Source organism: Varanus komodoensis, unplaced genomic scaffold (assembly GCF_004798865.1).
Source record: "Varanus komodoensis strain SLA01 unplaced genomic scaffold, ASM479886v1 scaffold34_1, whole genome shotgun sequence".
Classification (NCBI taxonomy): Eukaryota; Metazoa; Chordata; class Lepidosauria; order Squamata; family Varanidae; genus Varanus; species Varanus komodoensis.
The window spans coordinates 7,091,311-7,223,370 of NW_025335854.1; the positions used below are offsets into that span (position 1 = coordinate 7,091,311).

At 43.9% G+C, this 132,060-nt stretch overlaps 3 protein-coding genes across 14 annotated transcripts; 1 reads left to right on the forward strand and 2 right to left on the reverse strand.

Annotated features, from left to right (window-relative positions):
- Positions 1-11,434: 11,434 nt before the first annotated feature.
- CEP350 (centrosomal protein 350) lies at positions 11,435-88,485 on the reverse strand. Of its 10 annotated transcripts, XM_044439217.1 has the most exons (41): positions 78,810-78,950; positions 72,294-72,379; positions 71,644-71,687; positions 70,265-70,379; positions 67,623-67,746; positions 66,835-66,956; positions 66,349-66,720; positions 65,550-65,663; positions 65,071-65,190; positions 64,054-64,200; positions 62,246-62,889; positions 60,913-61,034; positions 59,254-60,248; positions 58,390-58,543; positions 57,357-57,511; positions 55,808-55,994; positions 54,995-55,200; positions 54,727-54,890; positions 53,741-53,851; positions 51,972-52,112; positions 51,607-51,740; positions 50,837-50,956; positions 49,679-49,878; positions 47,854-48,047; positions 46,748-46,834; positions 40,985-41,169; positions 40,694-40,781; positions 39,323-39,469; positions 38,652-38,803; positions 36,383-36,505; positions 33,778-33,977; positions 32,509-32,720; positions 30,594-30,729; positions 29,798-29,958; positions 29,214-29,350; positions 27,123-27,205; positions 23,544-25,531; positions 19,499-19,900; positions 19,030-19,176; positions 17,286-17,408; positions 11,435-15,541 (listed from the first exon to the last, which is right to left on the reverse strand). In XM_044439217.1, exons 2-41 carry the CDS (start codon positions 72,364-72,366, stop codon positions 15,377-15,379), a joined length of 9,294 nt encoding a protein of 3,097 aa, XP_044295152.1. In that variant the 5' UTR covers positions 72,367-72,379; positions 78,810-78,950; the 3' UTR covers positions 11,435-15,376. The 10 variants fall into 10 exon arrangements, with proteins under 10 accessions (XP_044295152.1, XP_044295148.1, XP_044295150.1 ...); XM_044439213.1 differs by lacking the exon at positions 78,810-78,950 and adding an exon at positions 88,327-88,485 and having other exon boundaries at positions 66,349-66,956; XM_044439215.1 differs by having other exon boundaries at positions 57,357-57,505; positions 66,349-66,956.
- TOR1AIP1 (torsin 1A interacting protein 1) lies at positions 84,019-99,978 on the reverse strand. Its single transcript, XM_044439137.1, has 10 exons — positions 99,960-99,978; positions 98,333-99,370; positions 97,017-97,085; positions 95,354-95,425; positions 94,790-94,834; positions 93,453-93,527; positions 92,919-92,987; positions 90,954-91,031; positions 88,492-89,276; positions 84,019-85,114 (listed from the first exon to the last, which is right to left on the reverse strand). The coding sequence occupies exons 1-10, from the start codon at positions 99,976-99,978 to the stop codon at positions 85,058-85,060; spliced, it is 2,307 nt and encodes a 768-aa protein (XP_044295072.1). The 3' UTR covers positions 84,019-85,057.
- Positions 99,979-107,353: 7,375 nt separating this feature from the next.
- On the forward strand, positions 107,354-121,788 carry TOR1AIP2 (torsin 1A interacting protein 2). Of its 3 annotated transcripts, XM_044439272.1 has the most exons (6): positions 107,354-107,680; positions 110,990-111,169; positions 113,292-113,996; positions 114,568-114,600; positions 115,648-115,767; positions 118,172-121,788. In XM_044439272.1, exons 2-6 carry the CDS (start codon positions 111,136-111,138, stop codon positions 118,975-118,977), a joined length of 1,698 nt encoding a protein of 565 aa, XP_044295207.1. In that variant the 5' UTR covers positions 107,354-107,680; positions 110,990-111,135; the 3' UTR covers positions 118,978-121,788. The 3 variants fall into 3 exon arrangements, with proteins under 3 accessions (XP_044295207.1, XP_044295208.1, XP_044295209.1); XM_044439273.1 differs by lacking the exon at positions 114,568-114,600 and having other exon boundaries at positions 107,354-107,536; XM_044439274.1 differs by lacking the exons at positions 114,568-114,600; positions 115,648-115,767 and having other exon boundaries at positions 107,354-107,536.
- The last annotated feature ends 10,272 nt before the right edge of the window (positions 121,789-132,060 follow it).

Sequence of the window (132,060 nt, forward strand, 5' to 3'; positions counted from 1 at the left end):
GAGCGGCCGTTGCGCGCGCCGAATGCCGCGGCTCAGCGGCTCGCTGCATTCTTCCTCCCAGCAAGAATTGTAGTGTTGCGGGGGGGGGGGGCGGCTGCACTAGTCAGCCTTCCTAGCACTGTTTCAGGCGGTGAATCGGGGGTCACTGTGTGTGCTTGTGCACGCACGCGCACAAGGGTTCAGACTGGCATGCCCAGCTAATTAATCGGCATTTGCAGGATTGGGTTGGTGGGGGAATGCCCTGGAAAGTCCCTGCTGGTCTCACTAAATGAGACAAGGGGAATGGTCAAATTCAGCAATCCTTTACTTGCTGACTTGGGTACTTACAAGTGCACCTGTTTGAGTTGCTGGTATTAATCTATGAAGCCCAAAATGGTTTGGGACCTCAATACCTGACGAAAGCCTTCCGCACCTCCATCTGCTCGGACCCCACATCTGCATCTGGAGAGGCCCAGAAAGAGGAAAGGAGGAGGGCCTTCTCAGTGGTGGCCCCCACTTGTGGAATGATCTCTCCACTAGGGCCCATCTTTGTCCTCTTTTTGGCATTAGGTTAAAACTGCCCTCCATTCTTGGCATATGATGGGTTGTTTAGCTGTTTTATGAAATCTAGTTCTTACTGAAATTGCTTTAGATTTTTAAACTGGTTTTTACCCTTTGTATATTGGAATTTTAGACTGTTTGCAATCTGTTTATTGGAATGTATAGTGTGATTTATTGCATGTGTGTATGTTTTGCATTTTTTACATTTTGAGAAATTATTGTGAACCATCCAGAGAGATACAGCTGTGGGGCAGTATAAAAATTCCTTAGGTCGGTTTTTGCTGGGTTCGGATTTCTGGGTTTTTCAGAATCATGGGTTGTAATTGGGTGCAAACTCAGACCAGTGGATTGTTCATGCTCAGCAAGCAAAAGCAGTCAAAAAGCATCTGTTCCACTTGCTCATACTACAGTTGCATAACAGCACTGGGGATACGGGGAGGGAACAAGCAAAGGGAATGGGAACCGGGCAACCCAGGAATTGACCAGACAACTGGTGTATTGATAGAATGGGACAGTTTAGACCCAGAAAAGAAGCACTCCAAGTGACAACTTCTTCTTGCATGGCCCTGCTTGTATATACACGTCAAGCAAACTTGAATCTCTTTGGGCGGGTCCTCATGCAAGCTAAATTCTTGTACAAGAGGAAAGGGTCAAGCTTGTGGGAAGACCAAAAGTTTGTTCAAGCGCACATTTTGTTAAGACTCTAAGCCAGGGGGGAGGGGGAGGAAGCTGCCCCCCCCCCATGAGGACTATGTGGGTATGGAATGCTTGTCAGAGTGGTGGTGGGAAGGGAATTCCTGGATGGAGAGGGTGGACGCCTCCGGGGTCATTTCTGGCTGGCTGGTGCCCTGGACCTTGTGTTGCCGGCCTTTGGTGATGGGGTCTTTGTCATGGGACCTGCCCTGAATCCTGAGCTGGACCGCCGCCTGCGGGGGACACGGAGAGCCATGTCCCTTTGCCAAACCTGCCAAACCGCTTGGGCTCACTCTGCACTGATCACTGTCATCTGAGAGCAGGTTCCAGCTGGAATCCACTGAATTGGAAGAGTTTGTTCGCCGCAGTGGCTTTCGGAGCAAACGGGGGGGGGGGGGGCTGTGATCGCCACCTTCCTCTTGCATCTAACTTTCCTGTTTTGCTTTTGCTGTCCAAGTGCTGCCCAAACCTGCCGAGTCCTAGTGGATTATGGAATGATGTGCCTTCAGATTGCGCCACCAAGACGAGCTTTTTGGAACGGCAGCTTTGCCCTGTTCTCGCCCTGTGAAGTCACTAGGGAGCCCTTGAGTTCTGTGGGAGCGAAGAGGCGAAGCAGGAAAGTTGGAAACAAGATGAATGTGCGATCTGAGGGCAAAAAGAGCCTCTCAAATGTCGGCTTTGCTCGGGGGAAACATTTCAGCATGCGTCACCGCACCCTGATGCCCTAGGACTCATTGTTTCTATATAGCAAACGAGCTTAAATGGTTCGTTTTTAAATGTTTTTTTTATTCTTGTAAAATTTAAACAGACACTGTTAGTTATCCCGTTGATCTTACATTTTGTGCACTCAAAATATTCCTTTTATATCTTGCCTTGCTTGCACTGTTGCAGCCCTAGATGAAGAGTTTGCTGACTCAGCCCAATAATTCTCTCCTCCGTAGCATGCCATAAATTACTGGTGGATTAACAGTTTCTTCGTTTTTATTAGCAAATTCAGCAAAAGATTCCCACTCGAAACTGCCTTTTTTTCTAAACTAAAACACCCCAAGCTTTGCAGTCTGTTCTAGCCCCCTGATAATTTGTGTTGCCATCTCTTCGCACCTGGAAGAGCTGCATGAGGACTGGAAACCTGGAGAGGGCCTGCTTGGTGGGCTGAGAAACTGGAATGTGAATGCACAAAAAAGACAGGAGGAAATAGGTGCTGGAGAAAAAGGCTTCAAGGGAGACAGAGTTGTAGGGACAATAGTGGCTGTAGTAAAAATGTCACAAGGCCACAGAGTGGGTGAGGCTGTATATTAATATCCGGGAGAGGAAGCTGCTGTTACCAGAAGCAGAGTTGTGGCAACCTGCAGCCAAGAATAGGCTAAGGCAAAGACTCTTTCAGATCTGGGGAGAAGAGACTGAGCTCTTGGCCACAACAGAAACGGCCATGATCGCAACATTATTTATTTATTTATTTATTTATTTATTTATTTATTTATTTATTTATTTTATTAAAACATTTTTATGCCGCCCCATTCGCCGAAGCCTCGGGGCAGCTTACAACAATAAGTTAAAATAATTATAAATATATAAACATTAAAAATACAAAAATACAGTGTAAAATAAGCTGCCCTGGCCAGATAAAATCCAGTAATATTAACAGTTAAAATGCCGCTTGAATAAAAAGGTTATGGGATGTGGTCTGCTTGGTGTGGTACATCAACCAGCCATATCCTGCATTCGCCAACATGTGCTTTCCTTCTGGCATACTGGTTTTCAAAAGGATTTTCCCCAGAGCACCTAAAATGATTGGTGTTGTAACATGGTCCTGAGTAGAGGAATTGTTGGCAAAGACATCCTTGATGACCAGGAAGAAAAATAAGCCTAAATTATGATTAATGCTTCACCATTGCAGAGCACATTTTAATCGTATGCTTCAGCACATTTTACCAGAAGAAGGTATTATGAGTCTTGCTAGTCTAAATGTGGAAATGCAGATTCAGGGACCCACCCAAGGTTTTAACTGAGTCAAAGTCAGGGATATGGGACGTGTCCACTTGCTTACCTTGGCCTGAGCCAGATTACCTGCTTGTGTGAGTTGTTGTCAGCTGAATGCAAGATCAGCGTTCACTCTGGCTTATGAGTCCCTTGATTTCATTATTTACATCTTTATTTCTCTCAGTCGCTGAAACTCTGTGGTTCACAACAATTTCAAAATAAAGTGTGGTTTAAGATACGCTATAAAAACGTGCATGGTTTAAAACTGCAGTATAAGACACATCTGGAGTAACAGCAGTTTTATCTCCCTGCTGAATGATGCACCTTTCTTTTTTTTAAAAAACGTACAAGGAAAATGTGCTGTTATTTCTGAATTTAGGTGTCACAAGATCAAGAAATGCAATTTATCTAAATAGGCAACACTCCACCTCTCTTAAAGCAAGAAGGCACAATTTCTGGCTGTATCCATTATTCAAGGTGGTTGGGTAAAGCCAGAATCAAAGACGGTTTATGTCATGATTCATTCAGTGTTGCATTTCATCGCTTTGATGTGTTAAAAGAAAATGCAGAGCAAGAGAGAATTAAACCTCTAACCCCATTGCAACTGCTAGGTTTAGGTATACCTAACTCTGCCCTGTGTATGGCCAATTATTACTCCTGCTCTAATGCTGAGTTAGCCAACTGAATTGTCTTTGTCATTCCCAGAAGTACTTATTTCCCGTTTTCCTTCTGCTTCATATCTAGTAATCACTGTCCAGGTAAATGCAGTACTTCCTGTTGGGAATGGTTGTCTCCTCCCGTTTCTTCACCTGGGAGAAAATTGGATTTGGGAAATCCAACTGGAGATCCCCACCTCAGAGTCATGGGACCTATGCCTCTCTAGTAAAACATTTGCCCTGGTATGGGACAGTCTCATTCCCCCGGGGCACGTGGAATTTGGGTGGGCAAGCAGAGAAGGAATGAAGTGTGTTGGACTCACAGTTTGGGGTCACACATCACACTAGGCAACCTCATGACAAAGCATGATGCTACCAGGCAGCTTTTACACAAATGGAATGAATGAGTCAAAAACCTTCAGTGGTACCAACAGAAGTTGGTAAGGTGCCAACAGAGAGGCAACCTCTCTGATGTGTTCCAAGCTCAGTTCCCTGGCCTGCTCTCTGTCTTTTAGCCCAGGGGTCTTTGCAAGGAAGACCTCTTGCTTCCTCCGTGCAACAATAACTTTTTGTCTACTGGGACTGGTCTGCTGTGCATTCAGGGCTTGCTCTGCCTTTGCGAGGTGCTGACAAAACCTTTTCCACCCCAAGCAGCAGCCTGTGCTTGCTCCTTCTGATAAAACCCTTCACCCTTAATGTGCATTTTAAAGTTGCATCTTATTATGCATCTTATGCCTTTTATTGTCTGCTTTCCTGGCCTGCCCGAGCAGCAGCTGGCCTTGTTCATCCCATGCCTAGAAGGGAGGGGAAACGGAAGACACAGCCAAAGTTAGCAGCATGAAAAACTTATACAAGGTCAAAGCGGAGATTGCACGTGGACAGCTCACTAGAAAATGCTACTTGGCTGACAAAAGCAGAGTAGCAAATTGACCGCAGGACTTGGTACGGGGAGATGCCACCACACCCAATTATTTGCTCTGCTGGGTTTGCAAGCAAGACTGCATGCGAGAACGGCAGCAATGTTTTCTGCAGCTCTGGCTGAGCGCCACTGCAGGAGATTACAGCAACCCACCATAAGATCAATCTCGGGTTCAGAGAAGGCAACTACTTGGCATGGGCCAGAACAGCCCCCCATCCAGGCATGACTCCTCTGTGTACCTTGTCTGTGCAAAACATTCTGGGCTCAGACGACATGACCGAGCAGGCATCAGGGCAGGTTATCATCTTGTGCCAGCCCAGCCACAGGGTACGAGGCCTGGATCCCAGCCCAGTTTAAACCTTGGCGTTCCTACAACTGTTTCCATTTCCAGTCTCTGGTAGAATGAACCCATTGCACAAACACTGAAAGATGAAATGCCGTAATTCTTATCTGTCCTGGAGATGGAGAGACCTTCGGGAGGGTACAGTAAGTACACCAAGCCTGCCCAGCTCAAGTATTTTCCATGTGAAAGACGTCATGGAGGATTCCCACATTGTGTTTTGAGATTGGAGCAGAACCCTGCAGCTCTGTCTCCAAGAGATGTGGAGATCATATTCAGAAGATGATGAAGATGCAGGTTTATAAGCTGCTGGCTTGGACCAGGGGCATCCTACCTATTGGGCATCTATCCAGAGCACTAGAACAAGGGGAGGCAAGATGTGCTTTGCCTACTAGGCCCTGCCACCAGCTGCCACCTTTCTTCTGCCCTTGCCAAGCTGGTGCTGATACTGTGGGACAAGGAGTGGGCTGATAAAAGATTGCTGGTCGTCATCTCATTCTCTCCATGAGGAGAAGTGAATCTGGTGTTCTTGGATGACGAGTCTTCCCAAAGGAATATGTACCTTTTTAAGAAGTCTCTATGGCGAGGTGCTTCGAGAAACATGCTGAGGACCCGCTGCAGCACTCGGCACCATCCTCTCTCACCTGACGAGACCGGCAAGGCCGGAAGTGTGTTCCGAATAAAACATGCGACCCAAGCCATCCAGAGACATTCATTATTCTATGTTACCAGAGTCTGAGATTTGTTGTTAACTTTGTTTTTCTGTTGTTATTATCTTCATGATTTAAAAAAAACAGCAAGTCATTAAATTAATTCAGAAGCTTGGTTGTGCCATCGGAAAGAGCAGGATAGACACACACTCATTGGCGCATCATCCCCGATAAATGCAGTTTCTGTGGTTGGGAAAAACACTGCTGGGAAGTTGCAGCGATGTTGCAGTACAGCCTCCGAGGCCGACTGAGCTGGCCACTGGAGCCGGCAGCACAGAAGGACGCAGCTACCAAATCAGGTTTTACTTTTCAGGGTTGTGAGTGTGTGTGTGTTTTGGCGCTTTGTGCCAGAAACGGAAGGGCACTCTAACCTCGTCCTCTGCCCCAGGCAGGAAAATGCCCTGCACTGGCCTCGATCCACAGGCAGAATGGATGGTTCTCCGGTCAAAGGCAATCATGTCTGGGGGGCTGTTGGAATGTATCACGCGGAGGCTACGAATGTCTCAGCCAACCTTCAGTTTACATCACTGTTGGGACAGAGAGGAAATATCTACATGCAGTGAGTCATTTTGACAAATGGGTGGTGTATGAATTAAATAAATGCACACTTTGACACTGTCTTATTGGCTGCAGCTGCCTCCAAAGAGTCCAAGGAATGTGGGAATTGTGAGAATTCTTTGAGAAGAACACCTATGAGCCTTTTTTCATTCCATGGTTACTTGCCTGGGAGCTTTTACAGGACTGGAGTTGATTAAAATCTGTAGGGTGGAAGCCTTCCAAGTGTGGTGCCTGACATCAGGTCAAAAGCTGCCTAGTTGTGAGCAAGAAAATTTCTCCCTGAACTTTAACAATTTCAGGATGATTCACAAAAATGTGTATGGCATGTTTTCTGAGGAAAACTTTATTTCGTGATATTTATTTATTTATTTATTTATTTATTTATTTAGAAAATTTCTATGCCGCCCCATTCGCCGAAGCCTCGGGGCGGCTTACAAATAAATCAATTAAAATACTATAAATTAACAATATAAAACAAGTTAACAATATAAAATAAGTCGCCCTGGCCAAAGAATAAAATAAATACATACTATTAACAGTTAAAATGACTTTTGAATAAAAAGGTCTTCGCCTGGCGCCGAAAAACAAATAACAACGGCGCCAGGCAGACCTCTCTGGGGAGCGCATTCCATAGATTGGGCGCCACCGCAGAGAAAGCCCTCCTCTGGGTACTCACCCTCCTAATTTCTTTTGTTCTTTTGTTCAGTTTCTGGCAGACGGTTCAAGTGTATTGCTTCAGTCTACCCATATGCATTAATTGGCCTCGAAGTTGGGGTTTCCTTTCAAATTAATTATTTTGTTTTTAAGAACTGATCTATTCATGTAAGGCTATTAGCAAGAAAAGCTCCTCTGGATGGGTTTGAGGCTGAAAGAGGCAAAGAACTCCATGGCAATGTTGCTTGGACTCAGCCCATTTGAACAGTATTTGGGTTAACAGCAAAGTTCTAGAGATGTATATTTGGAGAGATTTTTGAAGGCTTGAGGACTGATTTGTAAGGCACACAGGTGAGTTCACTGCGGATTTATGCCCATGTATGAAACTTCTAGGGCCGAACTGTCCATAGCTGAATCTCCCAGCCTACTAGTCTTCTGCTCCAAAAGTTGCCACAAGGGGGAAGGATTGCTAAGCCTCCAGCTGAAATTCCCACCCAAGAGATGGGAATTAGGTGCAAAAAATCAAAGTACGCTCCCCACACTGCCTCTCCTTTCTGGAGCCGATAGCAGCTGAGTTGGCGAAAGCAGTTCAGAGTGGGACCACAGTACCTGGAGGCATTTCGGTTCCATCTCCACATGACTGGAATCCAGATTGGTGGTGGCCACACCTACTGATGCCCCAGGAGATAATATCACGTCAGTCTTTTAGTGATGTTCTTTCATCCTCATGTGTGTGCATTTAAAATATATGTTCTACATACATTTTAAAATCCAGGGGGTGATAGTATTGACATTTAAAATGTAGCACCTCTGTAAAGCCCCTAAAATCCCAGTTCTGGTCATAATTTCGATCCACCGCTGAACTATTTCTAGCAAACTAACTATTTCGTTTCCCTCTCTCGCTCTTACACACACAGTCACAGTACATTTCTGTTGTGTCCCAAGATCAACTCGGCATGGGTAACCAGCGCACAAAATACATCAATTATTCTGCATTTTTATGGCATGTATATTTTGCAAAAGAGCAGTTGAGGCTAATGCTGTGACGCCCAGTCGGCTAAACTTAGACACTGCATTCTTGTAGAGCTGTCAACAGTTGTCTCCTCAGTCTGGATCCCTCCCTTGTCGTAACCATCACCCACCGGGACATGTGTGAGTCACACACTTTTGGTTGCCTGGGCTGTGAATCAGAACACCTCTGTCAATCTTGGACACACATCTTGGACTCTGCGGTGGCTCTGCGGTGACTTGCTGGGCTACCAGCCAAGTTAGCACCCCAGTCAGGCCTTCAATAGGCTTCCTCCTCCCGACCAATAAGGCCCTAAGAGACATTAACTGTGGATCAACACAACCTGTCTTTGTTACAGCTTTGTTGATTGGACAGGCCAGTCTTTTCCCAATTCCAGGATTCCACCCAGACATTCTGCATAGCCGGTTCCACAAACTGTAGGCAGGACGTCTTACGGACAGTTAAAATTCAAAAGTTTGCTTGCTGTACTTCAGTCCCATTGGATGCCTTGAGGCAATTCACACAGATCAGCGATATGGAAGACAGAAACTGATGAACCTTACAAAGAGATGATGCCGTGGGGGTCTTGGACTGCTGCACACCCTATATGTCCAGGGGAGTGAGGACAGAAGCGATAGAAATGTTTGATTCCGTCTTTGTAACATTGCTGAGGCCTTGACCCAAAGGGCACTCCACAAGTTGTACAGAAATTCAAAGTTTTGGTGTACTAATGTAACTCTAGTGTAACAGAAATGGTTCAGCTGAAACAGCACCCTTAGTTGTGATAATGCTGAGAAGACAATAGTTGGCACTGTCCTGCTTTACTGCTCACTCTTAAGGTAAGTGTGGAAGTGATATATGGATGGGGATATGCTGGAATGACCAAGCCTGTGTTTGCACTTAAATTGGATTTGTGGAGGGCTGCTGCCGGTCCTTATGAAGGAGGCGCAGGATCCCCTGTATTTTTGGGTGAACACTTTGATAAAGAGCTTTTGTTTTCTTGTCTTGCTGGTGTCTCTTGTTGTCTCTTGTGGTTAGACACACAAATCTTTAGGCCAGTCGGGGTTAAAGCTCCTGGTCAAAGGAAGAGGTGTTCAGCTGAGTTCAGCAGAACTATGCACACATATGCAACAGTGGGTGCTATCAACAACACACTGCCCTTATACAAATCTATGGTATGAGCACAGTTAGAATCGTGTGCAAAGTCCTGGTCACCACACCTAAACGAAGGATGAGGATACCGCAGAGCTGGAAAAAGTGCAGGAAAGGTTTGACTGAGAGCCAGTGTGGTGCAGAACTGGGACTCAGGTGATCAGGGTTCACGGAGCTCACTGGGTGAATTTGGGCCAGTCCCAAATGCTCTCCCCAACCTACCTCACAGGGTTGTTGTGAGGGTAAGAGTGAATGGAGAATTACGTAAAGCTGTCTTGGGTTCCTTGAAAAGAATAAAAGGTGGGATATAAATATAATAAACTAAAAAGACTTTGGAGCAATTCCACAATGAGGAAATTTACAACATTGGAGATTGTTCAGCTCAGAAAAAAGGTAGGAGGAGACATGGCAGAGGTGTACAAAAATATGCCTGGTGTGGAGAAAGTGAATGGGAAGACCTGTTGCTTCTTTTCCCATACTGCTAGATCCTGGGATGATCCTACGAAGCTGATTGGCAGGAAATTCAGGGGAGATCAAAGGAAGGAGTTCTTCATAGAGAGCTTAGTTAAACACTGGAACTCACTTCCACAAGATGTAGTGATCGTCACTAATTTGGATAGCTTTAAAAGAGGATTGGGCAAATTCATGGAGGTAAAGGCTACTAGTCCTGATGGCTCTATGCTCTCAGTAGCAGAGGTAGTATGCCCATATACACCAGTTGCTGGGGAACATGGGCTGGCGGGTGCTGCTACATTCAACCCTGCTTGTTGGGTTCCTGGGAACAGCTATGACACCAAATTATGTTCAGTAGCACTTAATTTCAGGATCCAAAGAGGGAAATGCTGTTCCACAAAACACAAATTAATGAGAGCTGATGGTGGCCACTGGCTTAGAGATGGCTATTTAAAAATGATGAAGGCAAATCTATAGAGGAGAGCTTGGAGGTGAATCCAAGTATGTTGAACACAGCTACTGCCCTTTCTGAAAAGTCCAAGCTCCTAAAGGGAGAGTCAGTACCACCAATCTTGCAAGATAGGTACTGGTTGCATAGATGGCTTCTCTGTGGTTTAATCTGGTGTCAGTTACAAGTACCAGTGTGTGGTCTGTCTGCCTTAATGAATTTCCCAGTTGAACATTAATGTTGGAAGTAGGATGTCTGGATGCCCCATTCTACACTGCTTCAGGTGCTGTGGAGACAAGCTTGTATTACCAAGACACTGGGCTTTGGAAAAGACTGCCCGGCTGCAGGGCAGCCTAGAAACCAAGTAGTGGGTGCTATTCAGCCTTGCTGAAATAACTGAAACTGAGATTTTGCACTCTGCAATTTTATGGTGTTGTGTACAGCAGTGTGTAATTTAATGGATTCCATTTTAGCCAAGCAGTAAAGACAGATATCTACTTAAGAAATCTTGCTGTTTTGTTAAAGAAACTGTTTTGCTTCTTAATAATAAACTACATGTTGTTTCAATAGTTCTGTCCATGCTATCATTTATACCCAGATTAGCAAAGAAAATCTAATCACTGGGAAAAACAGACTTGGTTTTAAAGCAGTTCACCCAACTCTACAAGTTAGTTCTGGAGTATCCAACACAATTTAAAGTCTCTGGTGGCAAAATGTATGTGGAAAAAGTCCTTGTTGGCAGATTAAACTAGCAAAGAACTATTTAGCTTTGGTCAAAGCTGATTAACCATGGTAGAAACTTATAACCTGATGGAAACCTTCAGAAGTGTATGTATAAGTACTAGATCAGGAAAAGCCAATCTGGTTCCCTCCAGAAGTTTTATACTACAACTCCCATAATCCCTGATCATTCATCAGGCTAGCTAGCGATGATGTGAACTGTATCTGGAGGGGACCAGGTTGCCTATCCCCACACTGCATCAAACAGAATGACCCAAATTTTCATGCTCTGCTTGCAAGTACCAAGAAGCATCTGGGTGGCTCCTGTTACAAACGGAACACGGGTGGCTTAGACCAGGGGCAGGGAACTTGTGGTCCGCCATACATTTTGGCCTATAAGGCCCACCATTGGCTACACTGGTTAGGGCCGAAGTGAGTCACAGGGAAAAATATCTGGAAGCCCACAAGTTGTCCAGAACCTTAATCTGGCCCAAGAAGACAATTGTTAAAATATGAAACAGTGTTCGGTACTAGCAAGTGTAGGGGGTAACCACACCTACAGAAAGAAAACTTGATTTCAAGGAATAATAAAATGAATGAGATCATGTATAAATCAGTTTATTTACAGATTTTATTCTCTTAAAGTACATCTCAAATTAACAAAAATATTTACACTGGTGTACACAGGGACTACCCTGTTTATTTTACAGTTCATAATTACAAGAACCTTAACACCCTGTAATCTACTGAGCCGTGCTGCACGGGGTGTGTGATTATTGGCTGAAACTGACCTGGAGACCAGTAAGATGAGGGTATTTACACACACACACACACACACACACACACACACACAGACACAGACACAAGGGATCACTTTAGTATCTGCACGGTACAGTACACAGGGAAGATGTGTCTCCCCAAAACGGCTCTGCCAATGTATATAAAAAGGCTCTGCAAAAAAAATCAAGGAAAACTCCTATTTACTCCAATGTATTACAGTACAACTTTTCAGTATGTTTTTCCTTTTCCACATAAGATTTCAAATTAGTTGAGAGTTTTGCTTATCCACATTGAACAGTGTTTGTAAATAATACCAAAACAAAACAAAACAATTCCAAACCTTATAATTTACAAATGAAACACTCCGCAAGTATCAACTGTTTTTGCTGCTGGAACATAAGTAGTCAGATTCTGTTAAGGTAGCAAAAGCGATTGAAAAAGTATTTGTGGTGCAGTTACTTCAATGGTCTCTGAATGCTGTGCTACTGAATTTCTTTAGTGAACACACTTTTATTCAAGTATTGCAAAAATGCTAAGGCCACAATTTCAAAGATCATCAATGGGTCCTCCCCCCGCCCCCACCACACAGGCCACAATACCTTTCTGTTGTCTTATGAAAGGTTAAGACAGTCAAAACTCCACGGGGCAAACCTGTTGTGAATCTTTCCTATTCAAGCCTCCTTTGGAAAGAACGGCATTGTGCAAAAACACAACTCCCATTCATCAAAATGAGGTTTTAAAGAGGAATGATTTGGGGGACTCTGTCCCAACCTCTACATTAGGAACAATTCTTTCTACAGAGAGAATTGTTAGGCTTTGTATTTGCATAATTCTGGTCTTTTGTGCATCTTGCCTTTTCTTGGTTTTTTTCTTGAACTCTGAAGGGAATGATGACAACACATTGAACTCAATCTATATTTTCTAGCTGTGCTATAGTTTTTCTTGTTTTCAGGCTTAAAATCATCAAGTCCCATATTCTTGTCCAACATGAATTTAAAGACATAACATAATTCAAGTGTTTTTCAGGGTACCCTCTTCCAAAACATGGAAACGCTTCTGTCATCTCTTAAACTGCTTCAATACGCCATCCTGAACTGTGATCTGAAAAGAACAATTTCCCAGAGTCCCCAGTGGACTCCAGATTAAAAGGCCACATCTCATTTAGTATATACAGGATGGCCACTGCCATGCCTGCACACACATCAAAAAAAGTTTTCCAAAAATGACATGTGTTTCATGTTCTCACATCACTGAGTGACAAAGGCATGTATTAAAAATATACCACACAGTTTCTCGTAGTTGCAAACATGGGACATCTCAGGGCAAACTAGAGGTATTGTAATGCATTCCTACCATAGGTTTTCACTCCTGCGTCTTTGAAATTAAAAGAAGTAGAGTCTAATCTGGCTCTAATTCTTGGAAAATCTGCAAGGATAACCCAACACCTGTAGTTGTAGGAAAGGCTATTTTATGTATGTTGCTGCTGCATAAACGTGGAGAAGTTGCAACTGGTAGTCTGTGCTTGGTTCACCCAAACCAAGAGATGTAAGCAGTTTTACAAGGCAGATTTCCAGCCCTTTCTATGCTTTGACAGATGGGGGTTCTCCGTTAAAGAGCCCAGAGTTCAAGGTAACAGCTTTAGGGTGCCTAATGCATGACTATTGCTATTTTTCTGGTAACCTCAAGAATGGAAATACTCTATTTCATCTATGCAGCTATCAGCTTTATGATTTTCCACCTCTGTTTGGATGCCCCCTTGCTTTGCACATAGTATCTAGACAAGTAAAAATAACGGGTGACCCAAATATAAGACACTCTCATAAAATGGCATCACATCTGTTAAAAAAAAGAAAGAAACACCCATTCCTGTTTAGGAGTTAAAAGCCATTAAGACAGTTCCAAGGTTCAGTACGATGAGTCCATCAAATCTTAGTAGCTTGCTGCACCAGACTATTTTTAAGTTGGCACCTAGCTCATACAGTACAAAAGACGTGTGTACAAGCATACACGCTGGGAATTCTCCCCCTTGCCGATCAGACCAGTCACAAATTCACAAATGAGAGGCTGAGGGCATGTCTGAACACCAGCCGTTTTCTCTGCGCGGCCCCCGGATGACAGCAGCTTACCTTGGCTGCGTGCGTTGTGCAAAAGGCAAAGAAAACACAGCAAGGTTTCCAAAGAAGACACCACAACAAGGAGCACTGGCTGAGGTATGCTTAGCTGGAAGCCCAAGGAACTAAATGAGATGCGAGGGAAAAGGGCGTAACTCTCCCCGTGTACACCTCTTGGTTCACACAGTCTTTGGAGTGCCTCCTCCCACTCCTTCTGAGTGCCGTCTCCACACTAAGACATGTCAGAAGAATTTGAATCTGCTCTGATTCAAAGTATCATGTCAAGTAAAACAGATTTCAGATTAAGGCATCATCATTCAAGATTCTTTGTGTCCCCTTGGAGAAACCCTGGATGGGGGTGGGGTGCAGTATGTGCCACACTGTTTCACACTGGCTGTGTCCCAAGTGACACGCAAGCACTCGAGGAGGCAGGGGAAGAGTTTGCAACATCCCGTTTCAGGTGCTCCCTCTTCAAATCCAACCGTTTCAGATCGTATGTACTTCTTTAAACCCCTAACCTATCCCAGGATGAGGAACAAGCACTTGGCTCTTTGCAGACTCCCTCTGCCTCTGAGATGGATCTTTTTTCCTTTTACACGAAAAATGTGCATCGCTATGTTTAAAGGACAGAAACAGCCCCAGTACAAGATGCCTTTGACAGATTCTGGTGTTTTAAACCCTATATAGCAGTGCAGACAGTATAGCTCTAGACATATTTCTAACATACAGGTACAATAAGGTAAAAGGAATTTACAAAATGGGCCCAGAGTCGAGCACTGGGCATCACCCTCTTTGGTACAGACACTCCTAACCCTACCTAGTTCAAGTAACGGCTCTGCCAGTACGTCGCCACGGGGGAGCGAGCAAGGGAGGAAGGAAAGGACCGGAAGGCCTACGTTTCGCAAGCATTCTTTCCAACTCTCACATGTCAAAAGCCTGAGAGAAGCCAGAATGCCCAGAGGAGCAGCGGTGGCTCACGTAGGGGAGAACAGAGCGCGGTGGAAAAGCAGGAAGTTAGCCCAGATGATGGGTATTTGGTGCCAACTTGTCATTCCGGCCTAAAGTAGCAGAAACAAATCTTTAGCTGAATACAGAGCACAGACTCTTCACGCTCTTTGTGCATGAATTGATCGACAATGTCCGTGTCCACATTTTGAGACAGATGGCAACGTACAGAACAGAATAAAAGCAAGGAATGGGGAACAGATGTATGGTTAGGCTGTAGTATACATCGTTAAGATGGTTAACAAAATATCAATTACACTTATAAACAGACTAGAACAGCAGTTATTAAAATGAAGAACAATGTTTACTAAGGACTTAAGTTTCTAGAGCTGGGTGTCTGGGGCTCCATCCCAGCGATTTATAAAACGTATCTGATTGGTGCTGTCCCTGAAACAAGACTGTACACCCAAAACAAATGAACAAAACCAACCAACAAACGAACAAGCACCACAACCAGGTACCAACTGCTCTTACTTCATGCTGAATTGGTAAGAAAAGCATCAACTGAAAAAAAGCTTTTGGGAACAACTCCAGTGTCAAGTCTGCAAAGGCAGCACAGGGGAGGGGCATATTCTGTCATCTCAGCCAATCTTACAATCATCCTGTACTCCAGTAACAGCATTGCGAGGACTAAAAAGAGCTTCCACGTCACAGAGGCACCAGCTTCTCCTGCTTTTTGTTGATCTGGTTGAGGAGATCGATCGTCTCTCTAATTAAGGCTTCAAAGATTCCATCGGCCAACTGCATCTTCACCTGCAGCTCATCCTCATCATAGTTCACCCACTGAGCTTCTTCCTCATGTAATTCCTGAACCTGAATTTAGAACCGGAGGCAGGGGGAGTTGCCGTTATTAAATATAGATATATTCATGTATATTCCCATGGATTACTATCACTCTGCATTGATATCCTGACTCTTTTCAACTAGTGAGGAGCCCAAAATGGCTTCCATAGCTCCATTTTAACCTCACAGCAACAACCCTGTGAGGTTGGTGAGGCCAAGAGGGAGCGACTGGCTTAAAGCCACCCAGGGTCTCCATGGCTGAGAGGACCCTAGAACCTGGATCGTCTGCGTCCCCAGTCCAACACTCTCAGCACAATGCGACACAGGCTCTCTCTAAACCTATATATTGAAATAACTTTCCTGTAAGAACCTGCAGCTGTCTTTACCTTCTCTACAGCAATGTTCAGGAAAGCAAGTGCGCATCATAACAAAATTGCCTGTTGTACTGTAGTTTTAAATCAAAGCTTTAAAAAACTGCTGTAACCAACACTTAGCAATGGCTACCGTTACTGTACACCCCAGAACTTTAGTCTGGCTTTTGTTTCATTTTTGTTCCACCCAACACCACAAACATCTCCAAAGATCAAATGTTTAAAAGAAATTCAAAGCAATGTAGGATACGGGATCGACCAAGGATGGTTCCTCCCCTCAAACCCTTAAAAATCCTGCTACATTCAAAAATACCTCAGCATGGAGGACCTGCCTGGTGCCAGAGTGACAGGCTTGGCCTGAAGCAAGCCCTCATGGGAAGACTGTTCCCCAGTTAGAGGACTGCTGCTGAGAAGCCCTCCCCTTTGCTGCTGCCCCCAAGCCTCCCATGAGATTTGGAGGAAGGCCCTGGATGTTGGCCACGGTGTCCAGGTGGACGCTTCTTCTGATATTGCATCCCCAAATGGTTTGGCTGCATCGGATGAGGCTTTAGTCAGGTCACAATTTTTTAAGAAAATCATTAAAATTAAATACAAAATGGCTAAAATTGCTTTTATATATCTGTCTGTATCTCTCTCTCTCTCTGTTGTACATACATATGTATGCTTTTATAACACATTTGTAAGGTTTTAATGCTTGTGAATCACCCAGATAGCTCTGGCTATGGGGCAGTACAGAAATATCCTAAGTAAAATGAGATGTTGGCTTTTCTGGGCCCTGTGCGGAAGGGCGAGTAATCCCACGGAGATACCTGCCTTGGCAGCCAGTCATTTTAAGCCTCCCACAAGCGAGAGAGAAGAAAGTCAGGGGCCAGCTCTTCTTTGGCCACTGATGGCAAAGGCGCATGCTTTGATCAATTCAGCAGGGGAGGAGGGGGAAACGGGCAAGCCCCATGGCAGGCTTGGCTTGCAAGGCTAGCCAAAAAATGGTTCTTGCTATATGTACAATGTATACAATTCTGTAGTCAAGGGTTAGCAGTCTCCACCAAGTCCTTTCACTATTTTCTGCTATTGAAAAGAATGGTAATTCAGTGTGCTTAATTTTGACTGCATAATACCAATTACTTCATTTCTATGCCACCCCACAGCCAAAGCACACTTTTAAACAGGCCATAAAACAGATGATAATACAAGAAACTATCATAAAATAAGAAAAAATTAAAATGTTTAGAACAGATAAAAACAGATAAAAAACAGACAATAACAAGGAATAACAAAAAATAGATAAGTGCACAAGAACAAATATTTTTGCTGATAAGCAAATGAACTCTTTTTCCCCTTAAAGTATAACCAGAAAAGCTACTAATTTCTGAATACAAAGTATTGTTTTTCAAAAGTCCACTGACCAGTATATGATCCACTCTGTCTCTTTTTTTGCGTCCAAATTTCATCATTTTCTGCCAATCAGTTTTGTTGTTTGGCTCTTTTTTCAAATTCAAGAGCTTCAGCACCTCCACCGTTATGAAACTCTAGGATAAACACATTAGATAAGAGTAGATGTCAAGAGTAGATAAGTTATGTCAAAAAGGGTTTTCTTTTCATAATGCCCTTTCTACAAACATGATCCACAGGTGGAAGAACTCTAAAAAGGAGCTTTAAAGACATGAATGCAGAATGTACAATTAGATGATCAAATGGGTCTCCTGAGCTTTTTTTTTTTTTTTTTTTTTTTTTTGTTATATTAGATTAAAGAGTAAGCAAATTTATCACAGCATCCAAGAAGAATGGAGCTATGATTTGGGAATGGGGGGGGGGAGTAATTAAATTATAATAAAGCAATTTTGACTATGAACTTGTCCGTGAACCATGACACTTAACTTCCCAAGTTTACATCCTAGAATACAGACATGGGTTGTCATCCCTGCCTGGTGGTATTTAGATGAGAGCTTAGGTTTTCTGGCAAGATCTTGGGGTAACAAGCATTTTACAAGCTATGAGCTTTCCTCAGCCTGACTCCCAACACTGCCTGGGACATACTCCAAGCCAACTTATAAGTTTTATGGATAGGTAAATAAGGAAGACAGCAAGATGTTCCCAGCCATTCACAAAAACATCATGGGAATAGGCACCTTTATTTCGTTTTCAAGTCGTATGCTGGAATATTTTAGCAATCATCTGCTGAAGAGGGCTTGGCCTTAGCTCCAGCTTTCCTGGATTAACAAGGACCATATGTTGTTGTTATTGTTACATGCTGTCAAGTCACCTCCAACGGATGACGATCCTACAAAGGAATGCCTTCCAAACTGTCCTGCCCCTTGACAACACTGCCCCTCTTGTGAACTCCAGCCTCTTTTATGGAACAGATCCATCTCATAGTTGGTCTTCCTCTTCTTCTGCCTCAAACTCTCCCTAACATTATGCTCTTCTGTGGTGAGTCTTGCCTTCTCATCATGTGCCCAAAGTAGAACAGCTTCAGTTTTGTCATGTCTGCTTCCGGGCAAATTCTGGCTTAAATATACCATCAACCATCTCTTGGACAAACTGTAAGGACTGGCTCTGCTCTACGCTCATAAGAACAATGAAAACTATGAAAAGAAAGCACACAAAAGTGCTACAGAGCACTAAACAAGGAACATCTTTGCTTCTGTCATGGTTATACGTAACATGAAGAATCTTTGGATTTGGTAGTATTCTAACTCAGGAAGATAGGCCCTCTCATATGACATGCCACAAGTACATAACAAGAAGCAGAAATATGAATAAAGCCAGTAACTAAAGCACATGTCATCTACAGACTACACATCAAGTTATAAAACATTATCAAGGAATTAAAAATTTGCAAAATGGATAAACTTTAATTTTGATGTATAGAAGAGAGACTGGAGGAGGAGCAGAATCTCATCCCAACAGGAGTATAACAAAAGGGGAAGCTAAAAAGGCTTTTAACCCTACGCACCCTGACACTGGAAAAAGCCCCACATCAGTTAACAGATGGTAGAAATGACTTCCATGCAAAATGTATATGGTTGTGATGGGAGACTGTGAGTTTTCAGACAAACATCCAATTTTTCCTGTAATTCCAGATGTTTCTATACAACTTGTCATGGAACTTACATATAACACGTGCCAGGTCATTAGTTTCATTCTTACCTTGATCTCCTCAAGGTCATTTGGATCCTTTACCCGACGGAAATAACCAGAAGTGATCCTGCAGGGTTTCATCCATATGGGCTGATTCAAATTTGGATCTTCTGCAAAAATTTCTCCAAATATTTCTCTTGTCAAGTCAAATACAGCCTTGGCAAACATAAACAAAGGAAATGTGTGAGTTCTTTTAAAGCAGACTCCAAAGCTAAGACATTTGCCGTAACGCACGTGGACTGAAATTTTGTTTGCGCTGGGCCTGTTCTCCACTCTAGAGGGTCTCCCTGAAGGGGTAGCTACAGTTTCTACAACGTCTTTCACATGCCCCATCCCTCTCATACCCCCCTCTGCACACTCAACGCGCCGTTTCATGACATCTCCCATCACTAACCATGCTAGAGGCCAGCAGAGAATTTCGCAGTCAAAGGAGTGCATTTTCACACGGCACAGAGCACACCGGTCCCCTTAACTGTACCTGCTTGTAGATGTGTTTGCTAACAGCTTCAATGCCGTCATCCACGGGGGGCTCATGTATGTCGCTGGGAAGGCTGCTGATCTGAAGACCCTGCCCCAGCTCTTTGCACTTCCACAGCTCTTCAGCCGCCGCACGCACGAGGTCTTCCACCGCCCCAGCAGTGTGCGGCACGGCCAAAGGCTCTTCACATGGCTTGGGCAGCACTTTGGGGAGCTCTGTTTTAGGCAACACCGCCGATTCTTCCGCCTGCTCCTGAGGAACCTTGCGAGAGCTCAAGCCAAAGTCCTCATCAAACCAGTCCTGGTCATCTCCTAATGCACTCAGGAATTCTCGGCTAAGCTCCAGTTCCGCCAGCCTCTTGGCAAGCTCCTCCTGCCCACTGGCACCGAACACAGGGCTTTCCTGCACAGTAAGAGGGCAGTATTAGAGCGGCATTAGCTTTTCCATGTGGTGTGTTTCATGTTTTGGTTCACAGTAGCAGGACAGTCCCCTTTCCTCTTAGTAGTCATGGAGCACACCTGTATGCCACTCTAAGCCATCCTGAAAAGAAGCCACACTGGGGAGGCGGGTTGCTCCTTACCCCAACCGAAGGCTGCCCACTCAGTGGCTTTCTGTGCCCCATTTTTCCTTCCACCCTTCAGGCTGCTCCCAGGCTGCACCCCAGGGCCTCTGCAGGAGAAATCCTCTTTTCCTCATTCCTTACACCAACATCCTCATAAGCACAGAAAGGTGTTTGGAAAGTTTTAAAGCATGTTCTTGCCAAGAAATGGAAGCACATTTCCCCTCTGTTTTACTGCCCTGTAGTGAACGTGGCATACCATCCATCTCTGCACCCCTCTTGCCCGTATGACATCTACCAACAGAGCCCAGTGGAGGGATGCACAAAGGCTGGAAGCAGCTGCCAGCTGCAGGAGGGAAGATGGGGGGGGCTTTGGAGGGGGGGTAGATGTGCTTACTTCAGTGAAATGCAAAATATCCCAAGAGAAACACCCTGTTTTTCAGAGACTAGGTAAACATGGGACCACATTCACCATTTTTGTTTGTTTGTACAGGGTCCTTGACAAGTTCACAAGCTATCCTGCCCACTACAGTGTTCTGTGCAGCCGGATTCTTCTATTTCATCTTCCACGCAGGTGTGGCTCAATCAAGGTTTGTTATTCCAGGGTCTTGGCTCTAGCGCAAGACTGCAACAGCGCCTGTATAGTACTTACTCAAGCATACCCCAACTCTCTCTTGTCAGTGTTCTGTGTTTTGGTGCTTCCATTACTTCCTCTCCCAAAATGATGGAACCTGGTGGAAGGTTTAGGACAAATACAAGGACTTCTTCATGCAAAGTATAGTTAAACTATGGAACTTGCTCCCACGGGAAGTAGTGATGTTCACCCATTTGGGTGGCTTTAAAAGGGGATTGGACAAATTCACAAGGGAGGAGGCTATCAGTGGATATGAGCTGGCTATGGACTACCTCCACGCATGCCCGCATACACCAACCGCTGAGGAGTTTGGGCAGCTGCTTGAGGGATCCTGTGGGCAGCTGGTTTGCCACCATGTGAACGGTGTGCTGGACGAGATGGACCACTGGTCTGATCCAGCATGGCTTTTCCTATCTTCTTAATAATACCTTGTCTAAAAAGGCTTCCTGATATTGCATTGAACTGACAATGTTTGAAAAGCCTTCCTGACTTTTTAAACTACTACATTAGCTCTGGTGGGAGGATCTGCTTCCCTTTTCAATTAGCAAAGCAAACAAAATGTCAAATCGGCTTGTAACACACTCGACCTGAAGACAACAACCAGCCAGATCTGCAAGCCCAAGGAAGTCTTTGGCTCTCTCTGCCTGGGTCTATCCATCACACAGAGGGAAACATTAAAGCCTGTCACTGTGGGTGGCCACAGAATGACTTAGCATGACATCTGAAACCAGAGTGGGTTTCTCATTGTGGAGAACCGTGCACAAACAAGCCATCCTGAGAACCTGTGGCCTGCAGCAGGGCCTGCAGCAAAGGGTTAACAAAATGACCCGTTGCACCAGGAATTATTGCTGGTGCCAGAAGGAGGGGAATGTTTTATGCACTAGAGCTTATCGAAGGGATGAGCCCCTGCCAAGGACATCTGGCTAGTATTACTGCCCTGCTCTTTAAAGGTGTAAGTTGCTGGCAGCTGGAGAAGTAGGAGGGCCCCAGGCCTCTTGGAACTGGCCGCCAGACTTCACCCCTCTTTTATCAGGGCAAAAGAGCTAAAGCTCTGAATCTATGAGGGCTCTTTTGCCTCCCTCTGGGCTCCAACTCAGTCCGAAGTATTTCTCTTTGACCAACCTCTGAGACGGTCACTCAAAGGAGACTCAGTGCCTAAGTAACATTAGAATAGGGCCTGTCTTTCTTAGTAAGGTCACACAATAAGGAGTCCATTTGCCTGAGAACTGGGGATGCTAGATGGGTCTGGTACCTATGTATTTTGCTGCTATCCTTTTGGCCTTTCCATTTTCTGTTCTGCATTTTAGTCTCCTCTCCCTTCCCCGCTTTTCAATACACTTTTGTTTCCACTCCAGTTTGGTGTTTGGGCACACTGCGATGCCCAATCTGGTGTCCAGACTGTGGGGCTGAGTTCTGGAGTTGGGCAGAGATTAGCCCAAAGGCCTCCTCTAGTCTTATTTCTGCTGGCTTATTGTCAGAGTGGCTTTTTGCTATACCTAAACTTGGCAGCATGATTCTTTTGTGGAAAGTTGCGAACAGCTACCGAGTTAGCCAGAAGAACAGTAAAAACCCCTGCTTCTCCTTACAGTCTTGCTTTTACTGCCACGACCATGCTCCCTCATCCCTTCTCAGCCCAGGATGAATATTTATTTATTTATTTTGTTGGAGAAAGAACACCAGAGGATGTCCCAAATGCATCCACACTTAAAAAGGTTAAATATGAAGTGTTCCCTAGGAAGGGAAGCACTGAAGAGCAAGATGACATTGACGAGACAAGTGGCAGGCAGCTGCAGGAGAAGTAGGGCTGGGGGGCTGTTCTTACATCAGTGTAGGTGGCCTTTTAAAAAGGAGGGTGTTTGCTAGCAAGAGAAGCACCAAATGAAGGATGACATTGACACGGTCAAGAAATTGACAAGAGGGAAACAGAAATATGTTTAGCTAAACAGCTAAAGCAGATGATCTTTGTTCTAGTGCAAGAACCCTTCTAAACAGTTTGCAAATGTGTTCTTGCATTCATAAGAGCTCAAAACCATTATTTCCCTTTAGCATTGGATGTACATCTGACAGCTAGTAACAGAGACCAGTGGAGGAGAATGACGAGCACAAAGGGGTGGGGCTGGCAGCTGCATGAGAGATGCACTTTAGGGGTGGGCGCTCTTTCTTCAACCTGAGGGACATGCCAAAGAGGACACACATAAGAGGGGGATATAGGTATGCTTGGCTACATTCAGACAGGTGGCCTTTCATTTTTCTGCAAAAACCTGGAAAATAAGACTCTGCAAATGCATTCATGGGATCTCAGAAATTATTTCCTTTTTACAATCTCATGTAGGGGCGGGGCATGACGTTTCCCCTGTCAGCCAGCAACCCCAACAGTCCAACTGGAAAAAATATGCTGATAAAGGGAATGAGGAAGTGAGGATTTCTGACAAAACAGCTCCTGAGATACTTGCTTACAGCAGTGTGAAGGACTGAATAGAAAAAACGGCAGCAAGCTGCCAAGTGGGCGATCTTCTCTCAGAAGCAAGGCACAAGCCACGGACCACGGCTTCTTCTCAGGGTGGCCTCGTGTGACATGAGAATGTGGTGTTTCTCTCTCACACACACTTGTGCATACACTCCTTGATGCAGGACACATGTCTTCTGAAACAGTGGCGCTCCAAAAGCACTTTGTGGTCTCACATTAAAGTAGTTAAGAATTCTAGTTGCTCACATGAGCCCACAAAATGTACCATAATGTGCTCAAAGGCTGGTTACAAGAAGCAAGCCATCAACGTACCACTAATTACAAGCTATAGAGGAAGCATTACCACAGCATTAATTTCCAAAATGCTTTTTAAAGCTGTACTTACTGGTCTGGGACACATATCTGGGGAGGAAACTTCTTCTCCATCATCCAGTTCAGAACTAATTAAAATGTTCTGCAGGTCACTGGTTGCTGACCTCTCTTGGATAGCATAGAGTTCTTGATTACTAAATTGGATTTTCTCATTCCTAACTTTCTTGATTTGCTGCAACTGATTGACTGTGTCCTTCACAAAAGTCTGCAGGAGACTCTCAGCCAGCAAGCCAACCTTTTCCTGTTGATTTACCAATTCTTCCTTCTCTTGGCTTGGGACTCTAAGTTGTGCTTCTAACTGGCTTCTTTCTTTTGTCAACAAGTCCAAGAGCGGTGTTGCAGACTTTTCCAGAACTCCAGGAGAAAGACTATCCGACTTTTCAGTATATTCCTGCCAAGATGGCGGCTGCTGCTTCCATTTTTCAGGAAAGCTGCTCTCCAAGGTCCCTCCTACTGCGATAGCAGAAGCCTCTCTACAAGCATTAGAAACAGAAGCAGATATAATACAACTGTCATCAACAGAGGACTTTAGAGAATCAGCAATACTCGTTTCTTGATCAAACTCTTCACTAGCAACAGTAACTAATGGCTCATGGTTTCTTTGGGACATGATCTTTATAAAACCTTCAGCAGAATGTGAACCCTCTAAGGCAGATGTGCCTCCTGGAAATTTATCCTGGGAGCATTTCTCACTTGCGTTTCTTTTCTTACTTTCATCCTCTTCAGCACTCTCTCGGTCTTTCTGATGGTGAGCTGGTTCATCTTTGCATAACAAGTCCTTATTTAAATCTACATAATTATCAAAACTTTCTGAAATATGAGATATTTTGTGTGGAGGAGCAAAAATACCATGTTTTTCTTTACAACTGAAATACTGAATGCCATTGTAAGCACCATTATTGTTTCCTTCAGGCTTGTCCAACTCCACACCAGCCCAAAACCCTTTAGCAAAACTTGTCAGGCCCTTGAATCTCAGTATCCCAGGTTGCACATTGCTCACAAGAACTCTTTCACCAATCTTGAAATCTAGCAAAGCATTTTCTTCTTCTTCTTCTGCCTTTGAACTGGATGCCCAGAGTGATAAATCAACATTAGCTCGTTCTTTCTCCACATCACTGCGCTCCTCACTTTTCATGAGTTCGGTTGGTGACTTCAGTTCTAATAACCTCTCTGAATGAATGCTGCCAGCCACGGATAGAGACTTCTCACTGAGACATTCGCTTATTTCATCATCACTTCCAATACTAGCAGATCTACTCCTAGGAGTTTTTGTACACCAAGATTTCTCTCCATGTGGTCTATTATCCTTTCCAACAGACAATGCAGGTGCCTCAAAATCATCTTTGCAATAGTCAGTAAAAGGTGTCCCATTTTTTGACCTCTCTTCCCTTGATGAGGACTCTTCAAAACTGTTAGAATAGAATGGCTCTTTGCAAATGGAGATCTGTTCCGAAGCCAGGAAATCACCTTTCTGCAATTCTTTGCTCAACTTTTGTGAGAACTTGAGTGATACAGTATCTTCATCAAAGCATTCTCCAGCCATTTTTCTTTCCTGTGGAAAAGGCAAACCGACCTGCTTCTTCTCCAATAGCTTATCTGACTTTAGAGTAGCTGAAGGTGAATGCTTTTGTTCAATATTAAAGGCAGAGTCATCCGATTTTTCAGAAGCTCCATGAGCTACTTTTGCTTCATATTCTTCAGATTTTGCAGATTCCACTTCCTCTTGTACCACAGATTTGTTAGTGGATACGAGAGAATCACAGCTTGTTGTATCTTCAGATTTGTTCAGTGACACGTGGGATGTTTTGCTTGTGTCTCCTAAGTCTTTGAAAAGAGCTGATGAAGCCAAATTATCCAACGAATCACCAGATTCTGCTCTAAATTTTTTGGGGACCTTGAAGAGTAGGGATGGAATGTGGGATTGCTCCTCTGTCTGTATCTCTGCTTCAATTAACTTTCTAGTGTACGCTGACAGAGATTTCTCAGAATGTGAGACAGCATCTTAAAAGAATAAAATAAACAGAGTTACTTAAATCAATTTGCCTAATATTTACTAGTTAATCTCATTAAAGCTGTTAAGTCAAAAATGCTTATGTTGTAATGGGAAACTGCAGTACTGAATAGCAGGAGTGAACTATGCCATCAACAGGTCTGTCTGTCTGTCTGTCTGTCTGTCCGTCATTCATTCATTCATTCATTCATTCATTCATTCATTCATTCATTCATTCAAAAAGGCTCTTTTATATAAAATACCCCAAGATGGTTAACATAAAACACACAAACACAACTTCTAAGCAACTTCCACACATTTAGTGTCAAAATGGATCCTTCAGTTCTCATAACCAACTTCAGTCCCAATATCCAATCAGGTATCAATACCTCAGCAGAGATGGTGGGTGGGTTGTGTGAACACACACACACACGACCACTTAAAGAACCACGGTAACAGGGAAGCAACTTATTTTTCTTCTCTGTGGTCCTGGGTTTGGATGAATATGTTCCACCTGGCTTGTTTAGGAAGGCAACAACAGTAGTGTCCTCCAAAAGCTGCATCTCAGATGCCTTGAATGCATTCCACACCATTAGGTGCTTCAGGTAACTGATATGATACAATTACTCCCACAGTGGCCAGCCATCCTGTACCATCCATGTTCTGCAGCGAGCTCCCAGCCTAGAAGCTCTCGGTTCCTCAGTTGCCTCTGTGGTTCTCTTCCACAGGACAGCCTGAATCCTGTCCAATCTCTTCCTCCTTGCCTGCTTAGCAAAGGTGTAAGAGGGCCGGCATTTTGTTACAATGCCCCCAGGAGAAAACAAGCACAAGGAATGCCCATCTGCTAGGGGAAGCTTGATGCCACATTTAAACACATTTGTAAAACATGGCCTTTGGAGCTATGCACCCTGTTGATGCCTGTGAGATCAACTAATTGCAAAGAAAGAAAATGAAGATTAAAAATAAAGATGAATGGGAATGAAAAATATTTCATCAGGTAAAAACCAAAGTCTGATAAAGCAAAATAATGTCAACCAATAATCTTCCTCAGAGACACTCTTCTGGGGCAACCAGAAAGACATTCAAAGAGGAACTGAGCAAATAGATGGGAACCTGCTACAGACATTCACAACAAGAATGTGGGAAAAGGGTTCCCACCTGAATCCCTCAGCTCAAAAAGCTGCCTAAAGAGACTTTATGAAGGCCACATGTTTCTTGTAGAACCCTTGCCTTTGACTTCCTGGGATTGCTGGCCCCAGGGACCATTAATGCTCCTTCCCTGTATTTAGAAACCCCCGACTTTGCTCACTTGGGACTTCGGGAATCATATATCCCCCTGCATAGGTTATTTAACTCACAATGAGCTGTAGTGTGTGCAGCCACCCTTTTGATTATTAGTTCAACCAGGGGGTGCAAAGTCTCATCCAAATCTGGTCGTCACTTAACTCTCAAATAATCCACAGTGACTGGGATTGGACTACAGGAGCACAGTCAAAACAGCTGTGCCAAGTATAGCAGCTTATCACAGGTTAAATGATAATTTTTGTCCATGTTGTGCAAACCAGGCCTTTAGCTTTAACTTTTGTTTTCCAGGCTACATACCAACATGCTCTGCAATGGATTGCAAGGATCCTCTAGAGCGCTCAGAATCAGGTAGTGATTTCCAACTTTTGCTTGTCTCAGACCTGAAGAAACACACACATTCATATAGACATAAATAATACTGAATTACACTTACCACATACTCTCAGAGTATGATGCACCATAAAACAAGGCAGGGAATATAGAAGATAATTCACAAAGAACTGGAGATAATTAATTTCTTGATTTTCATCCGATTTACTTAACGAAGAAGAACAATGCCCCTTGTCTACTCAATCTACACCCAGACTAGGATTTATAATCAGGTTCCAAGCATCCCAAAACAAGCATTCTGTCCAATGGGCTACAGAGTCTTATTTTCAAGTATCAATATTGGGAATGCAGTTCTTCTTGGTGTGCCTGCCAGGGCCAGGGTGGCACCTGCTCTTCGGACGAGGACAGTCAGGCCTGGGCAAAAGGGTCTCCAGACGCCAAGCTGGTGGAGGAGAGAGAGCTTATTTCAAAGACACCGTCTCCAGGTGTTCAGGCAGACCCTGGGGAGTGACAGTGTTTGGAAGTGCTGGGAGGGGATGTGGGAGAGGAGCAAGAGGCGCTTGGCCTGATAATGTGATGTCAGGAGAGAAGGGCTAGCCAGCCAGTTGGCCTGCGTAGCTCTAGGAGGCCAGCCCTTCTCCGGCAAGACACGCTCAGGAGGGTAGATCCCAAGGTTACTGAAAAGGAGGATTCTCAAAATGTTTGGGTTGATAGAACTGCTCTGTGAATGCTCAGAAGCTCTTCCTCTGTTGGTTTTTATTCTGCTGACGATGTGTTGGAAATAAAGTACTTTCGCCACAGAAATGCCTGTTGACTGAAAAGAAGAGGGGACCCAGCTTCTCTCCATTTAGGAAAACAAGCTTCATGTTCTGAATGCTTGCTTGCATGCACACCTTGCCTATCGTGCTAGAATGTGTGTTTGAGGGGCAAGTTCTACATTTTTTAGCCATCAGCTGTTGTGCATCTGAGGGGACACATCATGGCAGATGAGGAAGTTAAAGAGTGTGCAGCTATCACTAGACAGGATTTGACCCTGGAAGAGAGGAGGAAAGGAGAAGAAGTCTCTCTTCAAGTGCTTTCCTAATCTGGGATGCATGGATTGCCGTACTAGAAGGCAGGCGCTGCAGCAAGCGGAACATCTGCATCCAGGGCATGATCCTGAATAACCATGCTGACTTGGCACATATATCACTAGAGATCTGACTGGATAGGGAAACGGGGGCAAAACCCAACCCAAATTAGCCCCCCCGCCGGGTTAGCTGGTGCAACACTCTAGATTTGATGGGAAAGTCATAATCTATTGTGCTTCCACATTTCTTTCCAGGTAGCTTATTCAAGCAATCCATGTTGCTGCTTACTCTTCAATGAAAAACTAAGGCTTTTTTTTTAAGCAGGCTTTTAAGACTTTTTTTTTTGCTTTTCCCTTTTAATTATAGTTTTGATTAAGTTTTAGTTTTTCAAAAAAGAAAAGAAAGAAGGTGGGGTAGAAATTCTGAAAATAAGCAAATATTCTTTTTAGTCTGGAACGTACCTTGACTACATAGTATTTGACATTGCATACTAGACAAAGGGTCAGTATGCACAACATGACAGCCCATCATTTTGTATATTCAAACAACCCCTACATAACCATAAAATAGACCAGGGCTGAGTTTTTAACCTAGGCATAGATGATATGTGCCTTTGGTTGCTTCTTTGGCCCTCACATAACCTGTGTGCCAGCTCTGCATGACACGGCAACACCATGTGGGGGTTCAACATAGAAACAATGCCTGTAGATGCCATAGGCTATTGTGGGTTAAATATTCCATGACACGCTGTACTGTGTCATCCAAGCCAGGTCAAAGCCATGCTATATGGCCTGACTGTTTTACAATAAAAACTCTTCTCAGTACATTTTTATTTTCGTCTCGGTAAATGGCAGCATCCAGTGTTAAGCTTGCATACATGTAAGGTCATCCTTTTCGTATCTGGAAGATGGAGAAACCTCTTCTAACTATATAATGGGATACACCCAAAATGGCACCAGTGTAATGCTAACTTTAAGCAACTAACTACCTGTGGAGTGGAGGTGGCTTGATCTTTGGTTTCTCTGTAGCTGAAGATGGAGTTTTGATTTGAGGTTTGGCTGTAGGTGTTGCCTCCAGATCCCGACTCAGTTCTGCTTCAGTCTTCTTGATGAATTCATCATAAGTCTGATGATACATGAAAGCAGTTAGAGAGAATCTTGTGAGTCTTAAGTCTCTCACTTTGAAAATCAGCCAACCACAAATATAAAAGGAGAATGGCATTATTGTGTACATGTTTCTTTTGCTTACATTTACTTATAGTTATATTGAGTATTTGGAATATAAACAGTTGAAGAGTTGAAATGTACTTAAGTTTATTCACATCCATTAATATTATTATTTGCATTTCCTTTTCCTCTTTTCAATGCCACTATATTACTATCTAGAGTCAAAAAAGCAATCTTACAGGAACTACAAAATTTAGAAAATATCTGTTTCTTGCAACGTTGATTTAAAAGGACACATGGGAATACTGACTTGTAAAAGACCATAAAGTCTGCAAAAAAAACCCCAAACCCAACAACAACTATGTACACCATTTGAGTCTAAACATGTCTTTGAGATAATTTTCACCTCTAATTGTTTAATCAAACTGGCCTCCTGGGCTTTCAACCTCTCCTTGTGCCTCTTTTTCTGTTCCTTTTTCAGTTGATAAACTACAGACTTTCTTTTTCGTAATTCATCCTTCAACGCTCGGATTCGGCTTTCAATATCACTTTGATCAGATGTTGTTTCTGATAAGATAAATGTTAATATTTTCAGAGATAATGCATACTTGCATGATACAAGAGCTTGCAATATATTCTAGATCATTTACACTGTACTACCTCTTCAAAACCTATCTTTTCCATGCTTAAAGCCTTATCTTCACCTCAACTATAACGATGTCTATGGCACTGCATTTGCTTATGCTCATTCCTGTCATCCATTTTACCTCCCTTCTCTTTGCAACCTCTCCGAAGCAGGAAACTCTCTCTTTTGCTCATTCTGTAAAGTGACAACTAATTTCATGGCAATGCACATAAAATAGATAATGCTGCAATCTTCATAAACACAGGTGCAGTCAAATCTTGCTAAAATATCAACTCATGCAAGGACTTCAAAAACTTCTCACTTCATTTCAGTAAAAATGCGTAGATGTTTTAAACACAGAGCTGTACCAAAAGGAGAGTGGAGAACTAGACATCAGTATTTAACATAATGCGCATGATCATTAACTGAAGTTTGGTACAGCAATACTCTTTTCATAACAATACTCATCTTTGCAACAAGCAACATTTTAATAAGAATTTAATTTGACTGCCTAAAAGTTGAGTTTGGCTGACCATACTTGAAATATGGGTTACTAAATTGGAACTTTAACGCTTACCTGACTGAGTCATAGATAAAGACTCATCGGACCAACTGTAAGATAGCGCGTCCTGGGATTTTGTACATGCATGCTGCTTTCCTCCAGCTCGATGCGACCCTTGCTTTGTCAGGGATACACTACTTTTTGAAGGAGACTATCCAAAGGAAAGAGAGTAATCTGCTTGTAAACCTATTAATTTTAAAATGCATGCCTTATGATATCATTTCCAATGCATTAAGTAGAAACATGGGAAGCATTCTGTGGTCCTGAATCTCAAAACAGGACAAGCTACTATAATCTGTGCGCTTTTACAGCCATTTCATCTGCAACTTTTAATTGGAATTGAATAATGGAAAAGATGGCGTGAGGAGAAGGGTGAAAGGGAGACAGAACAGATGAAGCTGAAAGTGAGGATAACAATGGGAGAAAAAGGGAGATAAAGATGGACAGGGGACTGGAAGACAGGCGTGGTGCAGAGATCACGAACAGCAATGGTGTGTCTGCCCACGTATCCATCCATCTTCTCAGTCAACCACCCTTCTCCTAAGAGGATTCAGTCACTGATGTGCAAATACACACTCCTGCCCACCACTTCACCTTCCAAAGGTTCTATCCCAAACTCATCCTTTATGTGGAACTGTAGTCTGTTACATACCATATATAGATAGGGCTAATGACCACAGGCAAAAAGGATAACAAAACCCCCATAGTTGTACTAACTATATTATGCCAATTGCCTTAGCAGGGCTTTCCCCTCATAGATAGAATGCAAGCACTTTAAATAAAACAAGAAATATAATTTGTGGGCACATTATATGTTTAATCTTGCACAACAGAGAAGTGTATGGTACCTCTCAACAGAAACATTTTCGTCAATCATAATTACTTCCAAATGGTACTTTGCAGGTTGGTGTAATTATTTTTATAATAAACCAGGTTGACGTTCCAGTCTAATCTTAAAATGACAAGACTTTCCAATTTTCAGGCAAGCAAGATATCTGAAGGGAGATCTTGTTCCTCAGCTTCTTTTAGGGCATTAAGTTTATGGCTCCTGAACCCTGGGAATATTGGCTTTCTCCTTTTAAAGAAAATTTCTGGTTCCTATGACTACAGAGATGGAATTGCTCCAAGGATCAAACACTAACTAAAAGTTGGATGCTGTTTTCGATTCTCATGTGTAAAGTATAAATCTTGCATGTCAAAGGGTCATGTGAATTCCTGCGGATTGCTCAAGAAGTTGTCCCTACTGGCATGGATGTTTAATCTGCAGATTTATACTTGTAAATAATAAAATAAAGCAAGCATTAGCAAATTCTCCAGAGAGAACGGTGATGGAGTTCCAGTTGTTTTCAAGGTAACAGGGTGATGCCCCTTGTTCTCTACCCATAATGCATGAACAAAACTGGGCCCCGCAGCAAAGGCCTAGGGAGTGCGAGGGGCTGCCACCTGGCTCAGAAACCGGCACACTAAAGGGAAGGTGCTGCATGTGCCCTTGTGAGGGTGGTATTTGTTCTGACGATCCCGACAACTGTGGTGACTCAGAATGTATATGCAGTAATAGAGGAATTGCTGGACACATGAAGACAGCCCAAAGTGAGGTTGGCTGGTCCACATATGTAGTGCCTCCTTCTGAGTGTGGATCTGTGTGTACGTGAAGAGAAGATACGGTCTGCCAGGCTGCTGCGTACGAAGAAGAAACATAACTACTTGGCTTCATGTCATATCTTTCAACAAGATTAGGAAGATCACCTAATGTACAAAAAGCTGCAGGAACCAGGAGATTGTCTCTTTTCATGAAGAAAGATGCCTTGAGAGAGCTTGTTGCTATATGGACCATATAGTAAAGGCACAACACCCAAACCAGGCCTGTGTTTAAAGGCTGGCTAATGCAGTACAGATACCATGTGAATGTTGGCACTGGGAGTTCACTCACATGCTTTCCAGGGGAGGCAGCAGACCCTCGTTCCTGCGCATAAACCATTTCTTCTGTAAGTGTGTGATCAAGGCTCCCAAACTGCTCCTGAGCCTCAGAGACCTTTGGCAGCCCAGACTCCACAGCCAAGCTGCCCAGGTCTTCTGGGATGGAGCTTTCGCTGTTTAAGCGAGAACAAGCTGGCACAGAAGATTCTTCTTCACTAGCTGTTTCTGAGATGGGAGTGGAGAGAAGGGTCAGTCAGACAAGAAGCCCTGCTGCCTTTATTCACACAGATGGACAATTCTGATGATGTATTTAGGAGAACAAGCCTAAAGCTTTACAAACCCTCAGATAAGGATCACAGAGGCAATTCAAGTGATAAGTTAAAAAAAACAAACCATAATAGGCATCTGATAACTCCAATTAAAATACATTTAAAAAAATGCATTATTGTTGCTTATAATACCCTGGTGAACTCTATAATGTGACGCGAAATACCTGATGATCCCACTGTTAAAAAGCACAGGCCTTACAGCAGCCTTCCCAAGCCTCCTGCCATCCAGATGTGACCGACTACTATTTCCCAGTCAGCCACAGCTATTGACCATAACTGCGAGGGAGGACTGGCAGCATTTTAATCCAATACTTCTGGGGGAGACCCAGTTAAGGCTGCTCAATCCTTGACCTCCAAATGTTTTTTCTCCTAATGCTTGGAGATGTAAGTGAAAGGGAAAGTAATGAATAGTTAAACACTACAATTCCTGCATAAACTGGGTTGCTGCCGCAACAAGTATGCATTTTACTAATGTTTGTTTAATTGATTCCTTTATATTCCACTTTTTTTCCTTCAAGGAATTCAAGGCAGCACAACTGACTTCCTCCTCTAAATTTTATCCTTGCAACAACCCTGAGAGGTAGGTATAGGCTGAGTGCCACTGAATGGCCCAAAGTCACCCAGAGAGCTTTTTAGCTGATTTGGGACTAGAAACTGGATTGTTCAGATGCTGGTTTTAATTTTAATCACTATACTACATTGGCTCTTAGTTTGGAGCCACTGGATCAACAACTTGGAAATTCAATGTTAAATTCAGCATAATTTCTTGTTGTCTTTTATAAGCTAGGAAGACGTACGGTTGGAACATGCTGGATGTAGGAAGATACCCAGAAACAACATGGCACAAGTACTTGCACCAGAATCCCAAAGGCATTTTTTACTCAAAGCACCCCACTGGGGGGAAGCGTGCTAAATTAGGCTCTTACTTAAAGGTAAATTGCTAATTTTGCTACCTTTCTGATCAGATTTCTGGTCTCCTGACCCCTTTTTGTTTCCTTTGACTTTCAACAGTTCCTTGTCCCAGGCAGCCAATGCTTGCTTCTCTATCTGACGTATCTCTGCTTCTTCCGCATCTAAACGACGCTTCCACTGTAGTAATTCCTCAGCATGCTGGCGACGCTGCATTAGTTTTTGCTCTCGCTTAGTCAGGAATCTGGTCGAGAAATAGTGAGAAAGTGGTCATCAATGAACCAGTATGTTAGAGACAAGGAGACTTTCATTTTAAAGAGTATTATTCAATTATTGCCATGAGTCATTCAGAACAGATGGAAAAGTCTACCTGTTTGGGTATGACTGAGGTTAATGCCTTCCACTTCACATAATTTTATACAATTTTCCTTTCTTTGAAAAAGAGTAGCCCGAAAGTGATTTCATGCATATGTAAAGTGTGTACTTTAAAAAGGGCAATCTGTAGTTATTAATGGAACTCCCTACTGCTGCCAAAACGATTCTGGCCTATCGTGTACAATCTTTAACCAGAGCCATGAGCAAGCAGTGCAGAATGACATGATGCATATGACACAGAAACCCACTAAGGATAACTAGCCACGGTGGGTTGTCCTGATGTCTGAACCAACACCACATCCAGTAATGTGGCTTTTTTTCCAGCAGCAAGCCGCACTGTCAACCTGTGACTTATTCAAGGGTTGGTTCTCACCACGGTGGGTACTGATGCTCTGGCACTATTTTCTCTGGTTTGCCATCCTTTTTCTTTTTTGGTTCTTCCAAAAAAATTGTGCAAAAGTTACCTAAATCTGTAACTTGAAATGCATTTCTAGCCACATGAGGCCATTCACCACCACCCCCTAAATGGATAATTGTGAACCCATTATAAAATTCAGGAGGTCTCTTTCATCAGCAACTGTAAGCCAGGAACTATACGTCAACCCTTCTTCCTGGGGACATTCCTTGCCCAGGACATGCTGAAGTAGCCTCCTAGAAGGCAGGTGCTGAGTCAATATTCACCTGTCATCAATTCATTCCATTTCCCCAAGTTACAGGAGACTGAAGCAATGAAGTAGTTCTTCCTAAATGTTACCAACTCTGAGAAAGGGGCTTAGGAAATGCAAGCATTACACAGTCAAACCATGAGAAGAGACTGTGTTAAGTTAAGATGGTACAAACTGCAGACAGAGCTGGGCATTTTGGTGCTCAAGGCAGAAAAGCCAAAATAGTACCTCCCTAAGGCGGCATATGCATATATATATATATTATATTTGCCAAGCGGCAAATTTTAGGGTGCCAGTTAAAAGGCAGCAACTTACCTAGTCACTAGTGCACATGCATATATATATACGTGCTAGTGACTAGGTAAGTTGCTGCTTTTTAACTGGCACCCTAAAATTTGCCTCTTGGAGACAGATTGCATCATCCGGCATAATAGCAGAGCCACCACTGAGGAATGGAACATGGAAGGAAGACTGTAAAAAAGATTACCAAGCTAACGTCAAAGTAGACACTGAAGGTAATTAGTACTGTGGCTTTCCACTAAAGCATGACACACACTGAAACAAATTCAATGCCCAGTACTTCTTGGCTAGTCGTTCCTGAAAGTTCTACACAACATGGCCACTGTGTCCTGTTTGACATCTGACAAAAGCAAGTGCGGGTGGAAGGATGAGAGCGTCTCCTCCTGAAGAGACGGTTCACTACTTCTCCTTAGCATCATGAAGACGTTTGGCAGAAGAGACCCAAATATATAGTCACTTTTACCTAAGTTCTGGTAATTTCGAGTATCCACAAAGGAATAAACAAGCATCAGCTACAGCTCCACCCCAGGGTACACAGGTATTCATTGCATATAAGACTGGATTCATTAAAAATAGCTAGTCTGAAGCTCAGAACTAGAGAGGAAATATTGGAAAAGAGTGAAAGCTATCTTTTGAAGGCTCAAGCCTCCTTATGGACAGGACTTGGGTCAAGTAGCCATCAAAAGGCCAGAAAAAGAGGCCTGGAACCCCTGATGGCTTCTTCCGGCATGGCTCTCCCATTCGCCGACTTCTTCTTATCCCAATATCCATGTCTTTTCACCACTTTATGCCATAAAACACCCTGAATTCTTTGGAGGAAAACAGAACTGTCAGAACTGGAAACAAGTTTGATTTATTTGCATTATTATTCTGAACTCTGATTTGGGCTCACATTTGTGGAGAAAGTGGGACTGTTGCTTTTGGCAAGAGGAATCTTTACCAAGTTGCGACTAAAGCACCAGCACTATTTTCAAATCAGCTCGAATGAGAACACAACATATTACTTGTACATGATTAGCTAATTCAACACTGGTGCTCAGGCTAAGTGTGTGCTAAAAGATTGCATTAAATTCCAAAGTCCATGCCTAACATTCATTTTTCCAATACATGAACTATTTGAGAGTGGGGAGACTGCCAGCCACAATATGCATCAATACAAGTTTTAAATCTTTATACAGGAGAGGGAAAGAATTTTGCAAAAAAACCACAAACAAAAAACCCCATCCTTATGAAGAGCCTCCTAGTCATGTAAAACTGAACAGAGCATGCTCCATCAGAGAGTCTACCACTGAAAAAGGTAGGAAGTTACCTGACCAATTGGTTGTAGATATACAGCTGGAATTTGGGATGGAGGTTGGGAAAACAGACACTGAGAGAAGCCCAGTGATGAGACGTAAAGACAGAGAAGAAGTAGTGAACAGGAGAGCAGTGTCTACAAAATAAGGAGGAAGAGTTTTAAGCCAAGAGAGCAAGAAAGAGACAGAAAAGTGAGAGCAGAGGAGAGCAACTAGTCACAGAGTCTTAAATGAGTCAACTGTTTCATCTGTCCAAAAATGGAAGACTCCAAGGGCAGCAGAGCATAGCCACATATGAGCTACAATCCTTCCCTCCCTAACAAGTGCTTGACACTTCTGTCTTGGTAACCATGCCTTACTTTTGCTATGCTAGAAGAGGTGCTTTTCTAGTTGCTAAGATGGAAGAATTAATATGCAATTCTGTTTGTTCATTCATCTCATGACTGAATTTTAGATTTTCTGTTCTGATCATCTGAAAATCTGGTTCAATCTACCTTATAGTCTTATTAATATTAATGAAAGCTCTAATCAACGATTCTAAGAATTAACTCCTCCAACGGGAGAAGAAAAGCTACATCTGCAGCTTCAGCACACAATACTGCCTGACAAATGATATATATGGAAATCTAGTTCATATGCTGCCTCCCTCACTACTGGAGCTCACGTAGCACTCATACTTTCAATTTCAGGTTCTGTTCTGTAACAGCACAGCATGTCTACTATGAAATGCCAACATGATAAAACTATTAAAAACGAACAAAAGTACTTGGCTGAGAAAGTTGTTAGAAAATAAAAGCGAAGCCACTCACAGGTACTATGAGTTACAGAGGACAGTAAGAACCCACTTAAATGGTAATTTCTGTTTATGATGGGTTCCTTTGTTAATAACTGAATAAATATGCCAGGATTACAAGGGGTTAATTCTTTGACAGAGCATGCTCCAGTTCACATGCAAGCCACAAAACTATTTTTGTCTTTAGCCAACTATCAGTCTTGATACTTGTTACAAACTTGGTCAGATAAAAAACCCAAATATTTGTGGAAAGATCAGGAGCATCATTCTCAAAATTGTCCTGATCTTTTTGGTACTCTACAAAATATTGTGCTAATTCTGCATTTCTATACTGATTTTTCAGTACTAATCAGTACTAATAGTACTGAATATTGGTACTGTTACTGAACCCACACATGAAACTGTGGTCTAAGCTGTTCAGCTTTATGCATATGCATATAAAAATATCACTAGCAAGAAACACTGAAAATACGTTTCTTTTCAACAAAGAAGAGAAAATGGCCATGCCTCCATAACCTCTGGGTCCAGTGACAGGAACTGTTTTTACGGTCAAACTGATATGCTCCCACAGTCAGGTGGGATCCAAAGGGCACAAGGCATGTGCCCAAGGCTTCAGTGCTCCTTGGGGCTCTCTGTATTTCCATCAACTGCAGCCCAAGGCACTAGCCCTGCACTGGATGCCTCTCCAGAGGATATTCTAATTTGCAGGGGCAACTCTCTAAAGACATGGGATGGGAGTGAAAAACCTGGAGCACACGCACATACCCTGAAGACCTGCAGGCTGATTTAAATCCCTCACTAAAAGCAACCCCCGCCCCCCAAATTCAACATGTTCACAATTATATGCAGTAGTTCTCTGCCATCAGGCCTGCCAGCGCTTCCTTTTGTCGTGACATCAGTGTTACTGCTCTGAATTCTCACCAGTGAAGACCTGTCCAACATTACAAAGGACACACAAAGTATTCTTCAATAGTTAGCTTCAAAATTCAATTCAAAAATTCTGTTCTTCAGAATCAGAAGAGAAAGGCCACTTCTTTGTCAGCTGCATTAGGACTGATATCACATTATACAGAAAGCATTATGTGTTAAAGTGAAGTGTCTGCCTGTGCAGAGCTCAAGGACCTTAATCGTGGCACTATAATGGCTTTCCTAGCAGCAGAGGGCCCACACAAGTAAGTAGGAGACAAATGCTGGCATGCAGAAGGCTGCAGATCCAACCCTTGGCATCTCTGGTTAAAAACGTTCTTTACATAGCAGGACAGAGGAATCTCTTCCGTGCCAAAGACCCCAGAGAACCACCTCCTGCCAGGTTAGACAATGCTGGATTACAGGGAAAGATAGTCTTGCACAATCATTCACATGTTCAATTCATACTACTAAGGCACGAGCACAAACGGCTAAACTGAAATGTTACTGTGCCTGTAGGAAACAAAAGCAACATTCATATCCAGTGATTGTTGTCATCCATAAAACAAAATGCAGATAGTTACTTCTCATCCATCCGGCTGCGCATTTTCTTGAGTTTCTGCATGATGCTACTGGTCTCACAACTAGAAATGGAGGAAGGGCTGCAGGTCTCAGCGTCTGTTGGCAGAGGGCTCGAAGAATGCGTTTGCTTTGCGTCATCCTCACTGCGATGTTCCTGTGACAAATAATAAATCAACCAGTATAACAACAAGTTTTGTCAAAAGTTCAAGTGGAACAATGATAATCATGTAACTTTAATATCTCGTCTCCTCTAAAAGAAAACGTTTCTAATACTTTATTAAAAATGTACTCTTCATACAGGGAGAAGAACACCCAAATCTGTTAAATGAAACAGTGTACAGATTTGTTTGAAAAGGATGACACATCCTGTAGGTTTCATGGTAACACCATTATCAGTTATATGCACAAATTAATCAACATCTTGAAAGAAAACCATGGGAAAACTAGGCCTATTAAGCATCAACTGCAGGTCTAACAACACCTACCAAGAGTGTTCTTATATTTCGGTAAGTCATGTAGTTACCATAACACCTAAACCGCTTTCAGGTCTATTTATTTTAGAGTTTATGACCCTTCTTTCTTTCCCAAGGAATGTTCGTTTTCAATTTGAGGAAAAAAAACCAATCAGGTTAGTTTTCAAATGCATGAGTTCAGTTCTTGTAGTGCACTTTACCAACTTATTTTCCCCAGCAGACTTCAGTTTTTCCTGGAGTTTCATAGTAGTTTGGCGTATTCGCTCAATCTCTTCCTGCTGCTTAAGGATCAGCTGTCTCTCCTTCCGTGCTGCCTTATTGGCCTCCTGAAGGCGCTTAATTTCTGCCTTTATGGATCAGCACAATAAAGCAAAAACAAAGAGAGCGATATATTACTACTGGCTCACCTCTTACTTACCTACAGCTGCTTGCTTCTGCTGCTCTTCTGCTGCCTTTTCTGTTCTTTATTGCCTGGCGCTTCAACCACATCTGCAGCCTGCCCATTCCTGTAACTCCAGCAGCTCCATTACCTTTCTTGCATTCATTGCAAGTTACTTGTCCCAGCATTTAGATCTCTCAACTTTTGCCCCCTCCTAATTTTCTCTTCTTTTGTTTTGTGTACCTTCTCACACTCTTGGTTCAGCTGAACCTAACCTTGCTAAAGCACAACTCTCTGTTCTTTCCCATACCTGATTCCCATTATGCACTGGCTGAAATTTTACTCTGCTCTGCTGACATTTTATTTTAAAATACAGAGTTTAATCACTGAAAAAGTTACACACACACGCACGCACACACGAAAGAACAAAATATGTTGGGCTACTTCAAGGTATAAAGCTATTTTTTTTTCATCACCCTAACACTTTGTTTTATTCCATTAGGACAAGAACTGAGGCAGAGCTTTCTGCTGTCATGCTGGGGAGGCATCTAGTGGTGGGTCCCCTCTTTCTGGTGGAGAGTGAAAGGACAATGGTTACAATGGCTGCCTTTGTTTCTTAGTCCAGACTAAGGTGCCTGTATTAGTCTTAAGATCCGCAAAGTTTTGGAAGCAGGCTATTTGAAGGACCATTTCTACTTGCCTGCCCAAGCTTTAAAATCAGCATATGAGGCCTTGGTTTCCAGTCCACCAATAAGGCCTGCAAAACTGGAGAATGAGAGGGTGGATTTTGAGGTAGGCCCCTGTACTGAATATGGCTTCTTTGCCAGCCTTTAATAGGATTTTAAAGACTTATTTATTACAGTTGAATGTGATGAACACTAGTGCACTGTGCTTTTTCCTGTTGCTGCTTTTCCTTAAGTATTATTTGTTATTTCAAATATTTGAATGTGTTTTTATGTTCTGCATTTTATTCTGTACTTTTAATGAAGTTGCAATCAGCTTTGTGAGGGGTATTACAACAAAAAGCAGGCTATAAATCTGCTAAATGAATCGAGATGTCCCTGAGTGCTTGTGGCGTGCAGTGCTCTTGAGTTGCACAGTCAGGACTGCCTGCCTCTGGACCACACCGGTTCCTAATTCATTGAGCAACCAGCAGTCCATCCATACAATCAGGCTCAAAAGTAACTCTTACCTTCTCCTGCTGTAGCTTCAAAAGAAGGCCACGTTGTTTCTTTCGGATGGGTGGCATCTTGTCATCTTCTCCTTTATCTCGTAAACGCCTAGAAGAAACAACAGTAGAAAAAATCAGTTTCTCTCACTTCTTTTGCTGCTATAAATAGTACAATCTTTGCGGATGATAAAGAACCATGGATGCTTCCTCTAGCCTCTTTAAAGTTGAAAGACGACAGAAAAAACGTAAATCCCGCAAAAGGCATACAGAAACTGGGTTATAAGCCCTCCTATGTTTTCCAGGTTCCCTTACTTTTTCTGATGTTCTAGCCAGGCTAGCTCAGCCTTGGTCTTCTCCTTCAGAGCTTTTTCACGCAGTCGGAGCAATGAGGAGTGATGAGCTGCCCGCATTTCTTCCTCCTTCATGTACTGCCGCACCATTTCCATTGTAAATTTAGAAAAACTGTCTTGCCCTCCTGAGAATGGTAGACTTAGCTCCTGATTTTAAAAAAACAAAAAACAAAAAAACAGAAACAGATTTAATATGCAAATTCTCATCTGACCTATTTCTCTTCTTAAAGGACATAAGTTTCAAAAAGTTAGTGTACTTTTATTAACACAAGGAGCCTTACTAAAGAGTATGCCCTCCTTTTTGATTAAGAACCCCTCTTTCCCCAGGCAAAAACGGCTTTAAGGGTCCTGGAATCCCAAGGGGGGAGAGCCCCACTCAGGCTGTTACTGAGCACGCACGTTCTTTGAAAATGCATGCATATGCACTGCACACGGACTGCTTCTCTCCCCTGGTCCCCTCGTGCCGCACAAAGGCACCATACACTGCACAGCTCCACATAAATACCACTAGCTTCTCATGAAACCCCAGAATGATTCCTCCATCAAGGCCAAAAGGGTGCCAAAGTCATAAAGGCAATAAACTAGCCTTTGGGAGGGAGCAGACGGAAGAGCAAGCTCTGCAGGAGGAACTTACCTGCTGAATATTGGGTTTCTCCCTTTTCAAATATGGTTTATGGAGCTTAAAAAGCTTCCCTCCCAAAAGAGATGCAAGGGTTCACAGCTTTCCAATTCCACAAAGTAAACATGAAAGCCCAAGAACTGCCATGTTGATCACAGCAAAGATCCATCTACTCCAGCATACTACAAGCCATTTATTTATTTATTTATTTATTTATCAGCTGCTCCACTGCTAAACAACTCCAAAGTACTGAACAAGATATAAAATATAGAAATATTTAAAATATCTGAAGTATATCAATTTTACTAATATAATCTTGTCTAAGCTTTTAATATGGGAAAGCTTGTTCAAATAAGAGTGTCACTAGCAAATGCCAACAGCGGAGGCAAGCTAGCACATGCTGAACACTAGTGACAAGGAACGTGGCCAAGAGACACAGACAATCCACTAATGGCTCTGCTTTTTCTCTGACCAGGCCTCATACCCATACAGATTCACTAAGAACATCGCATCCAACCCCACTCAGTGACCAGGCAGGCTGTTAACAGAGACAGCATCTTCTCAAATATCTTGTGCCAAGTAGTACCAGATTTCATACAGCAACAAAACCTTAAAAACTGGTCTGGTAGTAAATGGCACTGTGCTTTTGGATTATGTTTCTACCTGACTGAAATCTTGGATTTTGACTTTGGCTGTGCCTCACAGTTCCCTCTGAAAAACCTCTGCTTGATTGGTAAAGCTTTATTTGATCATTTGCCTATTAAAGTTACTTTAATATTAAAGTTTATTAACGTTTTATTTAAAGTTATTACTTTGAATATTAAAGTAATATTAAAGTTACTTTTTCTTATCCCTGTTTTTCTGGGCAAGGAACCACACACAGTTAAAACAAGTTAATACCAGCTATAGCTGATAAAAAGGCACTCCATGTTGCTGTTTCCATGTAGAACTCCAGTGTCAAAGATAGATTCAGGAGTACCTCAAATGACAGAACTGTTCTTTCAAAGGGAGCAAAACCCCATCCAGACTTGGGAACCAATCCCCAACAGGACCTCCAAATTACCAGATTCAGTTTATTAGCCACCCTCCACCCCATAACTGCCCTTTCATGGATCATTGCCTTGTTGTGGCAAAGGGGCATGTATGTGTAGCTGAAAGAAGGTATGAGCTATGCCATGCAGATGGGCATGATAAAGGACCAAAATGGCAGGGGCCTAACAGAGGCAGAAGAGATTAAGAAGAGGTGGCAAGATTACACAGAGGAACTATACAAGAAAGAACTTAACGTCCCTGATAACCACAATGGGGTGGTCACCGACCTCGAGCCAGACATCCTGGAATGTGAAGTCAAATGGACCTTAGGAAGCCTGAGCAACAACAAAGCTAGTATTCCAGCTGAGCTATTCAAAATCGTAAAAGATGATGCAGTAAAAGTGCTACACTCAAATTTGGAAAACTCAACAGTGCCCACGGGATTGGAAAAGTTATATTCCAATTCCAAAGAAGGGCAATGCCAAAGAATGTTCAAACTACCACACCACTGCACTAATTTCACATGCTAGCAAAGTTATGCTCAAAATCCTACAAGCTAGGCTCCAGCAGTATGTGGACCAAGAACTACTAGAAGTACAGGCAGGGTTTTGAAGAGGCAGAGAAACTGGAGACCAAATTGCCAACTTAGGTTGGATCATGGAGAAAGCTAGGGAGTTCCAGAAAAACATCTACTGTTGCTTCATTGACTATGCTAAAGCCTTTGATTGTGTGGATCACAACAAATTGTGGCAAGTTCTTAAAGGGATGGGAGTACCAGACCATCTTATTTGTCTCTTGAGAAACCCATATGTGGGTCAAGGAGCAACAGTGAGAACTGGACACGGAACCACTGATTGGTTCAAAATTGAGAAAGGAGTTCAGCAAGGCTGTATACTGTCGCCCTGCCTATTTCACTTATATGCAGAGCACTTCATGAGAAAGGCAGGGCTAGATGAATCACAAGTTGGAATTAAGATTGCCCGGAGAAATATCAACAACCTCAGATATGTAGATGATACCACTCTAATGGCAGAAAGTGAAGAGGAACTAAAGAGCCTCTTGATGTGGGTGAAGGAGGAGAGCACAAAATTGTCTTGAAACTCAACATTAAGAAAACTAAGATCATGGCATCCAGTCCTATCACTTCCTGGAAGATAAATGGGGAAGAAATGGAGGTAGTGACCAATTTTATTTTCCTGGGCTCCAAGATCACACAGACAGGGACTGCAGCCAAGAAATTAAAAGACACTTGCTCCTTGGGAGGAAAGCTATGGCAAATCTAGACGGCATACTAAAAAGTGGTGACGGCACCCTGCCAACAAAATGCATATAGTCAAGGCTATGGTTTTCCCAGTTGCAATGTATGGCTGTGAAAGCTGGACCATAAGGAAGGCTGAGCGCCAAAGGATTGAGGCCTTTGAATTGTGGTGCTGGAGGAGACTCCTGCGGGTTCCTCAGATCTCGTGATCAAACCAGTCAGTCCTCGAGGAGATCAACCCTGACTGCTCTTTAGAATGCCAGATGCTGAAGATGAAACTCAAATAGTTTGGCCACCTAATGAGAAGGAAGGACTCCCTGGAGAAGAGCCTAATGCTGGGAACAATTGACGGCAAAAGAAGAAGGGGATGGCAGAGGATGAGGTGGCTGGATGGAGTCACTGAAGCAGTCGGTGTGAGCTTGAGTGGACTCCGGGGGATGGTGGAGGACAGGAAGGCCTGGAGGAATGTTGTCCATGGGTCACGATGGGTCGGACGTGACTTCGCAACTAACACCACCACCCCATAACTGAATTCAGGCCCTGATCCAGGACCTGGGTGGCCTCCCCTGATTCCAGTGTCACAAGGAGATGCACAGTATGTCATCAGTACACTCACTGCCCTCATGACCATTCTCAGCAGTTTCATTTGTTCTTAAATAACATTAGGAACAAGATGGTATACTGAGGAATCACACAGTTCAGTTGCTAAGGAACAGCCATCCAATGTTTCTCTTTGAAATTGACAGAATGCAGCCATTGCAACTTACTGACCTGGTTCACATAATACAATAAACCAGAGTACAGTTTGAATGTGGGTTGCTGTTGAACTGTGGGTTCTTGTGTTGTGTGAATCCAGTCCATAGTTTGTTAATTACAAGCAATCCATAGATTACAACACAAGAACAAGCCATGGATTCTCTTTGTAGGTTGCTTTTGGCTAGCAATCCATGGTTTGTTTAACAGCATTGAACCCAGCTTTCAAAAACAACCCAAACTCCCCATCTTCTAGCTTGTCACTGATGTAGGAACTCTGTCTTGAATACTCATTCAACTCACAGAATTGATTCATGATACCACCAAAAGCTGGTGAAAAGTAAAATTAATGGGGTCATACCTTCTCTGACCCTCCCTCAGAAAAGATCAGGACAACCAATGTAAATTCAGTCCTGCATGCTAAAGGGAATTCAAATTGAAATGGATCTAGTAAATCAGCTTCCTCAGGGAGTGCCTGCAGTTGAGTGACTGACATAAGTCTTTCAAGTGCCTTCCCCAAGAAAGGCAAGTTCAGAGTCAGAAAGCAATTGTCAAATGTGACCGATTCCAGAGTGAGTTTCCTCAAAAGTGGCAGGACTACTGTCTCTTTAAGGGCAGCAGGAGATGCACCTACGGATGCATTTATGCACTCGGGATCCATGTGGTCATACCACCCTTGATAGCCAAGAATGGCCAGGATCAAGAGGGCATGTGGTCAGCCACACTACTGCAAGTTCCCTCTCCATGTCATCAGACCACCACAACGGAAAGTGCCTCCACAAAAGAGCACATCAAGGCACCTCAGGTGACTCTGCATCAACAACAGAGCTCAGCTCGCTGTGGAAGCAAGTCATTTTGTCCTCACGGTGCCTTGCAAAAGAGTCTCTGCAAGTCATTGAGGGGCCTAGAGGAACATTCGCTGGAGAGTGTCAGCAGCCCTCAAACCACCTGAAAGTACGAGGATGCAATGGAGACAGCACAGCCCATGAAAAGGCCTTCCTACTGTTGGTCCCCAAAACTGGTACAGGGCGATATAATGTCTCTGAACTAGAACATATCATTTAGACATCTTCATTTATTACATTTTTATTCCACCCAACAGCCCAAAGACTCTCTAGGCAGTTAGGGTCCAGTGGCCACTGAAAGACCTATACAATCATAAATCTGTCGCTAAACCAGTTTTAAAGTCATCTAGCTCAGCGGCCATCACCACATCCTGTGATAACAAATTCCATAAATTACATGAAGATTTTTTTTCCTGTCCTGAATTTGGTAGGGCCTAGAGATAGCACAGAAACAGGTTTACTTTTCCTCTCTCAGAAAAAACTGAGCAGGTTACTTGCTTCTACTTTCAGGTGGCTAAAGAGAAGGGGCACCTTGCCCAGGTGGGAGGGGACTGAGTTTTCAATGGTGCATTCTCAAAGGGGGAAGCATACTGTGTCTAAATTGGCATAATCTTGTATGTCTAAACAGTTTAAGCACACACCCACGGAGGCACAGAGTACAACAGAGGGAAAGGGCACTCCTGTCTTCACTGCACGAGAGGGTGCTGGTTGGGCTCATATGTGTTTTTTAAAACTGACTGAAAAGCAAAGCTTCAGCATGTGAACAAACAGGGGCTCACTGCTCATCCCTGCTCCAGAGGGACAAAAGAGGGCATTCTCAACTCTTTGGGACCACCCCTATGAACAGAACAAGGCAGGACTGGATCGCACTTGTGACTCCTTAGCCAGGAAGTTCTCTCTTTCTGCCAGAGTGGACTGGAAAAAACAGGAACTTCCTTCAAAATATGTGGAACCCGTTGCAACATAACATGCTAGTGGCTTACTATTTAGTCATTGCAGATTGTGCATATTCTAGGGTCTTTAGCTAGCTGTTTCAAAACATTTCAAACTCTAATGCTAATCTCTGAATGTGCTAATGTTTCAGTTTGTGCTAATCTCTGAATGTGCTAATGTTTCAGTTTGTACGTTACAGTGTTGCATTTGATGCTGGTCTTTGTCCAGAAATGTGGTTTAAAAATACGTTAATCATATAAAAAAAACTAAAAGAAAACCTCTTACCTTGCACCCCAGAATGCTCTTGAGCACCAACACTTGGCGTTTCAGGGTCCTGGGGCTAAGACCTTTTGAGGCTGTCCCACAGAAATTCTAAGATAGATGACACATCTTTGTGACTTGTAACTTTATTATTGCTAGTGCAGCACTCCAAAATAGGTTTTCAAAGCAGTGCCATAGGCCGCTGGCAGGCTGCACTTAATGTCAACAGAGTGCCCAGCACTTCAACCAAGTATCCAGATTTCTCCGGTCCGTGCTGAGCAGCCTCCATGCTGTTAGCTAGGACATGTGATGTTAAAGATGCCAAACTAGGCCCTGGGATAGTGATTGTAGCCACTCTGGAAACCCCCAGTGCGTTGACAGACAGCATCATCAGCCTTCCAAACTACGGTCTCCTGGTCAGTGTGATGCTATCAAAATGACTTCTGCTTTCTCTTCCTCAGTAACCAAGTGCAACCAGGCTCTGCCTCCTTCCATTGGGCAGGGCAGGCCCAAAAGACTGGGAATGCTCACATTCCTGTATCCATGCCGAGGGAAATTTCATCTGCTGAATTCCTGCCTATTAGTCACCTGTTAAAAGGCACATGAGCCCTGCCAAAGAAAGCTACAGTAACCTTAAGAAGGGTTTCTATTAGTATTCATTCTTGAGGCAGCACAGAGCAAAAACTCAGATTTACAATCTCGGTGGCATCTAAAGGTTATGACTACATCAGGAATAAAATTCATGTAAAATTAGGTATTAGCTAAGCTCCCAAAAGTCTATGCAAATACACATTTATGTAAATCTTACTGAAATATATGGGTTTAATTTTCTAGGAAACTCTTTAGAAAAAAGTGCCAATATAGATACATTTTGGCGGAGACTAATGGGATAATATCCATCAAGTAATTAGAATTTCTACTTTGCTGCAGGTTTTTTCACTCACTTTTTTTTCTAGTGAGGCGGCTGTCTTTTTGCTTTACAAATGATTGTTAGTAATGTTACTGCACAATTGTGCTGTGTGTGTACATGCATGCAATTTTTAAAAACAGAAGTTCACAAACAGGGCCTGAAAACAATGAAATTGGCCAAAACATGCATAGCCAAAGAGTATGAAACTATGAAAACATACTTTAACAGGTGATAAGGTGGTCTTTCCAGGAGAAGCTTCCTCATCAGAATAATCTCGGTGATCTCGTTTCTTCAAATTAAACAGGCGGTGACTCTCGGAAGGGAGTAAGGACCGGAAGGACTTTTCTTCAATCTCATCTTCTGTCATAGATTCATCAAATTTTAGAGAATATTCTGTAGCAACAGAGGCAGAATCTGAAGAGAAAAAAATAGAGCGAGAGAGAGAGAGTGCACACGCGCAAGAGAGATGTATTCAAGTTAATGTTTTCACCAAAAAACAAGACATTATATGAAACAAGTTTTGTCCCAAAGGTGCAATGTGTGCCTTACCTAAGTAAGCAATGCATATCTTTTCATTTTTATTTTTACCCTCCCTTTCTACCATGAAAATTGGCACTCCAGGCAGCCACACATAATACCCAAACTTAAATAAGTATTGATTGCATGACCAAAAGTGGAGATGTGCAAGGATGAATGAAAGCAGTATTTAACACCAGCAATGCAACATTTGCAAAGCACTTGATCATATGGTGAAAAGGGCACAGTCAATAGGGCTGCACCCTAAATGTGTTATAGAGAATAGACCTGGTTCAAGCGAGACCGAATGTGGGGAAACACACTGCACCATCGTTCAGACAAGGTGGAAATCCTGTCGGCCAGCAACCCAACTTGTATACCGGTTCGGAATAGCACATCACTCCTTCTGAAGGGTCACACAGGCAGCTTTGGCAGGGCTCTTGACTACAATACAGCTCCCAGATAATAAAGTGGTAGCAGTGGCCAGAAAAGCCATGGCCCAGCTTTGGTTAGCAGGCCAGTTGTGCCACTCTGGAGGAAGGGTGAATCCGAATCCCTTGCCTTAATCACCACACGTTTGGATGACTGCAACATGCTTGATATGGTGCTGCCCTTGAAGGGTATCCAGAAACATCAGCTAGTGAAAAATGCCATGGTCGTAGCTTTGCCTGGGGTGCATTTTACAGACCACATAACAGCACTCTCAAAACCGCTGCACTGGCTTCCAGCTCAGGATGCTGGTTCTTGCCTATAGCGCCCTGAAAGGCTTGGGCCAGGCTATCTGAAAGACCACCTCCTTCTGTATGCGCCTGCCTGAAATTTGCTCTAATCATCTGATGCTTTGCTGCGAGCCCCATCTCCTAAAAAAGTAATGTTGATAGGCTCTCATAACAGGGCCTTTCATGCAGCATCACCCCAGTTTTGTAAGAATTGGGACTAGCCTCCTCCTTGCTATGAAAATATTGTTCCACCAAGTTTTAAAGACTTAATGCTACTTTGTTTTTATCATTCCTTCCCGGTTTTAAAATGTTTTAGGCTTGTATATTTTTCTCTATATTTACTGTGCATCACTTTCAGCACTCATTGAGTGAGGCAAGATCCAAGAATATCCTAAATAAATGAACAAGCGTATCATCAATTTCTAAAAGAAAGAATGTCTCCTAGAGCAATGAAAGCAGGAACAGCCAGCCAGCAGCTCCCAGAACAATGGAAGTGGAATCAACAGTTGGCCAGGGCTCCATGCAGCAATCATAGTGTTGAATATTAGGCTGCAGGTTCCCCAGCAGATCAGGATGCCAAAGAGGCTGGCTAACAAGAAGAAGGCCTATGAAAAATAACAGCAGACACTTGAGCTGGGGGAAGACAGGCACATGCAAAAGCAAGTAAAACTATTTCACCCCTTTCTGTATTATTGCTATGGGAACCCAGCAGAGCCATTAAAAGAGCAGGGTAAGAATACAAAGAAGAAGAGACTAGAGTAAGACGTGGGGTGAATGTCAGTTCCTTTAAGTTCTTTTTGGAATTCTGACCTCTCTCATCGGGAATGGATGGAATACTATTACTCTGCAGGGAATCGTTCACAGCCACAGGAGCTTCCTCTTCAATGGAGGTGCTTGGCTTTTCACGCCGTGAATGTTTCTTCGTCTCCTTTGAGGATGGAACAGATGGGCTCTCCTGATGGCTACGGCGGCGGCTGCCACTGCTGCTGTTGCTGCTGCTGCTGCTGCTGCTTTATAAACAGGCAAAATAAAAGCAGGCAAGTTAATCTTGAAGAAGAATTGGAAAGGTCAATATTGAAGCAGCCCTTAGGATAATGAAAGCAAGAGATACACATCTTCTTTATGCCAACAGTGGACAATTGCACAAATGAACAGCTCCAAATGCTCTTCTTTCTCAACGACTGCACTAAATTTTTCCATTTGCAAGCATGTCAGACTATCAAATTACCACAGGCCTGCTCCCTAGTGACCAATCAGCTACGTACTAATTGGTATGCTTGGCCTGCCCTCTGTTTGAAACCTTATTACATTTTTAGTCCTAGAATGGCAGCTCCATTGTATAGAACTCCAGTGGACTACTATACATAGTGGGCAGCATTCCGTTTGGTAGCTCTATTATAATCAAAATCATAATCCATTTATTCCCAGTACTGGGACTCAAGCTTTACAATATTAAAGTTAAACAAGTAAAACATTAATACAAATTGCCCAAAGTTAAAAATGTAATTAGATCAGCTAGACTGTTAATATTGCATAAAGCAGCACAATTAAAACCACAGTAAAAATAGCATCAACAGAAATAGCCTAACGCCTTCCCCTGCACTTCATTCATCTGAAAGGACTCTTGACAGCCAGATGAAGTTCCCGAAACAAGTAACACAGTCTGTGTTTATTTCAGAGGTTGTCTGTCCCACCCTTCATCAAATCTAAGTGATCTGGAGAAGTAAACTGGCATGTCCTGCAATTTGCCTCTCTGTAACCACAGCAAGTATATTAAGGGCATTCTAGGCTGACTCTTTTCACAAAAAGAAGCAGAAATAAGCACTGAAGGAGGAGAGATTGGAACGATTTCAGCCAACTAAAGGAATGTAATTTACAAGCCAACTAAATCTGCATCAAAGTACAGCCCAACAGTCTTCCTTTGTTAAATGTATAACTGATGATGATTGTATGAATCTTGGTTCTTACCTCTGATCATGTGCCTTGGATCTTGATGATTCTGAATAACTATCAAATGAGGGAGAGTAATTATGCTTTGAGTCACCTGTCTCCTCTTTACTTTGTGAAGGGGTAACTGATTCTGATTTCCTGTTAAAGAAAAGCAAGCAGGTTTGCATTATTTTGAAGAACAAACCAGCTGACTGATTTAACTCGCTGAAGAAAAAGCCTCAGATATTCTAGTTACAGTAAAATAAACAGATAAGAAACATTCAGTGAAGTATCAGTGGACACAAGCAAGCAGAAAAATGTATGAGATCTGTTTTCTGCAAAAAGCTGCTTGTGCATTCTGAAAACAGGTCTACCTTCATCCAGTCAATGGGAGAGCAGGAGAGAATTCCTGACACTTGACACTGCAGGGCACCATTCACATATTGCAAGAGCTTCCCCTTCCAACACAGGACAAAATGCTTGAGAGAGTGTAGAAAATTTCATCCTGCCTTGGGGCCTGAAACAGGGCTTTGACATGGCAGGTAGAAACTGGTTTCATGGGGCTCTGCATTCAATATGCTAAGCTAAAACGTGCACGCACACCATTCCATTTCTTCTCTTCCCCTGCAAAACTTACAACAAAAGGAGATGAATTCAGGATTGTGTGAGGACTTCCTTAAGGCCTTACAGTAAGTCAGACAAGAACACCGTAAGGCAAATGCCACAACTAAAAATGCTCTTGTTGTCTTTCCTTAGAAATTTCCTTAAACTGTTTACACAACTAATGTTCTACAAGTAAACTAAAATACCTGTTCATGTTATGGGCTTGCAGTTGCTTTATAAATGCTGAGTGGTGCTTCCGCTCTTGGTCAAACAAGGTGGTAACTGGAGCTGAAGGAACATTGATGGCATCTGAGATCTGCGTTCGCGCAAGTTCAGTCATCTGAAGAAAGGAGCACAGAGAGACATCAGTATCACAAGTGCTGGGATACTTTTCTTGGGTTAATGCCTTGAAGTCTCGGCAAGTTATAATTTTTAAAAATCCACCCCTCAACTGGGAAATGAGGTTTCCTTTCCCAGTAAAGCTGCTGCAGCAATAGCAAAAGGCTGATTTTCTGCAGGAATCTTTTAACACAAGGCCAAATGTGCTAAAGATTTCACAGCAGGATCTCACCTCCCGTATCGCACGAGCAGCATCTGTGGTCAGCAGAGCTGCCTCCACCTGCTGAGCTGCCATCTTGCATGTTGCCTCCTGAAGAGCTTCTGCTGCCTCCTGCTGAGACTGCACCAGCTGCTGCTGCGATTCTGCATGGGCCTAGATAAGGTGACAAAATGAAGTTGCTGTTTTTCATTTATTTTCAAAGATAGTGCCAACTCACCATGACCTGAGGAGCCTCAATATGGAAACTCAGACTCTTGACATAGGGAAACATTTCTCAACAATAGAAGTCTATTTTGTTGCATGTGCAAAAAAACGAAAGGGAACGGTATTACACTGCCATATTTATGGAATAAAGATGGCACTATTAAGTTGGTGGAGCATACTTGAGGAAGAAAGGTCCTTTTTCCAGTTACCAACTCAAAAGGCAAAGGCTCCTGAAAAAGGATTCCAAAGATAAATCTTAGAGCTGAGGCATTTCCTTCTCATATCAGAGAAGGAAAAACTTCAGGTATTCAGGACCAAAGGTGCCTAAGGACTTTCAAGGTAAAGTCACCGACATTCTGAATTGTGCTCAGCAGCCACTAAAAATGTTTCAGGACTGGTAAGATTCTTCAATGAGTTCTGTTGGTAACTTAGCAACTCTATTACTTTACGTATAGGAAAATGTTGTATTATTCTTATTCCAATAGAGATGCTAAGAATGGGTAGGAATCAAGTCATTAAAATAACAGCATCTCAACACAAAAAGCAGCATTTAAAACTCCAAGAGAGCCAGAGCATTCACATAATAACCAAAATAAAAGACTGGCAAGAAAAGAGTTCTAACATCAGCAGAGAAGTCATAATTTACCCTCTCAGAGTCAGACTTTCCAAATATGGGGAACTGGCAGGAGATGCAAGTGGAAAAGGAAAATGATAGAAAGCTCAGTTGGTAGGAACTGTGTTCTAGAAAGAAGAAAAACACATGCTACTCAACTGGGACAGGAAGCTAAATTGGGGTGATGCTCCATCAGGAAAGGGAATGATAAAAAGTTATCATTGCGCTGTTTATGCCTCCGAAACCTAGAGCATGAAGCTGTTCTTTTATGTTTTTCCACAGCAGCGGAGAAACAGGCCAGCAGTTAGCATTCTGCACGAACACAAGTTTCCAAGCACTCTTGAATGGCAGGTTTGCATGCAGCATATTGCAGCAATCTAAACTGGCAATTACAAGACCATTGATAACTGTAGGAAGGCTCTCCCTGTCCCTTCCTGGTCAGCCACCCCACACTGAACTTCAGTTTAGCATCAAATCCACATGACTTGATTATCCCTCTCATGTTATAACCATCCTTCGCCATTTAGAGAAAGGTGTGGGAAAATGTACTATCTTGGAAAGACAGACTCCTTACTCCTGAGAGCCTGTAGCTCTCATGAAAGCCCATGTGGTGTAGTGGTTAAGAGCATGGGACTGGGACTCAGGGGATCTGGGTTCTAGTCCCAGCTCAGCCATGGAGCCAACTGGGTGACTTTGGGCCAGTGACAGACTCATAGGTGGTTACTGTGGGGTAAGATTGAAAGTAGCAGGATGAGGATGCAACCCACTCCGAGTTCTTTAAAAAGAAAAAAGCAGGATATACAGCTCATACACACACACACACACACACATATATGACTTTCCTCTAAAATGGGTCAAACTCTTTTTGCTTCTTAACCTTCCCATTTGGGAGACTCAGACTCAAATTCATTCGTACCACTTTCTCCACAGGATACCTTTTCCTATTACTCGCAAGGCCACCTACCTGAGCTGCCTTCTGCCTTGCTTCTTCCAGCTGCCTCTGGCTTTCCAAGGCCTCTTGCTCTGCCTTGAGCCTCAGGAGAGCCAAGTTCCGCTCATGGCGCTGCTGTTGTGCCTGCAGAGTAAGCTTAGTTTAGTTTTAGCATTTCAATTTATATCCTGTCTTCTTGTTTAAAATTCATTCAAGGCCGTCACACTAATTTTCATCAGCTAAGGAAAAAAATTGCCTCAGTATCTGATTCCTAAATATTTAGACTCCCTTTTGCTTCACAGTTTTCATCTTGATCCCACCAAACATGATTTTAGACATAGAAACAGAGAAACAGAGCGAGTCAGAAGGGCCCTACTGGGCCATCTAGTCTGACCCCAGCTGCAGCCAGTTCCACTCATGACATCCCTACCATAAGCACGTCCAGCCTATCCTTGAACACCCTCACTAATGGGGCTTCAGCCAAGCCCATTCCATACCCTAGGGGTCCTAACTGTCAGGAGCTCCTATACAGAACAAGTAGAAGGCAGTGTGCAACAATTCAGTATTTTTCTCCTTAACTGATTTTCTGTGTGATGAAAAAAGGATTAAAGCCTCAGGGAAAAACATAGGAAGGCTATGAATGGAAGATGATAACATCTGGACATCTGTAAAATTCCATGAATGAGTCCTGGCAATGGTGTGATAACGGCCTCATCTGGAAACACTCCTACGTTGCTACAATAAAAGCAACATCACTACAATAAATAGCCCTATTATTGGGCTTTTAAATTATAGTCACAGGTATTTCTGAAAACTGTAGTTACATTAGATCCCAAATGTATCCCATCTGGAAAAAAGAAACTTCTAGTTTTGTGGCTTTAATAGGAATATGCCACTATTAATGCCACTGGATCTTCAGAAGAATGTTCTCCCAGTCCCGCCTCCTTCCCAGCTGAGATACTGCAGAGCAAGTGCAAACACCAGTAAAACCAGAAGCTAGAGGAACTTTCTCTGGTTACCTTAAGCATTTGAGCCAGTGAGACACTTTCTTGCTGTGCAAGCGATATACTCCGTATCCGTTCTACATCAGAGATCTGGCGCATAGACTCCTCAATGGCACTTAAGTAGTTAAGCTCTGCTGACATACGATGCTGGAGACCAGAAGGTGAGAATCGCATGGAACCTATAAAATAAGTACCCACTATTAGGTACCTAGATGCATGTACTCAAAGCACAGTTCTTAAAAGCTACCAAAATAATATTGTGCTCTGTTTTTGACTAGCTCACCACTCAGAGTGCCTACTCCCATCCTGCTGGTTCCAAGGTTCATATCAGAGAAAGCAGTACTTGGCTTGGGTCCAGGAGCTACAGTCACTGGAGAGCTTGGAGATGTGTTTTTTTCTGCTGTATTTACTACAGGTTCTGACTGTTTCTGTATGCTTGGAGACTGAGGTGAGCTTGCAGTCCTTGGAGATCTTAGTTTTTCTGGGAGACTAATAGAAAAATCAAACCAGAATTGAAACAACAGCTATTTTTCCAAGATGAAGTAGTCACACAGTAGTAGCTAAAACCCAGTTTGACAGTATGCTCCCTCTCACAATGCAAAGGCCTAGTAATATCTGAAATTACCCACAGAACGTAGGTTGCTGGGAACCCGAGAAGGGTTGCCATTTTATTTGTGGGGGGCCTCCCATAGGCAACTGCTTGACTACTACAGATGGGATAACCTTTGGTCTGATCCAGCACAGTTCTTACTTTACTGCATATGAATCAACCTCTTGCTTGTTCATTCAGTCTCTCTGTTCCTCCATTTACAGCTAACCACAGTGCCCTGTTTCCTCCAGCTGAGAAACTGTGATCACCAGCTTTGGAATTAGCCAGGATATTAAACCAAGATTTGAAAATGTACAACCTGGGCTTAAAATCCTGAGCCTGTTCTGAAGGCGGTAACCATGATTTCCCGGTACAGACAAAATGGAAAATTGTGGTTAGAATCTTCCTATCATGTACTTAGAACTATAAAGGTTCTTATATTATATACGAATTCAAGGGCAGACGTTCAAATGACTCAGCCCTGGTCCTATTAGTGGTCTGCTTTACCTCATCAGGGAGTGACCAGAAAGCTCTTCTAAAGTGCTGTCAGAATCTGGGTTCTGCTCTTCTCTGTTAAAGGCGCTGCTGTTAGGCAATGGGTTCTTTGCCTGTTGCTGTCCATAGTCTGCCTCTGGGGATGGTTTGCTTTCTTCCCACAAAGGTGCACTTGGAACTCCACTAAAAGATTCCAGCTCTGTAACACACAGGTTGGCCAAAGAGAGTTTAAAAACAAATTAAGAACAAAACCAAGAACAAGCAAAGCCTTTTCTCGCTTGACTACTAGACTGGATGTTTTTAAATTTCAGAAATATGTAGAAAGTTTCAACTGAGGATCAGGGCTTCAAACACAAAACTTCTTATGCAATTAGTTGCCTAACTCAGAGGGCTCAAATGCTGCATTGTCCAAACTCAGACAGCATCCTACAGGAGTGCTTAATTTGCTGTAATAAGCCACTCTTGATAACCCGTGGTTTGGTTGAGGGGTTGTTCAGCCCACCATGAACCTGGGAAAGCAATTTAATTGTGAGTTGCAGAGATCAGCTGGAGAATCACTCAGCCAGAAAAGCAAAGCGTCCTGCTGGCTCTTTGCAGTCTCGCCCATGCTACTCCTACTGACAGCCTCTCCATGGGTGATCAAGTGGCATTTTGCAGCGATTGCCTTTTTTCCCAGATCAAGATAACTTGTGCAGTTGGTCTTTAACCATTAAAGCCCTAATCAATCTGTGAACAGGGCATCTTAAAAACAATCTCTTCTTGCATAGACCTACTCACACACTCAGAGTCAATGTCAGAGATACTGCTCCATGATTCCTCTTTCATAAAAATGAGGCAGGTGGACATGTAAGAGGTTTTCTAGGCCAGGGTCCCAAAAACCTAGTAATGGAATACTGAATGTCTGTGTTGGAGTCATAACTTGCTGCTTTTGGCAAAAAGTGAAGATCTGTTTGTAAAGACCTTCAAAATACGTTAATATTATAATGCTGCTAGAAAATAGCATTAAAATATTTAAATATAAAAATAAACTATCTTGTTTGATGTTTTTAAAAAGTTTGTAGTGGCTTTGAGAATTCCTTAATATTGAAAAGCAGGGTATGAAGTATCATAAATTAAAGTAAAAAACCTCTAACCATTATTTAAGGTAAGGCTATGCTTTTTTCTCCCCTTTCTCTACTTTAAAAAAAGCTGAAACATTACACAATGTCTGGAAGACATCGAGAATGTTCAACAACTGTTGCATTGTTTCAAGAATGTCTCTTTTTGAAATAGCATTTTTCAGCATACTTTGGATTTTCCCAGTATGAAATATAAACACATACACATACACCCCTTGCCTGTGAACATCTTGCTATGATGTCACTCAAGACTATTCTAAGAAGCAACAGTCCTTTATCACCATCTACGGGTTATTGTTGAAGAAAGAAAGTACGAGGGACTTCACCATAGTAATTTGTAAGGCTCTGGAGGAGTTTCACAGCAACATCCCTCTGAAAGGCACACCCACTCAGCAAAGATATATGCTTGCACTAGCACAAACTATTTACAAAATGACACTTACTTTCCTTTTCCCCCCTTTTTTTAGAAGATGCAGATGAACGAGAAGAACTTGCTGATGGTGGCCCTGAAGAATAGTGGGTAAAGTCTACTGCTTGGAATTCATAAGGTGACTTCCTGCTGGCTAGCTCTTCTTTTAGGCTGGGGCTGCTGCTGTTGCTGCCAAGATAGATAGGAAACTGAAATACAGCTAATATTTCTCAATTACACAAATGCATATCACAGTGAAACCACCTTGCAAATTAACCATGACAACTCTTTTAGAAATTAATATTTTATATGCTTTATAAAACCATAGGAAGGACAAGATCAGGACTTTTAACTGCTTTTAAAAATAGCTGAGTTTTAGAGCACACTGGGAACTATAAAAGATACACATCTGGGCTGGAGCTTTAATCTGTAATGGATTATGCAGTAGCTGATTAATCTATGAGAACTCTTAGAAACAAATTTATTTATGGTTGTTATGAGAAATTAAATCACAAATGATTCCTCCTCCTAACAATGTAACAGCATCAAGGGGTTTTAAAATTCCGAAAGCCTCAAATATCCTCAAATTGATGCATCTCTTGAACTTCAGTAACATGCACACTGATTCAAATCACTTATATTGCAATCTTATAAATGACTACTTAGAAGTAAGCCCCACTGAATTTAATGAGATTTACTCCCAGGTAATTACTTATAGGATTGCAAGAACGATGTCTTAAAAGGTGAGTAATTAAATAATTGGCATTCCTAATTTCAAACCTTTTGGCAAATGTTTAGGAAACTCAGCAATATTTACAATAATTCTGAATGTGAGAATTTTGGTTTTTCAAAGGCAACTGTGTTAAACACCATTACACCACAAATGAAAAGTATCAGGTTTGCACTGGAAAGCTGTTTTAAACACATGCACTTGCATCTGTGCCACAATGTACTCTTCTATAAGGAAACATTTCTCCCATTAATGAACAAAATCAACCCTGCAGCATATGACCAAATGTTTTTCAGCACAGAGGAATTTTTCCCTTCATTTGTAAGTTCACAGGTACCTGGGCTCAGGAGCAGTTTTTTTGTCTGTTGCAGTTCCACTTCCCTGAGATGAGATGAAGTCATCTTCATAAGAAACAATGCCAGCTGAGGGACTCATAACTGGAAGCAAAGGTCGTTGAGTTGTCAAGCCTTGTCCTGACCATTCTTCAAATCCTGTAAAAAGTGGTCATGTAATCTGAATTTCAGCAGGATCTACTAATCCCAGCAAAAGCTCAGCCAAAAGTATGCCACACAGAGATCCCAAAGCTATTAAAACTGGAACTCCAGAGTAAAGTGGTAGGTGCCAACTTTTCCAAAAGAGACACTATTTATCAACTAATATTGGTGTCACTCAAACTAAGTTGGAGGTTTATTGCATCATGAAAAGAGCTAAATCTCAGGAATTCAAGTAAATATCATGAGCAAGGAGTCTATATCCTCAAGGAGTACAACCCAGAACCTTTCAATCGCCCCTCTTTTAGAGAGCAGACAAGGTCCAATCAACATCATCCTCTACATAGGGTTAGGCTACCCTGCCTTCCCAGAGTAAAATGGAAAAGCGAAGCAACCACTCAGCCTCCAAACTGCCAATGAGGAGATCCTCAATGTGTAACAAATGCTAGAAAAACAATGAACAGTCAGCCATAAATGCAGGACAGGGAGGATGTGCCCCAAGAATCACTGGCTGACCAAAAGAACTTTGCACAAGTTCTGTCATACTGACACAAGGCAGGGCCATTCTGGAATGGCAGGGTAGCCTTGTCCTCTGGAGAAGATCAAGCTGATGGGACCCTGCCTGCCATTCACAGGCAGGACCAAAGCAAACATTCTGAGGTACCTTCCAGAGGACACAGGAGTTAGCAATAAATCATCCATTTCCTTACCTTTTCCATAAAGTTGGTATGATTTTGTAAAAATGTTGATGACACTGTGTGGACTTCCCTTGCACAGGTCTTCCCATGGCTTTGGAGCAGTCCTTATCTGTGTGAAAATAGGCAAGAACTTCTCTGCCTCTTTCTGGAATTCTTTGATGGGCTCACAGATTGTTTTATTTGCGACGCAGAACTCTTTTTCCTTAAATACTTCGACCATCTTCAAAGGTGGGTACTCATGCCTTTCTTCTTCCTCTTCAGACAAAAGGCCATCACTGAGTGGCCCCTCACTGATTGAACCTACACTGCCATTCTGAAGAAATGCAGCTCTGCTTTCTCCGACAGGGGAACCAGTTTGCTTCTTGGTCAGGTTTCCTGGCATGCCTTCAGGTCTGTGGCTGCCTGGAAGGCTGATAGCAGCAGTATGAGGGCTGAGAGAATCTGGGAGCTTTTTAAACTCACTAAGATTTCCCACTCCAGGAAGGCTGTCATCAAAGCTGGTGTGAGAGATGCAGGTACCCAGCATCTTCTGAAGCCTGGCTGAAAAGACGTCATCTTCTCTCACTGGGGAGCTGCAGGCCTTTGCCCAATTACCATCACCCTGGTCTCCTTGCAATAAGTTATGCTCAGAATTCCACAGTGCACCATGGTTAATACCAGCTCCAGCTAACTTCTTGGCCTCACTTTCAATTCTGCTGGACAGAGAGGCTGCTGTTGCTTTCAGGGCTTCAATACGGTCCAATTTACTTTTGTACTGATTAATGGTGGGCTGTACAGCAGATGTGATAAATGACTGAGATGCCAGAGGCATGGAACCCGCAGCAGTGCTGTGGCTCTTCCTGGTTGATAATACAGAGTCAAAGTCTGTTTGCAAGACACCCATGTGATCCAGGGACAAGAGTTGGGAGAAGAGGCCTCCATTCATGACAGAAGGCTGTGAAGAAGGAAGCTGGGCTTTCGAACCTAGCCGATCTGGCTGAATCCATAAAGGCTCCAACATGTTATTCCTGGTGGGGAGAAACATTGAATTCTCATTAAGTTTACAAGCACAGAGTATGGGAGACTATGAATCTGACTGAGAACAGGATGCATATGTACTGGGATATACCTCTTGAGTATGCCCCAGTCCAACCCCTTGAGCTCCCCCTCAAAACCCCCATTTTAGTGGGATCCAGAGTTAGACAGTCAACTCAGGTTCCCATCAAAAAGGGGAAGGGTATGAAGGGTTTAGGGAAAGGAGGAAAGATAGTGCCTGTGGGGAGCTAAAGGGCACAGGACCTCAAAAGGTGAGGATTGTGCTGAGACAGGGACAAATCACCCCAAATACCCCCCTTCAGCAGAAAATCCCTTGCTGCTTGGGTTTCTCTCGCTCCTTTGGCTTTTCTGACCTGGTCTGCCTGTGAGTGAGCAGCGGGAAGATTCCCTTGCCTTTGCAGGGCACTTTACAGTAGACGGATTTGCTGCCACTTATTGTATGAGATTCTCCAGATACAGAATTCTTAAGTGCCAAATCTTAAACATGCCAATGAATTTAGGAAGACAGATTTAAAATCTTCCACTGGTATACAGATGATGTTGCGAAGCCTATACATAGTTGTGACGGCTATGTTGTGAGGTCACTGTTCTTCCTGGCAGGTTACTAAGACCCCCAAGTACACCCCAGTTCATTACCCGAGAAGAGGATGAGGAGGTTCAGAGAGGGACATATCGCTGCTGGAAGATGCACTGGGTGGACGTTCCTGCACTTTGTTCTCTTTGTCAGATTCACCAGATGGCTGATATCCAGGCTTGAACTGGGAAGACAAATGAAATTGTTTTATAAAAGACCTACTATTAACAGACAAGAAGAAACTCTTAAAAACATAACCAATTCCAACTAGCTAAGCCAACCACAGGCCTTGGTTTGGCAAGCATAGTAAAACAGGCTAAAGAAGAGCGGCCTTTATTTGGAAAATGTGCTGCACTTTCCCATTAAACATAATGCCATGAATCCCAACTACTGCAAATGGAAGGGTGTTCCTGCAAGCGGACTTCCTACCTCTTCCTGAAAAGCCTACCTGGAAGGTCAGGCAACCTTCTAGAACTGCACTGGATGCTGGTAGTGCTCCAAATCAGGCACACTTTCCATGAGTTGGAGTAAATTTGTGCAAGGTATCCGTGCAATATCTGAAGCAATCCCCCTTCCCTCAACAGCCCCCACACTTACGTATTTGTGTGGAAGTGGGTCAATCCTTTCCTACCTCCTTCTGAAATCCTTTAAAGGGCTCACAGGTAGTTTTATTCGCAACACAGAAATACTTTTTCTTCAGCAATGTTGTATCTAAAGGTGGGAATTCATTCAGGTGGGTAGAACATGCTGTTCGGCAGAATCCCCTGGCCTTCAGAGTGGCCTTCTAGGCAGAGTTTGGAGGACTGGACTAAGGACAAAAGTTCCCTTGTGCAACCTGCCTTTCGTTTGCGCTACTTAGATTCCAACTTTGCCATAAACAAAAAGTCAAGTAAACAAAAGTTATTAAAGGAACCTCCACCTAGAAATCCCATAGCGCCATGCTTTTTTGGATTTTACTACATTTATATCCTGCCCTTTCCCAAGGAGCTCAGGATGCCATAAGTGGTTCTTCCCCCACATTTTATCCTTGCAACAACCCCAGAAAGTGTATTCAGCTGCAATATTTTGACTGGGTCAGCATCATCCAGTGAACTGGACAGTCAAGTGGGGATTTGACTTTGAGTCACCCCACTTCTTGAGCTTCTAATCAAACCCTCCAATCACTCTACCTGACCATTTCACACAGCAACCAGAGGCAACTCTTCTCAATATTCTACCCATAGTTTACAGAGATACATTTCAGTTTTGATGTTACTAAGCAGGTGCAAAAATTACTATATGTTATTTTCTTCTAGTAATTCTTAACAGATTTTTTTCCAAAAATGAACATGGGAAGAAGCTTTCAATCAGCCAGGAAGTACCCCACCCACTCTTTCAAAATAGTTGCATGTGTACCTCCTGCACAGGGGGCTTTGGCTCCTCCAGCAAGGTTCGTTCCAGTAACAGTTTAGAATAAGTTGCTTGCAATTGTTTTGTGGCTGACTCAGGAGCTGGAGTGCTCTTTGCCTTATGAGCAAGAGCTTCTCTCTGTTTCTTGTAAAGTTCCTGAAGTCTTTTATTCTTTTGTTCTGTTGCCTCTTTCTGTGCTTTCTTCTCTTCATTTTGCCTCTTCTTCCTTTCCTCTTGTTGTCTAGCAATATACTGGCGGACTTCATCAGTATCATAATGCCGTTTCTTAGATGTGACTTGAGGCTCTTCATTGGCAGAAAGCCCATCCGGTTTTCTTTTGGTTGGGCTATGGCTCCTGGTAAAAGCAGAAGTTGCTAATTTTGGCTGCTGGCTTTCTTCATTCCTTTCTTGCACTGTACCCTGAGAGACAGAGTCCAGTTGCAGGTCATCAAGAATTCCACGGATCTCCACTGGCAAGAAATCCTTATTTACATGGTCTTCTCCCAGTTTTGCATCCTGAACAGTAGAATCCTTCTTCTTTGTGTTATTCTCTACTCTTACTTTACTCCGTGATCGTTCAGGACTTCTTGCAATAGTTTTAATGGTGACATCCAATTTGAAATCAGATTCTGCCTTTCCAGTGTGGGATCCTAGAAAGTGGGAAACATAAACACATCATATATTCATGGATGCTATGTAGGGCAGGCATGTTAGCAATAGCACTTTGTTTTAAACCAATCACACTGACATATATAAGAGGTGAAAACATTTAACTACATTACGTTTAACTACCCTAAGGTTCCAGACAGAAAAATGTAATTTGGGAAATGCAAGTGACCAGTTAACAGAACAGGGGAGCAAGTTATGGATGGAAAGCATATGGGCTCTACAACTATGGAGATGGGCCATTAAAGATTACCACTATGCATAAAAAAGTAACACTGGACCACCCTGGTTATCCTGCTTAAAGCCACGACAGAGGTTTGGGCATTTGTAGTGTAAAATGATTCTGAACCAAGCATGAGTTCATACCACAGAGGTCTCCAATGTGGCAGCTCTTCATAAATACAAAGCAGGAGACTTAGTCCTTCCACGGAAACTAGACCAAGCATCATCAAGGGTCTCAACAGTCTTTGTGGGACAAGATTGTGTTAGCAGAATGCCAGGCAGAATGCAATTAAAGGGTGGAACTGGACATCATACCGACCCAAAAATTCTGATAAGTCCAGGCCAAGGAAGAAGAAGTTGAAAATTATCTAACTGGATTTCCAAAAGGCAATATAATTAAGTTTTATGCTCTCATGAGAGAGTTACTTTGATCTCTTTGGTTGCAGTCCCTGGGGTGAAAAAGCAAGTCTAGTTCAGTTATAGTGCCTTATGTCCTTAGGCTGTTTTACTTATTAGAAATAAACTGAGCAGCTTAATCCAGGCAAGGTCCCAATTCCATTATCCTATCACAATTAGAGCTGCATGCGACTTGCTGCACAGAAACTCCTCTGTCCCTCAGGGTGGATGGGGAACTTAGTCCCATCAGTGTAATCTTCCAATAGGCAACTGAAAGATAACTGTGATGCAGCATTATTTCCTTAGCACATCATATGCAGAGAGAGTTCATCTGATGCCACAGTGTTAAATGAGGCTGGAACTGAGAATGGTTTCACTGCTGTTAATTGGCAGGTTTCTCTAACAAAGAAAACTGCAAGCAACTGGATAAGACACTTTCTGTGGCACAAGGAGACTTTCTGCACTCACCTGAGCAGCACCTCTTAAAAATTACAGTAGAAAACAGTGATGCAATACAGAATTCAGCTCACCAGGTTTAGTGGCCCGATCCTTCCCTATTCTGTCACTAGATACTGGCTGCTTGTCCTGCTGCTCTACTTTAGGTGTGGGACCCAGTAGTTTCTTTGCCAGTCTTTGTCCATCCCGCCAGGAAGATGTACTTATTGCATTGGTATAACCTAAGCAAGGAACCAAAGAGAATAGAACACAGGATAATTTTTCAATACTTCTCGGAAAAAATAGTTATTGATGACAAAATTCAGGGAAGAACAAAGGTTGTTTAAAGAAAACATCACCGACAGCAGAGGGTTGCTTCCTAAAGGGCCAGCCCTCTCATTAAGCAAAACAAGGCTGCCTCATTAGCTGACAGATGCTGGGCACTGTGGCACGGCAGCATTTCCTCAGCTGGTCCTCCAGCCCCCGCTTCCGGCAGTCTTACCAAACTGTGGCAGCTCAGGACCAGCTCAGCATTCCAGCAGGTATCAGACATGAGCACACGCTGCTCCTCTGGTACCTGTTGGTGCCACTGCTTCAATACAGGCCAAGGAAGCTGGCTGAGCAGGCAAGTGAGCAGACTCTAGCAGAAGCGGTGCAAAACAACCAGGAAGTGTTGAAGGACTTAGCAGCGTGCACCTGTTAACTGTTTTATTTCACTTGTACTTTATTTCTTTTTCTTGCTTTAAATATTGTTCGGGATTTCTGTTTTTATAATATTGTTAGCAGCCCTGTGCAAAGGTTTTCTAACACACGGAGTAAGCATTTATAAAATAAATATATGGGAGCATTATCTTGTCCTTCATCTTAGGCAGAAAATGTGCTGGCCTTAGTGTAGGATAAGGAAGGAAAGGAAATTAAACTCTACTCTATTTCATGTAGGAGTGGGCTCTCCAGATGGCCTACAACTCCCATGATCCCTCACTGTTGGTTATGAGGCTAGGACTGAGGACAGCTGCAGGCCAAACATCTGGAAGGCCACAAGTTATTTACTCTTCCTTAAAGTGCACAGGCCAACATTTATATGTAAAGGTTAGACTTAAATTCTCCTGCACCTGGTTTGGAATCAGGATTCGGAAGATGTGCCACTTTCTGAATTTTGCGCACTGTTCTAACTGCTTTTCTCTCCTTGGTTTTTGCAGGAGGTGCCTCTTTCCAATCTTTCATATCTTCTTCTGAAAAACAGTGAGAGACCCATTAGCATAGCTAGAAGAATGGTGCATTATAACCAAGGCACACCTACTATCTACTCTAGACTATCAGAACTATAGCAGCATGCCTTCCTAAACAAGACGAAATTTCTGTAGCTTGTTAGAACTGTAACACACATCATCATGCACTGAAGCCAGAAACCTTGAGCATGAGACGTGAAGCTTGATGTCCATGATCATTCTGGGCATTTAATTTATAGGAAGTCTAAGAAATAGAGCTGTGCATTGTCATCTGTCAATTTACATGTTACTTAAGTCTGTTAGACATGTCACAGAACTTTGCTTTGCATATGGATATTATTAAGATTAGGCTTAGTACTCACCTGCTAACTGGAGTTCCAAGTCTCGACATAACTCTCTGCTGAGATTGAGAAATTCCTCTTCCCGCCACACCTTTCCATCGGGAGTACGAATCTTAGCTTCCGATGAATTGAAACCTAACATTGAACAAACAGCTATAGTTGGGAGAGTTTACAGAACTAATAGGTTTTAAGCATCTGTTATATTTGTTACCTAAAGATACTCAGATTCTGTACCTGCACTATATAAAACAGATGAGCTGAGCGATGTTTATGATTACCAGAAAAATAATATAATGTGAAATTACTAGAAACAAAAACAAACAGCTTCCTGAATTGCAAAGGGAGGCAAAAGCAGTGCAATGTCATAATACAAAGATATATATGACTGGCCAACGTCTGCAGACATGTGGAAAAGGAGACCTTATCTTGGGCATTGACTGGACATAGGTGGCCACTAATTTCAACATCTGCTGTAACAGAAAAGTGTCTTAGTAAAATATGCTGGTGCCATGAGTCAACAAAGACAAAGAACCCCAAAGAACTAAACTCAATTATTTTTGAAAAGAGAGTCTCACAATCTAAACCTTGTTGATTGATCCTTAATCAAATATAACCAAGTGAACAACAACAAAAAAGCAACATAGAAAATCCAAATGCATTCTTTGGATGCTCAGAAACGAATGAAAACTTCATTGGTTTAGAATGTTTCAGTCTTAGGTGGGCACGTTACCAATCCCAAGAACTGTAATAGAAATCACAGCTTTCACGAGTGAAACGAAGATGTTTCTCGGCAAACAGATTCAGTTCAGGAACAATATACCTTTATAAGAAGGACCAGGAGGTGCAGTTGCCACTTTTCTGACTTTAGGAGTCACTGCATTCTCAGGAGCTGCAACAAGAATGGGATGATCTGCATATTCCAGACGATGCCCTCTGCTACTTAGTTCTTCTGGATATTCCCACTGCTTCCTGATTCGTTCTTTCAGCTTTTCCAGTTTAGCATCATGCTGACGATTCCTCAAGATATCTAGTCTGTGGGCACTGGAAGTACTGGCAGAAGAAGCCGAAGATTCTACCAACTGTAACTCTTTTAGTTCAGTATCCTGTGTTGTGGTGCTCAGAGATGTTTTAATGTACTCATCTCCTCTGGATCCCTCAGTCTTTTCCTCCTCTGATCTTGTAGGAGTTACAGCTTCAAAGAAAACATCAGAACTTTGCAAGGCATCAATCGCCGGTCGGTCATTCAAGTATCGAACAACAGTTTCATCAGCAGAAGATGGGCTTTTGAAATCTCTGCTCTGCTCACCTTTTCCATAGGCCATGGAGCTCATTCCTTCAGTCTTCTTTATGCTCCCTGCATCTTTAAGTTTTAAACATCTAGATTCCGGTTGGCAAGAGGTTTTGTATGATGGGGACCATGCAGCATCTCTAACAGAAGCACATTAGAAATAAAGGTGGGGAGAAGTAAATAACTCTAAACAACATACATTAGACAAAAAAATAGATGTTATATTGAATTTCTCTTAGGTGGAGCAGTTTTCACTGAAAAATTATTAATAGTTCTCAAATTACTCCTTATTTTTATTTAATTTCTTATAATATGGCTTTTAACTTCAACATAAAGTTACTCTTCAGAGTAAAGCATATGTATAATACTTCCTTTAAGAGGAAACCATTCCTGAAAGGATTTACAAAGGGGTGGGAAATAAGTGATTAGGAAATGTTCCCCCAAGCACTGATATTTACATTCAGTGGTGACCTGGCACATCTAAGGCTCATCCAGGACTATTTTACCCACAAGATACCACTGCATATCCAACCCCTGCTCTCGTCTGCATGTTATGCAAACCCCACAAAGGTAGTTTATGAAACTCTCCCATATTCTAGGGTTATAGGAGGATGGTTCAACCCCGACATTGCCCTGATCACTGGGTTCACGCAACATGCCAAACTAGAAATGAAAAATGATAGCATGCACTGCATCCTCACCATGGATTCAACCATCCACAGAGGGCTGTCACGTCATGCAAGCTGACTGGTTGGGTAGCGCTGCCCAATAACAAAGGCAGAGCACTAATTTGCTTTCAAACTGACCTGAAAGAAACCAGAGGCTCGCAAAATTCAACGTGTCCACTCTTTCTTACGTTGCTATCCAAAGTGGTAACACGAAGAGGGCAGCGGGGAGACCTCTCCTTCTTTTGACTGGAAGACCTGGAGGCTGAAGCAAAAACGAAAGAATCATTGAGGCACCCCTGGGGGTTCACGAAGCCCTTAAGAAGAGAAATTCATCTGAACTGTTAAATTAAATCCCGTCCAGGTTTTTACCTGAACATAGGAGGCCTAAAAGTGAGTTTCACAGTGGGTGGCCCCACCTCCTACGTCTCCCGCTCTCGTGCCCCACCACCTCTAAGTTCAGACATTGAAAGAAAATTCTACTTGCATTCACTTGAATGCCAGAAGAACTCTCCACACAATCACAGACATCTTACCAGTGTTCCCAGTAACCACAGAGTTGTACTCGCATTCAAGCAAATGCAAGCAGAGGTCCTTTTCAGTTCTTGCCAATTCAGTACAGCAAGATAAGAACTGGGAGGGCAGGAAATACCCAGTGCACATAGCCCCATTGCTCTACCCACTTGAAATCTTCATATGTTCAAGTATTCAGGCAGTTTCAAGCTTCCAGGAAAGATAGCAATATGGAGCAAGTAACACACTGGTGTTTAATATCGATAAAACATTAGAAGCATAAAATAAATATATACAATCCAAACAAACAAGTTTATTTTGTATTATAATTCTGACTTAAAGATCCACACCCTACCATTTTGATATTCTGAACAAATTATGACCAGTAGAACTCTGTGAGAAGAGCAAAAGAGAAATATATTTTCCTTGTACAAACATTTCTCAAGAAATTGCTTTAGGCCAATATTATCCCTTTAATTTTATGGACCACAAATAACATTTCTAAATTAAGGTCAATTCTCCACTTTACTACACAATATAACAAACAATAAGGTCAGTCTTTTTTACTGGAACAGGATTAATTGTTACATGTCTAAATTGCAGCACAGCTTCCACTAAACCCATGGAAAAATTCGCACTATGTGGCTTACTACAGGGAGCTATTTAGAGCACAATCCAATGCATGTTAAGCAGAAAAAACTCCTACAACTCCCAACAATCCTCAGCTAGTGATGGCTGCAAATGATGCAAGCTGTGGGGCTTTCTCTGTCTAAGCATGCATAGAAATGTGCCCTAAGAAAATTGCTTTAAAGGTCATTATACATTTCCAAAACTGGTATAAATATATGGAAGACTCTACAAACAGAAGCAAAGATATGAGTCAAGCTAATGGAAACTAAGTTCATTGCTCAGTAGAAAAAAACTTAGTTCAACAATTTCAAATTATAATGTTGCTAATATAGAAGAGTGGAACAGTGACTTTTTCTGCTCAAATGCTGAGTACCCATCTAGGAAAAGTGTACGGGCTGTATTTTATTTGCAGACAGAGCCAAAGGCAAGGTGAGCAGGGCCAAAATGTGATTCTTACTGATGTCATGCCTACTCACAAATAAGCAGGACAAGCTTCTGTATGCCTACTCAGAAATAAGTAGGCCTAAATCACTGAGCAACTTCCTCCCCAGGCCATCCCTGTGTACCTTGAAAGCAGCTGCCTGCCGGCTGGGATGAAAGAAACAAAGAGGGTCCCCCAAAATGCAGACCACCTCAAGAAAGGATCTTGTGAAAGCAGTGTAGCAGTGGTAGCACCATGCCTTCATTGCCAGTTATGTGTTGCCAGGCAACATGCCCCTAATGTTGCTCATAGCAATTACTAAGGTTCTTTTTCTTCTTAAAAGGCCAGTGTTGGGGAGTGGGCTTTCAAGCAGGGAACTATTTACAGCTTGCACAGGAAAGCCGGGAAAGACTCAACAGTGCTCCCAGGCTATGAGCAAGGGAGTAAGGCCATCACTGGCGAGTCCCATCAGCCCCACCTTAGCCTATGAAAAGGGTCAGGAAGCCATCAATAAGGGCACCTGCCTTAAGCCACTTGGCTGGCTCTGAACAAAGCCAAATGGTGGCTGGCTATGTATGTCTGTGCGTGCAGCTCATCCATCTGCTTGCTCCATGCTCTCAATTCCCCCACAGCGGCTAAAAAAGGAGGGGACAGGTGTTTCTATTCACTTTGCAGGAGGTCTGTTATTTCTCTTTCGATGTTCAGAGAAGTAACATTTTCACTCCACAGTAAATATGGAGGAACCAAGCATGAGGGGAGGTCGAGTTTCCTCCATCTGCTTGGTTATCTGACAACAAATTCATACAAGTTCCCCAAATGACCTCTACGCTTAGCCCCTTGCAGTGCTTTTAGACATCGGTCAACACCTTTACAGGAATCTCAAGAAACAGTACTTTCTCACTGCCCAGTGTTTAGACCTCTTACCAGGTACTTTGACACATGACAGGAGGTTTGTTTGTTAGGCCAGATCTTCCAGTGTTCCCATTACCAAATGCGTGCACTGTGTGTGGCAGGCATCCCAGTGCAGGGTAGTGTCCAACATTAGCCCTATGCAGACCACATCCATGAAAATGAATGAGACCTAAGCCAGTCATGAAGAACTTTAGTCCCATTCATTTCAAGGACTCTACTTTATGTAGGGCGAACATGGGATACTATCCTCAGTGTTGAGCACCCATGAGTTCATTTGTGGAAAGGCACTTCTATTCTCAATACATACCTTTCCTACTTATTTTCCTGGTAGTACCAGCAGATGGCTTCTTGCTGTCCATGACAGAATCCAACACAGCGGTGCTGGTAGGAGCGACTTCCAGTTTGTTCTCAATGTGCTGCAACTAGACAGACAAGACAATGGCATATTTAAAATCAGCTGTTGGGTGCCTAGAGCTGTGTATGCAGCAATGCCATCAACTGTGCATGAAGAACACCATCTTCACTTTTTCTCATGGAAGACAAACATCTTCAATGGGCAAGTCTGTACAACACAACAACCCAATCTGCCAATAAGTTATGTAGTGTGATTGGTATGTAGAATAATCCACAGTACACCCAACGACTGATTTGGTTTATTGTGGGTTGTCTCCTCACAGGTATCCCAGGGGACCTGGCTGCTAAAGCCATCTCATCTCCAGTCTTTCCAGTCACTATTCTTTTTTCTTTTAGCAAACTCTTTGCAATATTTGACAATGGCAATGCCCATCACTGGTTTACCACCTTTTAAAATTATTTGCTAAGCATCAGAACTGTTTGCAAATATTTTAATACATCATCATCATCATCATTGGCAGCAATACAAACATGTGATGGTACGAACTTGCAAGTGGCCAAAATGAAAAAATTTGCCTGCTCGGTGTTGTTAAAATGCATGGATCAACTGCAGACACTGATCAAACAAGATTGCAAACAGCTTCTTCTGCTACTTTGTTTCTTGGTGGATAGTTGTCAAACATGGAGCTATCAAGTGAAAAGCAAAGCCCCCAAAAGATCTCTGCAGAATTGGGGTGGCTAGCATATCATTTCCTTCATAGCAAGATCCTTTAGTGTAAACCTGGTAGTTCTCAGGGTCCTCCACCTTTTCCTGAGAATCTGAGTGCTTGGGAAAGGAGAAAAGTGCATCACGCACCATTTACAAGAAAAGGAGTATTGCCAGCTGTCAGAAGACAGTTTTCTTTTAAAACAGGGTTTTTACAGGGCTAAAGGAGGCTTTCTGACAGAGAAATATGCAGCCATGAAAGCTGAGACTGAACCAATGATGAATGCTCGAATATTGATGGAGCCACTGTCACCGACAGTGGCCCAGGTAAGCTTGTCAAGAGGAGAAAGTGGTTTTCCCCCTCTTGCCAAGCGGTTTGCTTGTTGCTTCCCACAACCCATGTTGGAGTCAGTTGCCTCAGTTTAGATGACATGACAACCCACTGGTTGAGGAAAACATGGGTTGTCTGAGTGGCTTATTGTCTAATATAAGGCACCCTGTGATAGTACTCCAGGTTCACACAACACAGTATCACACTTTTTAATATGTTCAGAATTATGAAAAAGAGTTAGGTCCAAAATGGCTCTATTGGCTTTCGCCCATTTCAGTACTAAAAGAATACTTACCGCTGCCTTAGTCTGTGAAAAAGCATCCCATGCTGTGGTTAAGTCTGTACAAAGAATTCAAAGCAAATTCCTATCAGTTCAACCTTCACCTCCATGTCAAATATTTTGCAAGGCTTAATAATTTTAAATTGTTATCTCCTAGTTATTGCATTTTTCTCTGCATGCATAATTATTTGACACTCACTATACAGAAACAAGTGCATCCATTTGGCAGGAACTAGGAAGCATACAGAAATGCATTCTTTAATTTTTTATTTGAAAAGGGCTGATTATATTCTCTTCTAACTAACTGCAATGATGCTTACTGCACAGGAGAACTTATTAGACAGAATAAGGAGTTTCTTAATCTTAACAATTCAGTAACATTATACAAAGATGCAAATGAAGAGTGCTTTAACACTGTTTAATTCAATCTTTACTGAAATTTTGAAAGTGGCAACCTGAATGTGAATCAACAAACGCTGGGAGCAAAAGAAGAACATCAACATTCTGTGGTCTGAATCATGTACCATTTTTATTCCAAGATGGATTTGGAAGTCACCACTGCACATACGGCAAAGTGCACAGTGTAAGCACATGCTGCCAATTTTTAAACAAACACTTGAGAAAACTACTGGCACAAAGTTAGGCAATAACAAATAAACCCAAACCTCGGATGGAATCCCTGTTCTGGGAGGACCTTGGATTTTGCAAAGGCATCTCATTTGGTTTGTTGCTCCACATCCTGTCACTTCACCTACAGCACAAACAGAAACATTCACTGAAAGGGTGGGAGTTAAAGAAAATAAAAGCACATAAACAAACTCAGGGAGTAAAAAGTGTATTTTTACCTTTATGAGTGCAGAAAGCTAGATCTCAATCTATAAGTTATGTTCTATCAAGCCAAGTTCAAGACAGTAATGAAAGAATATAAGTAATGTCATGCTACCAAGATCTATTTGGTCAAAAGGTCTAGCTGCCTTTATAAATAAACATTCCATTTTGGTAAGATGGCTCAGCCATGGCTACCTCTATTCTCCATAAATGCAAACTTTTTATAAGCAACAGTGCCTGAAGGATCAGATCCCACAGCCTCCAATTCACATGGAAATCTTCTTTCAAAACTATGCTATTACTCCAAAGCACCCTAAAAATAAATCTGCAACTAGATTTCAAGTTTACCCATCTGATTTTCTGATATGCTTTCTTTACTGATCGGTGATTTGAATGATGTAAGTGGATAGAATGTTCCAATTTTGTCTCAGGATCCAAAATACTGAGGGATGATTTGGTAGGAAGGGAATAAGTGTTTTGTTACCAATTTTGATTGTATTAAATTATGTTGATTCTTAATACCTGATTCTGAAATCATACAGCCAATAAGCTATATGTGAGCTGTATAACCAGTGTCAATGTCGCAGAGAACATACGGATAGCTTCCTTCCCCAGTGGCAAGATATACTGAGCACGTAAACCAGGCAAGGTGAGTACTAGTGTATAAAATTATAAACGCAGAGAAAGCAGATAGGGAGATTTTTTTCTCCCTCTCATATAATACTAGAACCTGCATTAATTGCTTACATAATATTTTCAGATTAATATATATTTACCCTATTCATACAACAGATATCGATAAAGGACAAGCTTTGTAGTCTGGGGGTGCTCCTTAAGCCATCTTTGTCACTTGAGGCCCAGATGGCTTCAGTGGTTCAAAGTGCCTTCTATCAGCTTTGATTGGTGGCTCAACTATGCCCTTATCTGAACAGAGACCCATTTGACCTAGTATTGCCAACACAGTCAGGGAGCAACTTTCCAGGATTTCAGGCAGGACTGCTTGCTAGCTATACCTTTGGATGCTGGGGACTGAACCTGGGACTTACTGCATGCTGACTGGGTGCTCTACCCATGGAGCAGTCCTCAGTGTTCCAGAAAGTGAATAGTTCCTTAACTGAAAATCAAGTACCCTAAAGTATTTATGCTAATCAGTCCAAACTATCTTTCCCTTCTGTCTGGACCATATTAAATGTAAAACTGGTCAAATACAAGAGTGTTCTTATTTAAGATTAAACAATTTGTTTATGGTTAAGCCTAGGTGAACTTCACATTCACATGTTCCTCCCTCTTCCTGTAAGCATTTCATCTAAACTTATACAAACTGCAGTTCCCTTAACTAGGCTTTAAGGAAATAAACCAATTACAAACTATTGTTTATGCAGTAGTTTTCACACATGTGCACACAGACACCACAGTTCAGGGTTCAGACAAAGCACTGAACTGTAGCTATTTGAAAACAGAAATGAACCTCCTTATATATGTGCTGGAGAAGAGAGAATGGGGAATGAACAACCTGTGGATCACCTACACATTCCCACAATGATAAACCATAGTTATTACGTTTAAACAAAACCACTGCTTTACCTATGTTACATCTTTGGTCCTATGCAAGTAACAGTTAACCATGGCTTCATTATTTTTTTATGTTGTTGCTGTTGTGAAGTTGTGTCCGACCCATCGCGACCCCACAGACAACATTCCTCCAGGCCTTCCTGTCCTCCACCATTCCCCAGAGTCCACCCAAGACTGCTTCGGTGACTCCACCCTGCCACCTCAACCTCTGCTGTCCCCTTCTTCTTTTGCCATCTATTGTTCCCAGCATTAGCCTCTTCTCCAGGGAGTCCTTCCTTCTCATTAGGTAGCCAAAGTATTTGAGTTTCATCTTCACTATCTGGTCTTCTAAAGAGCAGTCAGGGTTGATCTCCTCTAGGACTGACCGGTTTGATCGCGAGATCCAAGGGACTTGCAGGAGTCTCCTCTAGCACCACAATTCAAAGGCCTCAATCCTTTGGCGCTCAGCCTTCCTTATGGTTCAGCTTTCACAGCCACACATTGCAACTGGGAAAACCATAGCCTTGACTAAATGCACTTTTGTTGGCAGGGTGCTGTCACCGCTTTTTAGTATACCGTCTAGATTTGCCATAGCTTTCCTCCCCAGGAGCAAGCGTCTTTTAATTTCTTGGCTGCAGTCCCCATCTGCGGTGATCTTGGAGCCCAGCAAAATAAAATCTGTCACTACCTCCATTTTTTTCCCATCTATCTGCCTGGAAGTGATAGGACCACTCTGAACATATTTCTCCAGGGACTGAATTTAGTTAAACCATTGTTGGCACTAACAGTATGGATTTTTCAATGAGATTAGCCAAGAAATGGTCACTATATGAAAGGTATTTGGTTCAGGAAACAAGATGAGAGCACAGATTCAAGACATGACAGTACAATTTCAAAATTATCTTATGTAAATCAGTTTCACCTTAGCAAAGTTTAACTTAGCCATGTAGAGTGTTAAACAGAGTATTGGACTTGGACTAGTGAAATCCACGTTCAAACCCTTATTCAGTCACTGAAACCCACTGGATGACCTTGGGTCAGTCATTTTTTTCTAGACTTTCACCAGTCAGTTCTCTCTGGCTTATCTGCCACATAGAGTTGTTATGAGAATTAATGTAATCCATATGTGTAATCCTGGATTCCTTGCAGTATAAAAAAAATACTTGTAGTCAGCATCATTAAAAGGCAGTAGAAATGTGGGAGAGGGGATTTCCATGAAATCAATGCATATGTGGGTGTTTTGTTTCTTTAATAGATGTACATACAGCTAAACACATTTGATGTTGAAGTTTAAACTAAGTCTGAACTAAGCACACAAATCTTAACTAGATATCACGCTGTGGAAACACTAGAGATAAATTATACAGCCAAGAAAGAGAACTCAGTACAGGACTGACAGTTTTGGAAGAACCTTCACGGAGCTCCTATCTAGCTCTGCCCACACAAACTCTAAAACTTGGGTATTATGTACACAAAGTCCATAAGTTTTCAATTTATTATTCACAGTCTTGAGAGCAACACTTACATATAATGCTGAGATTCTCTAAGTACCAGTTTCTCTACTGCACAGCTATTAAATTCAAGACAACTTTATGAATTGACAGTGCAGAATGAAGCACACATTCTCTAACAGGAGAATTAGCATATTACCAGTTTCTTAGTTTCCTTAAACAATGGAAAAACCAAATTCCCTTAGATAAAGACCTATGAAGAGGTATGAGTTGCAGTAGTGGAGAGCACCATATCACGTGCACCTGATTTCAAAATTCACAAGGATTTCATTGGACAGAGAATAAAAGTAATATAGCATTCAAATAGTGTGTACAGAGGAAAAGTTGGTGAGGTTTTATACAAACAAGTTAAGTCCCTAAAAATGCAGACTATGTGAGTAAAATTCAACACCTAACTAAAGTACTGACCAGCACAGGCCCAAAAAAGATAACTTGACCACCAGCAGACTAATTTTCAAGAAAGTGTATAAATTCATGAAGCAGGTACTTGGACCCACAGGTCATACAAAGGCCCTTAAAAAACGCTGCCGGTATTTCCTTGAACTGATTCGTACAACACATGACCTCTTCCCAAATGCACTGCTGAACAGCTTAAACTTTTAGGATATTCACCCCATCCTTAGCCAATAGCACCTCAACCAACTCTTTTGAACCCAGTTTTCAGCACCAAGATAAACTTATTTCACATGTGCCATGGCCACCTTTGCCTAGACCTAGTTGTTCCATTGTCTCGTGGCCATGTAGCAACATACAAAAGGGCTAGAGCCTTTGGTCTATGCTAAGCTTGCAACTAATTTCACTGAATGACCCCAGAGAGCAGGCAAGTTTTGCCAGTTCTATGATACTCAGGACAGTCTATGCAATATGCCCCACAGTATTCTGCCAACAATCCTGCAAGGTAGTTTAGAATGAGACAGGTAGTTAAACAAGGTTTGGACTAGAGTCTTCCTAAGGGAAATCTAACATACTATCTACTATACCTAAGATTTCTTCACTTCTTCCCTCCTTGCAGCTTCCTACGCAGTGTGTGCTTGCTCTGTTTTGTCTTCATAAAGTGTCACAAGCAGATGACCATTCTCTCAAGGGTAGATTCCACTGGGGCCTTTACCTCCAAGTAAACAGATGTAGGATTGGATAGTTATCTAATCTCCTTTGACAACAATGTTGTAAGGTAGGTAAATAAGATCCCACTTTTAAAGAACTAGCATGAGTGGTGTGACAAAAAGTAAAAAATTCTTGAAATATATTGGATGAAGAAAACCAGTGAAGGTAGCACTAGATAATGAAAGTGTACAAGAGCCGCTAAAGAATAAGAAGATTGCAGATAATCTAAGTTTATGTTGGGTCTTCATAGCAGAAAATGCTCAGCATATAGTCCATACCTGAATTACTTTTTCTGGGAGGACATTCCCAAAACTAAGTGAAATGGAGATAACATGAAAAGTTTTGTTTGTTTGTTTCATCTATGTTATCCTTCTAGAAACATGTCAAGGATAATTTACAATGGAAACAGAAAACCAAAAATACAACACCATCATAAGGACAAGAGTATACTATTTGGACTTCCAAAAGGCTTTTGATCAAGTCCTGTAATACTAGAATTCACAGTCATCCAATGAAATTGATTCACAGTAGAGTGAAGACAAACCAGAAGTACTTCTGATACACACAACAGGTAATTTATGGAATTAAATGCTCTGAGTTATAATGGCTTTAAAAGGGGAGTAAACAAAGGCATGAATGCTAAGTCCACCAACAGTTATTTGACATGGTAGCTAAAAAGAACCTCCATGTTCAGAGGCAGTATGCCACTGAATGCCATTTGCTAAGCAGTCACAGCAGGACAGTTATTGCCTTTAAAAAGAGCCAACCCTCCTATGAACTAAGATCAGACTTCAGTCTCCACAGCCATCTAGCCCACAGTAAAGGATCTTCAAAGGGTCAGTATCACAGCATTAAAAAAGTGAGGGGAAGAGCTGTTCTCCTGCCTTTGGTGGCACATCTTCTACCAGCTCTGACTTCACATCTTGCCTGTGGACATCTTGGGTTATCTTGTCAGTTATAGTGGGAAGCAGGATACCGTACCTGAAGCATTTTTGAAATGTTCCAGCACACCCTTCTTATGGGAGAAACCAATGGAACTCCATCTTAGCCCTACTTGGACAGTCAACTTGTTGCGCACATGAAAAGCTGGACCAAGTGTGGGGCTGCACTACACATTCCACTCCTGAGACTGACCACACTGCATGCCCCCTCCCACAGACCTCCATGTGTGGAGCATGAATATCTGCAGAGGAGAGGACTTCATGTGTTCAGCTGTGCACTCAGACGCAACCCTGTGCTATTCACAGTCTACATGTAGCTGCCAACGGGAGGGATGACCAGTATAGTGTAGCAGTCCTGAGTGCTGGACTGGGACTCATGAGATTTACATTCTAGTCCCCACTTGGCCATGAAGCCCATTGGGTGACTTTGGGAGGGTCACTGTCTCTCCGCCTAGCCTACCTCACAGGGTTGTCACTGTGAGGATAAAGCAGAGAAAGGGATAATCTTGTAAGTCTTGTAACTATAAGTGCAATGCAATAATTAACAATACTATATCAATGTTGGGGCAGAGCTACCTGGCGTGACCTACTCCCAGCTCATATCTAGATATATACTGCAAGTATACACGGCTCAATGACATCTGATTCACAAGCAAGATTCCTCAAAAGCAAAACCATTTTTTATAATGTAGGTCCCCTTAGCCCACCAGTTCCTTGGAGAGAAACACCGTTCTTCTTTTTGGTCCTGTGCGCCTGTTCTTCCCCGCAAACACATCTGCGTCCACCTCTGCGTCGCGTGTGCGCCCAAACCCGCAACTCCAAACCACCTTCTGGATGTCAAGCGCTTCCTAAGCCGATTCCAGGGGAAAATGCAGACTTGCGAGCCCGCCCGCCTTCCTGCTTCCCCGTGCAACGCTTCGGCATGATTTGTCCTACAAGTTCAACGCATCGGGCAGCCTTGCAGAGGCTAGAGCCCCTCCGCGCTCCGGCCCAGGAGGGCCCGCAGCTTCTCCAGCGGGGCAGAGCCGCCTCCTTCAACCAGGAAGAGGCGACTGACAGCCAGGTCGAGCAGCGGGGCAAGAGGCGCGGGGAGGGCGGCGGGGACGCCGAGCCGGGCTACCGGGGCTGAGGGAGGCGCGAGCAGGCCCGCGCCCCGAGCCCCCGGCGGGCGCCCCCTTCCGCCGCGCCCCCGCTGGAAGCCCGGCCTTGGGGGTGCCTGGCCGGCCGGCCGGCCGCGCCGCCTCACCTGTTCTACCGCCGCCTTCGTTCTTTCCTCCTCCTTCCCGGCGGCGGCTGAGCTGGCCGGCTCATCTCGCAAGGCGTCCGGACGGGGCGCGCAGAGGAGACGGCGCGGCGGTGGCAGTGGCGGCGGCGGCGGCGGCCCAAGAAGTCGCTTCAGCGGCGACGCCGCCGCCAGCCCGGCGCCATTACCGGCCAACAACTGACACACAAGCACCGGGGGGGAGGGGGAGGGGGAGGGGAGGGGGCGGTGGCGGCGCGCGGTAGGGCGGGAGCCGCCGCGGGAATCTCGCGATACTTCCGCCGCCAGAGGAAACCGTGGACCTTCCAGACATGGCGGCGCGCGGCTCATCGGGCCTCGCGCGCGGGGCTCTCGGTCGCGGAGGGCTTGGGCCGTACGCCTTGCCCACCGCACCGACTATTATTATCATCAGTAGTACTTAGTAGTAGTATTATCGTATCGGCAGTAATATAGGTAGGATAATAGAGCGACTCGCACAGCTCTTTTATCCTCACAACAACGTCCCTATGAAGTAGGCTAGGCTGACAGTGAGTGACTGGCCCAAAGTCACCCGGTGGACCTCGTTTAGTATATTTATATCTCGTCCTTTTTCTTTCAAAGAATTCAAAGCAGCTTACATACTTCTCCAGCTGCTCTCAGTCATCTCCCCACAACAACCCTGTGAGGTAGGTCGGGCTGAGAGGTTGTGACTGGCCCAGTCACCCAGTTGGCTCTTGGCTGCCCAAGTCCCAGCCCAGTATGGTGCCGTGCTGGCTGTCCGTCCAGCATTCTGTTCATGCAGTAGTCAACCAGTTGCCTCTGAGAATTGGGACAAGAACACAACAGCACCCTCCCACCTATGTTCCTCAGCAATGGATATTGAAGACATACTGCCACTGATTCTGGAGGTAACATTTATTATTGCATTTATATTCTGCCTTTTTTCCTCTTGTGAGGAATCCAAGGTGGTCATGCAGTTCCATTTTATCCTCACAACAACCTATTAATATTAATAGCTTATATGTAGCAACTGTATTAAAACACAAGAGAACTAAATACTGCAAAGACAACAGCCTGCCAGATGTATATTAGTTCCACTTTGGAAGTATATGGGTAAAGGATTACATGAAAGAAAGCTTCAGAATAGGGCATCTAATAAATTGTTCAAGAGTCACACCTTCAACCCTATTTATTTTTTTTAATTGTGGCAATCTTCATTACCAAAGTACATGGCAGTGTTCACAATTCATTAGAACAATTACAATAAAATACAAATATAAACCAAAAACCAAATATAAACCTACTAAGCTAGGTATTAAAATCAACAAATATCTGAATTGTTTTTAACAGTTGGTGCAACACCATCAAGGATGGTGCCTGTTGTGCTGCAGTTCACAGAGAATTCCAGGAGCACCACACAACAGAAAGGGTCCTGTAATGAACCCCTACTTTTCATATAGACTCACAGTACCTCCTAGAGTATCTGTCATTTGGCTCTCTCGTGGGCAACCTGTTACTTGTAAGCCACCTTGGAAGGTCTTTGGCAGTTATAGGTGGCATATAAATGTATGAACAAACGAACAAAAACTTTTGTCTAGCCTTATCTCATTTTTGCCGTTTCTATGAATCAATTTATATATGCCTCCATATGTTTATAAGAACCAGTGTGGTATAGTGGTTAAGAGCATGGGATTGGGACTCAGACGATCTGGGTTCGAGTCCCCGCTCAGCCATGGAGCCAACTGGGTGACTTTGGGCCAGTCACAGACTCTCAGCCCAACCTACCTCACAGGGTTGCTGTTGTGGGGATAAGATGGAGGAGAAGAATGATGTAAGCTGCCTTGAGCCCTTTGTAAGAAAAAGGCAGGATATAAATCAAAAAACAAACAAACTAACTAACTATATGAAGAGATAAGATCTGTAGACTTATTTTATTAAAACATACAGTTTTTGTTTTTTTAAAAAAATCTGTAAATGCATAAAGTGGATATGCTACTGGTGGTTGTTTTTTTCTTGAGAAGACTGACTGGTTCCAGCCACCTTACATTTTGAGATGTACATTACAGATGTGAAGAAACTGGGTCCAGCCACTAGGTAATTTTCTGATTGGCTGGCTAGACCACTGACATCAGAAATAGATTAATGTGTTATTGGTCAGACCAGCCACCAGTCCGCATTAAGGAACTGGCTTTTACAGAACTGAGACCTTCATAAAAATAAAAATTCAGTCTCTCTAGAGTTGCAGGGAAGATAGATTCCCTCTCTTTTGTGTGTGTCTGGAGATTCATCTTGACTGGTGGTAGCCTATGAAAATCTTTTTCTTAGGAACTCACATAAAGAAGGGGTTTACCAGAAGCAAGTCATTCACCCCTCTAGTCTTGCAACCAGCTCTTCCCGTTTGTCTTAAGTTTCTTGTAAAGCCAACATAAAAGACAATCTAGTTACACTCAACCAACATCTTAAACCCAAAGCAAAATTTTGTCTCATTAACAGATGAAAAGTAGGAATCACAGCAATGGATGGTTGCTAGCTAGCTTCTATATGCACACATACTGGTTGGCATCCTATCAACAATAAATTTGTTTACACTAACTGACCTATACCTTGGCTATCACAACTGTGCCTCAACACTGAGCACTTCTCCTACCTCTTGCTTTCCCTGATTTTTCCCCTTCTTTCTGATTTGGGCTAGCCACAGTTGTGATAACCAAAGTAGGAAACTGGCTTGCACAAACCATAGCTTGCTTCCAAACTAGAATTGTAAATCCAATTGGAAGCCCAGTTCATGATTATCCCAGTTCAAACACAACAGCAATATTTGGTTTGCCCTACCAGAAAATGAGCAGGAGGGAATCTGACCACATATGACCAAGAGACTCTCCTAAGAGCCATAGCGGAACCAAGCAGCTATCCAGTTGTTAGCTAGTAGAAATGCAATCTTGCATTGAGCTACATAGTTCCCTTAGCACATGAGATTTGTGTAGTATACTAGTTGGATTTTAAGAAGTTTAGTTGGCAACTGTCTTCCTTATTAAAACAAAAACTGAGCCAGAGAGCAAAAAGAAACACTCATAAGCAACACAAAATCTCTAGTGAACAATGTTGATTATTCTACTTCTAATTCCTGCAAGATGCCACTTTATCACTGAATGTTCCAGTCAAATTAATAGAGCATCACTTACATTCTTGAACATCCCAGTTCTCTTTAATATATAATACAGAACGTTTCCATTAAAAGCCAGTATCTAGCATGCTTTGAGTTAAAGTTGTCCCAGTGCTAACAATCAGGAGGCATTCTGCAATTACTTCACCTTAACACATTTTTAAAGGTAGAAGTGGTAAGAAAATATGGAGGATTATGAGTGGAAGATGGACTGTAGGCTCTTCCCCATAAAATTCTGTGAATGAGAAGGGTGATGGCACAATGAAAGCCTTGTCTGGAAACACCCCAGATTTAATTTTCTGAACATAGGTCCTTCTCCTTAAAGTCACCATCATTTTCTAACCACAGTGACTTACCTTGCTTTTGTCCCTTCCCTTATAGTATCCATAAGAATCTACTCAAGGATATATTTTACTCTATCTCTAAAAATAGTGGGTGAAATCAAATAAAAAAGCAAGATTCTCCCAATTCCTACTGATGTCAAAATGCTGAATGAAGCAAATTAGAAAATGCATGCCTGCAGCAGGGGAAATCAGAAAGTCAAATTTCGGTTTTAATTATCTTTTTTTACAATTAGCTATAAATCAATTAAGTACTAGTTTAGAAACCCAGAAGAACATTTACCTGCTTAAAACAAGGACAGATGGTAAGGGAAAGAACAGCCAAGAAGTAACCTCACATTTCAAGCTGTTTCAATGAACTTTCACCAAACTGCTACAAAGCAAGTGAGTTGTAGCTGGACAACCCTAAATACTAGAGAGTACTATCAGGGTGGGTGAGAAAGGCTGTATGTAATGAAGCTTGCTATCACTTTACACTGGTTGGATTATTATGGCTGGGGGTGGGGGGGCATGGAAAGTTTTCCACTCTGCTGTACTCTTGCACACTCTTCCTAAAAATAGAGGTAGGCAGCTGGATGCTATAGCTGAAACCAAAGAAGATCCATGAACGGCATTAGGAAGCCTGCTGGTATTTTGGGAAGGCCTGTCCCCACCTGTTGAGGCCAGAATGAGGATTATCCACATACTGCCAGAAACCCATATATTACAGACAAGATTCAAATCGGATGAAAGAAAAACTGGTGCCCAAAATAAAGTATTTTCTTAGGATGAAATGCAAAATTAATTATTCCTCATTTTAAACACTTAAACGCAGATACATATATTCACACTGTATCACTATTGTATAGTTTATTATGTATGTATTATAGCTTATTTGCAGTGGGTGGTTTGTGTCATCCAAACACAACATGTGTCCCCCCCCCACAAGCAAATTCCAGTGCATACCTTGCAATAGTTTCTGCTAGCCTTTTTTTGTTGAACAAGGAAACACTGAGATGCAACCGTTCTCTTATGTTCCAGCCTCATTTCTCTAGAAACTGAAACTTTCTAGGTACACAGAACACCAGAAATGTATGCCAGTGACCAGCAATTGACACATGTACCTCCTGCACTTCCATACCACCCATGGAAAAACTACTTAAGTAGTTGACTGCCATCTATATAACAGCTATATCATACCTATTAGACAGCTATATGCATATTCAAATATATATGCATACATATTAGGCAGCCATGTTAGTCTTTTTACAATAGAGATTAGGTAAGCTTTAGCCAAAATAATTACACGTCATGTGATTGTACAAATTTTTTTGTGGGATCTGACAGGCAGGACCTCTTCCCCAAAAGTTATCCTTCCCAAACTGCAGCCCTGAGACACGCTACCTTGTTCAAATTCAGACTAGGAAACTACAGCAGCCTCAATGGAAGTATCTCCCAGAGGAGTTTTGGGCTGTTTTCTCTGTGTGTATTTGGTTGTATAATTTTCTCATGTCAGTGTTCAGTTTATATTTGTTCTATGCTTCTTTGTCCTATCCATGGTCAATCTTCTCTCTTTCAGACATCCTTAACTAGGAAGTCAAGCACGATCCCATCGTAAGCATTGCCTAGCCTCCTTTCAGCTTGTTTAATGCCATTCTTTGAACTCTTGACGCCTGAAACTAAACATGGTGGTGAAAAGCAAACAAAAATACATACATGCTGAGCACTGATATTACTTCTTCCCTAGATTTGGAATCAGAACTTTTATTAAAATGGTATTGGAACTCCATAGCACAGCCAACAGCTTTCTAGTACAGCCATTTTTATTCATATACTGCTCCTGTTTCTCTTAAATTTATCTTTATATCAGCACGACAAAAATAGCACTAAATCATTAGTAAATTGCAAATGTGTAGGAAGCAAGTGTTTTAAAAACATCAGCTACTTAGGAATTAGATCATCCAAAATACAATGTTCATGGTAAGGAAACCTGCCATGGTATACAAAGTAATACTTCTTTTGCTACCATGTTTCAAATCAGCATGTATTGCCTATTTGCAGTAAGCACAACTAGCTAAAACCCAGCTGTTGTAGAAACCAAAAGTCCTCACAAAAACATTCTGCCAAGCGACTCCTCCTCACATTAAAAGTAGGTAGATTAGCATATATGGCAAGTCGTTTGCACTACTCCCATCTAGAACACCACTGTGGTTAATATGTAGGGAATTACGGTTGTCACATTACACATCCCCTAATTGCAAATCAACTAATTTGTTATGATACTCAATTATTTAATTGAAGCTTGCTTAATTCATCGAGGGAGTAGTGGCCTTGAAGTGCCTGTACCCATTACTTAACGGACGAAAGGCTCAGGATGTATTACCAAGACAGACAGAGCAGACACCGTAGCAATTGTTCTGTCTACTCATGCAACTGAAAATAGACTGACTGCCACAGAGAAAGCATAAAGAACCTCAAAGCAGAAGTAGCATAAACAGCTCTAAGTCCATTTGATTACTTCACAAGGAGGCCCTGTATTTTAACATATTATGTATAACTTCATGTACAAAAACTATAAAGTGTAGCCTTGGTTCCCAAGCTGTTAATGAAATTCAAGGATTGATTCCTATTTCATCCTCCCAGCTGTAGCCATGTGTAGACCAAAAAAAGCCTTCCTGAAGGTGAGATGGAGCACAGATGATCACTGAAGACGAGGTAAAATTGGGTGGAATTTGGGCCATTTGGAGGCAAATCTCCCTTCCAAAGCAGTCCTATTCCACAGTTTGGAGGAGGGTGCTCTGGGATGGCTCTTTGGCAGGCATAGATGGCTGCAAGTCAGGGGAAAAGCAACAGGAAACTTCTGTGAATGTCCTTAATTATCACAAGATCCAAGCCAAATTATTTAACATTTCAATTTTCCAGCACTCAGAAAACCCCAGACTAAGGTCCTCTCAGGACAAATGTTAATTTAGTAACATCTTAAGAATATACTTGAAAGTGTAGTGTCAATGCAACAAATGAGGATTATCCAAAATTGTGTGGATGTATATGAAAACTATTTAACACACATCTTACAGCATTTGATAGCCTGAGAAATTTGTTCGCGTTCAAGACTTTATGGCAGGCGTCCTCAAACCTTTTCAACAGGGGGCCAGTTGAAAGGTGCCAGCGATGGGCGCAGGCCACCGAGGTGGTGCGGGGGGGGGGGGGGTGCATGGAGATCGTTTTCATCAAGTGAGTCCAAAACGATCTCCTTGCTCACAAGCTGCCACCTCACCATGTGCACACCCATGCACGCTCGGTGAGTCCAAAACCTCTATGGCGGGCTGGATAAATGGGGATGGTGGGCCGAATCCAGCCCACGGGCCACAGTTTGAGGACCCATGCTTTATGGACTAGAGTCCATCAGATACACAGAGTAATAATGAATTAAAAAAAAACCTCCATGCATCTGATTAAGTTGGCTAAAGCCCACAAAAGCTTATACCAACATAGACGGGTCAGTTATTAAGAAGTCACAAGTCGTCGTCGTCTTTATAAACTTGTCAAATAGTAGCATCTTTCTGCTAAGCATACACTTGGATGCAAACTAGATTTCTTGCTATGTAATCTATGGAAGAACCCTCAGACATCTGAGCTGGAAGTCTTTGGCCCCTTTGAAAAGGAAAATAGCAATGTTTTAAATGTCCATCAGCAAACTTCCTATAGCAAATACTCTCCTTCATCGGATAGGAGACAAAAAAATCTGGTCACTACAATGCCTGCCCTGCTAACCTTCTTTCTAAAAGACTGTACTGGTCCTGCGCCGTGCTACTTTTGAGGGTTGTTCAGAAGCCACAACTGTCCAGAATGTAGCAGCAACAGGACATCTGTTTTACATGAGTTTTATCAATCACCAGTTTCTGGACAAGGTACATTAAGGGCATTACTAGTACCTGAACTTAATGCCCCTTAATCTGGATCTGAGACACTTGGGAAAGTATATTCAACTACCCACATCTTCCTGCTCTTTACAATCTAATGCAGATAATCCTTGATACGTCAATCTTCTGGCAGGCTGGGAGATCCCACAAAACTAAGTCCCTTAAACTGGAGGGCTTAAAGTCTGAAACAAAGGGCTTTCAAAACTTGGACTTTAAATTAATTTATACAAGATTTTTTATGGTTAATGTATCACTCTGTTTTCATTACATGCTGTATTTTTCCTTGCATCACAACGTTCAGACTATTTTACTGATGAAGTAGTTTAATTCTGGTTTTAATTTTTATTCCCTTGATACAATATTGTCAAGTTTGCTATGAATTAGCAGTAAAAGAAAGCTACTGATTTTGGCTTGTTCAAACTAACTTTTTTAAACTGTTGATGTATTATAAAAAAATTATAAATTTTTGGGTGTCACATATTAGTTAAATGAGGCATAACATGGAAAGTACAACATTATAACTATAAAACTAAAGCAATGTTTAATGACTATTAAAATAACTTCAGTATATTTCCAGGTTGTCTGCTCTTTGGACATTTCAATACCACATATATTAAAAGCATTTGCCCTATAAGACCATGGTAGAGATTAAGAATGTATATAAAAACTAACACTTTCGCACATCTTGAGTATCTAAATATCACTGTTCAGGAATTCTTTCAAGCAGTAAAGGCCAATTTTAATATAAACCGGTAACACATTTGACTTTCAGTATGGAATGTGTAGCTAAACAGCAAGCAAAACCTCCCTTGAGTACTTCAGGACATGACGAGCAGTTTTCCTGAGCCTTCCATGGTTAAGATTCACACTGCAGATCCACCTGAAGAGAGACAATGCCATTCTGGAGTCTTCAAAAAGCAAAAGCAGAAGCAACTATTCTGAAAACATTTCTAAACACAATAAAATCCATGTGGCTCAGTGATTTAAGAGCCAAATAGTATCAAAGTCCTGAGGTGTGTATACAATAATTCACATTTAAGTATTTGTTTTCACAAAATATTAAGATTTTAGCTGCTATATAAAATCCATAGGGTTGTCTGGAATGAGACATTCAAAATCTGTTCACTGCACAGCTTGGAAATTATCATATTAAGATTTACGCAGAAAGCTGCGTGGAAAAGAATCCTAAGCAAATACTATGTGGGAACTTATCTTAGACTGCAATAAATGAGTTATTCCCATGCAAAGATACCTTTAATCTGTGCTTATCCAAAATAACCTTTCCAATTTAATCTCCATAAATCATTCAGAGAGGTCAATTACTCTGAAGGAAAAAAATGACCAAGTTAAAGCACAGCAATCCAAAATTCCTCTTTTGGAATAGTCTTGAAACTTTATAAGAGTCCAGGGCTTGTCTCTTTCAGTGTCTTCCTTCACTCCTGGTTGGGCAGAGCAGAAATGCAAAATGTGTACTCAGAAGAAGGCCACATATGTCCTCCACCTGAAACTCCCATCCCTAAGGGAAGACCAAATTGGTCTGTTTGACAGTGGGCCAGCACAGACTGAAGAGCCTTACTGTTTTGGATTTTAAGGGATAAGGACTGTGCAACAGTCCCAAATTAGACTATTTTGTATAAGTGTGCCTTATGTATCTCATGCAGATTTTTAAAAGAAGGAAAGGGCTGCACAGGTAAAGAAAGGGTCTGCTACTATATGAGTTTTTGACTGCACTGTTGCTTCAGAGCATTGGACTGACCAAACAGAAACAGATGTGACAGTCTGCCACAATTAAAGCAGAAACTTTTTTGAGAGTCTGCAGTTATAAAATTCTTAGTCCATTCACAGATCTTGGTAAATGGAGCAAGACGTAGTAAGTTCTTAGATGTCTCGGACACACCTTCTATTTTGCAGTTTATTCTAGTAAACTTCAAATACAAAAGGGTGACAGAACCAACTGCTTGATTTCCATTATACTTCATTACCAAATAGCTCTCAATCATAGGGACAAAGAAATTTTATAAGCCAACTTCATAAAGAACTGGATGGCCCTCATAATTAAGAAAACATTTCCAGTTACAGGTCTTTGGGCTCTAAAAATTGCAGGAGTCCCAACTCACCAGAGCCATGTTCATGCTCTACACATTCTTTACACAAATTCCCAGGTTCTTGGACAAGAAGTTCTATTTTGACAGATCTGCTTAGTGAGCTGGAAATCCTTGCCTTATTCAACCACTAACAGAGGTATGTGCTCCGCTGTATTCCTTTTTAAAAAGTTATTTCACCTGCAAGCACTTCTCTTGAGTGGGAACATGTTCAGGCCTCACAGGCAAGATCACATGGGATATGCGGCTCCACAGTCCACTCAGTTTGTCTGTATCCATGTGGTTGTAGGAACTTGGCATGCTTGAATCGGTAAACTTAGCCCAGAGGAAATCCTTCACTTTCTCCTCAACTTCCAATGGGCTGAGACTCTTTTGCAAAGACTCCTCTTCTAGGAGGACAGTTAAGAGTAGAGCTACATCCTTAAATGCTGCATTTTCATGGTCGCAGTATTTGTAAAATATCAGGGTGGATCCTGCAGGCAGCGACTCAAACCGATGCACTACTGCCACCTTCTTTCCTTCACTGAACCCAGAGCTGAGCTCTTCGTCAACAGCAAGTTTGACAGCATCACTGTCCAGAGCAGCTTTGCCAGCCCCATCAATTTTAATCATAGCAGTGCTCTGAGAGGATGAGAAGGCATCAGCAATGTTGTTGCTTAAGCACTTCAGGGCAGCTTCAGCTTCTTTTGCGGCAGTGAGCAATAAGATGGCCGGTTCCCCACGAGGCTGCGAGGAGTTGAGACGTTTTTCAAAGGTGGTTTGGATTTTCTTCCACAGCCATTCATCTTGACCAGGGTATGTGTTCATAAGCTCTTTCATGCGGTTCTGAAATGATTTCAGGGCTTTATCATCAATTTCCATAGTACAGAATGAGTAAATCATATAAAATCCAAGAGTAGCAATGCAAAGTACACCCAATGTCAGAATCATCAAAAGTAAGTTCCTCCCACTAGATGGTGTAGAACCTAGTGCACACACAGAGGAAGAAGAAGGAGGAGCTAACAATACATGCAAGTTTAATTTCAAATCAGCATATTTAATTATTCTAACCAGTATTCCACAATCATCTGAAATAAGTAGAGGGGCAGTTTGGCAATTCAGAAGAATCTGACCGTATGAAAGAAAAAAAATGCAAGGATCTCATTCTTACCAACTTCATGAAATTCTAATTTAGATCCATGTTTTTACAAAACACCTCATAATTGAAATGTTGTGACTGAAAATCTTTCACTGTAGCAAAAGGATCCAAACTCAGTCAGTGTTTGCCAACTCTGCCAGAGAGCCAGTGTGGTGTAGGGGTTAAGAGCATGGGACTGGGACTCAGGCAATCTGGGTTCTAGTCCCCGCTCGGCCATGGAGCCAACTGGGTGACTTTGGGCCTGTCACAGACTCTCAGCCCAACCTACCTCACAGGGTTGTTGTTGTGGGGATAAGATGGAGGAGAATGATTTAAGCTGCCTTGAGCCCTTTGTAGGAAAAAGGCAGGATATAAATCAAAGAAAAAAAAACTCAGACCCCTCTCATTATTTGTCAGTGCAAATCCATTTTTCTTGAATAACCTCTTTTCAGTCGAAAGCCTACAGGCTCAACCAGTAAACTTGCTGTGTTAAGTAACTGAAATCTGTTTCCTTCCCAACAAGAAGTCTGGAAACAAACGGTTGGCTGGGTGGAACCAAGTTCCTGCTCACAGATAAAAAAGGGTCTCTTACTGGGAAAGAAACTCAAAGGGTTCAATCTTACTCTTAGTGAGCTTTAAATGCTGGTCTTCTGACCTGAAACAGGCAGGACAATGTATTAACTGGTTTTTTCTGACTTAAGATGGTTCTTTCAGTATTGCCCCCTCTGCCACATCCTGCCATTTTCTTAAACTTCAGGACATTATGCCAGCTCCAGCAAGCTAGTCACCCAGGTACCTGCCATACACTGAATCAGACTATCGACCAACCTAACTCAGCATTTTTACCAGCGATGGGCAACTTGTGGCCCGCCAGATGTTTTGGCCAACACTTTCCTTCATTGTCCACAACTTGCTATGCTGGTTAGCACCATGGGAGCTATAAGCCATTCCATCTGAAAGGCCACAAAGTACCCGGGCCTTGTCTGCACTGAACAGCAAAGGCTCTCCTAGGTCTCAGACAGAAGCGGTAGCAACAGAACACGAGAGCTTCTGTATGCAAGTCATGTGCTACGACCAGAGCTGTGGCTTTTCACTGTCCAAGGGCAGCCAGAACAATTCAAGCCATCAGAAATAATAGTTATATCTTCACACCACAAGGAATTCCACCATTCCTCCTCATTCAAAATGAAAGGTTCTATCTGTGTTTTACTATTCGGAAACTGTCCACACATTTAAAGTATTTGCCAGTTAAATGTTATGGGTACAATTGTGGACTCCTGCACCTGTTCCAGCTCCACAGAGGAAAATCATGCTCTCTTACTTCCCTTCACCAACCACCATCTTTCAGGTAAGATGATGAATCATGAGCAAGAAAGCAACATTGGTCTATGCAAATCTCTACACCTGCTATGGAGTTGCAGGGTCCTCAAACATTTCAGAACAGAATTTCATTGGTGGGAGAGCATAAACAGACCCAGCTACTGCCAAACATAGTCATAAGGCACAGGAAGGGAGAGAATCTTACTTTTGGGAGCAGGTGGTGGTTGCGTCTTCCGTGTATGGTCTTTAATTTTTTTTGTCTCCTTATAATGCAAGCGAGAATCTAATATAATTAGACTAAAATCAGTTCCAAGAAGCATGTTTTAGACACACAAAAACAGGTTTAGAGCCTTTATAGAATTGAATAAACTTCAGTCAAGGTTTTTAAAAGATGAAACAATGCCAAAAAAACCCAGCAACACTGACTCAGCAGTGGCGAGAGCATACACACTGAAAAGAGCAACTCCTCTTTCAAACTCTTGCCAACTCTTCAAAAGAGTCCGGCCTAATGATATGAGATGGTTCAGGCTAGCTGTCTAGCTGCACATGTGGTCATCTGTGCATGCACACATACAGGAAGAGTCTACAGCTGAACTTTGGTGAGAACCCCTCTCCCACCCTCAGCATCAGTCTATAGGAGGCATTTCTGCGTGTTCCTGCCATTCATTGAAGACCAACACTGTGCCTTGGGATAGTGGAAGAACTTTTGCACTGGCGGAAAACCATTCTCTGTGCAATGAATGAGCATGTCAGTATATGACAGCAAAGAGGGGACGGTGGGCGGGTGAATACACAGATGACCACTCAAAGGATGAGTTTCAGGCAAGCAACCTGCCTTCTGGTTTCTCCGTGGTTTCTGCACATCACCCAGATGGGCAACTCCTGAGCCTCCATTTCTGGAGCTGTGTAGGCAGAGCCTGCATGTATGATCCACAGAGTCCATGAAGAACATAATACTACTGATTTATATAGTGGCTGATGCAATCTTTCTACTAGTAAGGTAAAGAGAAGCTAGCCATGTCACAGAAAGCATTTCATTAATTATTCTAAGAAAACAGCTTGTAAGGGTCTTTTCCTCAATTTTCCCTACTGGAAAAAATCAGAGCAAAATGGTGCAGAGAGGGACAGAGAAGATCACAGGAAATGTATTCCTTTCTCCCCACCCGCAACCAGGGCCTTTGCATCTCCACGCTCTGTTGACCTTCTTGGTTTTTCCTTACTTAAGGTTCATTCTGCTGGCTTAATCTACTGAATGCTTCTCTGTGCAAGAAGATGATTAAAGATCAAAAGGTGAAGGAGTCTGGTTTGAGACAACAGGCAATAACTGGGATTTTCAGGGATTTTCAGAGAGACAAAGGCTGGTATAATGAAATTACGGCACTGCCACTTAGACACAACTCAGGCAGGATCTTATTTTTTCCTCATGGTAGCATCAACACCATACCGATGAACATTACATCAATCCACTGCTAATCTTGGATAATTGGCAGATACTGGGGGGGAGGGGAGGCCTTTTTGCACTCATCATACACACCTGAAACAATGATTTGGTTTGCAGCTAATGACAATGCAGAATATGGGTTGAGCATGAAAAGTTGTTGAATTGTGGCACATCTTTAAGTACAAGCCCAGCATTATCACTTAACTGTGGTTTGTTAACCATGAACACACACCCCAACAACAAACCATGGGTTCTCTTCCTGCATTATTCTTCAGGGGTAACATCCCACAGTTAAAGTGTGGTGTTCACATGCAAGAACAACCTATACTCTAGGTGGCTATGGGCAAACCAAGCCAATATAAACATCACATTTTTACAAACTAGACCTCACACTTAGTTATCCCTTCAATTTGTTTGTTTATGTTTTTTGTAAGCCGCCCAGAGACTTTTAGTATTGGGACAGCATAGAAAAACTTTAAATAAATAAATAAATTTATAAGAACATAGTCAACACCTTTTCCCATTCATTCCATTCCCCAACAACTAGAGAGATCTTTCCTCTTAGACTCTCTAACCCTTATCTAGAGATCTATTATAACCTTGTAAAGACTGTATAATCATATCACGTAAAAGAATGAACACAACTTCAATTAAAATATAAAAATATGAAATACAAAGCAAGCAAGTTGCTGTGTCATACACATGGCAATATGGCAGTTGTACACATACCTTGCGGTCTGGACCATGAGGTTGCCCTCTGCTCAAATCTTTGTGTCTTTTGTTCCAAATATTGTGGATCTAAAAATGTGAAGATAAGAATATGTATGATTATATTAAGGCAACAAAGAGCCAGTGTGTCCGATCTCTTAATTATATGTCCAAGCACTACCTTATAGGAAAAAGGTTTTGATTTGAATCTTATGCAATGCACACAGAACCCTAAGAGTTGTTAGAAATGTACCATCTACACCATGAGTAGGCAACTTGTAACCCACCAGACTTCTATCAACTTCTATCAGCCCTGGCCATCATAGCCAAAGGTGACAGATGATGGGAGTTCTTCCCCCTCCATCTGCTTAGGCCTAAAAGTCACCCACACAGTCCATACACTGAGAGCCACACTGGATTCTCACAGGTTCTTTCCCCACATTTCATATTGCCTAGATTTCTAGAAAATTACAGAGCTTTTTAGAACAAAAAGTTCAAATAGATAAGAGTACATAATTCAGTAGCACATTAAAAAAACATTTGAGAAATTGCTACCTGTCCTGGTTGTCTTAAAAGTAGTACTCCTAATTTCAGGACTGTTCTCGTGTTCCTTTTCTGTTGCCTCATCTTCTAAAAGGATAAAAATATTAAAAGCAGAATTCTAAGTCACTTAAAGCCAATAAGAAGCATGTTTATTAACAAGCCCTTCAATTCAATTTTGGTCAACTATGTTGTTCAACAAACATATTGGGAAAATGGATAATTAAAACAAGTGCTTCATACCTCAAGAAGGTATTTTTCATTTTAATTATGCATATGTAATATGCATATAACAGGACCATAAAACAACCCGTAACTTAAATACATGTCCAAGGATCCCCTACTCCATGCTGTATTGTTATCATTTATTTTATTGTTGTTGTTGTTGTTGTTATTATTAAACTTCTATAGCACCCAATAGGTGAAGTTCTCTGGGCAGCTTACAAAAATCCGCTAAAATATTCATTATAAAAACTATCCATAAAAATACATTTTAAAATAGAACACTTTATAAAAACATTTGGGAAAAAAGTTGTGTGGCTTTAAAATTTTGTATGACTTTTAAATGTTTACATGCATTAATGATTACAGGACACATTAATGTTTACAGGACTCAGCAAACACTGTGAATTCCCTAACTATAAACAGTCAGCAAAAGGAGTATTCAAGAAAAAGAAAGTCTGCTGGCACCTTAAAAACTAAGCAATTTGGTGTGGCCTTTTGCTTTCATGTATTAGAGGCCCACTTCCTCAAATGTCTAAGTTTTATGCTCAGTTGGGAGAAATGAAACCAAGTTTACAGGCTGTAAACACTGAGAGTAAGAACTGCAGGAGTACAGATTAATATCCCCATACAGGGTTCAAATACATTTTGTACACATTAGCCAGAACTGGTTTTCAAAATGCCCACCTGAAAATTTGAGGTTGCCCTCTTAATACCTAAGCACTTGTCATTTTATTCCTCCATTCTGACTGCACTTCTTAGTAATGCTATTTATACATTACTGTTTATATCTTTTGCACTTGCTGCTATATATTACGGTGCTAAAATGCAATCCTGGGACATCACTATTGTAGCTCCAGCATTTTCCATTTTTTGTACTTTGTATTATGCTTAATCTGATGCTAAGATAAATAACCTAAAGTTCCCATAATTGTGGCCCTGGTACTGTACACATTATACAAGATGAAAAAATAATACAAAATAATATTCAGACACAAGCCAAATACAACCAAATAATTAAAATCAAAACCAATCAATCAATCTACAACATGCTGGCCTTTGCGACGCCACAAGACTATTTTGTTACAGATTAACCAAGGTACTCTTCTTGGGGGAAAAGAAAATCCAACCTGCTTTTTTCATTGTAGAGCGTCTGTCTCGAGCGTAAGAAGATTCTATTAAGACAAGAAATCATGCATAAATTATCAGTCTAATGAGAAGAAAGACAGTATGTTGCCTGCAGTGATATTTCACATAATATCACGAGGTGAGAACTACTTTCACTCCAGCAGCCCTCCATCCTCACAACTCTTACGGAAGTGAAGTACAACAGTCTTACTGGTTTAGATAAAGGAACAAGGAATTGCTACTTGGGCATCAATCAGAGCCTCACACAGACAAGTAAGTCACATTTTTAAAATCTACAAGTACATACTTGCAAGCCTGTTCATATCACATCACAGCATTATACCAGAATAAGCTAGACTGATTAAAGTCACAATGCAGAGCCTTCTCTACATTGGTACCCAACTGTAGAACCCTCTTCTTAAGGAAGTTAAGCCAATCCCTTGCTAAGTTTTCAGTGGGCGTTTTAAACACTTTTATTCTGCATGGCTTTTGAGCCATTTTAAATGCTCTGCTCCAAATAAAACTAGAATGTTGCTTTTAGACTGTCATAGTATTTAACCCTTTACCTGTACGTGGACTTCGTCTAAGAGGTGGTCGACAAAGTGTACCGTTTATTCCAAGGAGATCTGTGTCTTCTTCTGAAAGGAAATAAAGAATTGCAAGAATTCAGTTATCAAGTAGCTCCCACCACTCAAGTCCTTCAAACATTAAGAGAAAAATGTATCTAGTTACTAGGTAATAGTCTGAGAGAGTGCAAATCAGACATGAGAATCATACAGGACAGAGAACCCAAATGCTCTCTAGGTTTTCATGACTTCCACGGATACCTGCTTGCAGCCCATATCCACATCCATGGAAGCATACAAGTGCAGGATGGCCCGATAGGCACATATTTAGTACCTACCTTGCCCACACATATTTTAATTCTTGCCCATAAGAACCGTGGACAAAGACTATGCATACTGGATCTATGTACCTGTCACTTAAATGTTACACTGAATACATATAAGGTGCTGATGTGCACTTTATACTTTTGCAAATATAAGAAGGTCCTCAAGCTGACGATGTAATCAAGAACAGCTCTTAAAAATGCAGTACCTGTACTCAGCCTATTTCTCTCCCTCCCCTTGCCACTGACTACAGAACCATGGAAATGCAATCTGCCAAGTCTATTTAGTTAATATTCTGGTTGGCTTCGGGCGTCGTCACTACCTTTTGCCTTTACTCAATGGCCGCATTCACACAGCACAATAGTGAGTGACTCCATACGAGGAGGCACGCGGCTCAACCACTCCTGCTTGGCACCTCCTGCAAGCAGACGCAGCAAAACGGGCCACAGACTTTCCATCCCTAATTCTGTCTATTATGCCATGCAGTCCAGGAACTTTGGCTTGTGTCTCCCGGTCACCCGACAAACCAGCCATAAGGCAAGAACAAACCATGGCTTATGAACCTGGCTTGTCTGAGAAAGGTTAAGGCAGAGTACTCAGTCTGTACATGAAAATGAACAAATCACAGAAGAAAGAGCCATGGCTTGTGTAGCTACTCCTCACTGCTGTGGAAGCAATCGGCATGCCAGCCGATTCATAGTAAGTGATCTGCCATGTGCATGCAATTTGTTTAGAAAAAAACATAATCAGATGAAAAACAATTTCAATCCTTAAATTAATTAGCAACATTTTCCAGTAACTGAAATTTTCCATATTTTCCTGTAAATGTGAACTTGCTGAGACCCATACAGAGGGCAAAAACTAGAGTGAAAGAATTTGTCATTTCAGCTGTATTCAGATAACCTAGTTTGCACGTCATGGTGGTAAATAATGGTTAATTAATTAACCCATGATCTATTGGGACAGGCAGAGTGTGCAAACCAATTCCAGTTGGAATAATTGACCTGTGAATAACCTGTCCTGAACTAGAATAATGTAGTTTAAGGGTTAAACAATGCATAAACCCATGGTTTATTATTAGGTATACTCTTGGTTGTTTAGCCTATAAACAAGCCAGAGAATCCAGATTTGGATGTCATACACATTTATGAACAGATTTGGATGACATATACGTTTATAGGTTGCTTATTCAAACTGGAAACAGCTCACCATGATTCTTGCTTAATTAATGTACTATTTGCTGCCATGAATTATACACATGGCATCAGAGCGTACATCTGAAATACATTCCTAAAAGTTTTATTAACTGTATGCTGTAATAAAGAAATACCTGACTTACCTGTTTCTGCTTGGCAATCTGTGTTTTTGTTCGGTGTTCTCAGTCTAAGTTCAGTTGCAGAAAATACATCTACAAAATTCAGAAAAAAATCCTTAGAAATAAAACATTGAGCAAACAGATGCATGTACAAAACCAAAGAGCCCTAAATTCTGAAAGTAAGCTATAAAATATATAAAATATGAGTTAAAGAGCTCAACATTCAAAATTGGAAAAGAGACTGTCTCTTTGCCCTGCAACAATTCCTCACCATCTTCTGAAAGTAAAATAATTACATTAATATCATTTCATAACATTACTTCCCCCACAAATTCATGTTCTTGCCAGTCACTGATAAGAACAAAAATTTGTTCAATGAAAGTATCTTTATAACAAAACGAGAAGAAGCGTCCAACACCCAATGGTCTTATTGCAGCATGCAGAGGTTTGACTCTTACTGTGGCCCTTTAGGCTTCAAAATGCCCAACCTAAAACAATAGCTGCACATTCTACTGGGAATAGGTCCCAAGAGTACAGTCACACAAAGTCAGACTGAAAAAAAGCCAGGCTGAAAAATGTGCCAACTTGCAGTTCAAACATTTGGAAATCAATAAGAGAAATGTAAATAAATTATTGGCAGGACATGATTCTTGATTGGAGGATGCTGTGATTTTAGGTCCTGCCTATTCTTTAATACATGTTAGTTCATGCAAACTGCACAGAAACCTGGGAAGCCACCAACCAGCTGGCGAGAAAAGGAGGCTGGCCTAAAAGGGGTTCCCACGCCTGGGGCTTTGCACTTCTGCCCCAAGCTCGCCTTTCTTCCAAAGCAAAGAAATGGGAACGAGAAAGGGAGCAAGCCCTCTGCAAGGCGGCCTGTTTAACAGGGCAAGCAGGCACACCGCCTCGAGCTCCTTCGCAGGACGAGTGGGGTGACAATGCGATAGACATACATGGTGCTCAGGCCCACACAGGCGCCATCCCGTTAAACAGGTCCCTCTGCTAGGCATTTCTCCACGACCCCCCCCCGCCCCAAAACGCGTCTCAAGGTCATAAAGCTGCTCAAAGAAATACAAAATAAAGAACTTGCACTGAACTCAGTAAGAGGTGTGGGCCTAGAGCAGCCGTCCCACCCCGCGCCACCGCCCACCAGCCCCTGTCACCATGCGAGTGATGGGACCTGTAGTCCAAGATATCCGAAGAGGCGCGGGTTGCGGAACGCCTTCCCGGCGGTTTTACCCTGCTCCCCACCCGCAACCAGCGGCTTCCCTGGGTCATGTCGGGCTCCGGCCCCGCACTCTCCGGGCCGCCCCGGAGCTCCCCTGCACATTCCCGCGCACCTTCCGGGGAGACCGACTCCTCCGCGGGCTCCTGCTCCTCCCTCTCAGCCGGCGTCGACGGACGCGGCCCGGCGGAGCGCAGCTGGTAGGCCGCCGCTCGGCGCGCTTCCCCCTTGGCGCGCTCCTCCATGGCCGCCGCCTCGCCCGCCGCTCGCGCCCTCCGGCCCTGCCTGCGCCGCGGCGCGCCCTCGTCCGCCGAGTGCTCCAGCACCTCCTCGGAGAACCTCACTTGCCGCCGGGGCGGGCCGCCCGGGGGCGCGCGCGCAGCGGCAGTCCCGGCGCGGAGCGACTCGCCGCCGCCATCTTGGGAGGCGCGCTTCCTCAGCGGCGGCCGCGGCGTCACGTGCCAGAGGGGGCGGGCCGGCCGCTCTGCGCCTCCCGCTCCGCCCTCGCGCTCGCCCGGGGAGGCCGCGGCGGCGGCGGCCGCGTCCCCGCCCCGCATGGGCGCCGCGCCAGCCCGGCTGCCGGTGGCCGTGGTCGGCTCGCTGCTCCTCGGGAAACGCGGCGGCGGCGGCTTCCCCGGCGCCGGGTCCCTCCTGCGGCCTGGGCCCGGCCCGGCTGGGGCGCCGCGCGCCTTCCCTCCGCTCTGCGAGGGGCTCCGCGCTAGGCCGCAGGCCCGCGCCGCGCAGGCAGCGCCTCTCCTGCCGCGGGACGCGTCCCGCGCTCCGGCTCGCTCTCCTGCCGCCGCTGCTCTCGGCGACTTCGTCGTCGTCCTCTCCTCCCGCGCCGAGCGCTTCTTTCCCTCAGCAAACAGGCGCGCCGCTCGCGGACTTGATCCCGCCTGCCTCGCCCCCTCTCGGGGATGCCAACTTTTGACGGGCAGCCGCCGCCGCCGCCGCCGCCGGGCCTCGTCGTGCGGCGTCCTCAGGGGCTCCCGTCCGTGTCCCGGGGACGACGGCGCACCAGCCAGGGGTGAAAGCCGGGGGTGGGGGATCCGTCCGGCGGCGTTCTTGCCCGGGAAAAGGCGCCCCCAAGCCAAGGGGGCCCTGCTTGGCCCAGGGATTCGCACCGGGGGAGCGAAGCCCGGCCCAGCCGCCGCTTATAAGAGCAAGCAGGTCACCAGGAGAGAGAGGCGTTTAAAGCAGCCTGCCCTCGGACCTGCGGGCCGGCGAGAGCAGAGGCGCCCGCACTGTGAACTCCTCCCCGCCACGACCCAGACATGCCTCTTCGGAGTAGGCGATGCGAGAAGCTGTGCCGCTTGCGCTGAATGGCGCTACGGTTTCAGAGTCTGCTCTTTCCGTGTAAAGTGATATCTTAAGGGTTATTGCTGTATAAATAGAGCCACAGTGGGATCAAGGTGCTTGACTTCATGACGCATGTGTTCTTGTTGTTGTTCTGTGTCATAAAGTTGTCTCCGACTTAGGGCAAGTGCATGAATGAGAGCCCTCCAAAATGTCGTGTCCGTGACAACCCTGCACAGCTCTTCTAAATTCCAGGCAGTGACTTTCTGTATGGAGTCAGCCCATCTTCTAGTTGCTCATCTTCTGCCTTCAACTTTCCCTGGCCTAGCATGATGAGCTTCTCCAGTGAGACCTGCCTGTTGATGATGTGCCTGAAGTACAATAGCCTCACCTTTGTCATTTTTGCTTCTAGGGGAAGCTCTGGCTTGATTTGATCCAGGACCCACCTGTTGGTTCATCTGTCATTCCGGGGTGTTTGCAAAACAGACCAAATCACAGAGCGGGGGCACACTGAAATAGGGTCCTTTCTACTCTCACAGATAACACCCCCGCAAGACCTTGCCCCATCATACTCTGTTGGACTTGGCCAAAATAAAGGAAATGTCTGGAGGTTTCTCCAGGCAGCCTCAACAGGTTATAAGCTATTTGTGTTCACTTTTCCAGACGGCCCAGCCTTCATGGGGGGATGCCAAAGTCATGCCTGAGATGGTCTTTACAGAAGTAGAATTAAACTCCATTTTGGACAAGGCATGGAGTGAAGTCTTTCTAACATATAGAAATGCAAACAATCACATTCCGCCACTGACAGCCGGTGACTCCTGAGTAGAGTTGAACTCTATGGGAAGAGGCTAGTTCGAACAAAGCGGAAGGGAACTCCTTGGACAGAGGGAGGTTTTTGGAGATTCTTGTTGGTACAGATAAACAGAAATCTGGCCAGAATCCAGACCTGGTTTGTGTCTGGGAGATGCGGATCCCGCATAAGTGTGTGAGCAACCCCCTCCCCCCACTCCACCTAAGCTCACGCCAACTGCTTCAGTGACTCCATCACATTCTCTGCTGTCTCCTCCTCCTCCTTTTGCCATCTATTGTTCCCAGCACTGGGGTCTTCTCCAGTGAGCCCTTCCTTCTCATTAGGGGCCAAACCTTTTGAGTTTCATCTTCAGGATCTGGCCTTCTGAAGAGCAGTCAGGGGTGATCTCCTCTAGGACTGACTGGTTTGATCTCCTTGCGGTCCAAGGGACTCTCAAGAGTCTCCACCAGCACCACAGTTCAAAGGCCTCAATTCTTTGGCACTTTCCTTATGGTCCAGCTTTCACAGGCATACGTTGCAACTGGGAAAATCATGGCCTTGACAGTATGCACTTTTGTTGGCAGGGTGATGTGTCTGCTTGTTAGTATGCTGCCTAGATTTGCCATAGCTTTACTCCCAAGGAGCAAGCATCTTTTAATTTCTAGGTTAAAGTCCCTGTCTGTAGTGATCTTGGAGCCCAGGAAGTTAAAATCTCACTGCCTCCATTTCTTCACCACCTATTTGCCAGGAATTGATAGGACCAAATGCTATGATCTTAGTTTTCTTGATGTTCAGTTTCAAGTCAACTTTTGTGCTCCCTCTCACCCACATCAAGAGTCTGTTTAGCTCCTCATTTTCTGCCATTAGAGTGGTATCATCTGCATATCAGGTTGCTGATATTTCCCCAGACTATCTTAATTCCAGCTTGTGATCCATCTAGCCCAGCCTTTTGCATGATGTGCCCTGCATATAAGTTAAATGGGCAGGGCGACAATATACAGCCTTGCTGTACTCCTTTCCCAATTTTGAACCAATCTGTAGTTCCATGGTTTGGTGGATTCTGTCCCAGTGTCCGGGTGCAATATTGGCTTTCATGGCCTGGAGGGCATGAATGGGCAGTTGAATCCTAGCCCAGTGGCTACAGTTTGGAATCACCAGCCCTTCAGCCTTTCAAACTGGCTACCTTTGGGACCCAGGGAAGAAAAGAAAGTGGGTTTCTCTGGCTAGCAGGTTGTTCCCTCACACAGAGAGAGGCGCTCAGGTTGCTATGAGAATTCTGTTTGCCCGTGCTTCAGTTGAGAAAACCACAAACCAGCCAGTCTCATTGTTTGAGGTCTGGGGTGCAGAAAGGCTTGGGATTTGGTGTTTAAACTCTCAGTTTGTAATCAGTGCAGCTACCCACTTTCCTCTTCCTCTTAATGTGTGCGTGTGTCTATGCTAATGCTCTTTTAAGATCTCTCCACTTATCCCAGTTTTTGTTCTGCATTAAATTTTGTTCCCCAAGTTCTTGTGCACTAAGCCTTGTGTGCAGCTCCTTGAGAATGCTGGGGGTGAGGTGCAGTTTTTGGAAACAGCTTAGAGGAAGAGCCAGCTGTGTCTAACCACCCTTGCACAGGGGAGGGGGCAATTCACCCATCTTTCTCTCAAACACTGGCTAGGGACTTGTCTGAATGCACCAGAGACTTTAATGCTTTTCTTACTACAGTACAGTGGTACCTCAGCTCACAAACACCTCAGTTCATGACCAAATCGGGTTGCAAACAAAGATTTCATAAAAATTTTGACTCAGGTTGCGAACTCCGCATTGGGTGGCGACCGTGATCATGGCCATCTCCCCACCCCCCAGAGTGGGGAGATGGCCACAATCGTGCTGGGGGCAGGGAGGGAGGGGATGGCTGAGATCACTCCCGTCTTTCCTGCGCAACTGCGATCTCGGCCACCTCCCCCCCACCCACATGCATGATCGTGTCCGCCTCGCCCCCAATGCGCCTGCATTCACGCCCATCTCCCCGCCCCCCCAGCGCACTGGGATGACAGGCACAATCCCGGTAGTGCTGGGGGTGCCGGGGAGATGGCCACGCTCGTGCTCAGGGTGGGGAGGGGAGATGGCCATGATCTTTGTTGTTCTTTGTCATTTGCTTCACATTTTTCTGATTAAACAAATAGTTACAGAACAGATTAACCTTATTTACATTGAACCTTATGGGAAAATTTAACTTGGCTCATGACCAATTTGGGTCATGACCAGAGTCCTGGAACGAATTAAGTTCGTGAGCCAAGGTACCACTGTATTTAATTGTAAATAAACCTAATTGCCCTCGCAAGAAACTGATCATTTGAGCCTTAATTCCGGATTTTGGTGTGATAGGGAAGCTCTGGCTTGATTTGATCCAGAACCCACCTGTTGGTTCATCTGTTAGTCCAGGGTATTTGCAAAGCTCTCCTCCAGCAACAAGTTTCGAGCGCATCATTTTTCCCTGTCGTCTTTCTTCATTGCCCAGTTTTCACACCCATACAGTGTTGTGGGGGATACAGTGGTGTGGATGACTGTGGCCTTGGTCTCCAGTGAACCATCCATATATCGGATGATCTTTCCTAGTTCCTTCTTTGCTGCCCTTCAAAGTTCCAAACTTCTTGGAATTTCTTGGCTGCAGCCTCCATTTGGTTGACTGAGCCAAGGTAACACAAAACCTTTCACAAATCTGATTTCTTCCTTGTTGGCAGTAACACCCTGAAATTCTTCTGTAGTCGTGATTATTGTTTTCTTAATGTTTCACTGCAGTCCTAGCGTCTTTCACTTTCAGCAGGAGAGAGTAGGCAGACTCAGATGAGAGATTCATGAGCAATAAGACACATTGAACTTTACCCAGATTATAAACCCCACATGGGGGTGGACCAGCAAGGAAGCCACAGTTTTGAATCCTTGAGCTGAGCAGGGCTGTCAAGGATGAGGGGTTTTGGAGGGCTCTCATTCATGGGGTTGCCCTAAGTCAGAGGTGACTGGGCCACATATTGACAACTAGCTTCCTGAAAGGCAATATCAATATTATCATGCAAAATATGCTCAGGGCTCCCAATCAATAACCCGAACCCTAAATATAAATTTGGGCATTACAGTTAGAACATAATAATCACGACTCCATGCTTCGTAAATGTTTGAGTAGACTGCCACCCCGTATCTTATTAACATTTTATTCAGCAACGTGATTTCTGCTGTTGAGAGTCAATTAAAAAAAATACCTGTATGACAAACTATAGCTGCGATTTAAAAAAAAATTACTAAACTGCTGAGAGAAGTCAGCAGAGCAGACAGTATTGCACATACTTTGAGCATGTTTGCTCAAAGCTTGCACAATGAGTGTGCATAGAATTGCCTCTATACAGCGCAGTCTATACGTGTCCACTCAAAAATAATTCCCATTGGGCTCAGTGGGGCTCCCTCCCACCTAGCTGAGACATGCTGGGCGCTGGAGGGTGATTTCCCTGTCTAAACATGCATGCATTGACACATGTCAACCTCTGTCTTCCTCAAAATTAGCTAATTATACATGGAGGGCTCTTGCTAAATGCAAACGGATAAAAAAGAGAACCCTGACATTACATTCCTACAGGAAACACACCACAAAAATGGGGAAGAAATGCTGCGGGGAGCAGGGGCTGACAAGTATATATGCAGCCACCAAATCAACTAAATCTAGAGTTGTCGGTCCAGAAGTGTGACCTAATCGTGACAGGAGTACCAAAAAAACCTTCTGGGCAGATTTATTTTCCATAAAAGGCACATTGTGATCCAGTAATGATTGCACCGGGATGCAATCTAATCTCCTCCACCTTAGATGCTTGTAAGGCTCTGACCTGGGTGCTGTGGCTGCGCTTATACCATATGTTTTATCTAAATGTCTGTTTTTGGCCATCTAGAGGAAGTGCCAGGGAGGGTGCAGAAAAGAGGCTGGATTGCGGATAAAGTGTCAGTGCTAGCCTCCTCCCTGCCTCCAAGACACCCCTCTTTGTCCTTTTCAAGACCCAGCTGTGAGGGGATTCTGGTGAGGCCTCGCGTATGCTCCCCCCCCCCCAGCAATGTTGGATGGTGAGAGGATTGTACCCTTAATGTTTCTGTACCTTGGAAGACTAATTGAACTGGACAGGGCTTCAAAAGTTCCTGTGTGCAAAATCCTGTACACTTCCTGTGTATTAGATGCCTGGTAATCCCTTTCTGCCTAGCTCTAAATAAAAAAGCTTGATAAAGCCAATTACCTTGAATTAGCCAATGAGAAAGCTGGTTAGCGTACGGTTTTTCTTATGCATAAAGTGGCTCTTTGAGTAGCAAACATACAACTTGTCAGTGGTTTAGACAAATTCATGAAGTATAAGGCCATGGATTTGACAATTGCATGGAGGATAACCGAGCTATCAGTCACTAGTTGTGAGGGCTAAATATAACCTCCTACCTCAGAATCAGGATTTATCTGAAGACAAGTTGCTGGGAAACAACTCTTGTAGAAATAGGATACTGGCCTAGACTGTTCTTTAGTATTACTGAACCCTTCTTACATTCTCCAAAGTTGTTTCTGGAACCATGGCATATTTTATTCATAGGTCCATTCATTCACAGGTTAGGTCTCTCTAACCCATTATGGTCCTTTGAAAGTGTCAGTAAGCATGTGGACAATGTCAGTCCAGTAGACATTGTTTACTTGGACTTCAAAAAGGCTTTTGACAAAGTCCTTCACCAAAGACTCTTGAACAAAATGAGCATTTATGGAATGGATGCGGACGGGGGGGAGATCCTCTTAAGGGTCAGTAACTGGTTAAAGAACAGAAAGCAGAGAATGGAAATAAATCATATTTTCCCACAATGGAGAAAGGCATACATTAGTGTCCCACAAGTTTCTGTACTAGGACCGATACTTTTCAACCTATCTATGTTTTGGAATTAGGAGTGAGCAATGAAGTGGCCAAGTTTGCCAATGACACTAAACTATTTAGGGTGGTTAAAACTGAAAAGAAATGTGAGGCGCTCCGACGGAATCTCTCCAAGCTGGGAGACTGGACATCGAAACAGCAAATGCTTTTCAATGTAAACAAGTGTAAAGTTGCGCTGGTTGGGGCAACATATCCCAGCCTCGAGTACAGGTTGATGAGATCTGAGCTAGCAGTTGCTGATGAAGAAAGGGATCTTGTGGTGGTGGTGAACAGCTCAATGAATATATTGACCCAGCACACAGCTGTTATGAAAAAGGCACGCTCCATGTTAGGCATAGCGAGCAAAGGAATTAAAAATAGAACTGCCAAGATCATTCGTACACCCCTTTACACAAATGTTTGGTGTAACCACACTTAGAATATTGGTTGGAGAGAGGTAATAGGAAGTCCTTCCACAGTGCATACTTATGCTATGAACATCACCATAAAGGGGGACTGGACAAATTCATGGAGGAGGAGGCCATTGGTGGCTGCTAGCCTGGCTGGCCATGGGCTGCCTCCGTCACCAGAGGCAGCATGGCTACATACACCATCCACCAGGCAGCCTGGGCAGGTGGAGCTCTTGCACCCATCCTGCTTGAGGGAGCCTGTGGGCAGCTGGTTTGCCACCATGTGAACGGTGTGCTGGACCAGATGGCCCTTTGGTCTGATCCATCTAGGTTGTGACCAGATGGCCCTTTGGTCTGATCCATCTAGGTTGTGACAGGCATCACTCTTGAATGGATGCACACACAGCTATTTGTTTTTGATTGAACTTGCATATAGTTGAAACATCTGAATATATTCTGTTATATCGATATTTACATATAAGCAATTTCTAGAGGAATTTAAAAATTAGATTGTTTTGTTGACATTCACAATAAAACATAAATGGAAAACGATATTAGCACCAACCTTGCTTTCTTTTTGGCACCAAAACAAAGCATTTTGTTGTGCTGAAACATTTTTTAAATGTTTAGTTTATTTGGACCATCTACTTTACATTGATTATGTACCATCAGTCCAATCTTATGACTTTTTCTATTCTTAAAGCAGGAATACTATCGATGCAACCGGACACTAAGAATGAGTATAAGCATGTCATGATACCTCAGTAACTGCAAACGGCTGACAAGCAGTTTGTCAGAAACATTTTCTAGCTTATTTTCTATGTCACTTAAGTTTGCCTTGGGGGAACACTGGGTCTCTGCTTCAGATTCTGCAGCCATGGATTCACTGAGCTGCCTTGGAGAAGTTTCTGCAGTACAACCCTATTTAACCATCTGCCGAGATTGTCGTGTGAACAAACACTGTACATAGAAAAGGAAAAAACGGACCAAACTAAATACTTTGGATTTTCTCTGAAACCTTTCTTCTGATCCAGCAGAGGTCTGCTTACATTATTATCAATGTAATCCTACATATGTCTACTTAAAAGGGATCTAATCCAGGGTAAATGGGGACAGTATTGTGCTGTGTTCTGCGTAAGAATCGGCCAGGGGCTGGGCCTTTGGAATGCTCCTGCCTTTTGCCAAGCTCCAGCTCAGCCACCCTCCCTTCTCTGCAGCAGGGCCTTTACGCTCGCTGTTGCAAAAGGAGAGGCAAGATCTCTAAATTCTCCTTTTCCCTTCCTTACGAGCTTGGCTTGCCAGGCCCGCGCACCAGGGGAGCGAGACAAATGCCCTGGGCTACACAACTGCCAACGAGACAGAGCGCTGTCCTCTCTGCGTCTGGTTACCCTAAGCGAGCGAGTGAGAAAGAGAAAACTTTGCCCTTTCGACCCAGACTGCCAGCATCACTTGAGAGATAAAACACTCTGTCGCTAATGGAGGAAGGGCAAAATGGACCCGGGCAGGCTGCGATTGCCCAGGCCAGGCTCTTCGCAGAGCTTATCTAGGCGAGGAAACGTCACTTCTGAGAATCCATTGTCCCAGGTTCCCGTTTCTTTTCCGTGGGCATGGCGGAGCAAGAAAACTACATATCCCAGCATCCCACTGGGAAAACGCTCGCTGCAGGGAAAAGTCATGTTGACGTTGCTCAAAGGCACACCCGCGGGTGTGTGGCAGGGGGCTGGGCTGCTCCGCTCCGAGGAAGTTGAGCCGGAGTCCTCTGCCTGCGAAGCTGCCTCCTTGCCGGCGGCAGGGGACGGGGAAGCACGGCGCGCAAGCACGCGGCCTGCCCGAACTAACTTTCTGCGGAGCAAAGCGGTGTCTCGGTCTCACTTCCTGGAGAGAGCACGAAAGAAAGGCGGCAGCAGGAGGAGAGGACAAGGTAGGCGAGCGGGGAAGTGGCCAAGCCGTGGCACGAGTCCGCGGAGTGAATTTGGACTTGCATCCTTGGACAGTCGCGGTCAAGTGGCAGACTCGCAAGCTCAGCTTTGCGCTCTGGAAGAAGGAATCGAGCTGGGGCACGAAGGTGCGGCGGCACTCTCATTGCGCTTTCTCTTTCCTCCTTCCCATACCTGTCATCGTTTCGAGCACACGAGAATGCCTCTTCCTATACCCCTCTTCCTATACTCCTATACCCCTATAAACTGCCCCTCTTTGCAGTTGATAGAATGAGGGGTAGGTCTGGGGCTACATCAGCAGTGTGGAGACTGCCTTTTCCATCTCCAGAACAGGGCGACCCAGCTATGTGGCTATGAAGTACTTGGTATGGGGCCAGCAGTACTGGAAACTGGGTAGTGGTGCCCACGATCTTTTCCCCATTTGTGAAACTCGAGGCTTCAACTTTACCAGTCTTCTGCCCCAGGCTGTGTGGTGCCCCGAAAGGAGTGTGCCTTTTAGTAGTGGGACATGCTGCAGTATTTTCTTTTCAGCTCCCACTTAGTATGTAATATAAATTTAACAGTAGAACTTATCCGCCCTTTTAAACAAAAGAATGTCAGAGGCTATATTTTCATAATCATGCAATGCTTTAGCCATTTTCAATAGGCCTTTGATGATGACTTCTAACTCCAGTAGATCTCATTGTATATTTTCTGCACTTGTTTTGTGTAAACTTTTAAAATATAAAATCGTATTAAAGCAATTAAATCAGCTTGCTTTTTTAAGAATGGAAAATACTAGGTGCTTCGTAAAGAATAATGAAATTAATGCTCTTTTCTCAAATATGAATATTTATGTAGCACCTTTGACCTTCCTTCCAGTGGAGTTGGGCGGAGATTGTCCCAGCATTTCCACAGTCTCGGTCCAGTTCTAAGACTGAGAGGAAGCATGTGTGTCATTCGACAGGCCTGCCAGACATCACTGTCAGAATGTGTTCAGCGTGCCTGCAAATGCAGCGCCCCCCGGGGATACTCTGCTCACCGGTCTTTGTCTCAGGAAAGTCCAGAAGGATGGCTTTGAGGGCTGCTGGGCACACTTGAGCAGCTGGACCTGTGCTCCTCTTGGATGGCCAGGCTGGCGGGAAGGAATGGAGAAGGCTGGCGACCACCATTTTTGGCCAGGGCAGCACGGCCAGACAAAAACTGTATGCCTTAGTTCCCCTGTAGGATAGCCCCTACATGGGAATATTTAAAGATATTCCCTCTATAGGTAAAAAAGGGGGAGGTGCAAAATATATACAGTACAACATAGAGGCATAAGGCCCCAATTCTAAGAGTGCAACAAGAATGTGAATGCTTCTTTATTTGGCTATAAACTAACATGGCTTAGAGTGATCCCGGGACACCTAGACATTGTCTGGGGAGTCACTGGATAATCTGAATTCCCAAATCCAAGGTGAAAGACTGTGCTCTGACCCCTCCCCACCATAGTCAGTATGGGGAAAAACTGGACTGGCTGTCTCCGTGGTCAGAAAAGCAACTTGGAAAGGGTGAGGGGGGGTATTGAAGACTTTCCAGTGGACAGGCAGGGTGGAAGGCCAGCAGTATTTCCTCCTCCTCCTCCTCCTCCTAAGTGCTTACCTAGCTGAATTGCAGAGCGAGGTTCAGAAAGGCAGAGACTGCCTCTGCTGGCCCTCCTCTTTGTGCCGGATGCTCGCAAGCCTCTGAGTTCAGGGAGGTGCAAGCCACACACTGAATTCTTAAGTACTCTCCTTTGATGTTTGTCCATCCTTTTCCATGAGGATCTTGTCATCTAACGGGTTGTGAGTTGTCCACGGTGTGTCCGCAGGTGGCTGATAAGGCCGATACGGGCGCAGAGTGTTCTGCCAAAGGTCAGGCAGACATGTGTGGGCACCACTGTTGCAGCGTTTGCAACTCTGGCTTTACGGAGCGCTCGCTTCTCTTGTGCTAAACTCTCCTTTACACCATATAAGAAATACATGGAGAACTAACAATGATTAGTTTTTTTATTTTATGATTAAATTGCCCTTTTCCTGATTTAAATCAATCTACCCCATTTCCTTTATCTCTGACTAATGAGAGGATTCCTATTCCATATTGTTTGTTTTTCCAAACATGTATTTCTGACTCATGTATCACTTCATATTCTGTAGCATATAATTGTGTATGTTCATTATTTCTTTTGTATATTGCACTGTTCTTTGTCCTAAACAGGTTCTTGGCACAACATTGTTCATAATAATATGTACTCTAATTCATTCAATATTTTGTATTGTCCAGGTTCACAATACTTTCTTTAATGATTATAGGCCATGAGAGCATCTCTTATGGAACACCTTCTTTAAGTTATATTCTTTGTGATTATATTAGTTTTCGCTGAATGGTTTTACAGATTCACTCGGAGGCTTTCTGATCTTTCCTCCAAAGAAGAACTCTCCCTGTGGCCATCCCATTTATAATGCAATTTGTAATTTAACAGAACTGAATATGGATCAACATGTGAATCCTCTGTATTTATGAGAAATTTGCACTCCCTTTTCTGCTGATCCATTAAGGGAATCATGCAATGGGACAGTGCCTTTAATGGACTCAGAGAAGGGTGGGCATCCAGTGCAAGTGAGGGCTGCATCCCTTGCTCCCAAAACCCTCCTGCTCGCAAGACTAAGGCACCTTCAGGATTCCTCATATCCTGGTGAAGCCCCTCTTCTCCCCTCCCTGGTTCCCCAGCACCAGTTCCAAACTAGGGAACTTTCCCCTCTGCCCGTTCCCTGGCGGATACGTAAGCAGAAGTATGCCAAGTGCAGCTTTGGACCCAGCCCAATATGTTGTGATCCATGCAGTTCTTGAGTTTTTAAAGCTCTTTTTGAAATGCACATTCCTTTAAGAGGTATTATTCTGGGAGGGCAGCAACAGCTTGAAATAACAGGCTTTAGAAAAGCGACAGGAAAACTCCAGTTGTGTGTCAGTCCCGAAGCACACATATCCAGAAGTGGTTCGATTTATTTATTTATTTATTTATTTAAAACATTTCTATGCCGCCCCATTGCAACAAAGCCTCGGGGCGGCTCACAACAGACATAAAAATACAATCAATAATTTAAAAACTGGTACCATCTCGGCTATATATTAAAATCTATAAATACAATAATAATAAATTAACAGTTAAAATAACTTTTAAATACAAAGGTCTTCACCTGGCGCCAAAAAGCAAATAATGACAGCACCAGGCGGACCTCTCTGGGGAGCGCATTCCATAGGTGGGGCGCCACCGCAGAGAAGGCCCTCCTCTGGGTACTCACCCTCCTAATATCCTTCACGGAGGGCTCCCGGAGAAGGGCATCCGCTGCAACTGTCCAGCACGTTTACAACTGCAGCTTTAGTGAAGAAGATGTTACTTAACAAGGCATCATTTCTGATAGTATTTTTTCTCTCTCTAGGTCTGTCTTGTTTTCTAAGACCACGGGTGATGTTATGTCCAACCTGCTTGCAACCTGCCAAACCATCCAAAATAAATAAAGGTCCTCTTTTCGATTGAGCTAGAAGGTGCAACGATACGAAGCACAACATCAGATCTCAGGAGAAGATGACAGAGGAAAGCAAGGAGACTGCTCCAAAGGGTATGGCTGGACAGAACATGGTATAACTGGTTTGCCCCAAAATCTCCACCACAAAGCCACTTTGGCTTTCTGTTTAATGAAACCAGAGAGTGGCTGGGTGCACACAAAATGGCAAGCCAGAGTATGGGTTGAGTGTGAGGTGGTGTTGAACAGTGGGTTGCCCCTGTATCGGGGCTGTTGTGTTGTAAGACTGGCTAGTGTTTGCCTGTCACACTAACAAACCATAGTTTGTTAACCTCAGATAACCCATGAAAAGAACCCATGGCTTGTTGATGGTTGTAAACTGTGGGTTGTTCATGGTTAACCTTTATGGTTTGTTAGCATGGCTGGGTTCACACAACGAACAGCCCACAATAACAAGTCACAGTTCAATGACAACTCATACTCGACCTGATATAATGTGAAACAGGTTATTAACGTTTTAAGAAGACAGGGCATAGAAAATGTTCGATCTTCTGAATTCACAACAAATGTCAAAGCTCTTAAATTCTCTTAAATTCTCCAAATAAATGCACAGGACCTCTTTCCAGTTTGAGAAGAAGCAAGTGTCTAAGTAGTAGGAACTCGGTAGGCAGCAAATGTTTCACTCGCTCTGCCATCAAGAGCAACGCAGCCAAGCGAAGCCACGGTGTTGTGCGGCACACCATGTGAGGTGGTTGGTTATATCAGTGAATCCTCTTAAGTTGGGTCTTTGCCATCACCAGTTTTGTCTTCCCAGTAAACCCAGGGCAGTTGCTGCTGGGTTGCTGGTTTGTGCCTGGACTGTACAATCTGGCAACCAGCACACTGCAGGAGGGGGGAAACATTTATGGCCCAAGGTCAGGATTCCAGTCTAGCAGACATTCTATGTGAGTTTGAGTTGCAGTGCTGTGTAGGGCCAAAGGCAGAGTGGGTACAGCCAGATGCCTTATTTCTTTTAAAACAACTTCAGATCCACATGAGGTGCAATTCCCTGCATGAATTCAGTGGAACTTAATCCAGGATAACTCCGTGTAGGTTCCACGCAGAGCATCTCAAAACCAGACTTTCAGATACTATCCCCAAATCCAGCAAAAATCCAACACAGAAAAGGAAGAAACTGAAGTAGCACTTAGCTATTTTGCGTCAGCCGTTCCTGATTAAAAGCTAATAGGATCCCCCTTCCCCTGCTCCTCAGTCAACCCTGAACTGAGATAGTTCTTTCAGAATTCGCTGTTCTTGGCCCTTCTATCAAGTTAGGGCTGATGCTGCTACACCTTTACTGTGCAACCCATGGATCCAAGCAAAGCTTCTCTTTCCAGGTCATCTTTTTCCCAGCCCTACCAAACTTTGCGGCTAAATGACAGTTTCAACTAACTTCACTCCAGCACAGAAATTATTTTACTTTACTGAAGCTCCTGAAAATCTCAGACGGATCTGGTCGATGGTCAGACTTGAAGCTACTGAAGGAGCTCGAAGTGAAATCTGAAATCTTGAGATGCCTTCTGTCTCAAAATACCCTATTCAATGGCAAAGCCCGCCCTGTTCATTGTTTTAATTAATATAGTTAGTCAAACAAGAGCCTTGCAACAAGGCTTACAAGAATAACAAAACTAAATTTCCAACAAAAACAGTTAAGGCTGTAATCTTGTGCGGGTTCAGACAGAAAAAGGTCCTGCAACCCCCAGTGTTCACAGCCAGCTTGGGAGTGGAAGGACCCAGGCTGTCTAAATATGCACAGGATTGCTTAGTCAAGCTTAACTGCGATATAACTAGAAATGGTTTGAAATCATGGCTGTACCGATTTGCTGGATTCATTAATTCATCTATTAATTAAAAGCATTTCTATACCATCCTTCACTCAGTCCCAGGATGGTAATACAATAAAAGCACAGCATCAGACAATTAACATTAAATAAAACCCATCTTAAAACAAGCTCAGAACTTAACATATTGGGAAAATAAAAAGGTTTTGGCCTGGTACTGAAATGAGTAGAGTGTTGCCGCCAACAACACTCCTCTCTGAAGATAAAATGAGCGGAATCATACGTAAAGCAAGGTATTGCCTTTTTGCAGAACTGTAAATAGATTCTTAGGTAGGTAGTGATTGAGAATCCCTTGCTCATCGCATGGCAGGAAACTATTTTATTTGTGGCCCATACAGACTTCCCGGATGGAGAGGAGCTGACTCTTCAGCATTCACACAGTGAGAATATCCTTTCCAGAACTGAACAAAATGAAACTGAAGAAGAAAAAGTGTGTTCTTTGCTGGAAAGGCACTCAGATGCTCATGGGATTGCAGAGACAGAAGCCAGTGTCCCTGCAGGATGCAAGACGGACCTTTCTCAAGGTTCAGCTGCCTTACTTGACAGTTCTGTAGGCAAAGATGCGGTGAATTCCCCTGATGCAAAGAGTGAATGTTTGACCCAAGAATCCCTGCTGGCTTCTGGAGGGGAGGAGAAAAATAGCTCACCCACGACCATCCTAGAAGAACAAGCAAGAAGCTCAGCAGGTCAGCAAAGCCAACACTCATTGATCTATCCAGAGATTGTCTCTCCAGGATTCAAGGTGGAACTTCCGCAGAGTTCAGCTGCCTTACCTGGCAGTTCTATTGGCAAAGATGCGGTGGATTCCCCTAATGCAAAGAGTGAATGTTTGACCCAAGATTCCCTGCTGGCTTCTGGAGGGGAGGAGAAAAATAGCTCACCCAAGACCATCCTAGAAGAACAAACAGAAGGCTCAGAGAGCCTGCAAAGCCAAGCCTTATTGGACTATCCTGAAGAAACAAAAGAGGAACTGATTGAAAAAGAAGAGAAAGCATTGGTTCAAAAGCCTGAAGACTCAGAGAGGAAGAGATCCTGGAGTGAAGGTAAGGCAACACCCTCTTTGATCAGGAAAACTAATAATCTTGCCCATACTAGTTTGGCTAAACGTTGTTTTAACTGTTCTCAGGAAAGAGATCAGTTTAAAACAACCCTACTCAGACTAAGATCTTGATAAACAGCTGGAATAAAGTTTGCAATGTGTGTGATGTATAAAACTGATTCCAGTTACAGGATTTTTAAAGAGTGGGTATAATGTTAAAAGTCTGGGTTTGGTTCTCCACATGACCCTGCAGTCATGTAGGCATTTATGTTGCTGGAACTGGGAGATGGACTGGAAGGAAGGCACCCCCCTGCCTTGGTGGCCCCTTCATGCTCACCTGAGTTTGCACCCACACATTTTTTTGTTTTTACATTTTTGAAAATGTGAAAAGTTATGCACAGGATATGCTAATAGATGCTCCACACTTTTATGATGGCCCTGTGAGCACCTGGGCAACTTCTTATGCAAAAAATGGACTGTTGCATAGTGACATAATGCTTACGAAGTGATTTCTTGGATTTGCTCTATATTTTGAATATTTTGTAGAATTGCAGTCTTGTGCTTGTTTTCTTCAGCAGTTCTCCTATCTTACCTCCTAGCTGGAAAAGGTAAGTACAGAAAGGCAGAAGGACAGATGAAATCTGAATGGTGATTTGTTTACTGTTTAGCTGGTTACTTCAATGTTAAGTCCAAATTTTAATAAATCTGAATGTGCATTTCCTGAAATCTAATACACACATAATGCTAATCCATGGTTTATTTAACTCATGGTTAACACATAGTTTGTTGTCCTGCCCAGAGTTTGTGTGGCAGACTGTGGAACAAACTGGTTTATTTTTTTCATTCCCTGAATTGTTTGTTTCAATCTCCCTTTGTCCATTCACTCCCTGTATCTCAAATGCATTCATTCATTCATTCATTCATTTTTATCCTGTCTATTCCCAGTGATTGTAAAGCTGTAGAACTGATTTAAAAAAACACTGCTGTCACCGTATCTGTAGTCTGGCAAAAGAAGCCATGAACAGTCCACAGTTCTGGGTTCACATGCAACAAAAAGTCATGGTTTGAACAAGCCAGAGTTCATAAGCCAGAGTCCAGTTTACTTTCTGGACTGTCTGTGGTTAGCAAGCCATAGTTTATTAGCACAGCTGGGTGCACACATCACAACTTAGAATTCAACAACCCATGCATTAAATAATTCATGGATTAGCAATATGTACATACCAGGTCAGTGCACACTACAAACATTATGGACACATCTATTATGATATTGCATTTATATCCTGTCTTTTTTAATTTGTGTGAGGAACCAAGGATAGCTTTCATTGTTCCATTTTATCCTCACAACAACAACCCTGTGAGGAAGGTTTGGCTGAGAGTCTGTGACTGGCCCAACGTCACCCAGTGAGTGCAATATGACCTTTATAAAGCTCCCAGACCAGTCATCTACGCCTTCCCCGTACACACCCTGTATCACAGCCTGTCCTAATCTCGAGTCACAGATATTGCTGAGAAACAGCTCCCATCCTCCTGGCTGAAGATTATAGGGTCTGTAGTCCAACGACTCGAGGCCAAGAAGGGCTGCAGTTGGTTGGTCAAGTTAGGTGTAATTTTGTTCCTATTAACACTGAAGTGCCTTTTTAAAAAAAAATCAGGACACACAATACACCAAGCAGAGACTGAACTCTGCTCAGAAGGGACGAGTCGGTGCCTTTCACAAGGAGAAAATAATCAGAGCACAGGGCAGCGGAAGAATTCTCAGCCGACTCCTCGAGGTAATGCTGAAATGACTTTATACTTGATTATCCCTTCTAATTCTTCCATTGCTACCCTTCCAAATCTTAGCCTTCTAATTTCTTGGCTGCAGTCTCCCTTTGATTGCGGACTGAGCCAAAATATGTAAATGTTTTCATTATATCAGTTTATTCATTGTTGACATTTGTGTAATCCTTCTGTAATCATGATTTTTGTTTTCTTAATGTTTGGCTATCCTCCTGCTTTTGCATGTTCTCTCATTTTCTTCAGGACTTGTCTCAATTCCTTGCCGCTTTGTGCCAGTAACATGGTATCATCCACATATCTTGAATTACTGGTGTTTCTTTCACCAGTTTTCCCTTTCTCTGACCCTAATTCAGCTTTCTTGATGATAAATCCTGCATGCAGTTTGAACAGACTGGGAGATAACATGCACCCTTGTCTGCCACTGTTCTCAGTATGAAACCTTTCTGTTCCTCCATATCCTGGTTTAACAGTAGCTTCGTGGCCACAATGCAGGCCTTACATCAGGACAATCAAGCGCTGTGGCACACCCGTCACTGTCAGGGCCAGTGCCTTTTTTGTCATAGAACGCACCGGAACAGAGTTCCGGCACCTTTTTTCAACAGATTTTCCAAGTTTTAAAAATAACTTTTGAAAATTTGATGTTTGGTCCACGTGGATTTGAATCGTCCTGTCGAGCGTAGCAGGTCGGCGGCAAAATTATTAAAACGGTCCATGCGGGCTGCCTGTGTGTCGAATCCGATGCGTGCGTACTTGGTCCGCGCTGGTTGTGATGGTGCCGCTCGGCTTGTGACTGGTCGTGTGGTCGCGCCCTGAGTGCTTACTGCGGGCGGCAACGTTATGTGTCATTACACAACTGACGTGTGTGAGTGTGTGTACAGTGATTGACTACGTGTGAAAGGTAAATAATTTCATGAGTTCCGGAACCTTTTTTCTTACAAAAAAAGCACTGGTCAGGGCCATCCGTAGCGTCTCGTGATCCACATAGTCAAATACCTTGCTCTGGTCTATAAGCACAGGCTGATCTTTGCGCTCCAGCAGCCAAATGATATCTGTGATCTTGAGTGCCTCTTCCTCCTCAGAATCCCGCTTGAATGCCAGGCATCACTTTGTAATGCTTCTGTCCTCTTTGCATCTCCTTTCTTGCAGATAGGAATGTATCTTGAACGCTTCCAGTCTCTGGGCCATTGCTTTGTTTCCCATCTTCTTGACATATTCTTGCCAGGGCTTGACAGTTTCTGTAGCTTGGGAAAATTCTGTTAACATTCTGTCTACTTGAGGAGCTTTATTCCTCCCCAAGTGCTTTCAGGGCAGCGTTTGCGTCACTTTCTAATATTGCAGACTCTTCCTCATAGGATTCCTCTTGAACAAGTCTTTCACCATTGCAACTCTCCTGTATGGTTTTTCCATATATTGTTTCCGCTGTGTCTTTCCTTTGTCATGGTCAGATAATATGCTGTCCTATTGGTCTTTCAGCATTCCTAATCAAGGTTTGAATTTATCTTTGATTTCCTGGACCTTCTGGGAAATTTCTCTTGCTTTTTTCTTTTTTGTTGTTCTTTTCTATTTCTTTGCACTGGGCATTGCAACAGTTATTTTTGTCTCTGTGTGGCAGTCCCTGAAAAGTTGCATTTGGAATTCTGACCCTGTGACTGTCAGCTTTTGCTCGTCTCTGCTAAGCCACATGAATGTTTCTTCTGTCATCTAGGCCTTTTCTTTCTTTTTTGCTACAGAAATTTCTTTTTGGCCCTCTTTCCTGCTTTCAGTCCACTTTTCTTCTGGTTCACGATCAATTGCATTCAGTACTGCAAATATGTTCTTTATATGGACCTTGAAATTCCTCAGGAATGTTATTTCTGTTGTATTTTGGCATTATGCTGCTCTTAGTAATCTTTTTCAGATTTATGCTGATTTTGATAGTAGCTCATGCTCACTCCTACACTCTGCTCCTGTTTGGACAATAAGAATACAGGTTCCCCTTGCTATTTCCAGTTACGTCATCTGTGTGAGTTGTAATGGGATATCCATGTGTACAGTCACCTGATCAGTGGCCTGGAGCATGTATTTGCAAAAAACAGATAAGAGAGTCCAGCTACCTGATAGCATTGCTGTGGCTTCCCCGAAACTCCAAGATTTCCTCACCCCATTAAGGTGTCCATCCAAAAGCAGGGAAATAGGAGAGCAGAATAAGGTGGTTTGTTTGCTTTCTTCAAGTTTCAGAGAATGCTAGTTCCTCAAGAATGCAGGCTTCTTAATCAGGGCAAAACCAAGATGACAGATTCAGTGGATTTGGGAACTTATGACATGTTGCCCTGAGCCTATTGCCGTGGGAATGTTCCGCTCCTTCCTGAACTTTTCTCTGTCTCTCTCTGCTCCCCATCCCCCTCCCTGGGTTGTTAGGCTTACCCTGGTCTGGAATCGCTGTGGGAGTTCTGGTGCTCCTCGGTGCAGCCTTTTTAAGCAGCAACGGCTACTATACTTCCCAACTCGCAAGCATGCCAAGAAATCCCATCGTGGAAACCTTCCTCTCCAGGTTTGATCTCCTGAAGGACAGCTTTCCAGGGCAGAGCCCTTATCTATGGGGAAGGGTTCAGAAAGTCCTGAAGAAACACCTCAGCGCCTCTCATCATACTGAACCAGCCATCTTCATCTTGACGGCTGCCCGGGAGGCCGAAGTGACCTTGAAGTGCCTGAGCATCCAGATTGCGAATGCGTATTCGGCTTCCCTCCAGAGCAGCACGGTCCAGGTGGACGGAGTGTCGAAATCCACTCTGAACAGTGACCAGGCCAAGCTGGCCATGGACGAGGAGCTGAGCGCCGGCTTCCAGGCAGGAAGGAAGGCGGCCACGGTGCATCGCTTCGAATCCCTCCCCGCGGGCTCCACCCTCATCTTTTACAAGTACTGCGACCATCAGAGTGCAGCCTTCAAAGATGTGGCTCTGATCTTCACCGTTTTGCTGGAGGATGAGAAACTGGAGCCCAACATTGGCTTGCAGCTCGTGGAAGAGAATGTGCGGGATTTCCTCTGGGCAAAGTTCACCAACTCCGCTACGCCCAGTTCCTACGACCACATGGACACAGACAAGTTGAGTGGGCTGTGGAGCCGCATATCCCATGTGGTGCTGCCTGTCTCCCCCGTGCAAGCGATCGAAGACCAGGGATGCCTTTGGCAAACCCAGCCGAGGAGTGACGGAGGCGGCCTTTGAGGAAAAGCAAAGGAAAAGCTCTGCGGGATTTGCACCAATTCAAAGATAAGCAGCAGTCCTGGGAGCAAACTGATCAGTTCCTCATTCTGATGTTGGCTTTGGGTGTGACTCCTTTGGCAGCATGTACACTAGTCATGGGTAGTTTGTGAGGCTGATCAGCATTTGCGGCACAACCTGGGCACTGTTTTTTTTTTTAATTAGGATGCAGAAAAGAGGGCAGCACTCTCCTCTTGCACATGGAGGAAAACGGAAAGGAGACAGAAGCACAGAAATGCCCTTTTAAACATTAGCATTACACCGATGCGAATTCCCATGTGGAGGTGGATGAAATCCTTATGGACAAAGCACCTTACAGAACACTCGAGAGATTCCAGATGCTTACATTAACGCCTCAGAGAGAACCAAGCGTCGCCGCTGTACCAGCTGTGGCGTCTTGGAGCCTGTTTGCACAGCGAGGTCCGGCATAACCTCCATCGGCTTTCCCTGCTTTGCTGCTTCACTGGAAACACTACAGAATACTGCAGTTTGTTCAGCTTAGGTCAGCCCAAAGGCTGTTCCCATGTGCTGTACTAAGAGGTAGGACAGCAGCTCAGGGTATGTGGGATTTGTGTGAATGGAATGCGTTGAATTAGCAAAAACGCTTCAGGGTCATGCAGCCTCCGTGTCTTCGCGGTAGGAAGCTGAGTAAGTCAGAGCACTTCTCTGTTAGTAAGGAATGGTGCCACAGGAGTAAATGTTTTGGGGTAAACAGGAAATGGGTAGGTGTAGGATAACCTAGAGGCGATAATGCTCCGGTCCTTTTTGCAGATTATTTGGATGCAAGTCAGGTAGGTAGCACCTTGCGGATCCCACAGGACAGATATTGACCTCCAAGTTCAGACATGGCGTGGAGAATCGCAGGCCCCATTCAGCCTGCTGGGGGGCAGTCTCCTTCTCTGGGGTGCACAGACAACCATGTTCCTTCACCCACCAATCATTGGGTGGGTTCTTAGACTGTGCAGCGCTTTTCCACATTCTGAAAAGCTAAGTGACTGACCATAAGAGCTTCAGGGTGCGATCCTGTGCATATTTAGACACAAAAAGCGTAACCCGGCAAAACCCAGCCAGGGAATTGTCGGCCTTGCCTTCTGCCGAAGCTTGCGTCAGATTGCACGTTTAAGCTCCAGTTTGGCACTTTGCTTTTGGTTTCAGCTGCCACTGGAATGCAGCTCTTGAGAGCAGTCTCCAAAATTGCCCTGGGCCCTCCACCTGCACCAGGTATCTCTCTCCTACACCCCCCCCCCCCCCGCAGGACCACTACATCCTCTGCGGAAAGTTAAGAAGCAAAGCCAGGCTGAATGTGGGATGGCAAGTCAGGAAGCAGTCAAGGGAAAATAATAGTTGTAGGTAGGCATCATGCTCAAATAATAATAAAAAACAGCAGCTGGACTGTGCCATAGAGAAGAATTTTCCTGGGAGAATCTGCTGCAAGGTGGACCCTGACTAACTTATGCCAAACGAATGTCTCATTTTGCATTCTAATCAATATTTGCATTTTCCCCTGCGAATTTCTTAGCCTTCTGAGCCCCGTTTTTAAGTGGGAGACAGCCACACCTACCCTTCTCACATTGCGACGATTCTGTTGCATTTCACTCCTGCCTTGGCATCGTTATATTTCTGCACTGCTTGCACCTACAGTGTGATCCTGTGTCGGTCTCCTTAGAAGTAAGCTGCCGTGGGACTTAGTGCAGGATCGCAGTGCTGGGTTCGTCCTGCTGTTCCCCCTGCTTGTCCCCCAAGGAACGCTGTGCTTGAGCAGGATGAAACTCAGCCAGCTGCCCTGTCCCCTCCTGCATTAGACGGTGATTCACAAGAAACAGGAATAAGCAAAGATCACTGGAGTTCAGCTTGCTGCTTCAGAGTGCCCTGAATCCAGCCAAGTCATGCCTCTGGCCCAAAATGCTCAGCAAGGCAAGTTGTTCTTGCTGCGTTGCATTTATACCCCACCTCTTTCCCTCTTGTAAGGAATACAAGGTGGCTTATATAGCTCCATTTTATCCTCATTGCAACAACGCTGTGAGGTAGGCTCGGATGGAGGGAGTGACTGGACCAACGTCTCCAGTGAGCTTCATGGCCGAGTGGTGATTCGAACCCGGATCTCCTGGGTCCATGCAGCAAGAAGCTTCACCAACTCGTTTGGGCAACCTTTGGGCAGCTAAAGCTACAAGAACAGGCCAGGTTAAGGACTGAGTCTAGTTACCACACTGAGTGAATAACAAGGTAATTAAATTAGGTTTGCAATTTCAGAGTGACACTAAAAATCTGTGCAAGTACAGAAAAGGCACTTTTAAATATAAAAGTCTTCCTTTTTTGGTCAAGTAACCAAATGTAGGGATGCTAAGGTGATAAAGGTATAGGGCTTCAGTTCCAGGAACTCTTGCACAGCCCAGAACTTCCTCTGGAGGGCTGTGGGAACTCCCGGGATGGGGACGACACTCATGTTTAAGCTTGTAAGTGGTGGTGGTGGTGGTGGTGGTGGTAATTTAAATGGAAACAAAGGATACAGCTTTGCTTGGCAGAAACGTGTGAGTGTTATTTCTGATTTTGTAGCTATCGGCCACTTGTGCCTTGGACATGTCAGCACAGAATGCTCTGCTTTCCCTCACCTGCGACAAGGGGGCAGCACCTGTCCAGCTACTGTGGACGTTTTCCATGAGCTATTTCAAATAACACCTTCCTCTTTCTGTAAAGGGAGTTTCTGTAAAACCACAACTGATAAATTTTAAGAATCTTTTATATCAGTTTCATAATAAATCCACTGTTTTTGCTGTGTTTCACTCTTCCATTTGCTGAAACCTGAAAAGGCCAGGTGGAGTGTCCAGGTCTGATTTTTATCTCCTCAGGCTTGAAGTGCGCGGCCTCACCTTGAAGCAGCTGTCCCGTATCTTACTTTGCAAAGGGTAAGATTTATATGGTCTCTTTCAACCTTTTCACTCAGAGTTTGAATAAAGGTAAAAAGGTAAAGGTTTCCCCTTGACGTGAAGTCCAGCCATGCCTGACTCTAGGGGGCGGTGCTCATCTCCGTTTCCTGGCCGAGGGAGCCAGTGCTTGTCCGCAGTCGGTCTCCGTGGTCATGTGGCCGGCATGACTAAACACCGAGGTGCACGGAACGCTGTTACCTGCCCACCGAAGTGGTACCTGTTTATCTCCTTGCATCTGCATGCTTTTGAACTGCAAGGTTGGCAGGAGCTGGGACGGAGCAACGGGAACTCACCCCGTTGTGCGGACTCGAACCGGCGACCTTTCGATCTACCAGCCCAGCAGCACAGCAGCTTAAACCATGAATAGCTTCATCCAAAACACCATTAACATCATCAGGGCTCTTCCGTTTCCCTAAAATAGACACATCCTGAACCAGTTTTTTGTATAGATGCTATAAGACACCTTGGCTGGTTCCTCTTGAACCAGAACTGGATTTTTGGTGGGTTGATGTACTGAGTACTTCTCAAATACCAGAGGTTTCAAGTGGGAGAAGAGACAGACCATAAAGCATGTCAGCAGCCTTTGTGAAGGGCACTGGAACTCCCCTCGGGCTGTGGCACGCTTGGAAGGGGGAAAAGCAGGCAATATTGCGGAAAACACCTTATTTCTTGACTAAAGAGCACCCGACAATGCTGTTGAAGAAACACACTGGGTCGGTTGGGCCCAGGTGACTTGTGTTGTACATTGCCAGGAAAGACGGGCGGGATAAGCAAGCGCTGAGCTCTTGCAGTGATGAGAAGCTCCTCTACTGCTTCCCGGAAGAAAGCAGTGCTCTTGGTCAGGTTTGCTCCCCGTTTTTGCAAGGAGTGGCTGACTGCAGGAAGGCCTTTCGTTTATCTGTGGTGAAAGGCTGACTGGTGAGCAAAGAAAAGGAAGCCAAATGGTAGACTTTCTAAATTATTATTTATGTAAATAATATTCCCTGGACATAGAATGGGAAGAAGGGGGAGGGGTGGAGAGGAGAGTGTGGAGGTGAGCAAAGTGGGGATCTGGGAAATGGGGGCAAGGAGACATGCCCGCAGCCCCACAAGATAAAGCCACGGGTGCCTGCGGGCCTGAACGCCTTGCTTAGGCTCTGGGTGGTGTGGGCACATGATCGTGGAGAGCCGGGTATTTGCTTCCTGTTTCTGGAAGATGAAAGTCTGGCGGCACCTGCTTTCTGCTTGCTCCTGCATTCCTTAAACGCCTCAGATTTCTTCTTCTAATCGAGAGGCGTTTCGGAGGGCACAAGAATTTGCAAGATCAGTTCTTCACGAATGCAGCCAACTTTTCAAAAAAGTAGAATCCTACTACCTTCCTTTGGTTCTCTAACCAGTGAATAGCTGTTGATATTGGTTTGCATACTTCTTCTTTTTTTGCCACTGGACATGAGAAGACAGAATGTCCATTTCCAGCACTTCTAACTCTGCATCCAAAGATTCCTTTGCCAGTAATCCTCTACTCGGAAGTACATCCCAGGCAATGTAGTAGGGCTTGCTCTCGGGATGCAGGTTTAGGATTGCAGGTGTAAAACCTGGGCGTGCCACACGGCCTTTCGGCACCAGGGGATGCCCAAACCATTCTCACAGCCACTGTTCCAGTTGTCGGTATGAGCATGGCAGAGCAGCGCTTTTTAATCAACGAAACAGCGCCGTCACTCAGAATCTTGCGAGGGTGCAGTCGTATAGGGAGGCCCATGAGGAGCCATCCCTACAGGTGGTCATCCATCAAGGGGCGGCAGAGTGAAGGCTGATGCAAACTGGGGAAGGCAGGTGAGCACCTTGCAAAGGTTAGGGCGCAGGTGTGGACATTGGGAGGGGACCCTTCATCCACTGCTTCAGCAGGGTAATATTCAAAACTGTGTGGCTCATAGAGGGTCAAGCTATCTGCGGTGAGCTGGGCCCTGTGTCCCATGGTGTACAGCAGTGGTGGCGAACCTTTCAGAGACCGAGTGCCCAAACTGCAACCCAAAGCCCACTTCTTTATCGCAAAGTGCCGACACTGCAATCAAACCTGAAATCTGAGGTTTTGGTTTAGAAAAACCAACTCACAGCCAGTCCAAGCAAATGTATGTATGTATGTATATCCATCCATCCATCCATCCATGCATCTATCCTTTGCAGCGCACTGACCGGCCATGCGAAAGCTCGGACGAGTCGCAGCTAATGAGTCGCGGCTCGTGATGCCATCGCCTGGCGCCGCTACTCCTTTCCGAGCGTGCGCATGGCCCCTGTGTGCGCTGTTATCCGATGCTCGGCCGCTCGGGCGACTTGGCTCGCGTGCCGACAGAGGGGGCTCTGCGTGCCCGCTGCGGCTCACGTGCCACAGGTTCGCCACCACTGGTATAGTATTTCCTATTGGCCTAAGAATGCAATCAATATGCCATAAACGGGGCTTGCTTCCAGGACATTGCATAGGATTTTAACTTTAAAAGAAGGGGGCTGGGGGAAGAGACTGGATTCTATCACTCAAAATGGTAGCTCGACAACAGCAACTATTTTGCAGGAGTCAGAATCGTTATTTCCAATGGGCCTGCCTGCAAACCCCCTAGAAAATCCTTACCCACCTTGCATACCACAAATCAGCACTAGAGGGCGATACCGCTCCATTTAAAATCAGTCTAAGAGAAGGAAGGACAACCTCCGATGCAGAGATGGGAACTTTGGTGGGTTTCGACGGCCCATAGGCCAGCTCTGACCTAAAGCATTCAGACTATCTGGAAGGCTAGAGCGTTTAACTGAGAAGAGTTTCCATTGCCGTGTGCTTGTGTGGCTATCTCTAGGTCTCTGGGTATAGGATTGTATTAAAGCAGGTTCAACAGTTACCTTTATGTGCAGCACAACACGCTGAGTGAAGCTGGGTTATGAAATGTCTTTGGATTCAAAGAAATAACTTACAATGATAGTTAATTCTAAACATTTCTCCTGAAATACCTGCTCATTCTGTTTGCCTGGATGTCAGTCACTCACTTCTACAAAGCAGAAGTTATCTGCCACTTCCCCCAAGCACTTCTTGTGCTTTCTGGCTCTTTCAGAGCCTCTTTAAGGCTGATCCATACCAACACTCCAAGGCTGCCGTTTCCTCACTCTGCCTTCGGACCTGGATCCATAGCAGTTTTGCAATGCATGCAAGATCTTGCACGGCTCTGGGTGACCCAGCCCAGGAAAACACAGGTTCTCGGACAACTCCTTTCTGCTCCCTCACAAAGGCAATTGAAGTATTTCAGGATGGGAGCTTGGCCAGGTGAATGGTCCTAGGAGGATGGTGGAAAGAAACAGCTTCAGCAGCACCTCCATCGCAGTGGCAGCCCCAGGGGAGGGGGCCAATTGGCCAGCAAAGAGATTGTCTTTGTATGGCACAAGAAAAAACCAGAGCAGTCAAAAGAACACGTACAGTTCATTCAGACACGCGGGGAATTCTTCTGGTGTGTAGGTAGCCCTCAAGGGACTACCAAGATGGAGCCTGCACAGGGACGATCAGGCGAGCGGCAACACAACCAGGAGAATCTTCAGGACGGGCCGACATTAACGTGTCTAAGGTGTGCCCCCCAAAGGACAGGCCTATTAGCATTTCTACATCACGCCTGGGAAGTAAGACTTGTAACATGGATTCCTGATCACATTGGGAACCCCACCCTACGTCTGAAGCTGTTCTTACAGAGTCGGGTTTTTGGCAGCCATACTATGGCAAAGCTTCTGCCCTTTGTGCCCCGACACGTGCCTGCTTCCGATTGGGGAGAGCCAGGGAAGAATTAAACATTCCTCGTGTTGGGCAGGCAGCTTTTGAGGAGATCCGTTCTGGTTTTATGAATGCTGTGGCTGCTTTGGGAGCACTGGCCATCGCCCTGGCCTTTGCTGCAGGCAGGCACCTGTGTCCAGAGGTGACAACATGAAAGCTCGGTCTCACTGCTCTCTCTCATAGCTGTTGATAGAGCTGTCGTCTTTGAATTCATCTTATCTTTTTTAGAAAAGTCGTCTAAGTAATTGGGTGACATGGGGGTGTGCCGTGCCGTGCAGAGTACAAGGTACTTCAAGGCACGAAAGGACCAAAATTACACGCACTTTGCTCAGCACGTCGTTTTCCACCGTTGCTCCAGTTCATTTTACGATAACACCCCCCACAGCGGCCAGCACTGAGCCACAGAACAAAGGGATGCATGGAAGGCAGAAAAGTGCCGTTAATCAAACTGACACAGGTGCCCTTCCAAGGACACCAGCGCCTTGCGCGTGCATGATGGATGGTTTCCTGGACCACACGTGCCGAGCCCATCAGCCTCTGCAGGCCAGCCCCTGACCCAATAATGAGTTCCCATATGCAGTCAGGGCTGCGGGTGCCGTGATTAGATTTCCTCCAGCAGAGCACGGGGCATGCGCATGTGTTCAAGGGGGAATGTTCCTCTCACTCTGCCGCCCCGCAGGCCTCTGTTTGTGGTGTCTGGGCCTGTTTGTGGTGTCTGGGGCCTGCTGATAACCCCCAGAAATGGGGAGGGATGCATCCCCAATTAACAGATTAGAGTCAAAATTATAGCAAGGGGGCAGAGTTGGTAATTGCCTTCCTGACTCCCACTGAGCATGTTTCTCCTGAGTTGGTGTACTGGTTTAGTGGCATGTTTAGAACTTGAACTGGTAGACCCATGGGAGAATTGGTGCAAGCTCCATTCTAAAAAGGCACTCAGTGGGTTCCTATTTGGGAAGCTACATGCTCAGGAGCACACCATAATTGGGAGGGGCCTGGTGCAAGCTTGCAACCCAGGCCCACTCCCCCAGACAGCCCATGATCCCCTTCCATGCATATAATTGTACGGTTTGTATTGACAGCCGGATCTTGCATTAGAGGGTGGGGCACTGGGGGGAGTTTTACTTTCATGATGCAAAAGACCTCTCCCCATTCCAGAGGATGGTCCAGGTCAGCCTTCCCCAGCCTCATGCCTTGTGCCGTCCAGGCATGTTCGGACTGCAACACCCAGAATTCCCAGCCAGTAGCCCTGGGAGTTCTGCGAGTTGCGTCCAAATGCCTGTGAAGGCCACCAGGTTGGAGAAGACTGGTCTAGAACCGTAACTCTGCTGTTCAGAACGGAGCTGCTTCTGCTTTCCAACGGGCTCCAACACAATTCACAAGATGTGCACGGACACAGGCAGAAATCTGTTTTCCGCAGGGCTATTTGAGGGAGCAGCTAACTAGACCCTGTGTTGGGTGCTGCACGTGAGACCCTTTGGAAGACACGCTGCTCGTTGGGCGTGCGAAGAAGGGCTTTCCCCGTGTTGTTCTCAGATGCAGAATCCTTTGGTTTTGTGATGCTCCCTCCCCCTTGCACTCTTTTCAGCTTGGCTATTTGTTTGTTTGTTTATTTGGAATACTTATATGCCTCCCCATTCGCAAAAGCCTCGGGGCGGCTTCCAATACAAATAAATAGCTATACAAATACATAAAAAACTGGAAACATCCCGGCATAAATATAAAATCAATAAATAAATTCAACAATTAAAGTAACGTTTAAATAAAAAGGTCTTGGCCTGGCGCCGAAAAACAAGTAACGACGGCACCAGGCGGACCTCTCTGGGGAGTGCATTCCATAAGTTTTTAAAAAGTTTTAAATGTTTTTAAAATTTTTAAAAAGTTGTGATGATTTTTAGCATCTTTTAACATTTCACCGTGTTTTCCTTCATTGTTTGGAATATTTTGTGAACTGCTTCGGCCGATGCCAAAAAGGTGCAGAAATGGCAATACATATGACCGACCGTCGAGCCTCATTTTTCCCCCATACAGAAATGGGATTGTTGCCCGGGCTGAACTCCCATCCCACCAGTTCTTGATCCCAATACCGATCGGTTTCCAGAAGCCAGAATCGGCGCTTCCTTATCGGCAGTGCAGGTGATGTAGCTGAGCCCGGCTTGTGTGGTGGGAGGCACAGAAGGACCCGATAAGCTCAGCAACTTCTGTTCGCAGGAAGCTCAGCTGCAGTCTGCACAGTAGCCACAGCTGGCAACCCCACAGAAGACTGAGTTGCCTCGAAACCCAGGGCCTTCATTGGTGAGAGCACCCAGGCCCCCTGCAGTGACTTACGACCGCGTGCTACCAGGTGGTGGTCAGCACCGCCAACTACAAGCTTTTAGAGCATGTGCAGAGTGTTTTATAGACTCTGAGTCACGTGGGCCCAGCAGCTGGGCGGTTGATGACGAAATAAGATGAACACAGTCAGAGGAAGGTGAGAGGTCTGCAGAGGGGGCTCGGTACGGTGGCATTTGATGGCAGGAGAGCAAGGAAGGATCATGGGATTATTGTGAAGCCTGGCATGCAAATGAGGGTGCTTGCAACCTGGCTGTCTTATCAGCCCTTCCTGATCAGCAAAAACAACAGCCCTGGCAACTTCTTAGGGGAAGCCATCAGGTCCCACTCCTTACAGCAACAGCGAATGCCAAACAGTGGCCTGGCTTAGAATTTTGGGGGTGCTTCCTGAGAAAGGGGTGCAGGCATTGTATAACATTTTATAACACAGAGGTTCGCCTGGTGCCGTGTTTTTCGGCGCCAGGCCAAGATCTTTTTATTTAAACAATATTTTAATAACATTTAATATTAACTATAGGTTTTAATTTGCAGCCGGAATGAATCGGGTTTTTAATTTGTATAATCTGTAGTTTTTGTATTATATTTGTTTATTTATGTAAGCCGTCCCGAGGCGTTAAGCGATGGGATGGCATACAAAAACTCTAAACAAACAAACACAAAGACACACAAGAAACCCTTTTTTCGCCAGGATTTATCTGAATTTTCCCAACACGCCTCTTCTTCCCCCACAACTGCCCTTCTCTGCTTCGCCACTAACATTCCTGACAGAACGAGGATCGACCGGTTGGTAGAAAACCAGGGACACTCCAGGAATCAAATGAATTCCGCTTGAGCCACTTCCATGCAAAATATTACCGAAGACTAACAGAAGCTCTGTTGGCAATATGATAAAAAACTGCACTTAACATTCTAGCCGGCCCCAGGCTGGGCTCAGGGTTGTCTTTCTCCTTCTCTCCAAGCACAGAGTCTGTGAGATCTTGTAAATGGAAACCCCAGTTGTCTAGAGAGGTGACAGACCCGAGGATTAGGAAAAAGGGCCCTATGTTGAGGGAACACGAGAACTCTTTAATCATGCATCAAAGGAACAGTGCCTCTTCTTTGACCCTGAACCTAGCAAACAAAGAATTCCTTGTTGCCAGTGACTCAGGGATGATCCAGAATATTTCATTCCGGCTTTGCTCATCCTACATCCTATGGTTTTGCTATCTGCCTATGGAGATGACACAAAGCATCCTTTTTCTGGTGTGTCTTTTCCACTGGCAAGAAGCCGCCTCTTCGAAGCACCAGCTGTCTCAAAATCAGCTGCCCCACATGCGTCATGGACCGTGTGCTCAGGATTCCTCACTCAGAGTAGGTTGTGGGTGCTTTCACCCAGGGCCTCTCCTTTGCTTTCTGAGCATCCCGTGGCTTTTTTTAAATCAAGGAAAATCTGGTACTATGTGGAAATGGCGGAATAGAGAATGATACACTCGCTATTTTTCGCAATTCTGCTATGCAGCAGCGCTACCCTGTGGTTGTGTAATGGAACTGGTAGAAAGGCCGAAAAAGAAAATAGTGCTAGGGAAGAAAACACGGCTAAAGAGAACCCATCCTAATCTCCCAAAGAATCTGGAAGCAGAAGCCTTGGTAAAGTGGGGGGTTAAAAGTCTGCAATAATGAAGATTGTGTTCCTAGCCATCATAATTAAGGATATTGTTATGACAACTGGCCACCCTTTCTAGCCCAAGTTCTGGTTCATAGCTCAGGAGAAGGATCCACCTGCACACACCTCCCCGTTGCTTCCCCTGGTTTGGAGAATGAAACAAAATTTTAAAAGGGTGCGCTGGTGTCAACAGAGACTTTTGAGAAATCCCCACGTGGGCTGTATATAGAATTTCAGGAAATAAACGCATTGCTGTGGGAAGCATCTTCATCATCACCACCACACTAAATCTAGATCCCAGCTTTTCTCCTCTTGCAAAGAACCCAAGGGACCGTACAAGGTTTTCCTCCTCTCAATCTTATCCCAGAACATCATCCCTGTGAGGGAGGCTAGGCTGAGAGCTCCAGGGAGCTCCTTGGCCGAGTGGGAACTAGAACCCCGATCACCTGAGTCCCAGTCCTGCACCCGGAACCTCTGCACCGCAGTGGCAGCTCCTCTCCCCCGTCTCTCTCGGCACACACTGGTCTTAAGCTGAACTGGGGCTGCATGCACTCGCGCTAAAGTAAATTAAACAACTGACAATTGCAGAGCGATGCGATTAATGTCACCTGTGGTTTGACCCTCTGGAGCCCAACGAAAAGGTCTGAAAGGTGCCGCAGGAAGGAACACTTGCGGTCTGCCTGCATTCCTGCTTGCAGATTTTTAAAGTATATTGCCAGATAGGGCCCGAGTCTCTCGCACGCTCCATCATCCAGAGACAACTAGGCACTCGCCCTCCACCGCCTCGCTCCTTGAGGAAGCAGGACATGTTTGACCATGTAATAATCAAGCGTATGGAGTGCTTTTTAAACAAGTTAGTATATTGCATCTCTTATCACCAAAATCTTTTAAAAGCATGTTTTAAGGTAATTTAGAGGTATTTCAGTGGTGCTCCTCCTATTTTAGAGGCAGGAATTTGAGTTGGTTCATCAGCAAAACGCCTTACAGGAAAGATAAGAAAGTAGGACCGACCCCAGAGTGTGGTCATTTTTAAAATTCATTCAGAAGTATGCAAACTTTATTATTGAGCCTGACAACATGTGAAGGAGCCCCAGTTTATATCACATACACACCCACTTTGCATACAACAGGACAACCCATGGTTAGCTGTGAGTTGTTTGGGAGTGTGACGGGGAACAGGTGGACTGGTTCCCCCCTGCTCGCTGGCGCCAGCAGGGGTGGTGCCTGAACGTGGGTCCCAGGGGTTGGGAGTGGCGTTTTGGTGCTCCACATAAATCTTTCCTCCCTATGACTATTATAATCAGAAAAACAGGACGACTGCCTAGCAACAGTGACGCACGCATTGGTTACTTCCCGATTGGATTTCTGCAACGCACTCTACGTGGGGCTGCCCCTGAAGACAGTCTGGATACTTCAGTTGGTGCAAAACAGAGCTTCTTAAAACGACATCTCCTGCAGTGCAGAAAGCCAACTGGCTCGAAGGAAAGGGAGAGTGGAAAGTTTAAATGGTTTAGAAAGGAAGCCTGACTCCCAAATGATGCATTAAAATGGGAGTCCTTATGCTTTGACTGTTAAGAAGTTTGAACCCAGAGAGCTTTATGGTTATGTCGAATTGCTATGCGCTGCTCATGCACTTCCAGTCTTTATAAGCCCACAACATGGCTCTGCTGAAAAACTTTTACATCTGTGAATGCAAAAACGGATCAGGTCTCCTTAGGAGGAAGCACCCCCTTCCAGTGCCTGGGCTCCGTGGATTGGTACCCGTGCATATGCTTGGTTTCCAGGTGCTTGATGTGAGCTAAGACGGCCAGCTGGCTTTTATGAGGAACTGCTGGTGGGAGGCTTTTCCACATGGGGCACTTACTGTGCTCTCGTGCGCCTTCCCTCATGGAAGTTTGCAGGTCCTTACATAACATGGGCGGCCTCTCTGAGGTTTTCCACCCAGTTCCAGGACAACCGGCCCTGACAATGCGGTATTTTCCCGGAGGACGCCGTTGCTCGCTAGGCAAGCCTCGGCTGGCTGCTTCTAGCGCCACCTTGTGTTCCGCAGCGGAACGCACGGGGCACATGCAAAGGTCCGTCCACTCGGTAGTCCAGGATTTCACGCCTTGTCGCTTTGCGAGGACGCCGCGCTTCAGCAGCGGCTGACTGTGCATTGGCTTGCTTTCCTCTTCCCTCCGCATCGCTTCTCGGCTTGTGCTGCGTCTTCTCGATGGGGATACGGGGGTGGCGCCACACCTGTTCTGTCCATTCTCGGTTCTGGGGAGGCCTCGCGTTCCAGCGAATGCATGGGGCAAAGGGCTGCAAAGGCGTGCCGCCCGCGACCAGCACCTGAGAGCCTTCGGGCCGGATCCGGCCGCGGGGCCTGCGGCGGG

Excerpts from the sequence above, each read along its gene's own strand:
- CEP350 (XM_044439213.1), bottom strand. The coding sequence starts at position 72,366 with ATGTGGAGCAACAAACCAAATGAGATGCCTTTGCAAAATCCAAGGTCC. Across the intron at positions 55,995-57,356 it reads AAAAAGGGGGGAAAAGGAAA|AGCTGGAATCTTTTAGTGGA; the intron begins GTAAGTGTCATT and ends TGTGTGTTACAG. Across the intron at positions 32,721-33,777 it reads CCAGAAATCTGATCAGAAAG|AAACAGCTAGTGAAGAAGAA; the intron begins GTAGCAAAATTA and ends CTCCCATCTCAG.
- TOR1AIP1 (XM_044439137.1), bottom strand. Across the intron at positions 92,988-93,452 it reads TTTTAAGACAACCAGGACAG|ATCCACAATATTTGGAACAA; the intron begins GTAGCAATTTCT and ends TCACATTTTTAG. Across the intron at positions 85,115-88,491 it reads CTCAAGAGAAGTGCTTGCAG|CCATCTATGCCTGCCAAAGA; the intron begins GTGAAATAACTT and ends CCTGACTTGCAG.
- TOR1AIP2 (XM_044439272.1), top strand. The coding sequence starts at position 111,136 with ATGACAGAGGAAAGCAAGGAGACTGCTCCAAAGG. Across the intron at positions 113,997-114,567 it reads GAAGAGATCCTGGAGTGAAG|CAGTTCTCCTATCTTACCTC; the intron begins GTAAGGCAACAC and ends TGTTTTCTTCAG. Across the intron at positions 115,768-118,171 it reads TTCTCAGCCGACTCCTCGAG|GCTTACCCTGGTCTGGAATC; the intron begins GTAATGCTGAAA and ends CTGGGTTGTTAG.